This window comes from Pinus tabuliformis, chromosome 5_2, assembly GCF_031772625.1.
Source record: "Pinus tabuliformis cultivar Carrire ecotype Pingquan chromosome 5_2, CPIR1, whole genome shotgun sequence".
Lineage (NCBI taxonomy): Eukaryota > Viridiplantae > Streptophyta > Pinopsida > Pinales > Pinaceae > Pinus > Pinus tabuliformis.
The window spans coordinates 891761959-891906137 of record NC_142306.1 but is presented as its reverse complement, the minus strand read 5'-3'; the positions used below and the strand labels follow the sequence as shown (position 1 = coordinate 891906137).

General features: G+C 37.7%; 1 long non-coding RNA gene across 1 annotated transcript; it reads right to left on the bottom strand.

Annotated features, from left to right (window-relative positions):
• Nucleotides 1-116670: 116670 nt before the first annotated feature.
• Nucleotides 116671-117274, bottom strand: LOC149162169 (uncharacterized). The gene is made up of 2 exons (XR_016261536.1): nucleotides 117027-117274; nucleotides 116671-116771 (listed from the first exon to the last, which is right to left on the bottom strand). It is a non-coding gene; the product is annotated as an uncharacterized LOC149162169 (long non-coding RNA).
• Between the last annotated feature and the right edge of the window lie 26905 nt (nucleotides 117275-144179).

The window sequence follows — 144179 nt, the reverse complement described above, 5'->3', positions numbered from 1 at the left end:
AAATTGAATATAAGGGTAAAAGATATTCCAGAGTAGCATAGGATTGATGTGTTCATAGGGACTTTAAAGGATAACATCCAACAGGAGGTTCGCCTTTGGGAACTTGATTCATTGGAGAAGGCATTCAGGTTGGCAAGGAAAATGGAAAGAAAAATTATGGCAACAAAGAAGCCTACCACTCACAATTATAAAGATGGAAGTGTTGTTTCCCCTAGCCTTCCACAACCTACAAGGTTGACACCATAAAAATTGGAAGAAAAAGAGCAAAAGGGCTTTGTTACAATTGTGATAGAAAATACACTAAAGGTCATAAGCGTGATGAGAAGAAATTATTTTACATAGATTGTGAAGAGGAAGAAGAAAAGGAACAAGAAACGTCAAAAGAAGAGGATATACACCAGGAACAAACTCTAGAGAAAGAAGAAATGAATCCGACCATATCTTGTAATGCATTGGTTGGAATTACCACTCCTCAAACTATCAAGATAGAAGGGCATATCAAGAAGAAAAAGGTAATAGTGTTGATTGATTCGGGCAGTACCAATAATTTTATTCATTGTAATATAGCAAAGGAATTGAATTGCTTCCTATATCCAGCACCAGAGTGTCAAGTGATGGTTGCAAGTGGAGGAACCATACATTGCTTTGGAAAGTACCATAATATAAAGCTATCGACGGGAGAATATGTATTGAATAGCCCAATTCTTTCCATTCCTGTGGGTGGTGCTGATGTTGTACTAGGAGTCCAATGGCTACAATCCTTGGGTACTATAGCTTTTAATTTTCAAGAACTTTTCATGAAATTTTCTTTAGAAGGAAAAGAAGTTGAATTAAGGGGTATTGCAGGGAAACCGGGAAAGATAATTAGCTCTAACAGAATGAAAAAGCTTCTAAAGAAAGAAAAACGAGGCATAATTGCACAATTATGTTCACTAGAGGTTCCCACATCGAAATCATCTATTTCTCTAGATCTCCAAAAAGTCTTGGACAATCATTCCAAGGTATTTGAGACTCCCAAAGGCCTCCCACCTATTCATGTACATGATCATCATATTCATTTGATTCCAGGAAATGTTCCTCCAAAAATCATTCCTTACATATATCCCTATGCCCAAAAGAGTTAAATTGAACGTATGGTTGCAGAAATGCTAGAGGCTGGTATAATTCAACCTCGTCAAAGTTCTTTCTTTGCTCTAGTAGTATTGGTTCACAACAAGGATAGATCATGGTGCATGTGCTCAGATTATAGGGATATCAACAAGTTCACTATAAAAGATAAATTTCCCATTCCTGTCATTTATGAATTATTGGATGAATTGCATGGATTAATTTAATTCACATAGTTGGATCTATTTCTCCAGATCGCCAAAATGTTTTGGACAATCATTCCAAGGTATTTGAGGCTCCAAAATGACTCCCACCTATTCGTGATCATGATCATGCTATTCATTTAATTCCGAGAAGTGTTCCCCCAAACATCAGGCCTTACAGATATCCATATTCCCAAAAGAGTGAAATTGAGCATATGATTGGATAAATGCTAGAGGTTAGTATAATTCAACCTAGTCAAAGTTCTTTCTCTACTCCAATGGTATTGGTACACAAGAAGGATGGATCATGGTGCATGTGTCTGGATTATAGGGAGCTCAATAAGTTTATTATTAAAGATAAATTTCTCATTCCTAACATTGATGAATTATTGGATGAATTACATGGAGAAATTTACTTCACCAGGTTGGATCTTCGTTCAGGATATCATCAAATCAGAATGAAGATTGAGGACATTTCAAAATCAACATTTAGAACTCATGAGGGTCATTATGAATTTTTGGTCATGCCTTTTGGCCTTACCAATGCACCTTATACATTTCAAGGTTTGATTAATTCCATTTTAAAACCCTTAGAAAAATTGTGTTAGTATTTTTTGATGATATATTAATCCATAGAAAGTCTTGGAAGGATCATGTTCAACATGTTGACAGGGTGCTTAAACTATTGGAGGAGAAACAATTATATGCCAAAAGCTCCAAATGTTTCTTTGGAGTACAAGAGGTGGAATATCTAGGTCATATTGTATCTCATGAAGGTGTTAAGGTAGACCCTAGCAAAATTAAAACAATTAAGGAATGGAAAATACCCACATCCGTAAAGCATTTGCGAGGATTTATCAAGTTGACAGGGTATTATTGCAAGTTTTTTAAGAATTATTGGAGAATAAAAACACCTCTAGCAACATTATTAAAGAAATATGCATTTTCATGGACTCCAGAATAAAGGAAGGCCTTTGAACATATTAAAGAGGTAATGTGCCAAGCATTGGTCTTAGCTACACCGAACTTCACAAAAAACTTTATTGTGGAATGTGATGCCTCAAGAAATGTTATTGGTGTTGTTTTAACGCAAGAAGAAAGACCCATTTCTTTTGAAAGTCGTCCAATCAAAGGAAAGTATTTACACAAAGCTATTTCTGAGAAGGAAATGTTTTCAATACTACATGCACTTAAGAAATGGCAACCCTATGTAATGGGAAGACACTTCAAGGTAAAAACGGATCATGATAGTCTTAAATACTTTTTAGAACAAGGATTATCTTTAGAAGAGAATCAAAAATGGGTCACAAAGATGTTGGGTTATGACTTTAAAATCATCTACAAAAAAAGGGAAGCAAAATTTTGTGGCAGATGCACTCTCAAGAAAGGATGAGGATGTGGAAGCATTTCTTTGCGCCGTTTCTATTATCCAACCAGATTGGATAAACGAAGCAAGGGATGAATGGAAGAATGACGAAGAAGTGTGGGCACTCATTCAAAGGCTACAATAAGATCCCAATACATCTGATACATTTAGCTAGAAAAATGATTCGTTATGGTACAAAGATCGGATACACCTATGTAAGAATTCCCAACTCAAACAAAATATTCTTATGGAATTTCACACCTCTCCCTTAGGAGGGCACTCAAGATTTCTAAAAACTTACCACAGGGGTAAGAAGGAATTTTATTGCGATGCCTTAAATCGGATATTCAAAATTTTGTGGCGGAATGTTTGGTTTGCCAACAAAATAAATTTGAAACAATTAAGACCCCAAGTCTATTACAACCTTTATCCATTCCTGACCAACGTTGGGAGGAGTTTTCAATTGATTTTATCACAGATTTACCCAAGTCTAAAGGAAAGATTTTTATCATGGTGGTAGTTGCAAACTTACCAAGTATGCACACTTTTGTGCATTATCTCATCCATTTAAAGTGAGTACAGTTTCTACTACATTTATGGAAACAATTCAAAATCTATATGGATACCCAAAGATTATTGTAAGCGACAGAGATCCCATTTTCATTGGAAATTTTTGGACATAATTATTTTCCTATCTTGGTACTCAATTAGCTCATATCTCATCTTATCATCCTCAATATGATGGGAAAATGGAGATAGTAAACACATGCTTGTAAGGATATATTCGTTGCTTTGTATCTGATAAAAAGATACAATGGATCAAATGTTTTCCTCTGGCTGAATGGTGATATAACACTTCCTTCCATACTGCAGCAAAAATGACCCCATTTATGGCACTTTATGGATATCATCCACTATCCATCACATGATATGTAAGAGAAAATTCTAAGGTTCAAGCTGTGGAAGATCACATCGAGCATCAACAACAAGTTCTCCAACTCTTAAAGGATAACCTCACTTTGGCGGAGAATAGAATGAAACAACAGGCAGATCAACATCACAACGAAATAATTTTTGATGTAGGTGATTGGGTATTCCTACGGCTACAACCATATAAACAAATGTCCCTCAAGAAAAACAAGAAGTATAATAAATTATCACCAAAGTATTATGGTCTGTACAAGGTGTTGCAAAATATAGGTACTATGGCATACAAATTAGAGATTCTTGCAGCTTCCCGAGTGCACCCAATTTTTAATGTTTCATGCTTAAAGAAGGTTATAGGTGACAAGCTCCCAGTTCAAACTATATTCCCAGAACTTGATGAGGAAGGAAAAATCATATTGTAACCTGAAGCAGTCACAAAAACAAGAACTTGACAGCTAAAAAATCGATCAATTTTAGAGTATCTGATTAAGTAGAAGAACTTACCTGCTAAAGATTCCACATGGGAGGATGAGAATTTTATACAAAAGCATCTAGAACTACTCAAGCATTGAGGATAAAAAAAAATTGAAGGAGAGGGGAATGTTAGGTCGCTATAATACTAGTGATTCCCCCATTACTATTGTCATTGTAGCCCTTATTATTGTTGGTGTGCCCCTATTGTCCCCATATTATTATTATTGTGCCCCATGGAAGCCCACTATTGTTATTTTTGTGCCCTTATATTATTATTGTTATGTCAGCTTTGGTTATATTGTGACCCCTTAGACTCCTATATATAGAAAAGAGGTTTTGTCATTTGTATCATCCAATAATTGTTCATTTGTGTAATGTAAAGGAGGTTGCCCCCTCAAAGAGGCTGATTTCTAAGTCATTGATCTATATTTCCTATCTTTCTATGAGTTGGTTTCATAACACATGTCCTCCATACTTCCACGCCATTTCCGTGAATTCCTTAGTTAAAATAGAATCAACCACTCCCCAATGATCTAATATTGTATCACAAATCAGCGATATTGCAAGGTTTTTAAAGTGGTATCCCCTTTAATCTGTGGTTTCCAATATTGCAGGATTGTGGGATTCACTGTGCACAGGGCCCCTGGCCACCAATAAACTATACCGCCACATGGAGGAGAGAGAAAGGGCTAACTTGTACCTATTTTTGCATGCATTTCCTTTGTTAAGCCTCTTCGACGATCCCTGGCGATTCAACATTATAATGAAAATCGAAGATAACGCAAGGCTTTGGAGTGTGTGGAACTATGATGTTGCAAGATGCGAGATCTGGGAACTCCAATATAGTGATATTACAGGATGTGGTATGTGGGACCTATGGGATCGTGGGACTGCGATATAGCGATATTGCATGATGCGATATGCGAGACCGCCCTTGACCTCTGATATGCGATAAACAGCTCTACCTACACTCGCCGATAGTTGCTTTGCGATTTTGATTGACTCATGGTCCCGCAATATGTGATTTTCCATTATATTTGGTCCTTTTCTCCTTGTCTTCTAGCTTTCCATGGGTAAATTCAACATGCGATATTTTATGATCTGGAGGTCCATTTTCGGACTTCCATATACTGTTAGAAATCTCTTTCTAAGCACTATGCAATGGAGAGGGTCTGATTAATCTCTGATAGCTCCTATGGCTTGGAAAATGGATTCAAAATTCACTAATTTTCTTCACTCTAGGAAACTAATGACCTTATAAAGCAGTGATGACAACAACCTCCATCCTTGTCACCGTTGTGGCCAGAAAAATCATTGATCTGAATGATGTTGCAACAGAAATCAACCACCTATGATGAAGATCAATTATGTATGGATTAATCCTTGGAAGTGGTCATCTACAGTCAAAAAATTGTCTATGTGTTATCATAGAATTCAATCTCACATGAAGACAACTATTTCAACCAATAGTGAACAAATGTACTCTCATGCACCTAAAAGCGGGAGTACAACAATGAAACTCTCCTACACCGGAAGGGGGGGGATTTAGAATTCAGAAATCAAATGTAGATGAATTATCCAGGTGGATTTTGGTGGCCACCCACCTATCCCACCTCAATCCCCACAACTATCTCTTTCAGTTTTTCAGTTTCCTTAATTGTAGCACAATTTATTATTTTTGGCAGTTTTTCAAGTCCTGAACTTCTCAAGCCGTTTTGAGGTCCTAAATGACATTTTTTTGGAAAACAGGGGCAAATATGGGTTGTCAACTAATGTTGTTCATTCAAAAGTTGTATTCCTTGGATAGATATCTCTAACAAGGTATTGTGTGCGTCAAACGAAGATTGTATGCCAAAGTTACAGCCCCGGGAAGTTGATGTACCAATTTACCCAAATGGGGCCCATAGTTTGGCATGTCATCTCCTAGGGTTAGGTTTTTGGATGTTATGGTTTTCCATTGTTCCTCAATAATAAATAGGCCTTCAAGCCTCATTGTAACATAGTTCAGAGGCATGTAGTCACCACATCTCTTCTCATATATAAGGGACCATCGCACGAGCCGGTTTATTTCCAATTCTGTGTGTAAGCATATTTTAGCATTTTACATTAATGAAATGAAGTATTATTTTTGTTACATCTCTGTATTTATGGTTATCTCTGTAATTTTTTGCATTCATGTTTAAATTTGGATCAATGATTGTCTCTCCTTTCAGCTAACAAAGGGGGAAAATGATAATGGAATTAAGGGTGGTTGTCAGACTAAAAGTCTTGACAACATCAACAAAAGCAGCCAGTGGGCATCATTAGTTCATCCAATGGGCATCATCAAAAATTCAGTCAGTGGGCATCATCAAATTAGCCAGTGGGAATTCTCAACATTTTGTCAATGGACAAGCAAATTCGCCAGTGAGCGTCTTCAAAATTTTGTCAGTGTACAATGGATGTTGATTGAAAGACAGATGGATCCTTTTGCATCTTGGCACTTGATGGATTTGTTAAGAAATTTTCAGAGATGTATGAGACTTGCAACTAATTCATGTTCTCTTCAGATTGGAGTTTTTTTAGCATCCAAGTTTGGTGGTTTTTCAGGCAATGTTTTTTGAGGATCAACAATTTCAGCACGAGAAATTAGAAGATGGTTCCTGGTTCTTATTTTGGACTTATGATTGGGGGGGGGAATGTTAGCCTCACTCTCATGTGATGAAAACAATTCCAAGTCCAAAATAATTAAATTCATTAAAATAATGAAAGTTAGGATTTATTCCTACCTTTCTGGATTGGGTTTGTTCCTCATAATTAGGAGTCATTTTAGGCCTAGTTGGTTAAGAGATTCTATCCAACTAGTTAGGCTCCTAGATTAGTGTGTTGTTTAGATATTTTCTCAACCAAAGATTCCAAGATAGATGCTCTATCTTGAGATAATTTCCTCATGTATTTATATGTGTATCATAAACATTATTTTAATAAGATGGAGAAAGAAATACAGTGAGGCTCTCAGGGATTTTCTACCACTTCTGATTTGTTAATGTCTCCGATATAATTTAGTGTGTTTATTTTCTTTAAATCCTTTAAAGAAATGAGTGGAGATGATGAAAATGAGGAAGATACTCTTACATTTCCCATTCAATATATTAATAGCAGTGTTCATATGAAAAACATCCCTCCATCTTTCCTTCCCAACTTCCATGGTATGGGGTCAAAGGATACATAAACCTTTCTCTTTGAATTTGAAATCCTTTGTAGATCTTATGGTTAGTTACTAAACACTCAAAAATTTAGATTGTCTCCAGCAACATTGAAGGATAGAGCTCTTAAATGGTTCATGAGTTTAGTGACTAATTCAATAAGGTCATGGAATGATATGCAAAATATATTTCTAGAAAAATCTAAAGATCATGATATTAAAGAGGAAATACTTAGAATGACTCAAAAGGAAGTTGAGAGGCTTGAGAATCTAATATAGAGGTTCATGTATAATGTTAAGAGGGAAAATTTACATCATTTAGGATCTGAAAAACTTAAAACCCTCTTACTTAGAACAATTAAATATGAGTGGATTGATCCTCCTTGATCTCATGGGTAGAGGTGATGTATATCAATTATCATTTGAATAAATTTGTGAAACATGTAAACGCATATCAAGAGGAAAGGCAAGAGTAAGTAAATCAACATCAAGATCAGTAAGTCAAGTTGAGCTTGGAAATTTGCTTGATAACTTTAAAATAAAAATTCTTAGCAATCTAAGCAAACAAGTAGAAATGTTAAGAATGCAAGATGAGCAAGAAGAAGATGTTGATATTTTTGTTTTCCATGCAGAATCACATGCTATTAAATATTTCCCATCATTACCGAGGTTGAAGGAAGTTTACCATGAGGACAATGGAGCAATTCAATCACCAAAGAAGCTATGTTATGTAACTCCATGAAGACCATGGTAGCCTATTCAACCTGGTATGTTGTAAGAACCTAATTCACAATTTCAAGATTTGCATATCCATCTCACAATAATTGAACACACTCTTTCCCTAGCAAAATTGGCCATCTCAACCCCAAAACTATTCTTGGCAACAAGGTTGGCAAGGACCTTATGGGAGAAATCCACAATATCCTGAATATTTTCCTTAATATATTTCATACCCAACTCCATGCTATACCTACCATCCATGTCCACCACAACCACAATCCCAATCACATCTATCTCAAAAGTCCACTCCCACCCAACTACCTGTCCAACCATTTATGAACCTAAACAATCTAGTAAGTCAACCCACTTACAATGTTGAGGTAAAACACTTCCAAACAACTCCTCTTGATCTAAATGGTATTCATCTGAGCTCAGGAAGAGTATTTCAAAAATATATTCTCTTGATGTCATTGAAGGACAACATTAAAAAACATAAGATTTAAATGAGGAGACTAAAGAATCATTGGTTGCACTTGATGAAGAGAAGACATCATAATCATAAATTGAGAAATTTCCCTCAGGCCTCATGTTTACCATCATATCCTCCGTATGTTCAAGAGAATATTTGAATGTCATGGTAGAATAGGACACAGAAAGAGGTCCAAATGAGCAAGTGGACCAGGGGCATCACAACTATATTGAAATATGGTTCTAGATAATCATTAAGTTGCAACAACACACTCTTCTTCAGCAATTCTTGATCTCATCTGAGTCAAAGCAATTATTTTATCATATTTAGGTACATGTCAAACAATATCTTTCAAGCCTACACATGATTTTATTTGTCATCATGATGTGCACAGGGATCCATTGGAAGTGTTCCTATACTTGAAAGAGATTTTCTTCTTTTCAAGTAGGGTAGGATAGAGGAATAAAAGAAAAAATGAAAAAAAACGAAAGTAAAATAAAATCTTATATGAAAACCTCCTTTGATGCACCTAATATTGGATCATTGAGGGAAAACTTCCATGAGGTGGTTATTGGGATGAAAATAAGAGAAAAAAAGGGAAAAAAAAAGGAAAATATGATAGGTGAAAACCTCCTTTGAGACACTTAAGCAGACCTACTAGTTGAAAACCTCATTGAGGCATCTAGCAGGCCTAAGGAAAGAGAAAATAAATGAAAATAAAATTCTTTGCTCCATTTATCTCTTTCTGATGAATGCAAGTGCTCTCCAACCTTTGCAAGAAAAAAAACAAGCTAGCACCAATAGAAAAAGTTGGTTGAAAATCTAGTCAAAAGAAGTCAAACTTGGGCTTTCTCCTCCTTTTCCCAGATGCTCCAATAGGACCAAGGCCATGTAACTCCATCACCCTCATCCATTTCCAACATCCACCCATCATTCAAAATCCTTTACCATTCATTTTCCTTGTTGTCCTAAAGTGCTACAAGGCGGTTTTGTTTTTCTTCAGGACTGTCATAATACATAGGACACAAATTGTTTTTACCATATCTCAAAAACCATTAGTACATTGGCTGATTTGTTTCATAGGGATATGAATATGGATGATGGTAACATGCTTAAGGAATTTCAGCAAATTCTAGTGCACACGTTTCGATAAATCAACCTTCATCACCTACAACCATTTTAAATTTTTCTCAAGATATGTGCATTCGTTGGACAAGATATTTTATGGGGAGATGCATAATGATGATGGAAACATTCTCACACAATTTTAGGTCAATCCAATATATCATTTGAGATATATGGATAAAGCAATTCTACTATAAGAGTGTTCCAAAATTTCTACAACAGTGACCATGATTGCTACAGGATTGTGATCAACATAGAGAGAGGGGTCAGATCCTATGTTTTCATTGTGGAAATGAATTAATAAGTCTACAACACCTCCATCATCCATCCTCCACACCATTTAGTCACCTTTCCATCCAAAAACTTCATCTTCGTTCATGAAAAATCCCCATTTTCACCTTGTCTTTCATTGCTTTCACCACAACCAAGGTTTTTCATCCCTGTTGTTATAGACATTTTTGTGCCTTACAGCATTGAGCATGAAATGTCCATAATCTAAGGGATCCAAAGCCCTAAACATGTTGTTCCTACCCCTAGAGGAACAAGGCTAACAAACCACAACAATTCACAGAAGTTCTCCACCAGAAACTGCTCAAAAACAAGTCAATTCAAGATCAATTCAGTGGCTCCACTAGTTGTCTGCGTTGAATGTCAAGGCTAACACTGGCTACCTGCGCTGAATGTCAAAGCCAACACTGGCTACATGCACTGAGCGAGAGTTGACATGTGGCAAGTTCATTCCATGAGGTGTCAAAACCCAGGAAGCTTCCAAAATCTTCTTCAATGACACTTGCCTCAAGGAATTCGACTATGATGAGTAAGAGGTTCCAAATCTCCAAGTGGAAGCAAGAACCTCCAAGTGGAATCAAGAACTAACAGAGGGAGAGGACACTAGTCAGATCTCAAGCTGACTCATCCTCTCTCCAAACATCTATATATGGATCTCTCCTCCATGAGATCTAGAGGCTGGAATTTTGTTATTGCAAAGAATTGTTGTTGGTTTGAGATTGGAATCATTAGGTGCTTAATGCTTTGAAGGGGGTGAAGATAGGAATTCCATTTGCTGGGAAGGAGATGCTGGATTGGAGCCCTCTGGGTTGTATCTCTTCCTGAACCTTGTTATTCATCAGTAAAGCTATCTTGGTTTCTCCTATATACTGATGTATCTCTGATGTATGATTGCATTAGTATGTTTAGTTTATTTCTAATCCTGAACTAGTTATGAATATGAATCCATGCCTTGTGTAGTGTTCTCTTCTTGTGATCTTGCAGAAACCTCTTGAAGCTGGGCGAGCGAGAAGGCAAGTAGCTGGGAACCCTCAAAGAGAAGAGAGACCGGATCGAGGGACAAACGGAAGACACCGGTTAGTCCATCTATCTCTCTTCATTCTTAATTCATAAAGGAAGAATACTAGAATAGTTGTCTCTGTTTGTTGCTAAGGCACTGTCACACCTTAGGTGGATAGGATCGTCCTGCATAGGCATTTTTCCCCACAACAAATTGGCGACTCCGCTAGGGAGATCTGTTTAGTCATTTTATTTGTGTTTCTATCACTGTTTGTTTCATAGACTCGACAGCAACAATCGAACTACATCTGCTATTCCCAGATGCAAAGTAGACAGTTGCTGCTTTGATCCAATCACTGGACTTGTCTATGATCTGAACAATGGACTCACAAATGATTTGATGATCCTTTGTGATAGATCTTAGTACCCCCTCAAAATATCCCTTTGATTTCACCTTGCTTGTTGCTTTGATTTGGCCTGAAACTATAGATTAATCAGCAATCTGTGACCCAGAACCCAGTGAGAAACTCTTGTTTCTCCTTCAGCGCGACCCCTGTGAAGAGGTTCTGCATTTCAACGCAGGTGTCGTGAAGGCTACCTGCGCTGAATGTCAAAACCCCTGTGTTGAGGTTGCGCTGATCCAGTTAGGCCTTGTGCAGCTGGGGTTCTCTGCTCTGTTTTGCCTTGTTTTGATCTCTGATTTTTGCAGCCTGTAACCAGCATAGGTACCAGTCTGATAAATCCTTTTCTCTGCTTAAATTCCACCTCCTTTTGTACAAAAAGACTGTGAGTGTTTTTATGTGTTTGTGGCGTCATTTACAGTTTTTATTTGCAAGAGTGAAATAGTCATCCTGTAGCCCTTGATTCAGATCGGTTGATTGTGATCTTAGGAGAGAGTTCATTGGCTATTTACAGTTGATTATACATTTACTTTTGCTTTTGGTTTGAGTTTGTCTCTTTTAAGTGTCGAAACAAGTATTCATTTCAGAAATCGTTAAGTGTTGTAATCTCTTCTACCCTCTCTGATTTCGAAAAAGCGAACTTGTTTGTATTTTTCATTTAAAAGCAAATTCAAAGTTGTACAAAAAGATTTCTTTGTAGGCATCAATACTAAGAAAGCGGAAAACAAACACCTGCATTGTGCATTTGCATCTTGATAGTTTGCATGTCTGATTTAGGAAAAGTGCATTAGAGTGTGCTGATTGCTCTTTGAGAAAAGATGGTGTCTATCTTTTCCCTTAGTAGCTAGGATTTTCAAAGTTGAAAAAGATATAAAGCTTGCTTATCATCTTTAGACTGCATTTAGGAATTGTATCATACATCTCGTGGTGAACCTCAAAAGGCAAACTTCTAAAAAGATCAACCTAAAATAAATTGAATGAACTTAACAACGCTTTGCAACATAACGCACAACATAGAGGTCTAGGCTAGAGACGTGTTCCGGCGTCGTAAAGCCTGGTGACTGTCGATCTCGTTGATGGTGGGTGATTCCTCCTGAGGGACGATAGCGCCAGTACGGATTGTGCTCCCACGTACCGTCGCGTATATATCGGGAGACCCCTATAGGCATAAAACCTTTATTCTTAGGAAGCCGTGTCGGCCGCCCTACTGATCACAATGCACTGAACATAGCATTCAGGAAGATTGACCGCCCGTACCCTAAAACGTATTCTGCGGTTTTGCGAAAAGTTTGGCACACCCTCTGCCTAGAACTCCAGAGCAGTTCCTTTTGGTCTTTTTCAGACTCTATAACAGAAAAAGTCCATCCGAGCATTTGTCACTTCGGGCTCGTTAAAACATCGAAGGAGACTAGAGTCATCTTTAGCTTTTTCTCGACTCTTTAAAATTGAAAAAGCAAGTTGTGTCTAAAGCATCGTTAAAATTTATTTTAAACGGAACAATCACCCTTTATTCTTGCGTTGATCTTTAGGTTGAAAAAATGGAGCACACCAACCAAGGAATTCCCCTTGGTGGAAATCCTAGTCCCTTCTCCTCTTGGGGAGATGTTGGTGCGCCCCATATGGCCACATTGTCGCTTCCAGGACTAACAATTGGCCTGCCGGTCTGGCTCTTTTCAACCAATGGCGTTCAGAACACCACTATTCCTGAACAATCGAATCAACAGTTACACCAAACCAGAGTTGCCCACCAGCCTTCTACTTCATCTAACTCTTCCTCTCCTCCTTCCTCTTCGCTTGACGGAACTAGTAAAACAAAAAATCAAGTTCCTAGGGAGAAGAAGGAAAAGAAGAAGAAAGAGAAGAAGAAGAAGGAGCCAAAAGCGACTGGGGGCAAACAAGTGTCGTCTGACAAAAATCCACACACAGCACTGACTAGGCCTAAATCGCCATGTGTCATATGCAAGGGAGACCACTTCCACAGAGATTGTCCCTGCATCCCTAGGATACTAAGGGACTGGTCTCCCCGTTTGCACAATTCGGTAGCGTCAACCTCTGATAGCCATGTTGACTGCTCACCGTCAACTAGTGAAAGTGAAGTCACAGGACAGAGAGGGAAAGCTAGATTTCCCTGCAAACTGTGTGAAGGCGACCATGCCATCCACCGTTGTCCCTTCTTAGATGAGGCTAAAAGAGTTCTGGAAGATCGCCTGATTTTACGAGCGCAACTTCCTCCTGGATATCAAAAACTCCTGCCAAGTCCTTCACTAGTTGAGAACCCGGCTGGCCCGCCCAGGTGGTCAGCCGAAGCACCTATCATTGGAGATGAACCGTCTGAATCCATACCTGACGAAAGTCAAAAGGTTGAGGCGGCAGTTGACCCAGTTTTGCCTTCAGAGGCTCTATCTTCGAATGATACCATCACAGAGGAGAATAAAGACGACACCGTCCAAATTCTCTTCATCAACACTGACTCCGACGAACACGGGGGCAATGCACCCATTCCTTTATTGCAGGAAGGAAGTTCGTCAGAGCGATATCTGGCCGTCTATTCGGTCCCACCACCAATCAACCTGGTTGTGTCCTTCAACTGGAACCAACTAGGCAGACTCCGGTTGCCAGCCAGTATACCATTCAGAATTATCGTTCAAATATATAGAATGGTAATGGCTGTCATTATCATTGATGAGGGGGCATCTGTGAGTATCCTTTCCTCTATTTCTTGGAAAGTGTTTGGTTCGCCAGCGCTTTTGCCTGAAATGAGAAATCTATCAGGCTTTGATAAAGGAACCAGTCGACCTTTAGGGATCCTCCCTAATGTGCCTATCACATTGAAAGGGAAGACCATTCAAATGAACGTGATGGTCGTTCAAGGACCCTTGGATTATAACCTACTCCTTAGACGAGACTATATATATTGCATGGGGGCTATTGTCTCCTCACTCTTTAGAGTAATGTGTTTTCCGCACAAAGGAAGAGTGGTCAAGCTCGTGGACCAACTTTCATTTCCCGGATCACGCATCGCAAATAGTCATGTACCATCCCTAAATGGTCTATTCACGCAAGAAGTGTCTCAACCCACGGTCCGTCCTCCTGATGAGCGCGAGTAATCCGGGAGGATATGACTGGAACCCAGGGGGCATGCGTCCTGGTCTGCTTCGGCAGGGGAACTTTGGGTATAGGGTAGGTTTCCGCGGGAGAATATGACTAGTCCGTACCCCGTCCGTCTAGGAAGAGGGGTTGTTCTAGAATAAGATTCTTTTGTCAAAGTTATGTGAGTTGGCGGGCTACGTCGCTCACCTTTGTCTATTTCGGTAGACATTGCTAAGGAAGTGTTTTGTTTGAAAAATTAACGAGACAATCTTTGGGTAACCTGAAAGAGGTAGGCCTCTCTCGGTGAAACGAATGTTTTGACGGAAATGAAGTAGAAGTAACCTTGAAATCGTACTTTATACCTGGGGGCATGCAAACCTTTTGGAGTGCAAGCAAAGAGCGGTTATTTATATGTTTTTTAGGTTAGTCGTTTACTAACTTGCATAAAGAAAGGATGCGGGGCAAAGCTTCGTGAGATGAAGCTCCATAAAAAATAGAATCTCAATGAGACACTCTTATCATATGACTGGGTTATTCGAGCAGTTTTAGCACACAGTTCATGCTCGTTAAAAAATAAACGCAAGATCCGAGCAGTTTTAACACGAACTTCATGCTCGTTAAAAAATAAACATAAGCAATGAGCAAGTGTTTCCACTAGCGTTTAAGCTCATTTTAAAATAAAAAATGAACCAAATTCCCGGTAAATAACCACTATGAATGTAATATCATCAGCCATTAAAGCCTTGGTCGTGTTTGCACCGTCACCTCCACTTTTCCATTGGCCGATCGTTCACCTCCATATGTTTGTTTACCCATTTTGAGGAACAACTGCGAAGAGTGATTTCACTAGCCATCCTTGTGACACTGCCGTGATTGGAAAATTCCAACCTATACCTGGAATCAGCTGCTAACCTGTTTCATCACTCGTTCCTCAAAATACGAGTCTTCTTTAAGCTCTTTTCATCTGACTCGTAAAATATGAAAAGATTGCCGAGTTTTGGCCTTCCAGCTCGTTGAAGTGACTGGAAGAGCTATCCCTCCTCTAGATTTTAATCTTTTTGGACCTGAGGGATTATTGCACAAAAATATCGAGCGCTTGTTTTGTTCGGCTCGTTAAAACTATCGAAAACTCATCCCTTCTGTATTGTTTTATAATTTTTCGGACTTAAGGGATTAGATGACGAAAAAGGACTTTTGGAGTTAACTTTATGTACCTTTTTAGACTCTCTAAAAATGAAAAGGACCGAGTTATCTTTGTCGTTAGACTGGTTAAAATCATTAAATAGCGACAAACTTGTCTTTAGACGAGAACGAGTTTCACTATCACTAGGCTCGTTAAAACATAGCGATGGGCTTTCCCGAAGGGCAGGTTATAGAACAAGCATATGTTATCCTCCTCAAGCTTGACAAAAATAAAGAGGTACTGGTCAGCAATGACTAGGGAAAAATTGGGAGAAACTCAAGAAAACTTTGATGGTAGCAAGTCGCTCTTGAACATGACACTTTTCCTCCGTACCACAATCGGGTTGGGTTGTTTCATTCACCGGTCACATCCATGGTCTCGCCATACCATCCATATTTGGGGTAATGCTACCGATCCATCGCATCAGTGTCGCCATATGTTCAACAGAAGTCGTTCAGAAAAGTCAACTGTGTCCCATCCACTGCCGTACATTATCCTTCATCCTTTCATGACCGCCACCCTAAATCATATGTCACAGATCGTTTTCACCTCCGTCAAAATCATTAGCTCCGTTTCGTGTCACTGATGTGGGATTCATTAAGGCCCTCCTGTGATGGATCGCTTCTTGTCGACATCAGCTCATTATCCAAGAAGTTGATCTAGGAAAAACCCCTTAAGTACTTTGAAGCTTGCATGCCTCAATGGCAAGTTTCTCACTTCCGGCGGCAGGTATACATCAATGACCTTCGACCGAAAGATTTTGCGTGGTGTTCGATGCCAAGTCCTTTATTCACACCACGTGAATTGTACTGCAGTACCTTGAGGGTCATTATCATTATCAGTGATTCCTCTCACGCTTGTTAACGGTTTACCTCATTGACCGGTAATCAAGCGATGTCTTTCCATGTTTGACTTCAGAACATTTCTCACATGGATCGAATTGTACTTAGAGTGAAGATCGAACGAGTTTGAAGACCCCGGATCTAGTTTCATCCATCCGGGATGCGATATATATTCAGGAAAGATAAAGACATTGACATGTACATCATTGCAGCAGATAATCATCCTACCCAAAGGATGATAATTTCATCAAAATTATCAGTCTACCACCAGACGATTGTCTGTTCTATGTACAAAAAAATGAATTTATAAAGCTGAGCATGGGAATGCCCGCCTCAGCTAGATCATGAAAGCAGTATGAAAAATAATGTATTGTATTGTATCTTATTACAGGTCTCCTCCCAGCACTGGATGAACTTCGGATCCCCCTGATAAAGCATTTCACCCGATAAACAGCATCATACTTTAGGGGGCAACTGTTATAGACATTTTTGTGCCTTACAACATTGAGCATGAAATGTCCATAATCTAAGGGATCCAAAGCCCTAAACATGTTGTTCCTACCCCTAGAGGAACAAGGCTAACAAACCACAGCAATTCACAGAAGTTCTCCACCAGAAACTGCTCAAAAACAAGTCAATTCAGGATCAATTCAGTGGCTCCACTAGCTGTCTGCGCTGAATGTCAAGGCCAACATTGGCTACCTGCGCTGAATGTCAAATCCAACACTGGCTACCTGCGCTGAGCGAGAGTTGACATGTGGCAAGTTCATTCCACGAGGTGTCAAAACCCAGGAAGCTTCCAAAATCTTCCTCAATGACACTTGCCTCAGGGAATTCGACTATGATGAGTAAGAGGTTCCAAATCTCCAAGTGGAAGCAAGAACCTCCAAGTGGAATCAAGAACTGACAGAGGGAGAGGACACTAGTCAGATCTCAAGCTGACTCATCCTCTCTCCAAACATCTATATATGGATCTCTCCTCCATGAGATATAGAGGCTGGAATTTTGTTATTGCAAAGAATTGTTGTTGGTTTGAGATTGGAATCATTAGGTGCTTAATGCTTTGAAGGGGGTGAAGATAGGAATTCCATTTGCTGGGAAGGAGATGCTGGATTGGAGCCCTCTGGGTTGTATCTCTTCCTGAACCTTGTTATTCATCAATAAAGCTATCTTGGTTTCTCCTATATACTGATGTATCTCTGATGTATGATTGCATTAGTATGTTTAGTTTATTTCTAATCCTGAACTAGTTATGAATATGAATCCATGTCTTATGTAGTGTTCTCTTCTTGTGATCTTGCAGAAACCACTTGAAGCTGGGCGAGCGAGAAGGCAAGTAGCTGGGAACCCTCAAAGAGAAGAGAGACCGGATCGAGGGACAAACGGAAGACACCGGTTAGTCCATCTATCTCTCTTCATTCTTAATTCATAAAGGAAGAATACTAGAATAGCTGTCTCTGTTTGTTGCTAAGGCACTGTCACACCTTAGGTGGATAGGATCGTCCTGCATAGGCATTTTTCCCCACAACACTTGTCCATAGATTGATCATGAATTATCGGTGTTATTGGAGTATTTATATAAGGAGTAATGTGATATTAGAAGGGTATGTGTGACTTCCATAGGTAGACACTCAGTTCTGTAGAAGTCTTCACAGACCCCACGGGAGATAGTTGGAAGCACCAAATTAAAGAACCAACCATCATGAAGGCAATGGAGAGTCATCTCCTTGATTTTGAGTAGCTAAAGGACCCTTTGTTAGTTGTTACAAGATCCTTGATCACTCAGAAAATAGAAACATATGATCCAAAGAACATCTTCATGAAGGACATACCTGCACCATCAAGCATCAGTCAGTAAGAGAACATAAAAAAAATACATATATTTCTCAAGAAATTTTAGAAGACATGCACAACAACCTTACCTCTATTTAGAAAGGACATATGATCAAATACAACCTCACATCAAGAGCATCTCAGGAGCATAGCAACAACATCAGCAAGATAACCTAGAGGGCCTCCAGTATATTATAACATACAACTTCATAATAATCAAAGGCAACCTCCACAACTACAACAACATCCTGCACAAAAAAACACTCATGGTAAGGAACATGTATGCAACTCTCTAACGTCACCCTCTAAACCTATTCTAGCTTGAGAAAACATTAAAAGTGTGAGAAAGAAAGGTCTTTTATATCCAAACTTAATAGCAAGAAGCCTTGGTCTTATCTAGTAAGTCACTTAACATTTCTCCAAAGGATAGCCACACATGTGGGAGATAAATGAGACAAAAGTGAAAAAGGACTTAAGAAAGTGGGATTTTGTCATGGAGTTCAAAAATTAGTTGGAGGTCAACTCAATTAACTCAAAGAAATCTGAGTTTAGTTTGCATGCAATGAAAAAAGAGAGAAAAAAATAAAAATAAAAAAAGTAATAATAAAGAAACAATAAAAGTAAAAGATGGACCCACCACTTCTTGGCATGCAAAGATTAGTTGCTACAAAATTTGGGTTGTGTGCTGCAAGATCAGAAAATATGCTACACGACCAAAATAGAGCTGCTACAGGAAGAACAAAATTTCTATAGGAAGAACAAAGTTGCTACAGGAAGGAAAAATTTGCTACAAGAAGTTATCAAAGTGCTACAGGAAGACAAATTTTGTGTAGAATAGCCACTAGAGCCTTGGGGAGCAAGTAAATGTTAAAATTATGCAACTACAGGAAAATTCCACTTTGGAAAAATCACATGATGGAGATAATGATTTCATTTAATTCATCTTTTCGAGAGGACCAAAATCGACCTAAATATCACCTTATTTGGATAAGAAGCAGTTGGTTTTTGGATTTATTTATTTACTCATGTATATTGGAGTAGATTAGCCCTATGCACATATACAATTGGACAGGTCGACCTCAACATCAAGTGGACCATCATGAAAGACTATAAATAGAAGATACCTTAAGATCATTTGGAGACAATTATCAAGCACTCTCTTCTCTCTTCTATTGTTTGGTTTGCACAGGTCTGGTAGAAGAAAGATCGCATAAAGGGTTTGAAGCTACAAGGTCGAAGCTCGCTTGTGTCTAGGGATTTTTTTTCTCATATACACACTCGTAACTAAGGTTTCTCATACCTAGAATCTCACACAGTATGGTCAAGGGAGCATTCGGGAAGTCTCAGATGCTCGCACACAGTGTCTCAGAGAGTGTTCGGGAGGCTAGGATTTCCAAAGTCGAATTTGGCCTAGGACGCTCGCATGTAGTTCACCTAGGAGCATTCAAGTCAGTCTTAGATGCTCACATAGATTGTCCCAAGAAGCATCTGGGACCAAAAGATGAATTATCAGTACTCTAAAGTTTCCGCTCAGTGACAACAACATTTATTAGTTGAATACAGTTAGTGAGAGGGCATTACAGTCCATAGGATCATGGTTTTCAAGTATAATCATGTTTAGGATCATGTCATGGATGTTCTAGTTGTTTTTTTGCATTGATGAAAATATGGATCACTATACTCTCTTTTACTGAATCATTTTATGACAATATATAAGAAAAATAATTTGCAAGGTTTTTCCCCATATTGGGTTTTACCATGGTCTTTGACCAATCCTGGTATCTCTATGTGGCATGTTTTTCTTCTATTCTTCCTTTATGTTTTTTTGCATTGATGATGATGATATTGTTCTTTCTACATAGTTGCATATGTTGATGAACAATGATGTAAATTCGAATAATGTTACAATGTTATGGGTTTAACTTAATGTGCTAATGAAGAAATGCAATTATCAAAGCAAAAAACAATGTAGCCCTATGAAAAATTAACATATTATCAGAGCTAATCTAAAGAAAATCCATGGAGATCACCTCTATGATGACACCATTGATGGAAGAAAGAAGAGGATGGTTGAGACCTAAAATAATTCTAGGGTTTGAAGAAAACCTTAGGCAACTTGATTATTAGGGTTTGATGGATTCTATGAGGTTAGGGTTGGAAAGAAAACCCTGGTTTATGGAAAAGACATGAGATATAATATGGTCAATGCACTTGTGAAATATTTGATGAAGCCCTAAATGGGATAATTCCCAGTAGGCCTAGTTGGATAATTGAAGGCAACGTTGGTATGTGGATAATGCAAATTGAGGGCTCTTGAAGATTGGTTCAAGAGGAAGAGGATCCCCTCTCATTGAAGATAAGTATTTCTTAACTTATGATGATTATTTATGTCCTTATGTTTATTTAGACTTATTATATACTTATTAAATATGTGTTTGAGTATATGGATGTTTCTAACCTCCTTGATGAAATGTGATGAGTGGATCATTCTTGAGGATGATTTGAAATGTAAGAAGGATGGCTTGAGCTGGAAAAGGGTAAAGAGGAACTATATGAAAAAAATGACAAAGTGCTACAAGCTACCTATGTCTAATGAGAAGGTGCACAGGTACTTGAATATTTAAAGGTATGCATAATACATTGTTTCACTATTATGTTTCATCTATTAATCCTTATTGATAATATCTCCTTTCACTATTATGTTTCATCTATTAAGCCCTATTTATAATATCTCCTTCTCAAATGGTCCATACATACATATGAAGGTAATTTTATTTATGATGAAATAGTGCACCTGGTATTGAACATTTTTTATCTTCTTGAATTCTATGTTGATCTTTGATATACTTGATGTTGGATATTTTGATCCCATAAAGAAAGCTAGCACCTTGACTCTAGATACTCTTGATACTTGACATGCATAAGACATGATGGATTTCACATAGAAGGTTAGCTCCTTGATTCTTATACATGATACTATTATGCTCATGGAAGGGTTGACACTCTTGTTGTTTTGATAATTTTTTATTGAATGACATAACTCGATCTTATTGAAAATTATAAGCATGGTGATAGAAGTAAAACCATGTTCATGTCTTGGTATGATGAATAATTGTAGCATTTGGTAAAATTTTATGATGGAAAGTGTTATTTTTCATGACCCTTTAGATACGATGTCACATATTTCTACTGCCCTAATCATTCAAGTCTAACCCATGATTAAATGACATTGATTACCATGATATATATATGTTTATGATCTAACATATCTATTGTTGCATGACACTAGAAGAGACAGGTTGATGACATGAATGAAGATGAATGAAGTAGATTCCCATTCAGAGGGAGAATCTCTTCTCAAGATTCTTACAATATTACTTTTTTCATTTTGTATTGTTGAAGTATGATTTATGTTCATCTGACATTATTGAACTACAACTAAGTCTCAAATCTGAAGCTCGTAAAAAATTAGGGTTTATGTTCTAGTCGCAGGCACATAACTGTGAAATTTCATCCCTGGGCGCATGCATGCTAAAGCCTAGGTAGCATCCAGGAAGCTAAAGATGCTCTCATACTAACCTGAAGGGAGCATCCAGGGGTTTGACTATAGTTGACCATCATCTGAAGTTTTCTGAATTTGTCTGAAGGCTAAACTGATTCATGAAGTTGTTGGGTTGAATTGTTGATTACAGGAAAAGTGAATTATTAAGTTAGGTGTCCACCTGAAGCATGTCAGTCCGACAGCTATGAAGACAAAAAAATGTGAGAAAGAAAATTTTATATATTTTCTATAATATGAACTTGTGTTTGCAAGTGACCGATATAAGCATATAGATATGCCATTATGGTTTAACCATTGAAATTTGTGATACAAGAGATTTCACTGACTGATATAGATAAGCAATGTTTGAAGTTTGGTGTGATACATGACAATGATTTAGAACTCTGACTTGATATTGAGATATGTTTTTGGACTATATATCTCTTTGTGATAGAAAATATGAATTTGACCTAATGTCTAACTATTTTATATGACGACTGAAGATTTTCCTTAATGAGAATGATATATGAGCATAGTCACTTCCAATGACTTATATTTTGACAAAATGACATGTATTATGATCATGAGAATGATTTGATTGAAACTCAAGTTGAAGGAAGGCAATCCTAGGGTAACCACAAACCACGCTTAGCCAAGTAGCTAGCCCTAATGGGCCAGGAGAGGGCTCTCTTCGTAAGGATCTCAGCCAAATTGACTGGATCTAGAAACTGATATTAGGCTAGGTATAGTAGCACAAGGTTTAATTTGATTTTGAAGGGGTTTTGCTGGATCAGGAGGAGGCAAATAGTTAGGGCAAGGAAATTAGGTCAAAACTGCAGGGTGTTCGATGGGGAAAGGTAGGCACAATGATCAAAACTTTAGGGTTTGATGGATGAGGTGGAAAGACAGGTGAGGAGCTAGAAAGAGCATGTAAACCACATGGATTCTTCCTAAACTAAAGAAAACACAAACTGTGAAATGTCTACCCAAAACAGAGCATAAAAGATATGGATTCTACCTCTCAAACTTGTATACATTCACATAAAGGAAATGAAATGATGAAATGGAGTCAAAAATACATTCTAACACATGAATACGAAGGAAAAACTAAACTAAGAATCATACCACATGGATCCCAAAGAAATAGCTGCAATTTTTCATTAATCTCCTGTTGTAACTAGTACAAAATGATGTCTATCAAAGCCTAAGAAATCCCACTAAATCCAACCATTACGATGACTGAGGAAAAGCATCATATAGACCCAAAAAACTCATTCTAAACTCAGGGGTTCGAATCCGTGAGAGAAGAGTTGTTTCCAACAAAATATGAACTGCTAACAAGAAAATAGGGTGGTCAAAGTGACTCATCCCTAAGAAAAAACAAACTGGTACATTACATTTCATAAATTTGTTTTACCTGATGAATCTACCCTAGTAAGCCCTAGAAGCATCATAATTAAATTCAACTAATCAATTACAAGAATAAAATCATGATTTTCCAAGGTGAAAGTGAAAACTGGGACGAAACAGTGAAAATCTGGACAAACTGTCAAACACGCAGCACCAGTGCTAGGCACACAACACCAATGCCAGGCACACCCTTTAACTTCATCTAGAATTTTGGAGGCCTTCCCGATGTCCACATTGAGCCCACAATAGCTTGTTGGAACTATCTCCCTGTCTACTTTCCAAAACATCTTGAATTTGTGCATTTGTATTTCATTTTCCCTGTCAAAAGCCAATTCTCCCAACATTGCTCAGTGCGCATCGCGAGTGCTAGATGCGCAACATCAATGCCAGACACGCCCTTCATCTTCAGGTGGAATTTTGAGTGCCTTCCTAATGTAAAAATTGAGCCCATGATAGCTCTTTGGAAATTATCTCTCTTGGCTACACAATGGACCTATCAAGCACTGAAAATGATCAATTATAGCCCCTGAAAGGTCAATTCTCCCAAGACTGGTCAAAAAGCGCAGAATGAGGGTGCAAAGATGAAGTGTTCTCTTGCAAGAAACTTTTGGAGGTCTTCCTCAATTCCAAAGTGATATTAAAATAGCTCATTCGAAATATATTTCTATCTAGTAATTAGTTGACTCATAAAGCAAGTCATTTGGACAATCCAGTTAGAAGAAAATTTGATTTTCCCAAAGTCACTGTAGAAGTGAAGTAAATCTCTTGTAGAAACTGTATTTTTGACATTTCTCTAAAACCATGACACCTGTGTAAAAAATGAAGGTTTTTTTTCTTCCTTGTTCTATAATGGACAAAAACATCTCTCACTTTTGTCAAATTCATCTTTTCTTGGTCAAAAACACAGTTTGAAGAAAAATCAGCCCTTATGTGTGGTGAATGACTTGTCCCTTGGAATGACTTCTTGAGAAAAGATGGATACATGACGTGGATGATATGAAATGGCCTCATACTTGCTGAAATGACCTCCCTTATGCCTCATATACTTGGATGTCTCTGATTCCATAACCAACCCTAGCTCAATGGGTGAGGAAATTAGGGTTTAGTGTTTGTGGAAAATGATGATTTGGACACCCTTGGGAAAAGACAACTCCCTTTGGCATGCACTTAACCCTTTGAAACTTTACCCTTTCAATTGAATATTTCCTTTGACAAATTGATCTTTTGATGGTCTGGCATCTTTGGAACACTGAGTTAACAACTTGGGATGGTGAAATTATTACATTTGAAAGACATAAAATTACATAATGAAATAAGCATTTCTCTTTACAAATCATCTTCACATGGTGAAGGGATGTTATTTGATCAACCTTTACTTGCTGGTCTTATGCAGTGGAATGGGACCTTGGCAACCCTAATGAACTAATGAAACCTTGAAAAACCCTAAAAGACCTAATGAGACCTTGAAGGATTGAATTTCAAGATGACATAATGACCTCATGACTGATGTAAATGGCATGATAAAAAACAACTTTATGGATGATGTATAGTCAACAAGATATGAAACTATGCCATCATGCAATCACATTTAGGGAAGAGTGATGTTTTTGGACTAGGACTACCAATAGTGACTAATTTTTTTTGCATGACCTAGTGGAATGATAAAAAATTTCTGAGTGGGACACCTAAAATGAATATGAAAAGAACAATTTTGATCACTGATGGCAGTATGCAAACACTAACTCTAACATTGTCTCCATTGGGGATGGTAGCTCCTTGGAGGTGCCAAGAACACTGTACACCAAGTAGCCTTATCCATTAGGAATGGAGTAAAAAACACTCAATCTGAAATACATGACTGAATACTCATGACTCAAAGACACAAAATGACTTCTACTCAAATCAAACTAACTCAATAGTAAAACACAACTCACAATCTGAAAAGATGCTCAAAATGGAGCTTATTCAATAAAACCTACTCTAACTGTTCCATTCATCACCTAATCAAGTGAAATGAAACAACCAATGCAACCAAGTAAGCATTTTGGTTGTTGTTTGAATTCTCCGTAAGTGCTTGTTTATGAGAAAGAAGAGAGAACTACTGAAAGGCAACTCCCAAGAAAATTTGTCAATAGATTGAATCTTCATGAAATGGAAAAGCACGAGCCCACCTGCTAACCTCAAGAATGCTGCAAAAGTATATTCATAGGAATACATATTGATTTCGAGCCCATCTAATACGTTTTTGCTTGCTCCAAGTAGTCTTCATCCTTTCGTTTTAAAATTTTCCTAACATCTATATTTTCTTTCTTTGATGACTACAGAAAATTGAAAAAAGGATCCTGAAACTCCCGAATGACTAATTTTTCTTGATTATCAACAACAAAACACAAATCTTCTTCATTACTCTCCTGATATGACTGAAAATCTTGGTATGAGCTTTGTAATGAAACTCCTGTTGAGCAAGACAATGAAGTCGACTGTCGGATCAAGTTTATATCAACATTCTTTTGGAGCCCATAGTTAGCTAATGGAGAAGGATTTTTACTACAGATATCATCCAACACATCAGCTATTGGGTCATGAAAAACTTGCAAAGATTGCTACAACCTATTTTCCATCAGTTTTAATGAGACTGCATGACACTCTATAGGCTGCTCATCCTTTGCTTTAGAGATATTATGAAATTTTTTCGTTAAAAATTGAAATGTTTCAAAACATAGTGGTACAGAGTTATCTTGCATGATTTGATCATATGTTTCAGCTTCCAAGCCTTCATCTACAATTTGAAATTCAATGGAACTCAGTGGCTGCAAATCTAGAGCTAGGGAGGCTTCTATGTCGCAAATGATTTCCTCGACCAATTCATGAGAAGGTTTATCCTTTATAGTGTTGACCACTCGCTTATCTGCTTGCTTATAGTTTTCTCTTATTTTTGCAAATGAGGAGAAACACAAGAGTAAGGAGCTCTAATAAAAAAATTGATTATCCTCTTGATTGTCAAGATCAAAACTCAATGAGTGTTGATTTATGATCACATCAAAGTTATCTCTAATGAACTGAAATGAAGTAAAACAAAGAGGCAAAGATCCTTCACTTACTTCCAAATTTTTTTCACTTTCCTCATCACTTTCATAGCTGATATGCTTCGGCTGATTACTGTATTCGAGCTACTAAAACTGAACTTCCTCCTCCCACAAACCAGCTGTTGATTTCTCTGCAAGATTAGCTTCTGTTTGGAGAACATAATAATTGTCGTACTGATCAAAATTTGGCAAATCATCAATATAAGTAATGTCACCAATCATACACATTATATTATCAGATTGTTTCTCCTCGGATTGATCTACAAATCCATTTTCAAATCTATGGTAGCTAGGATTAGCAAGAAGATTTTTAGGGCTAGAAATCTTTTCTTTTTCTAGGACAGGTGGGTCATGGTGGTCTTGAATAGAAAATTCATCTCTCGAGGTGATTCTTTGCATCATTTCTTCCATTTTACTTACCAAAATGTCAAGCTCTACCTCTGAAGATGTTAGGTTCTCTACAATGTTCTCCCTCTCTTCTTCCTTCAGCTTTTCCCTTCTGATCAACTAATTAGCCTCTACATCTACTACACTATTCTGCATTTCTTCAAGTGTTGCAAGGTTCCTTTCCCTCAGTTTAAACTCCATTTCCAGATCAAAGGCATCCGGGTAGTGCAAGAGAGCGGATCCAGGAGGAGGCCTTATATCAGCAGGGATCAAAAAATAGACTTGGTGAAACTTGGCATAAAATTGTTGTATTGTCTCCCCTGGCAGCCTTTTCAGCTGATTATACTCTTCTAGAATCAAGAAATGGTTTTGTTTGAGCTCCCACTTGTCGAGGAAAACTTTGATGAACTTCTGGAAATCTGAGATGCTCACATCAGGCATGTTTTTGAACCAACTCTTGAATTTTCCTTGCAAAGAAAGAGTGAATAGCCTGATACTGGCATCCTCTTTGTCAACGTCAAAAAGGTCAAGGAAAGTCTCAAAATTCTGCATATGTCTCTCAATAGTGATATTTTCATATTCACCATCAAACCTTGGCAAGCATAGGTAATGATTTTCATGGAAAGTATGGAGTATAGGAGGTAAGATGAGTGGTTTGTAACGATATGGAATTTTACAAGGTGTAGGAGTATGTACAGAAGTTGTAGAATCGGTCTTGGTCTCTTTAGGCTCATCAATTTGAAGATGGTCATCATAAGATTTAGAATAAGGGTCTTGATCAAGATCAAAGGCGTACAAAGAATTTGTTTTCACAATCTTTAAATGGAAGGAATCACATGTAGTTCTAGGATATTTTCTCAAATACAATATACTTTGTAAAACCTTTTTGACATTCTCGAGAAAAGAGAAAAATTAATTGATGACAAAGAACATAATGTCTTGGATGAAATTCCAACTTGAATACCTGATCTTTCCATATTGTCCTTTCATGTTTCTATTGGTTGGGTTCATCCTCTAGTGGAGTCTTTAGATATGATCTCGAAACTGATTTGGAGTCACCGGGTGAATTATTTCAGCCTTCTTGTGTCTGATTGTTGTCCACCATCAACAATCAGATCTAAATCTGAACTTTGATGATATTTCCTAGGGAATACGAAACCTTTCGCTCATCCCCAGTATGGTCACCACTATGTTAGCACCTAGATTGAACCTCAGGCTGAAGGAAGGCAATGCCAGGGTAACCACAAAAAACGCTTAGCCAAGTAGCTAGGCCTACTAGGCTAGGAGAGGGCTCTCTCTATAAGGGTCTTAGCCAAATTGACTAGATCTAGAAACTCATATTAGGCTAGGTATAGTAGCACAAGGTTTAATTTGATTTTAAGGGGTTTTTCTAGATCAGGAGGAGGCAAACAGTTAGGGCAAGGAAATTACGTCAAACCTGCAGGGTGTTCGATGGGGTAGGGTAGGCACAATTATCATAACTTTAGGGTTTGATGGATGAGGTGGAAATATAAGTGAGGAGCTATAAAGAGCATGTAAACCACATGGATTCTTCCTAAACTGAAGAAAACACAGACTCTGAAATGTCTACCCAAAACAGAGCATAAAAGATATGGATTCTACCTCTCAAACTTGTATACATTCACATAAAGGCAATTAAATGATGAAATGGAGTCAACAATACATTCTAACTCATGAATACAAAGGAAAAACTGAACTAAGCATCATACCACATGGATCCCAAAGAAATAGCTTCAATTTTTCATTAATCTCCTATTGTAACTAGTACAAAATGATGTCTATCAAAGCCTAAGAAATCCCACTGAATCCAACCACTACAATGACTGAGGAAAAGCATCATATAGACCCAAAAAAACTCATCCTAAGCTCAGGGGGTCGAATCCATGAGAGGAGGATTTGTTTCCAACACATATGAACTGCTAACAAGAAAATAGGGTGGTTAAAGTGATTCATCCCTAATTCAAACAAATTGATACATTACACTTCAAAAATTTGTTTTACCAGATGAATCTACCCTAGTAAGCCCTAGAAGCATCATAATTACATTCAGATAATCAATTAAAAGGATAAAATCATGATTTTCCAAGGCTAAAGTGAAAACTGGGACGAAACAATGAAAATCTGGACAAATTGTCAAATGCACAACACCAGTGCTAGGCACGTAGCGCCAACGCCAGGCACACCCTTCAACTTCATATGCACTTTTGGAGACCTTACCGATGTCCAAATTGGGCCCACAAAAGCTTGTTGGAAAGCCCTTCCTATCTACTTTCCTGAGTATCTTGAATTTTTTTATTTGGATTTCATTTGCTCTATCAAGAGTCAATTATCCCAACACTACTCAGCACGCAGCGCCAGTCCAAGGTGCACAGTGCCAATGCCAAGCGCACCCTTCATCATTATGTGGAATTTTGAGTGCCTTCCCAGTGTCCAAATTGATCCCATGATAGCTCATTGGAAAGGTCTCTCGTGTGGCTACACAATTTACCTATCAAGCATGAAAGATGATCAATTATAGCCCCTGAAAAGTCAATTCTCCCAAGACTGGTCAAAAAGTGTAGAATGAGGGTGCAAAAATGAAGTGTTCTCTTGCAGGGAACATTTGGAGGTCTTCTGAAACTCCAAATTGAGATCATGATAGCGCTTTGGAAATATATTTCTCTCTATTTATCAGTTGACTTGTCAAGTAAGTTATTTGGATAGTCCAGCTAGTAAAAAAAATGATTTTCCCAAATTCACTGTAGAAGTACAACAACTCTCTTGTAGCAACTGTATTTTTGACATTTCTCTAAAACCATAACACCTATGTAGAAAATGAAGCAGTTTGTTCTTCCTTTTTCTATAATGGACAAAAACATCTCTCACATTTGTCAAATTCATCTTTTCTTGGTCAAAAACATAGTTTGAAGAAAAATCGGCCATTATGTGTGGTGAATGACTTGTCCCTTGGAATGACTTCTTGACAAATTATGGATACATGATGTTGATGATATGAAATTGCCTCATACTTGCAGATATGACCTCCCTTATGCCTCATATAATCAGATGTCTCTAATTCCATAGCCAACCCTAGCTCAATGGGTGAGGAAATTAAGTTTTAGTGTTTGTGGAAAATGATGATTTGAACACCCTTGGGAAAAGACAACTCCCTTTGGCATGCACTTAACCCTTTGAAACTTTACCCTTTCAATTGACTATTTCCTTTGAAAAATTGATCTTTTGATGGTCTAGCATCTTTGGAACACTAAGTTAACAACTTGGGATGGTGAAATTATTACATTTGAAAGACATAAAATTACATAATGAAATAAGAATTTCTCTTTACAAATCATCTTCACATGGTGAAGGGATGTTATTTGATCAACCTTTACTTGCTATTCTTATGCAATGGAATTTAACCTTGGCAACCTTAATGAACTAATGAAACCTTGAAAAACCCTAAAATACCTCATGAGACCTTGAAGGACTGAATTTCCAGATGACATAATGACCTCATGACTGATACAAATGGCATGATAAAAAACAACTTTATGGATGATGTACAGTGAACAAGATATGAAACTATGAGATCATGTAATCACATTTAGGGAAGAGTAATGTTTTTGGACTAGGATTACCATCAGTGACTAATTTTTTTTGCATGATCTAGTGGAATGATAAAAAAATTCTGAGTGCGACACCTAAAATGAATATGAAAAGAGAAATTTTGATCACTGATGGCACTATGCAAATATTGACTTTAATAGATTACAGAAAAGTGAAGTATGTCAGTTCGATAGATATGAAGACAAAAAAATGTGAGAAAGAAAATTTTATATATTTTCTATAATATGAACTTGTGTTTGCATGTGACTGATATAAGCATATAGATATGCCATTATGGTTTAACCATTGAAATTTTTGATACAAGAGATTTGGCTAATTGATATAGATAAGCAATGTTTGAAGTTTGGCGTGATACTTGACAATGATTTAGAACTCTGACTTGATATTGAGATATGCTTTTGGACTATAGATCTCTCTGTGATAGAAAATATGAATTTGACCTAATGTCTAATGATTTGATTTGACGATTGATGATTTTCCTTAATGAGAATGATATATGAGAATAGTCACTTCCAATGACTTATATTGTGACATAATGACATGTATTATGATCATGAGAATGATTTGATTGATATTGCATGATATATGACAACTTCTTTGTATAATAATTAATGAAGTCAAGACTTGATATGAGCTCTACCTGCCACCTGGTCTACATAATTGATATTGTGATATTGATGACTTTGATAAGTTTATTTTTTTTATTGTACAATATTCATCTGTGAAAATATGAGCAAGTTGGTTTGGTGAAGTATTATGTTCGCAGAGAGCATTACATGAAGCAAGCTTCTCGATCTAGATGTGTCAGCATTGACTGTCATCTAGTGAATTCAAGATGATGTGTTCCAAGGTATGGCTTTGATTTTGGTTTTGGTTTTATACACTGGTGATCTACTCTTGATAGGTAATGATTCTCTAATGATATAAGTAAGAGGTAGATGGCTTCTGAAGCTTGCAATAAGAACTCATGGCATGATGAATCGATTTTTGAAATTGGGAAAAGGTAATATATATTGTGAATCTATTGAAGAATTATTGGAAAGAGGAAATTAAAATCCTTGCACACTCTGATTAAATTGGCAATCGAAAGTTGATTGAAGCATTTGAACATTCATCTATGGACATGATATGCATACAACCTGATTCGATTCATGATTGAGCTGCTTCATACACAGATTTATCACCAAGCATCCTTCGAGATATTTGCATGAGAGGATCTATTCCTGATATGAGATATTCTTCCTATGATATATGATTGTATGGATATGATGATGTTGATTAGGATCATTATTGATAAGATGAGCACATATAAATGCTACCTTAATATGATATCTTCCATGATGAGAGGACTATATCACGACTGAGGTGGAGTACGATGTTGCTAGCATGACTATCTATGAAGCAAGATGAAGAAGCGTTTGAAGAAGATGTTTGAGAAAGTTATGAATATCACATTGATACATTCCAATGACATAAAGAGGCATAGAATACACTATATATAGTTGGGACTGAGATACTTTAATATATTGAGATAGTGGAGCTGTATGAGAAACTTTGGCTTTTGTTTGAAACCTCGTTGTGAGGGAAGATGATTACGGTATCCTTTTGTGATTTAAATGATTATTTATGTTCTAACATGATATTTTATTTGATTTCCTATATGAACAGGAGACAACTGCTATTGATACATGATGATTACCTTATACAAGTATGATTATATGAGTATAATGAGATAAGCGCTAATAGAGGACAATGAGCCATACTCTTCCTCCCCTGTCTGAGTTCCTAGGGTGTGGAATTGACATAGAGGTCTTCTGGGGTTGAGGGAACTCTATAAAATAGGGCATCACCCCTATATGTTACCCATAGGGTTGGAATAGTAGCTCACCCTATCTTGGTCTTTGCAGAGTATACCCTAGTTGGCATCATACCCAAAAGCTGGGTTTGTTGTGAATATCCCTCTATGTCTAGAAAATGGGTGAGGAGGCTTCGAGGCATTAGATCCTTGCCTTTGGTAAGTTGGGTATCTTTCCCAAGCTAGGATTATGATGTAGGTGTTCTACCACATGACTATTGAGGGTCATTTCTAGGAAGATCAGTAGATGATAGGATGGGATGAGTAATAACTATCATATATTACTTATTGATCAATATGGGGTCATAGTAGTATCTCCCCCATGAGATATTGGGTTCATTAGTGTTACACCGAACAATCCCTCTTTTGGGCAAGGGCGATCTCCCTAGATCCTTGATGGAAACTAGAAATAAGCAACACAATTGAACTAACTCTTTCCCTAAGTTGAACTTGTTTGAATTATAAGAAGTATAGTTAATGAATGTGCCTCTTACCTCTTTCATGAAATGCTCGATGAATATCCATTGTTGTGATTCAATGAAACTCTTCAATGCTTGATAATACCTTCAAACATCAGCCATAAAAGGATCAAAAGCACATGTGATATAATAATCCAAACAATTATCCTAATGATCAAGGAAATTAGGAATTGAATTTTCCTTAATAAACATTACAAACAATTGTAAACCATTCATTATTGCAATAAGACAAATCAATGGGAGAAAGTGTTTATTTGTATTAATCAAAGATCAAGAGGAGCCTTATAACCTACGCCTTGATGCCATGAGGTCCCTCCCAAATGTCTTCAATCTCCTCCTTATATGAAAATCTTTCCAATCTCAAACCAATAGCATAAGTTTGTCTTCTCTGAGTTTTGAACTCCTTAATCCCTCTACCCTCTAGTCATTTTATAGGCCAAGAGGAGGAAGTTGCATATCCAAAAGAGGAGGATGCAACTCCTTTATTGAGGGATTAGGTTACCATGAGAAAAGGGATGAAGATGCATCATTTGAGGGTTATAGTTCAAATAGTCATCACCTGGAAGATTTTAGTTGGGAAATATTCAACTAACTATGTTTCTAGAATGTACTTTTTATTTTTACTTTCTAGAATTCACCTATGAAGGTTTATAGTGGTAGACAGAGTGCAGCTTTACATTGTTCTCAAATTTAATTTCAGTGCATGCATGGGAAACTCTAGAAAAATCAGTGGAGGTGGAACTTAACATGGTGTGACATTTATTTTTCCCAAATTCCTCATCTACTTCAACATATTTTGGGTTTTTTGACTTCTGAGGGAGCTGGTTCAAACATGTTCACGAATGGTAAAAAGACTCATAGACTGATCAAGTGTCATGGTGAGAAATTGACATGTACCAGATTTCCCCCTAAAGTTTGAATTCTATAAAAATAAGTTTAAAAGATTGAAGCGCTTTATCATTCCAAGGATCGGATCAGAGGCAACGGTCAGAAACCTACAAGGAAAATTCAAGGAATAGATTGCAAATATATATCAAAAATCATCTTTGAGGTAGGAATTCCCGTACTCAGAGTAAAGCGAACTCAATGAACAAGCATGGAAAAACTAAAATTATATAGATAGTGGACACACCATGGACGCAACCATCTGTCTACATAATCATGAATATAAAATCTCCTCACAACCTAGGTTTATGAAACTAGATCCAAGGTCTTGTTCTCCATCTCTCAATCCACAGTACGAATCTAACCATGTGAGTGAATGTTTCGAACTCGAACATGGCAGAAACCACTTGATTATTGGTTAATGATGTGAAGTGTTAATAAGTGTGAGAGAAACCACCAATAATGACAATGGTTCTCAAGGTACTTCTAGGAAAATCTATAAAGTGTGAATAGGTGATCTGAAGTCGAACACTCATAGAATCGTTTGATCGAAGGCCAATGATGAGAACCTGTCGTCAAAAGTAAGAAAAATACCATTAAGGCATGCAGGCTTCAAGGTACTGAAGGTTTCTAGATAAACTTCTTAGATAATGTGTTGAAGTCAATAGGAAGCAACAGGTTGTAGGAAAGCCTATGACACGAAACATAATGTCAAGTTTTGAAAATAGTTTGTAAGGACTTACTCAAGGATGGTTGATGTGATTAAAGGCATAGAATTTCCAAAGGGGTTTGAACTGAGGTTGAACTTCTCTTGAACACATAATGGCATGACAATGACCTAGAATCATTTGACTTAATGGTAATACCCAGAACCATGAAGACTTTCAATGAGGTTCGATTAACTATAGGGCAAATGGATTTCCCAACCTAGATATTAGTGTGATGGAGTGTCGTGTTCAAAAGAAACATGCTACCTTTTAAAAATGATAATGTAAAATGGACACCTTCTCCAATTTCCCCCCCCCCCACCATTATTGGCAAGTACCTCTTTACTTTTTACAAACTTGAGCAGGATAACATATGCTTGGACTGTAAGTGTGGTGAAGTAAAACTATAAGTGCAGACACAAACAAATTCCTCTAGCCCGATAATGGGTCTATCTACAACCGATACATTGTATGGAATATTTACTTAGGTTAGAACCAATTTAGAGGGCCTACCTCTTAGTATGCTTATCCTGTTTGATGATATCCTTTCTTATTCACTCCAGTTGTCTCTTGCTTCCTTCTTCAAGCACCTGAAACAAGTAAACAACGAAAAACAACAACCGTGATAATAGACAAATTGTAATTCAACCTACTTAACAAATCAATAAACATTAAGCCATGAATATGTAAGATAACAAATCATGTAGGAAATCAATCGATAGTTGCATTTATATTGAATTAAGAAGAGATTACAACCATTGTCTTGACGTTGTTGTTCTCCTCTGACAAGACCAGGTTCCCACAAACTTCTACTAGCATTCCATGATGACCTCAATCAACAATAGTTTTAAGGCTCTTCCCTTTAGGCTTCACTCCAAACCAAAATCACACTTCTCCCTCACACAACTAGATAGCTATAGCTATGAATAGCTTGTTGTTTACTCCAAACCAAAATAGCACTAACACACCAACATTAACACTACAACACTAACACTAGCTTGTGCTTGGGAAGAAGGGAGGTTTATATAAGATGAATGGATGGGAGATGGATCCTCTTCTCATGGGAGAAGGTATTATCCCTTGAGGTAGTTCCATCATTATAGGGGAAAGGAGCCCAAATTGACATCCTCAACCCCATCTGACCAAACCATTTACCAAACTTCCATTATGAAGCTTCTAGAGCTGGAAGCTTTAGCTATTAATTTAAAAAAAATTCCATAAAAGGACCGGCACGACTAGAACACAGCTCATTCACTCTGGTCGGCACTAGGGAAAATGCTAATCTCAGCACTATTGAGCGATAAAAGGTGTCTTTTTAACTCCTAATTATATTCACATTAATTGTCAACCTAGGGACGATTTTTTAATTTAAGAGTGTACTCAGTCTGAGATGGCTATTTACTCAAGAGTAATGTTTTGCAGTATAGTGCTTTAAATGCAAAATTAAAAGAATCCTGGAAACAAAATATAATCGGAACAGCAAGAAACTGAAAATTTTTGAATTAAACCATTCAATCAAACAACCATCAGTTGAGGACTCAGTAATGATAACTCTCTCCCCTGTAAACTGATGCAAATGAAAATCAATCATAGGAAAAATCTCCAATCTGAGAACTTAGACAACGGTAGTCAGTGTCCTTTACAGTTGTTGATCTTTCAATCCACACTAAAGCAAATAATTGGAAATGGCAATTCAATTGGAAATGATCACTAAAACACACTTGCTGCAATAACATTTAAAAGGCGAAATCAAATCCTTGCAGAAAAGGAACAACAACTAAATCTATTGGAAAACTGAACAGCAAAGCTAATTAAATAGAAATACACAGCAACTGCAAATGTAACTGAATCAGCAATCTTAATCTAGTAGCATGAACATTAATCGCAAGTATTGAAGCAACAACAATTGCAGTTATAATTGAATAGTAACTTAATTGAACAGCAATTGCAATTATAAATGAGCAGCAATTAAATGAACCACAGTCTTAATTAGACAGTGCAGTATTAGATCAGAATTAACAGCAAGACATTTCAAGTTATAATTAATAATTTTGTCACTAACGCAATCCAATTATGATTTCAATATAACAGAGCAATTCTGCGAAATGTTCATAAACAAAAGATTACTGAATAAAACAAATGAAAAGGAAATCAAACCATCACACGGCAGAAATCGTAAAAATATAATACAGAGCAGCAACTTAATCCACCAGAGGCTGGGCCCTTAGCTGCCAACAGATGTTGCTGGGCTACTTCAGGAGATGCAAGGGACTGCAACTGTTTTTATATATTAATCATTGCATAAACATTACAGTAGTTTCGTTCTCTGCTTCAACAATGAGAGTCAACAATAGCAGTTACAATTTCTCAATGGTAATTCTCCCATTCCTTCTATCCTACCCTTTCTATCTTTAATCTAACAATCCATCTAATTCTCTTTCTAATCATCCATCATGAATCGTGAATCCATAATTCTGCATTCTCTTCTCTAATCTCTGTTTTCATTTAAATAGAGAGAGAGAGCAGAGAGCAGTTACAACAGAGATGATTACGACATGATTTATATTACAAAATTGGATTGTTCTCAACAAATTGATAAGCAAGATCATATCTGGAATATCTCTCCATCAATCATTCAACAAGAACAGGTTTAATTTGGCATTGCAACTAGGATAATTTGGAAAACGGCCACACAACGAATCTGAGAAAAATGTCTTTAGAGAACTTTTTGTTTCTCTCAATACGAACCGAATTTGGGAAAACTGCACATCTCAAAACTCATTTGGTCTGTTCTGGACAAAACCCATGTTTCAGATTTTCCAAATTCTTCTCCATTTTTCCAAAACATGCAATACAAAATTGTCACTTCTTATTCCAGTGAATTTCTGAGTTGGCACATTTAATGATCAAATCTTCAATCTAGAAAATATCTTGGAGGCTAAAAATGGTGAGTAATGTTACAACCAATTTATTAATAAACCATCATTGATAAAATCATGCATAATCATCAATTTATTAAAAATAAAGGAGAAGAAATAATATTTGTCCATAAGAGCATAAATAATTATAAAATGTAATTATATGATAAATTATGATAAATGACGTGATAAAGAATGGTAGAAATTGGTGGAATAAGCGTTCAAAAGTGATAGTAATAATGACATATTAATGGCCCAACATGCACATCGGCGCAAGGAAGACAAGGGCCATTAGTGCTGGTCTTGTAAACTAGAAAAAACAGAAGTTTCAGGGGAAATGGTACAAAAGGGAATTCCTTTGCTCATGAAGAGGGACACAATGGGGGTTTCTTAATGAAGGGAAAGCATGTAGATATCACTGTAGAGGTCCTCCAGGATCAAGGAACAAGTGTTAAAGGGACAGTGACAAAATTATGCATAACAGATGCCCCCTAAAGCGTGAAGGCTGAACTAGAGTGAGGGATAAAATGCTTTATAAATTAGTGCAGGGAACCATCGCCTATCGTCGGAAAACCTACAATAAAGTAAAGATACATATACATAGCTAACAACTCTGTAAAATGATACATGAATTGGGCATGGATGCAGCTATCCAGAGAATGATCATGTAAATGGATCCAGGTATGGGCGTAGCCATCTGTTAAAGAGGATTGTCACTAGATATCGTTAGATTCTAGGAAGGAAACCGGCTGAAGACTTTCAATGTGGTTTGATCAACTGTTAGGCAAAATATTTTCAAACCCAAGTGAATAAAAGTGTCGTGTTCAAGAGTGGTTACAAAGTATGACAAACAGGCTCATTTTTCTCTCTTTTCCCCCACCATTTCTGGCAAGTACCTCCTTATTTTTGACAAGCTTGAGGAGGATAACATTTTCTCGATTATAAGCTCATCCTTCGAATGAGTCCAACTTAGTTTAAATTCGAACCCTAAGAAGGAGTGGTCCATTCCTGTTTGTAATTGAACAGGTCCTTTACTGTTAAATTTTAACGAGTCCAGTATAGGAGAAACTCGACGTTTTTCATTTTTAGAGAGTCTGAAAAAACTTAAGAAGACTCCAAGGTTGACCGTTTTCGTAAATTTGTGTCTCCCAAGCCCGACAAAGTATAAAATAATACTTGAGAGAACCACTTGATCATTACGAACAAGGATTAATTTTCGTAATTAGTGCCTCTGATCCGAAAAAGTAAAAAAGCGATCAATGACAGGTCGTTTTATAACCAATATCGAATTTGAAACAACAAAAATCCGGCAATCTTTTCATGTTTTTACGGTCAGAAAAAGAGCTGTAAGTGGACCGTCTTTTTAGTTCCATTTTAACGAGTTTAAAAAGAAAAACTCAGCGATCTTTTCATGTTTTAGGAGTCAGAAAAGAGCTTAAAGGTGACTCTAATGTTTTTTAATCGAAAATGACCGATTTCGCCTGAAAAATCCGTTATCCTAAACAAAAACTTCAAACATTACTCATACCTGTTTAAAATGGATAAAAATGTTGCAAAAATTACCTTTCTAAAGTGAAACATAAACAAATTTACAATTCATTTATTCAAAAAACTTATAAAAAGGGCTTTCGTCAATTCATTTTTACCGTTTGAGATTTGGGTGAGAAAATAGAGCATTTGGTCAGCAACTTCCCGTGAAGATTGCGGAAAATTCATCCGTCGGAATCAAGCGCCGTCTCCTCCAGGTAATCCACATCATCCTACTCTTCAATTTTATCCGTTTCAAATTGTTTTTTAGGGTTTCATTTCATTTTTTAGAAGATTTTTAGGCTAGAAACCCACGCGCGGGGCCCGCAGGCACAACACAGGTAACCTACGGACCCCGACTTTTTCTCAATGGGGAAAAAGTCAGGGTTCCACACCTACCGTGAAGGCAAGGTGCGGACCCACGCACCGTCTCTAAGAGAGAGGGTACGGTCCCCGTAGCAAGGGTTTTTAACCTTAAATTTCTCAAAATTCACCCAAACAATTCAATTTTTTGCATTCTAATTCGCCTTTTTGTTGGATGTAGAGTATACATCATGCTTGATTGGCGAGAACGGGAGCATGAGGACGTAGATCTTGCCGCGTTAAATCACCAACCTTCGATCGATGCATTGAAGGCATGCGGCTTGTACAAATTCTGAGCCATACCTAGCATGAGGGCCCAGGTGGACTTCTTGCAGTGGCTGGTAGACAGGTGGAGCATACAGGACCAGTGCTTCTTCATTGGTGGCCACCAGCTCGAAATTGAGCCGACAGACATATACTTTTTGACTGGTTTGCCTAAGAGAGGCGAAGACTTGACTCTATTCGGGACTAGGCCAGGTGGCCAGTCTGTCGATAGCCTCCGGCTAGAGTTCTGCAACAACCATACTAGAGACAAAGGGATAGACATCAAAACCATATCCCGTCCTGAACTCATGGTGATCACGTTTACTGTTACCAGGCTCTATGGGAGCGCCGCACTACATATAGCCACTGGATCCCAGATGCGGATGGCAGTTGACTGCTTTCGAGACACCATCTTCAACTGGTGTGATGGTGTGTTGGCTAATGTAAAAGGCCAACTGACCAGAGCCAAGAACGGACAACTGAAGACCTTTGGATATGGTGCTTTAGTTGTGAGCTTTGGTCTAGAGAGGGTCTCAATGTTAGTCTCACAGCACCTCACTGTTGGAGCTGGACTTCCTCTAGAGCCCAAAGTGATGCGATGAGTTGCAGTTATGGCCTGTCATCCTGATGAGGGGACAGAGGTCGTTCGATTCAAATTTGAGTATTTCCATTGGTTGGAAAACTAGGTTTTTGCTATTCATGACTTCCCTTACGCTGGGTAGATTTTCACGGTGACCCAGACATGGCTCTTCCACCAGGAGAGCAATGGGATGACTCAAGTAAAATCATTTTCAACATTTTCCTATTTTAATTTTTTTTTGTTTTTATCTCGTCCCAAAACTGATAGTAAAAGTTTCAAATGCAAACGTGGGTCCACAGTGACCAGCCGCTCTCCGGCCTTACGAGAGGAAACAACCAGCTGCAGCGGCACCAGCCCCATACGATGAATCAGCAGAGACCTTGGCCGAATAGGAGAGCCATATAGAGCGTTTGACAGGAGACATTCCAGAGACTGGCATAGATGACATTCCTCGTCGGCTATAGTGCTATGTGATTGGGGTCCCAAGACCTTTTAGGAGGTTCCTTTGTAAGGTGACCCATACAATGGTTTCTTATCGAGATCATCACCAGTGATAGGATGATCGCCCATTGTAGACACATATGACATTTTTTCTTTTTGTACTTATCATTTTTGCCAATCATAAGGTGTTTTACAACCTATGATTGAGGACGATGTATATTTTGACACACTCCTATATTATACTATATCACTATTACCGACTTATCTTGTAAAACATGTTATGAAATGCTTTTTAAATTTACATGTATGATTATTGCAAATGTCTACTTAACATTCGAGAAGAAATTGCATCTGCTAATGTATTTAAAGATCTTGGAATATGTTGATATTCAATATAATCAAATTCACGTTCCAAGAGACGCACTCTCACAAATAATCTCAATAACACTGGATTTCTAATGGCATATACTCTATTAAGCTGTAATACAACGAGTTCAAAATCTAACCTCACTATCAAACTCCGAATCCCAAATGAAATAGATTTAGATATAACTCAATCACTACACTATACTTGGCAATGTTGTTTGTTGTTTGACCGAGGCTTACCCCATGCATAGATACCAACTCATCAGAGGTCGAATAGATAACCCAAGCTGCGGAAGAAATGTTCCATGTATTACGACAAGAACCATCAACAAAACCAATGTATGTTTGGAGAGGCATCGACATCTGAAATATCAAGAGTAAAACCAAGATAAGCAGGAATAATGACAAAAAACACTCTCTAAGCTAAGCACACTTTTTAAACTAAAACACACCAGCTAGAAAGAAAACTATCCTAACTAAAAAATCTCCACACCCATTTTAAGCATAATACCTCTTCAGGTAAAGACCATTTCTGGGTTTGCCTAAAGAGTCCCCGTCAAAGTTTACCAATTCATAGGCCCCTTTTGCTAGCTTTCGCTTGACAACATAGGGACCATGCCACATAGGAACGAATTTCCCAGCGCCTAATTTATCATTTGCTTGATCATATAATAAGACTAGGTCTCCTTCCGAAAAATTTCGAGGGGTCACATTTCAATCATACTAAGCTTTAATACATTTTGCATGAGTTTCAATCGCCAATGCAGCATCACGTCGATTCTCATCTAGTTGAGCTAAGTATAACAAACGTTTTTCCTCTTCGGAAGTGGCTGGAAGTAACTCGATGGCCATTTGCAATGACGGTATTTCGCATTCAATGGGTAACAAAGCTTCTAGACCATAAACTAGTTGGAAAGGAGTGAACCCTGTTGACGTTTTTACTGAGGTTCGATACGCCCAAAGCGCTGAAAATAGCATGTTATGCCAATTCAACCGATGAATCCCGATGATCCGTCGGATCATGATGACTAGAACTTTGTTGATGGCTTCAACTAGACCATTAGCTTGTGGATAATAAGGAGTTGAACTATCGTGATGCAAGCCAAGCTGGCTTGTAAGTTCAGTCATCATAACGTTTCGAAAATGACGCCCATGATCAATGATAATTGCTTGTGGAACACCAAACCTAGCAATTATATGATTGAACACGAAAATCACAGTTGTTTTGCCGTTTGCCTCAAATGTAGGCATCGCCTTGGCCCACTTAGTAAAATAATCTACTGCAAGGATGATATATGCATGCCCCCCAGCCGAGTGAGGGTTACATGTAATAAAATCGATGCCCCATTTTGCAAACGGACCGACGGAAATTATAGGGTGGAGAGGAGCAGGTGGAGCGCGCATCTTTCGATCAAAAATTTGGTAGTTGTGGCATTTTCGGACCGCGTTAATACAATCTTTAAACAAGGACGACCAGAAGTAGCCAGCGTGCAATATCTTTTGGGCTGTGGCATACCCAGACATATGACCGCCACACGCTCCAGAGTGACAGTCATTTAGAACCCTTTCAGCTTCCTCGTGAGTTAAACAACGTTGAAAAACAGAGTCTGCCCCACGGCGATAAAGAGTATCTCCAATAATTCCGAATTGTTGGGACTGGAATCGTATTTTTCGACGTTCTGACCTTGAAATTTTTGGCCGAAAGGATTGGGTATGGAGATAAACGATGATATCCCCATACCATGGATCTAAAGTGCTGATTAGAAACAAGGATTCGTCCGCAATGGGCTCCTCCGCCACAGTTTTCGTGTCAGCACGCGAGAAGTCACACATTAACTCCGCAAAAACTAAAGATTTCTTCGACTTAGACTTTTCAAATTCCAAGTCGAACTCCTATAGGATGACAATCCATTTGGAGTACTTGCCCCCTAGCAATTGCTTGGTCAAAATATAGATCATAGGGTTGCAATCAGAAATTACTGTAGTTTTACATAGTAAAATGTAATGACGAAAATGTCAGACAGCTTGAACAGCTGCCAATGCAAATTTCTCCACATGTGAGTATTTTAGCTCAGTTGGATTTAAAGTTCGACTAAGGTAATATATCACATGTTCAGTACCGAATTCATCTTCCTGAACTAACACCATTCCAATGGTGGAATGGGAGGCGGCGAGATACAAGAAGTAGTCCTGGTTGTAGTTGGGAGGATGCAATAACGGTGCATGGGTCAACGCGTGTTTTAGTGCATCAAAATATTTCTGAGCTATCTCATCCTAATAGAATGGAGTATTTTGTTTCAACAACCGGGTAAAACCATTTGTAATCTTGGCGTATTTATGAATGAATCGTCGTAAAAAGTTTGCTTTCCCTTGCAAACTTTGGAGTTGGCGTAGACTCGAAGGAGGAGGCAATTTGACAATAGCTTCAACCTTCGAGGGATCGACGCGAATGCCGGCTTTCGAAACAACAAACCCCAGTAACTGACCCATTTCTATACAGAAAACACACTTGTGTGGATTCAACCTAATCCGATAATGCCTACACCTCATAAAGATTGCTCGTAAATGGATGAGATGATTAGCTCGATGTAATGAATGAGCAGGAAAATCATCGAGATAGGGTTGCACAATGTGCTTGATGTCATGAAACGCATAAGACATGGCCCTTTGAAAAGTTTCCCCGGCATTCTTGAGCCCAAAAGGTAATTTGCAATAAGCAAATGTCCCCCATGGACAAATGAAAGCCGTTTTTGGTTGATCGGCAGGTAGAATATTGATTTGATTGTATCCGGAAAAACCATCCATGAAGGAGAATATTTCGTTGCCGGCACAATCATCAATGATTTGATCGATATAGGGAGTTGGGTAATTGTCCTTTGGACAGGCTCGATTAATGTCCCTATAATCAATACATATTCTTATTGTCCCTTGCTTTTTGTTAACCGGAACAATATTCGATACCCAATCCGTTAACGGAATCGGATAAATGAAACCTGCTTTGAGTAATTTTTCAACTTTTGCTTTAATAGCAACAACTTTTCTCGGGTGAATCTGACGCAAACGTTGCCGGACAGGTTCAGCGTCCGGGTAAGTTTTGATCTCATGAACAACAATTGCGGGGTCAATTCCTGGAATTTCCTCATATGACCAGGCAAACACGTCGCGGAATTCTTGAAATAGGGCCTTATATATTTGAATTTCATCTTCTGTACACAAGCCACCTATATGAATGTTTTCAACAATTCCAGGCTTAACCGAAATGTCAATAGGAATAGTTCGAGAAATGTTTCCCAAATTTAACTCTGAATCAGGATTTTTCATTGGATTCTGACGTTCCTTGACATATTCAGTCATAAAAATTGACGAAAAATCATTTTCAAAACTATCACTCCCGGGTAAAAGCGAATATCTATGATGGAGATCTTCCCATGGTAAATCATCGACACATAGGATTTCACGAATTTTCTTATCAGTATGAACAAGTTCAGAAAACATTGTTGAATCCGAGTTTGATGTGAAAAGTGATTCCTCATGGACCACATTCATTAAGTCAATTTTGGTTGAAGATGAGTTGGAAAACGACTGCGCGGCTTGATACGCAATTTCATATGGACTCAAAGGCATAACATCACCAAATGAGTCTATCTCAGATTCAGAAGGTACGATCCAAGGATCATCATAAACAATGGTATCTGATGAAATCATATGAATGGCTGCAGTAGAAGACGATGCGTTGATAGGAGGAAAAGGAAAAGTTCCCAGTAAACCGGCATCTTTAACTAGTCCTACTCCAACATCCTTATACGGGATAGTCGTTTTACCGACATGCTGAATACTTTCAGAAGAGGCTGGGTCGGATGAAAAGTAAGTCAGCTGGTCTATAATTACGATCTTTCCATTATGAGGGAACTTTATAAGTCGGAAGACCGATGAAACGACAACTGTCATAGCATAATACCAACTACGACCCAAGAGAAGGTTGTAATCTAGAGGGGCATCAACCACCTCCACATCTAGATTAACAGTTTTGCCTTCAACCCCTATATGTAGATCCTGTAGAATTCCAAAAGGATGAAACCCACGGCCATCAAAGGCCTTTAGAATTGTCGGGGATTGATTTAGCGAAGGAGAACCAAGCGATCTCCAACACTGTATTGACATAATACACGTTGAGGCTCCCTCATCAATCACAGTCCTGTAAATAGGTATGTTTTTTACTAACACTAGGATCTGGAAAGCCATTTGATGAGGTAAGCACGGTGTACTATTTTCTAGATTGAAAATTATAAGGTTCGAGTCCTGAATGTCAACAGCTCCTATAGCCGACAATAGTAATTTACGTTGTGCTGTATATGATTGCAGCACTTCCAAAGCCGACATTGCTGAAGGTGAAACAGCTAAATCTTCAACAATGTTATAGTTCTGAGCCACTCTCGCATGTGGATTGAAAGCTGACTTTCGAAGTATAGCCTTGGTGGGCGATTTGATTACTAAGTCTGGATTAGGTTTCTCGATCTGTAGTGGATCGGAACCGGGAGCTGAGGTTGATGGGTTAGAATGAGAAGATTCTGCTTCTTTACAATCAACAAGACTTTTACTACCATAATCATGCGATCGAGTCGCAATCCTAACATGGGACATCATCAGTATGGGTCCTTCATTGGCATTTGAGGAAGAACCTATCATCTTACTGTCTTGACTTGGAAAATGATCCTTCAAAACAGCAGGCGTTTGGGAACCTTTGACAATTTTCGCAACCTCTGCACAATGAGGGCAGTCTCTTGTAAAATTCTCTTCGTAACAAATGAGACAAGGATAACGAGGTTTGCGTTTCTCATCATTTGATTCCGCTTTTTCTGGTTTCCCTTTCGAATTTTTATATGTTTTATTTTTCTTCTTCCCTTTCTTCTTACCACCGGATTTTGATTTGGTTGTAGATGATTCTACAACATGAATATCAGCGGAAATTTCTGCGGAAGGATCTCCTGTCAGGGAATCTGGCAAGGTTATGATAGGAGAAGAATTCTTGGAAGACTTCTACTTACTTTTGGTGTTAACCGTACCAATCATAACGTCAGCGGAATGAGACCCTGAAGGAGCTGTAGCGATTTGATTTTGCTTAGGAAGATCGGGGATTTTCTCATGTAATGTACCTGACTGAGTATAAACTAAGTCAAGGTACTATTCTTGAGCAATTACTTGCTCCTCAGTAACGACTCCGGCCTTAGCTACATCCTCAGCGATCTTTGGCAATAAAGATTTTACAAACCATTCAATTAAGATCTGATCCGGAATAAAAACCTTCACTAAACGTCGTTGACGTCTCCATTCATGAATGTGATCTGAAATGTAAGTCAACATTGACTGCTTTAATCACGTTAGTAATTCTGTGCCATTTTCATATCTGACTGGCAACTGAAAATGAGTTAAAAGCGAAGTAGCTAACTGACTAAAATTATAAAAAGTGGCTCGTGGTAATTCAATGTACCACTTGGCCTCAAGACCAATTAGAGTGTGTTGGAAAATCCTTAAATGGATTGAATCATCTGAAATGGAGTTAGATGCACACCAGAGGTGATAAGTCATCAGATGGTTTGACGGGTCCTCTCCTGATTTGCCTTCAAACTTAGGAATATCACTAGGCAACTTATTCGGCATTGGTAGCCAAAACGAAAGATAGTTAATGGGATAGTTTGTTAGGTGCGACAAGTCAAGCAAGTCCAAAGTTGCGATAAACGGTAACTGACGATTAGGGTCCCTAAAACTCTGGGTCATGAGACCAGCCCCAGGAGGAGGATATCGAGGATAACTAGGAATTGGGATTGCATTTGGGATATTGTATCCTCTCGGAAAACCAGGATTAACCAGACTGTACTGGGGTTGTTGAGGTTGTTGATATGTATACCCAGGGTACGGTTGATACTGATAGACTGGTTGTTGCACAGCAGGACAAAATTGGTAATGTCCCTGGTACGGTTGATAAGTAAATTGAGGTTGACTTGTGACAACCATACTTGAACCAGGTTGTCCTACAGGCATCTGAACCGAAGTTTGAATTGTGGATCCAGACTGAGGTAAAGATGTCTGAGGAGTTGATACAGGAACAGTAAAAACCGGAGCTGTCAATACTCCAGAAGTAGGTGGGGTAGATTAAACAGATGTCGCAGCAATTGCAGCAACCGTTTGAGGCGGAGTACGAGGTGTACTAGGCCCGGGCTGAGAAACTACCGAAGGTATAGAAGTTTGAATAGTAGACTGGACAGGTTGCTGGTGTGAACCAGAAACTAAGGGTTGTCCAGTTTGAGATGACAACTGTACATTCGGTTGCAAGACCTGTTGAGTTTGCGATGGATCCCACACTAAGTTCATTCCGGGGTACGAACCCATAACAGGTTGAGAATATTGAGGACCATAACCGGGTTGAGGGTAGGGTTGATAATTCAGAGGTACATTTCTAGTTCCTTGAACATATGATTGACCGGAAGGTGGTTGGAAACCTTGGTTCAAGTACTGACCTTGGGGTTGATAACCCTGAGGCACGTACTGATACTGGGGTTGACCTTGAGGTACATATTGATACTGGGGTTGACCTTGAGGTACATATTGAGTCTGGGGTTGACCTTGAGGAACATACTGTCCCGTAGGTATGTACTGTCCTTGAGGTTGCCCCCCATGCGCAAATTGGGTACCTTGAGGTTGCCCCCCAGGCGATAATTGAGGATTTTGAGGCTGCCTCCCAGGTGGTAACTGGCCACCTTGAGGTTGAGGATTAGGATTAGGAATAGTACCTGACATCATGAGAATATCTTCTACACTCAACGGCTTAGTACCATTATTTCCAGTTAATAACCCTTGTTCAATGGGTTGAGGAGATGCTCCCAAAAAAGTACCAGTAAGTGACTGATACCCAGAGGGAACAGAAGGACTGCCGTACAAAAGGATTATGGAGATTGAGAAAACATGGACGACTGTCTTGACATATTTAACGGAGGATAGTAACCTCTAGGTGTTGGGTGATAAGGAATACAAGGTGGTGAAAAACTTAGTCCCTGGTTTTCCAAAAAGTTAGTCAATGAAAGATACCAAGCACTGCTCCTAGGTGGACTGTAAAAGATTGATTCACGCTCCCTAAGTTCTATAACAGGTTGATTTTCAGGGATAGGGATGCCTACTTCTTCTTCCGGAGTAGCAAGTTCTTCATTAGCTATAAGTCCAGAAGGAAGATTTTGGGTAATTATTATTTCTACCCTGGGTGAACCAGGACCACTAGATGTTGGAGAGGTAAATACCGATGTCGGAGTAGCAGAAAATTCACTTTCAGGTTCAGATATTTCAGGTTCCTCACCTATATCACTAGTAGATGAAAAGTTACCAGTAATTTCGGAAACAGACACAGATTGTGGATTATAATCTGCTACTAAAGCTTGAAAATCAGGATGTACCACTAAAGAAGACTCTCCTTATTCAGGTGACCCAACTCTACTGTCTCTAGGAGTTACGAGGGCTCTCAACCCTTAAGGCTGGCTCGGTGAAAACTCAGGAGGTTGGCCCCGAAGTCTACGGGACTTCCTCGGTAATTTAGCCACGATTAAAAAAATTTAACTACTTCACACGCAAACAAAGTAAAATCTCAATGAAAACCACCTAAAGCCTCTAAAGAACCAAACAAATTTGAATCACACGCCTAAAGAATCTAGGAGACCAAACCACACACAAACAGTAACTTTCCGTACTGGAAACACTAGTTGGTGATGAAGTCCAACATCACAGAGTTCAATACAAAAATGGCAGTTGGAACAGTTACCCCGACAACCTGCTTAATGAATAGACTGGCACAAGTTCCTCCACTAAACTGTCTCGAGTGAAGAGAACCCCCCAGAAAATCCAAGTGAGTCTAGCCGACGTCTGCTCCAGGTACAGTGGGATCTTCCCACCACTGTCACCTTAGGAAGAATCCTATAGAATATGGTCACTATGGTTACCAACGGAAACAAATATACCTAGGCGAATAGTCTACGATCCGATATGCACGCAAGGGAAAAGTAACAAGCTCAATCCCCTTGAAGGCTCCTTGACATAATCCAAGGTTTACCAACAAGTGACCCCAGGCTCCTCGACAATGGTTAATCCGAGGTTTACCATTTTTAATACGTGAATATCTGGTGTCGTTCCCAATGAGGAAGGATTGATTCCCACACTGGTTCGGACACGATCTCGTGCTTCTCCTTTAAGAGGAGCTTTCCCAGAGCATAGATGCAACAATTGGATTGTTCTCCTAGCAAGATACAGCTACTTGTTTGTTTTACTGTCTTGGAGAGTTAATTACTCCCTAATCCAAGACACTAGCCTAAGCTATGTTGGTATATTAGAGCCCTAGAAACAAAAATATTACTAGATAGATTTTACTTTAAGCGTTTACTTTTATTGGTTTTTGTTTAAGTCAAGAGGTGCGAAGATGAAACACGTGGTGTGAAGACTCGACTCAAAATCACTAAAAAAATGCACTTAAGATGATTAAGCAATCTTTTCCCTTCAATGAACTTCTAGCTAGGAAAGAGTTTGAGAATGCAAATGCTTGTAAACACAAATCTTTCTTAACCAACAAATTAAAAGAAGAGCTTTTTGTCTTTTCCAATGCACTCAAAACGAGACAACTAGTTATTTTCACAAAAATTTCCTTTTTCTTTCAAACACTCAAATACTACAAAAACAAACTTTTTCCAAAAGAGATTTTTTATTTTTTACAAAACACTCAAAACCATGGAAATAACTAATCTTGAGATCTATAAACTATAAAAAACTATTTGAAGTCAAAGCTTACAAGATGTCTTTTTCAAGGATGTTTTACTTAGCTATAAACAAACTAAGGACTAATTTGTCCAGAATCACAAATCAGTCAAAAAAAAACCAATTTTTGTTTTCTTTTCTAAAAATGAAATCCAAACTTTTAACACAAGCCTTTTCGAAGTTTCGCAAAGAGAAAACACAAGGAGGGTTCCTCAACAAAGGTAGATTTTGCAAATGGTCAGACTCATAAGAAGGCCAGTAAAAACCAAGGTGATCTGAGGCTTCTACAGCTTCTAAGCTCAGAGCTACTACAAGACCAAAATGAAAACCAAGCCCGGCAACCAAAACTTCTAGGAATTTCACCTAAAACCCTAACACCAATGGAATTAACCTAAGAAAAGCTTCTGACAAGTTACATGCAGGTCTAGGCAGGGGATAATAACATCTAAACAAAAACTAAACTGACTGAAAGAGAAAATCTTAAGTTTTTCAAAATTTTAGCAGGGTCCGCAGGCCCACCGTTCACACAGGTGCGGTACCGCTCTGTGCTAAAAGCAAAAGTGCGGATAGGTTCGCACTGTGTTCTAAGCTGAGGGTGCGGTCCTCTCCCAAAGTTATGAAAAACAAAAAATAATCCTAGATCTACTAAATCTACCCAATTCCACACACAACAAGCCAAAAACAGAAACAAAAACACAGTTTCTCAAGTCAAAGTAAAAACAAGGAAAAAATCAAGTCGCCATTTTGTCAAACGGAATGAGTCGATCTTGCAGACAAGATAGACCTTCCTAGAATCTAACGATATCTAGTGACAAGCAAGCCAATCAAAAACTATCTTTCTCTAAGTATGCAATTATAAACAAAGGCAAACAAGTGGTTTAGGCCTACCTTGGGTCCAATGCAAGTTCGTGGAAGCCTCGCTCCTTTGATCCAAATGAGCTCCCTTGTAGCGAATCTACAAACACAAACAAGCAAACAAATTAAATAGCACCTGAAAAGCCAATATCATAAAGCATACTTATCATGATGATCAAGGAATTCATGAAACAAATGACATAAGACAATTTGTTGAGAAAAATGAATCTGATTGTATTAATTCAAATCAAAGAAGAACTTTACAACCTGTGCCTTGATGCTATACAAGCTCCTCCTAGGGTCCAACAAGAAGTCTCCTCTACTTTGACAAGTTTCACTCTCTTCCCAATGAAGCCAAAAAGGTATGTGATCTCTCATCTCAAGCTTAACTAGGAAGTCTCAATTCCACCAGCATTTACCCTCAAAAATGTTCAGCTTCTAAGCTCCCTAGAACCAGCCCAATGCCTTAATTTATAGTGCAATGGAGGGAAGTTACTAGGTCCTCCTTCAAAGGGATAAATCCCTCCTTCAAAGGGATAGCTCCTCTCATCAATGGATTATCTCCTTCTCTTTTGGGATGCATGAACCACCTAAGAGCGAACAATCCATGTCAAAATTCCTTCTAGAATCATCTAGAATTAACCCAAAGTGAGTTTTTTAGAATAAACTTGCGCCTTTTTGACTTTCACAGGGGTCCGCACCCACTCCTTTAGGGACAGAGCAGGCCAGTCCACAGGTAATGTGAACAGGGGGTGCGGGACCGCAGGCAATAGTGAGAGAAAGTGCGGAACCAGAGCTTTGTTGATTTTCAATGTCTTTCTCTCATTTTCAAAGCTTGACTTGAAGAGCTGAGGTCTGAGACTTGCTTAGGAGGACAGTACAAGTGATGATAGACCCATACTGACTGCAAATAATCATGGTGACGATATTTTTGTGTAACAAGGATCATAACGAAACCAAGGTATGGTCGCAACCATCCATTTAAAAGAGACATGTATATCAACATAACCATGTCACATCACTTCACAACCTAGACTTGTGTTAGCTAAGTCCAGGGTCTTGTGCTCCAACACGAACCTATCAAAGTAGAAATTCTAACATGCGAATAGATGTGTTAATGTCAAACATGTTATAAAGTCGCTTGATTACTAGTAAATGATGTAAATTGTTAACAAGCACGAGAGAAACCACCAATAATGACAATGGTCCTCAAGGTACTATAAACACAATCCATAGAATGTGAATAGAGGAACTGAATTCGAACACCCGTAAAATCACTCGATCGAAAGCAGATGATGTGAACTTTTCGTCCAGTGCGAAGAACTTGCCATTAGGGCATGCAAACTCTAAGGTACTAGAAGGGAGCCTCTTGGTCAACTTCCCAGATAATGAGTTGAAGTCGATGGGAAATGAGCGTGTCGAAGGAGGGCCATAATGTTTCTCACATCATCGACACAAGATGAAAGGATGCAAAATGATTTTGGTTGATACAGAGAATCAGAGGTAAATGTAACCGCAGAATGACAACTCTTGAACATATCAGCGACACAACTGGAAGTTTGGTAGCTTTTGGATCCATAGGCTCGGTGGTCGTGATGACATGGCAGAGATCAAATGGAAGGAAAAAATGAATGGCCCAACGTAGGAAAGGTCAACGATTCAAAGGATGATATCCCAACCCGGCACAAAGCAGAAATTGTCATGTTCAAGAGTGAGTTGCCGAAACAACTAATTAGGTTTCCAAATTTTCCCCACCATTTTTGGCAGGTACCCCAATTATTTTTAATCACAAGCTTGAAGGGCATAGCATATGCTCGCACTGTAAGTTCATCCTTCGGATGAATCCGACCTAGTAAGTTTAATGAGCCCTAGGAAGGAGAAGCTCATGTTCCTCATGGTGATGAATCTGATGTCGTTTAATATTTTAACGAGTCTGACAAAGGTGTAACATGGTATCTTTTTCATGTTTAGAGAGTTTGAAAAAGACACGTAAAATAAAACTCCACTTGGTCTCTTTTCGTATGTTTGTGTCTCTCAAGCCCAAAAAGGTAGAAAATGATACTTGAAAGAACCACTTGACCATTTCAGTCAAGGAGTACCTTTTTCATAAATAGTGCATCCCAGCCCTAAAAAGGGGTAAACATATACTGGGTGCTTCACAACCTTTAAGGAGTTCAAAATGACAAGAGCTCAGTAATCTCTTCGTGTTTAAAGAGTCGGAAAACAGCTGAAAGCATACCTCCTATTTTTATTTTATTTTAACGAGTCAAAAAGGGAAAAATACTCAGCAATCTTTTCATTTTTTACGAGTCAGAAAAGAGCTTAAAGGTGACTCATCCTGGAGGAACGAGTGGTACAAGGGAAGCAACTGGTTCCGGTAATGGTGGAACTACTCAAAACATGTAATGGTCAAGAGGTTGGCTAATAAAACCACTCATCGCTGCAGTCCCTCAGGAAAGGAAAAACAACCAAGTCAAAGCATATGATTAGCCAAAGAGATGGTGGCGATGGAATGAAACAACTAAGGCTCATCTAGCAGAAATTAGTTGATAAAAACGACAATCACAAGATGTAAATTGGGCATGGGTTCATTTTTACACAACCTTGAACCATGGAGAACACTGCCTGGATTCGGTTTCATGTTTACACAAGATTGAAATGAAAAACTATGCTTGCTATAAGTTTGCATGCCCCCAACATAATGGCTCAAACGAGGTACATGCCCCCCAAGCTTCATTTCAGTCAACTAGGTGGATAGAATGAAGGTTCACTCTCGAGATCTTGGAAAGACTCGACTGGGATTTCACGAGCTCTTAATCAAAGACTCAATTTGGAAAAAGGGAGTTGCTTCATTTTTTAAGGAGGTTGAAATAGTAAAAGAACTATCCTCAAACACCTTGATTCATTTTTTAACGATATTGACACAAGACAAGGAACTATTCTTAGACCCTTTGTTTCATTTTTAAATTAGGTTGATATAGGAAGAAACTATCCTCGGACTCCTTGATTCATTTTTTAACGAGCTTGACACAAGACAAGGAATTATGCTCGCCTCTTGTTTCATTTTTAAATGATGTTGACACAAGACCAGGAACCATCCTCATCACATCTGTTCATGAACCATATGAGAACATGGCTCCCAAGAGGTCTTCACTAGATGGAAGAACCACACTCTAGGAGGAATATATGTCATTTGGTACCAAAGATAGGTCGGGTTCTAATGCCCCTAGTACATAAGGTACAATTCCATCTGTGTGATCATCAGCAAATGCAGAGACAAAACGGGTAGCCACATAATTGAACTGTGGAGGGGAAGGTACTGCTTGAAAACAAGAGCCGATAGGGGATGATGGTTGTAAAGGAGGTGCCTTATGACCAATGAATGACAATTGAGCAATGGTCATTATTCTCCCTTCATGCTATAAACATAGCTGTGTATAAGGAGAAGATTGAAATCTAAAGTACCTTGGACTACCATCACATCTATATAGACGGTATTTCCTCCCAAAGTAATAGGAAACTTCAAAAGGATCCCTAAGGGTTGACTAGCTCCTCCATTAAAAGCCAACAGATTTTGCGTGACAAGCACAAGTTGTGGGGAACCCAAAACTTGCCAAGTAGTATAAGACATGACACTGATGGATGCACCTCCATCTAATATAGTACCAGGTACTACCATATTATAGACTTGTACTGCGATATGGAAAGGTACATAAGATGGGAGGCAGAAAGCAGTCAAAGAAACAATAGAACTACTTTGTGGGGGTATCACATGATTGGCCCCATGCCTCTATAGGAATAGGAGAAGGACTCTCCTGAACAACTAGGATGGGAGGGTCACTCATTGATTCATGGGAATATGAGGAGACGAGAAGAACATGAGCAGTATGATCACTACTCTCTTCAGGAACAGAGTGAACAACTGAATGTAGAGCCAAGTTGCCACTCTTTTCGACCAATGGTTTGTCAGGAATAGACACAAAAGAATCTTTCTCAGGAAGAGCAGGATGGGCAAGAGATGAACCCAAGTCAATCTCCTGACCAACCGGGAGAGGGCTAGAAGAAAGCCTCCAATAACCAACATGAAGTTGGGGCTGAGGAGCTGCAAGGCTTTTTTTTTTATTTTGGAATATTTATCCAAAAGAGGAAAAAGTTGAAGAAGATGCTCTCCTTCACATAACCTACAGGGGAATCTAATATTCCCTTCTTCTTACCATTATTAGCTGAAGGCGTAACATCGACATGATCTCCAAAGGTCGACGGGGATGGTCAGTTAAAGTTTTGAGACCATACCTCTAAGACACTGGGACTGCCAGGACAGTCTCAAAGGAGATGGTCACAATTACACAACCTGCAAGGGAATTTTACCCTCCACAAAGGATCATAAGGTTTGCCGACGGGGGGTGCATTTGGAGTAATAGCTACACGATTGGCCTCTTGCTTATTTGACTTCTTCTTCTTCATCTTCATCTTCTTCTTCTTAGCCTCCTGGTTACTGGATTCCAAACTTTCACCAAGAGAAGTAGAAGAGGAGGGCGAAGAAATGGGGGAATAAGGCAAGGGGTCAACCTTAGAATCATCGTGACATGAGTCGAATGGAGGACATGTGGAGCAGGATTTGGGACACTCGGGACCACCGAGGTCAAGAATAGCCAGATAGGTAAACCAATGGTTAACCCAGGGATGGACAACGTTGCCATATAAGGAGCAGCAACATTTCCAAAAGAATGAAAAGGACCAAGATTCCCATCCCAGGGAAACCCTTAACTAGTAGACTCTGGAAATGTTGCCATTGGAATTGACCCTAAAGAATCACTAAGGAAGATAAATCTTACCAGGAATATTTCGTGGGAAGTTAACCTTATAACACTAAAACAAAAATTTACCTTTTCATGTTTTAAGAGTCGAGAAAAGGATGAAAGATGACTCTAGTCGCTTTCGGAGTTAACGAGCTTGAAAGGACAATTGCTCGATGATATTTTAAATTTAACGAGTCAAAAATACCAAAATGACTACTCAGGATAATCTAGGCAAAAGGAATACCAGGTAACCGTGAACTGCAGAATACCTCCCAGTGAACCGAGAAGTATGGGCAGTTAATCTTCCCGAATGCTGTGTTGAGTGTATCACATTTACAAATCAGCAGACTCGACTTCCTATGGATAAAGGATTATAGCCTAGTGGGGTCTCCCTTTATATACTCGACTGTATGGGGAGCACAAGTTGGTACTAGCGATGTCTAGTGCCGAGGCGAATGATAGCTGCTAGGTTTACAGACGTAGGAATACATCTCTAGCCTAGACCACTAAATCTGATTGTTAAGTTTCAATGTTTCCTTAGGTTAATTCAATAAATTTTAACGGTTGATCTTGAATTAGGTCTCAATTTCAATGCCCTACCGTTGTCATCTGACAAAACTCCTACATGCAGCTATATGAGAAAAGATATCTTTGTCTTCGATGAAATTTAACACTAATTGTGAGATAGGGAACACAAAACCAATGCAACAATCAAAGAATGAAATCTTTCTCTTATAAATATCCTAAATGCACTGAATCTTCCTATAACAACAAAAGAATTTTCATTTCATATCCAATGCTTGTGATGATGCAATTCTAGCTTTTCAATGACGCTACGAATACAATATTTTCGCTTAATTAAACTAGAATGATGTTCTCCTTTTCATAAAATGCAAAATGAATCTTTCACGTAAAGCACTTTAAATGAAAATTTTCACAATTCCTAACAAACAAGAATCAATAATATCCAAAGCATGATAAATGAAACTAAAAACAACTTCTTCCCTGAATTGGAAAAACCAAACGCATAAATGCTCCAATTGAGAAACCAAGCAATGTAATCTATGCTTGGAAAGAGAAAAGAGACACTTGAAATAAGAGAACAAACGAGACTCTTTCACTCATTCAATTGAAAACAAAGAATCCTAGTTACTCCTAGGTGGAAGAAGAGAGTCTGAGGGTCAAGATACACTAGCACTAGAATGGGAGAAATTCTAATTTTTCTTAACTCAGAGACTGGAGCGAATTTTTGACCAAAAGTAGCGCTGATTGGTATGACCGACATGACTTTCAAAGCTAAAACTAGTGCTAATAGGCCTGATCGACACGACTATTTGGCCAAAAATAGCATTGATCGAGGGATTCAAATAAAAAAACCAAAAATAACTTCACAAAGGGTCAAACTTAACACATCAGAGGGTGGGTTAAACTAAGAAAGCATACAAACCAAGCTAAATGAAGCTCTCTAGTCAGGGAGAAGATGGTCTAAACAACTTACAAGGTAGAAATCATGAGGGAAAAACACACTGGCCAATATCAAGGGTGAACCCTAATCTTCACTTAGAGGCATCGGCATGACTGCCTAACTAACAACAAGCACCAGAGGCTAGTCGGCGCGACTGTTTCTCAACAAATCGCGTTGATCAACGCGACTGTCAGCGGATTAAGTGCGTTGATCGAGGGAGCCAAGAAAAAAAATAAAAAAAATTGAAACAAAGACTAGATCTGCTACTATGAATTTCAAACTCAGGCCAGTAAGTAGGAGAAAAGAAACAAAACCAAAGGGAAAAAGTGGAACTAGAAAAGTTCACATGAAATCATGAAATCTAAGACAAACAAAAGGATTGGTTCCCCAGTATGGTTGCCAATTTGTGGTGAAGTAAAATTATAATTGCGGACACAAATAAATTCCTCTAGCCCGATAATGGGTCTAGCCACAACTGATACATTCTATGGAATCTTTCCTTAGGTTACAACCAATTAATAGGGGCTACCTCTTAGTACACTTATCCCATTTGATGATGTCCTTGCTTGCTTGCTCTAGCTATCTCTTGCTTCCTTCTTCAAGCACCTGAAACAAGTAAACAATAGCAAACAACAACCGTGATAATAGACAAATTATAATTCAACCTACTTAACAAGTCAAGAAACATTAAGCCATGAATATGTATGAAATCAATCGATAGTTGCATATATATTGAATCAAGAAGAGATTACAACCATTGTCTTAACATTATTGTTCTCCTATGACAAGACCAAGTTCCCACACACCTCTGCTAGCATTCCATGATGGTCTCAATCAAAAATAGTTTTAAGTCTCTTCCCTTTAGGCTTCACTCCAAACCAAAATCACACTTATCCCTCACACAACTAGATAGCTACAACTATGAATAACTTGTTGTTTACTCCAAACCAAAATAGCACTAGCACACCAACATTAACACTACCACACTAGCACTAGTTTGAGCTTGGGAAGAAGGGAGGTTTATATAGGATGAATGAATGGGATATGGATCCTCTTCTAATGGGAGAAGGTCTTATCCCTTGAGGTAGTTCCATCATTATAGGGGAGAGGAGCCCAAACTGACATCCTCGACCCCATCTGACCAAACCATTTAACAAACTTCCATTACAAACCTTCTAGAGCTGCAAGCTTCGGCTCTTAATTTAAAAGACTTTCCATAACAGGATCAGCGTGACTGGAACACAACTCAGTTGCTCCAGTCGGTGCTAGGGACAGTGCTAATCTCTGCACGTCGGCGCGTGGAAGACAAGGGCCATTAGAACCGGTATTGTAAACTAGGCAAACTAGAAGTTTTATGGGAAATGGTGCAAAATGGAATTCCTCTGCTCATGAAGAGGGACACAATGGGGGTTTCTTCATGAAGTGAAAGCATGTAGAGTTCACTATAGAGGTACTCTAAGATCAAGGAATGGGGAGTACAAGGATAGTGCAAAAAAAATTTGTAACAGTAAGCTCATAGTTCGGATGTGTCCATCGAAGTATTTTTAACAAACCATAAGAAGGAGTGGTTCGGTCTCATCATGCTTAACGAGTCTTGTACAGTTTGATTTTTACGAGTCTAGTAAAGGAGTAACTCAATGTCATTTTCTTTTAAGAGTTTCAAAAAGACACAAAAATAAAACTCTTTAAGTTCTTTAACTGTAAAATTTTAACTAGCTTAGAGAAAGTAAAGCTTGGTGTTTTTCAATTATAGAGAGTCAGAAGAAAAACATAAGTACACTCCATCAGGTTCATTTTCGTCAGTTTTTGTCTATTGGGTACAAAAAAGAATAAAATAATACAAGAGATAACTCTATTGACCATGTTCGGTCAATGTATACCTTTTTCGTAAGTAGTCCTAACTCAGTCCGTAAAAGGGGTAAATTTATATTGAGTGGATGGTTGTTCATTTACTTTTACGAGTTCAAAAAAGCAAGAACTCGGCAATCTTTTTGTTTTGAAAGATTCTGAAAAGGGCTTAAAAGGACTCCATGATTTTCACTTTTCGTAATTTTTTAAGAGCATGAAAAGTGATCAAAGTCTATTAAAATGTCAAAATGATTCATCTTCTCTCCGTAACCGATCCTACACATTTAAACTCAATAACTCGTCATAACGGCTAAAAAAATGTCATTTTCCCTCCCAAAGGGTTTTACACATAAGAAAATAATATTTTTTAGCTCCGAAAAACTTACAAAAGTGGGAAAAGGTAAATTATTTTCACCATTTTCATTTTTATCATTTGAGAGTAGAGAGAGGAGTTTTTACCACTAGACTTCCACAACTAATTATGAGCCAACTAGTGGACGAAATCGTGCACCGTTTCTTCCAGGTAGAAGATCTCTCCTTAACTTACCTTTTTATCCATTTAGAATTTTATTTTGATTTTTTTTTTTTTTTGGAGCAAAACTTTGTTAAAATATGTTTCCTTGGCCTTGCGTGGGTTTTTTCCAGTTAGTCCCACACAGTTCGATAAAATTTTCCACAGGGAAAATCACGGCCTGCATGGAATTCTGCTAGAAAAAACCACGCAGCTACGCCCTGTCCATAAAAGGGTGGTTGCACAAGCACCAGGGTTTATTTTTAAACAAGTTTTGGCCCAAAAATAAGATGAGATGAGTTTCTAAAATGATTTTAATCCCTTTAAAATGGTCATTTTAGGTCATTTGATTGCTCAGAATGGAGTGGAGGGAAAGAGAGCATGAATCCAATGATTTGGCATTTTTTCCAGATCCAGCCATGATGCAGGCACTCAGGACTTGTGGCCTCCTTAAATACTAGCTTGTCCCTGGGATGAAAGCTCAGGTAGATTTGATGATGTGGCTAGTAAGGACCTGAAATGTCCAGGAACAATGTTCTTTCATTTTCAATGATCACGTTACCATTGACGTCAATGACATCTACTTCTTGACCGGGTTGTCTCATCGGGGAACTGATATTTCACTATTTGGACAAAGGACAGGAGGAGATACTACCGATGGGTATCTATGGTGCTTTTGTAGGGGTGACCCACTCAAGGATACGAGAATTTATGTTTATACCATTGAGATTTTACCCTTGAGGACCTTTGCTTTCACCATTTGCAAACTATGTAGTAGTGATGCCCTTCATCTAGCCACACGGGCACAGATGCAGATGCCCATGGAATGCTGGGAATCCATGGTGTACAACTGGTGCGAGGCAGTGGTGATGAACATGAAGGGCCAGTTGACTAGGTGCAAGAATGGAAAATTGAAGAATTTCAGTTATGGTTCCATTCTTGCTGCTTTTTCCCTAGAGAGGATTCCTATCCTCTCATCATAGCAGATTTTGGCAGACGAGGGTGGTTCCAGGGATCCACACATGATAAGGTGGGTTGCACTGATGGCATGCCATGGAGGTGATGGACCAGTAGTGAGGTATACAATAGAGTTCTTTGACTGGTTAGGCCAACATATTCTGAGGACTTTCTGTATGTCAGGATGGATTACAGAGGTGATCCTAATATCCCACTTCCAGCGAGAACTCAATGGGTGTGATCTAGGTGAGAATTTCTCATTTTAACATATTTCCAAATTTTTAAATTTTTATCTATTTTTCATCTTCTAAGGCTAATTATCCAAAATGCATGTGCAGATGTGGGTCCAACCCAACTAGTTGGGATGAGACGATTTGATAGATGAGGCGAGCACCCTATAGAAGTTGTGGCATCGAACCTAGAGGCAGAGGATATCCTGACAGAGTTGGAGCACATCCTTGAGAGGTTGACTTTGAACATCCTAGAGACAGGGACTGATGACATTCCATCCGCCTATCAGAGACATGTAGTTGGGGTTCCAGAACCCCTTAGATGTTTACTGTGTTGAGTTTCTCATGCTATCGTTTGTTCTCATGAGAATCATCATGCTTAGCTATTCTACTTTCTAGGACCACATTTTTACTTTGGTGTCACCATATTCAGAAAATAAAATGCCATGGTGCCTTATGTCCTTAGATGACATATTTTTAGACACACTTTTATATAAACTCTATTTTAATGAAAAAACACTACTTTTACCTATTTTTTATCTCAATCAATGTATGAATAAATACTTATTTTAATTTACAAATGTTGCAAATGTCTATTTAATACATGATTCACCAATGCATCTATTAACATGTTTAAATACTCGGAATGTGTTGATATTCGATATAATCAAAATGAATTTCCAAAATACAAACTTGTAAAAATACTCTTAACATGGTTTGACTTCTTATTGTATAGACACCATTTAAATGTAATACTACGAGCCATGAATCTAACCTAATGATCAAAGGACGGATACTAAATGTGATGGCATTGGCTAATAGCTCAATGACTGCGCTATATTTTGCTATGTTGTTGGTTGTTTGAGCGAGACATATTCCATGAATAGAGACTAGCTCATCACTAGGTGAATAGATAACCCAGGTTGTGGAAGATAAATTTCGAGTACTATGACTAGTGCCATCAGAAAAGCCAATGTAAGTCGGAGAGAACGTCAACATCTACAAATCAAGTGTAAAAATGAGATAAGCATGAGAAGTAGGAGAAAATGTAAAAAACATTAATTGTCACACATACCTAAAAAATGATAAATAATGTACAGACCTTCACCAGAATTTTATGAAAAATATTTCTTTAGGTAAAGACCATTTCTGGGCTTTCCCAAAGAAATACCATTGTAATCAACTAGATCATAGGAATCTTTAGCTAATACGCATTTTATGATGTAAGGGCCATGCCATATGGGTTCAAACTTTCCTGCACCTAACTTTTCATGAGCCTGATCATAAACCAAGGCTAGGTCACCTTCTGAATATGAACGAGGATTAACGTTTTGATCAAACTAATATTTGACACTTTTTTTGTGAGCTCGCTAGCTAGTATGACATCATGATGATTTTCATCTAAATAGGCTAAATTTACAAAGCATTCTTCATCCGCAGAGGTAGCAGGTAATAATTCGATAACTAGTTTTAGGTATGGGTTTTCACATTCAATGGGTAATACTGCTTCCAAACCATAAACAAGTTGGAAAGGAGTAAAACCGGTCAATGTTTTTATAGTAGTACGGTAAGCCCATAGTGTTGAAAAGAGCATAGAATGCCAGTTTCCTTTATGCATACCAACTATTCGTTTAATCATATTGGTTAAAACTTTATTGATAGCTTTGACCTAACCATTAGCTTGTGGATAATACAGAGTAGAGCTATCATGGCTAAGGTCGAGTTGTGTGGATAGCTCGACCATCATAAATTTACGAAAATGACTACCATGGTCTGCAGAAATAGCTTGTGGGACAACAAACTGAGCAATCACATGATTGAAAATCAAAATTGTTGCAGTTTCATCATTGCCTCTATATGTAGGCATCGCCTCGACCCATTTTGTAAAGTAATCGACTGCAAGGATAATATATCCATGGGCCCCGGTCGAGTGAGGGTTACAACTGACGAAGTCGTTGCCCCATTTGGCAAATGTACTGATGGCTATGATAGGGTGAAGAGGAGCTAGAGGTGCTCATATTTTTCAATCATATATTTCGTTATTATGGCATTTGCGGACTGTAGTAATGAAATGTTTAAACATTTATGGCCAAAAATAGCCAGCGCGTAATATCTTTTAGGAAGTAGCATACCCATACATGTGACTGCCACATGCTCTAGAGTGGCAGTCATTTTTTTCGGCCTCTTGAAAAGTCAAACAATGTCGGAATACAGAATCGAAAGCATGACGATAAAGAGTGTTGCCAATAATATTGTATTGTTGGGATGGGTATCGGATTCGATGATGATCAGTTTTGGATAACTCATGCCTAAACGCTTGTGTTTGGAGATATATAATGATATCTCCATACCATGGATCTAACGTACTAATAATAAAGAGAGATTCATCAACAAAATAATCCCCTGCTACAATTTCTATATCAGTATGAGGAAAGTCACACAATAGTTCGGAGAAAATCAAAGATTTATTCGATTTGGATTTTTCAAATTCCAAATCAAACTCTTGTAAGATAACTATCCACTTGGAGTAATTTTCCCCTAGTAATTGTTTAGTGAGAATGTACAGCATAGGGTTGCAATCTGAAATGACAGTTGATTTTTGGAGAAGTATATAGTGACGGAATTGTGGAACAGCTTGCATAGCTGCCAAGGCTAGCTTCTCCACATGTGCGTATTTAATCTTAGTTTTAGTGAGACTCCTACTCAAATAATAAACCACATTTTCACTGCTAGAATCATCCTCTTGGACTAAAACCATGCCAATGGTGGCATCAGATGCAGCTAAGTACATGAATTAATCTCGATGATAATTGGGTGGATGTAGTAATGGCACATTTGTTAGTGCATGTTTAAATGCATCAAAAGCTTTATCAGCAAGTTCATCGCAGAAAAATGGAATGCCCTTTTTCAACACTAGAGTAAAACTTTAGGTTAGTTCAACATAATTGTGGATGAATTTATGCAAAAAGTTTGCTTTCCCTTGCAAACTTTGGAGTTGAGTATGGCTAGAAGGAGAAGGAAAATTCAGAATTTCCTCTACCTTGAGGCGGTCAACATGAATGCCTTCTTTCGAAATAATGAAACTTAGAAGCCAACCTGATTGCACACAAAAAACACATTTATGCATATTCAAGTGAATATTGTAGTGCCTACACCTAATGAAAATTTCTTTTAAGTGTAAGGGGTGATCCCGTTGTTTCATTGAATGAGCCGGTAGGTCATCTAAATAAGCTTGAACAGTATGCTTGATATCGTGGAATGCATAAGACATTGCTCTTTGAAAAGTCACACCAGCATTTTTTAGGCCAAATGAGAGTTTGCGATAAGAAAAATTTCCCCATGGGCATCTAAATGCAGTTCTATATTGATTGACAGGGAGTATGCTTATTTGGTTTTAGCCCGAAATTACATCCATCAAGGAAAAAATTTCATTCCTGACACAGTCATCGACAATTTGGTCGATATAAGGAGTTGGATAATTGTCCATAGGACAAGCTTTATTAATATCTCGGTAATCAACAAATACTCGAATAGTTCCTCGTTTTTTATTAACGGGCATTATATTTGATACCCAATCGGTTAAAGGAACGGGGTAGATGAATCTTGCTTTCAGCAATTTTTCAACCTCAGTCTTGATAGCGGCAACTTTTCGTGGATGTATAGGATGTAATCGTTGTCTAACTGGCTTAGCATCTGGATAAGTTTTTATTTCATGTACAAATATGCTAGGGTCAATTACTGACATTTCTTTGTATGACCAGGCAAAGATGTCGCGAAATTCCTGAAATAGGGCTTTGTAAGTTTGAATCTCTTCTAAATAACAAGAAGCTCCTATATGAATATTTTCAGTTATCTCGGGTTTCACTGAGATATCTATAGGTATCGTTGCTGATATGTTCCCTAAATTCTGTTCAGAATTGGAAGAAAGGGTAGATATTGGACATTGAGGATCACTAAGGGTCTCATATGAAAACATAGATGAGAAATTATTCTCAATTTTGTCAAAGGATGGCAAGAAAGTTGAATGATGATGAGTATCATTCCATGGCATTTTGTCCAAGGTCATAACTTCCATAATCCCTTCATTAGTGAAAAAATATTTGTTAAAAGGATCAGGCATAGAGATTGGTTCCAAGCATGACAAATGAGAATATTCATCAATAATCGTATTAATTTGATCATCTTCAGACGTTGATGAGGTGGAAAATGATTGAATTGCCTCATAGGCTAACTCAAAAGGGCTACGAGGCATTTCATCACCATATAAGATCATTTTTAATTCTGAAGGTTCGTTCCATGAATCTCCTTTTCCAAAAGTACTTGATGTAATCATGTTAATTTTGGCATCATTATGAAGGAAATTGGGTTGAGGGAACACAAAATTTCCCACCAAAGATGAGTCTTTGAGAAGAACAACACCAAGTTCTTCATATGGAGTGGCTAATTTTCCAACAAATGGGATACTACCCGTGGAATTAAGGTCTGAGGTGTAGTAGGATAATTGGTTTACTTTCACAATTCTTCCTTTGTGAAGAAACATAATCATCCTAAAATATGACAAGACTACTATCACCATGGCATAATTCAAGCTTCGAACAAGAAAAGGGTTATAGTCAAGTTAATTATCAACAACCCCAACATCTATGGCAACCTTTTTTCCCTCTAATTCGATTGGAAAATCATTTAAAATTCCATACGAACAAAAAACTCTTCCATCAAGGGCTTTCAAAGTCATGGGAGATTGATTGATTGTTGAAGAACCCAAAGCTTTCCAACATGAAATGGACATAATACATATCGATTCTCCTTCGTTAATCATTGTTCGAAAAACTCTTTGATTTTTGACATGAACTGGTATCTAAAAAGCCAGTTGGTGTGGGTGACGCGGGACATGATTTTTGAGATCGAAGACAATCAAATTAGAGTCATGAGGATATATTTCTCCCATGGCTGATAATAATAATTTCCTTTGTGTTGGACAAGTTTGTAACACTTCAAGGGTATACATTGTTGAAGGTGACATAGCCAAAGATTCGACAATGTTATAGTTTTGGGTAGCCCTCGCATAAGGATTAAAGGATGAATTTCGAAACATACCCTTAGGAGGCGAACGGATTATCATATCATGGTTTTATTTTTCAATTTGAAATGGTTCAAGAGAAGGAGGAGTAGATGTGGAAGTTGGACCAGTTAAACTGCAGTCATCTCCATCTTCAACAATATTCTTTGACGTGTAACCTTTGGATCTCGTTTCTACCATAAATTTGGAGGACATCATCATGATATCTGTTGATGTGGATGAGGAGGATTGGTCATGAGAAACCATTTTACTGTCTTGGGGAGGAAAATAATCCTTCAAAACAGTAGGTGTGGGTGAACTTTTGATGAATTTGGAAACTTCGGCACAATGTGGGCACTCCTTGGTGTAATGATCTTCTATATGTTTTAACCCTGTACAGAAATTACCTACATACGAATTCTGAAACACATAAAATAAACAATGCGAAAGCATAACTCATAAAACACATATACAGAGATTTTCCCTTGGATCCCAAAACCAGGACTACAAGCTTGATTTTTCATTATGTTCCTTTCAATGTTATAATACATATTTATAGATGCCGAAGCATCCAATACCATGGACTGAAAACCATCACATCCAAAACCATGGACTGAAAACCATCGCATCCAAAAACATGTGTGAAAATCATGCACCAAAACCATAGGTGGGTCTGCCCAACCTAACATAGGTTCCAAGACCAAAATTTTCCAGGGCGCTACCTCGAACCCCATAGAGTGGGGTTACCTGCACCCCTCAAACCCCATGTGACCCCCACTATGCAATTAGTATAACAAAAGGGGCGGGGAGCTTTGCTCCCCCTCTAACCCCCCAGTTAACTACATGGGCTAGTCGTGGAAAAAATATAACACAACCCAACATTCTCCCACTTGTTGTTTTCTTTCCATAAGGGGCCACAAGAGAGTTTAGTCATTTATCCAGCCCTGCAATGCCCATTGTTTCTCTACACCAAGAGAACTTCTCAAAGCTCACAGATTTTGTCAATGCATTTGCAATATTCTTCAAAGTGTCCACCTTTACCAACAACACCTTTTTGTCTTCTATCATATCGCTCACAAAGTGCTCCTGAACATCAATGTTCTTTGTCTTTGAATGATATGCAGGGTTCTTTGTCAAGAAAATTGCACTTTGGCTATCACAGTCTATCCTTATAGCTTCTTGTACTAACCTCGTACTTGAACACAATCTCTGCAACCAAACTGCTTCCTTTCTTGCATGAGTGGTTGCCATGTATTCTACCTCTGTAGTTGATAATGCCACTACAGATTGTTTCTTACTCATCCAACTGACTGAATCACCAAATAGGTTAAACACATACCCACTTGTAGATCTTCTTTGATCCAGATCTCCATCCTAGTCTGCATCAACAAAGCCATGAATATCCAACACTCTGTCCAATCCTATTCTTCCTTGGTAGCACAAATCATAATCATTAGTGCCATGCAAATACCTGAAAACCCGCTTCACTATTGTCCAATGCTCCTTTCTTGGTTTTGACATAAACCTGCTCAATTCTCCCACTATATGTGCAATGTCTGGTATAGTACAGACCATTACATACATCAGGCTACCGACTACACTTGCATACGGAACACGTGACATGTCCTCTTCCTCTTCTTTTGTCTTGGGACACTGTTCAACAAATGACTTTACACCTATAGGAATAGGAACCTTCACCGGTTTACTATCCTGCATATTAAATCTCTGCAATATTGTCTCGGCATACTTCCTATGGTTTAACCAGAGCTTCCTCTTTACCCGATCTCTTTTAATTTCGATGCCCAAAATATAGTTTGCAGCACTAATATCTTTCATGTCAAATTTGGAGGAAAATTGGGTCTTCAAATCCTCGATAATTTCTTTGTCATTTCCAACCAGCAATATATCATCCACATACAAGACTAGATAAATAACACAGTCACCAATTAATTTAAGATACACACAGTGATCTGCTTTGCTTCTAGTGAAGCCAAGACCCTATATACATGTATCAAATTTCTGATTCCACATCCTTAGTGACTGTTTTAACCCATACAGAGACTTCTTTAACTTGCGTACCAATTCTTTCTTACCCTTCACCGCAAAGCCTTCAGGTTGCTTCATATAGATTTCCCCTTCCATATCCCCATGAAGAAATGTTGTCTTCACATCTATCTGTTGTACCTCAAAATCAAAAGTAGCAGCAACAGATAAAAGTAATCTAATAGAAGTTACCATGGCAACAGGAGAAAAAATATCACCAAAATCAATTCCTGGCACCTAGGAATAACCGTTTTCTACCAACCGAGCTTTGTGTTTCTCCACCTTTCCTTCTACATTTGTCTTCTTCTTGAACACCCATTTTCTACCAATGGGTTTCCTTCCAGCGAGCAACTCCACTAGATCCCAACCCTCATTTTTGTGCAAAGATGCCATTTCATCAACCATGGCCTCTTTCTAGAGTTTTCCATCCTCTGATTCTACTGCTTCCTTCACAGTTCTGGGATCATCATCAGTAATAGACAAAGAAAAATTTGAACATAAAGTAGGTGGACTATACCTTTCTGGTTGCCTTCTTTCTTGAACTGACCTTCTCACACCTGGAGTTTGTGGCTCTTCATCTTCTGATTTCTCCTCTGTTGTAGAGTCTGATTCTTCCTTCTTAAGCTCAAACTCTATCTTCTCAGGGTCCTTTGGTTGGACTTCATGTTTAATAACATCTTTCACCTCTCTGAACACCACATCTTGGTTGTACACAACCTTCCTTGTTACTGGGTTCCAAAGCTAATAACCCTTTAAACCATCCTTATACCCAATAAAGATGCACTTTTCAGATTTACTATCCAACTTGGTTCTTTTCTCCTTTGGAACATGTACATATGCATCACATTCAAATACCCTCAGATATGAAAGAGAGGGTTTCTTACCAGTCCATACGTCTTGTGGAGTCTTTTCCTCCAATGCTGAAGAAGGTGATCTGTTGACCAAGTAACATGTTGTCTCCACCGCCTCTTCCTAGAATTCATGTCCTAACTCGGCACCACTAAGCATTCTTCCGCCCCTTTCTATCAACATCTTGTTCATTCTTTCTGCAACTCCATTTTGCTCAGGTGTGTATGGAGTAGTCTTCTGTCGTGCTATACCACACCTCTTACAAAATTCTTCAAATTCCTTGCTGCAAAACTCTCCACCATTATTTGTCCTCAACACCTTTATCTTCTTCTCTGTCTGGTTTTCCACTAGAGCCTTGAATTCTTTAAACCTGTCAAAGACTTCAGATTTATTCTTAAGGAAATATATCCATGTATTCCTTGAGAATTCATCTTTAAATTATACATAGTACAAAAACTTACCCAGTGATGGAACCTTCATAGGTCCAAACACATCACTATGCACAAGCTCTAATATATGTTTCACCCTCTTACCACCAAAGGGGAAACTCACCCAATTCTGCTTCCCATATACACAATTTTCACAGAAATCAAAATCCATAGAGCTATTACTCATACCTTCTACCATACCTTTACCATGAAGTATTTGAAGGCCATTCTCTCCAGTATGTCCAAGCCTTTGATGCCACAACATGGTCTTCTCTCCATAGACCACTAGATTTTCTGCTCCAATTTCAGGAACCACAGAACTGTTGCACCCATCAATAATAGTGCTACCTTGCAGCTTGTATAGAGTTCCAATCCAAACTCCCCGCATCAATACCAGTGCTCCCTGAACCATTTTGCAGGTATCCTTCTCGAACACTGTTTTTACACCTGCATCATCCAGCTTGCTTACAAAAATCAGATTTCTGGCTAATGCAGGAATATGCAAAACACCCAGAAGTGTTCTAACCCTTGCACCTTGCAACTTCAACTTTACTTTTTCACGACCAATGACTCTAGCCTTCCTATCATCTCCTAAGAATACATCACCACCATCGTATTTCTCATACTCGCAGAACCACTCTCTATGGGGAGTGAAGTGAAAGGATGCACCTGAGTCAATCATCCATGCCTCATGATCTACATGTGTACTTGAAGAAGCCAAGTACACATCCCCACCTTCATCTGAGGTGGTTTTCACCTCTGCAGAAGGAGCATCATCAGATCCCTTTCCTTTATTAGGAGCTTTAGATTTATAGTCCCTTTTGTAGTGCCCTTCCTTTCCGCATTTCCAGCACACCACTTTTACAGGTTTTCTTGGAGATTTATATCTGCCTCTAGATTTAGTTCTCCCACTCGATGACTTATTTTTGTCTATGTTCTAGGACTATCCTCGTACAGACAAGGCATCACCATTTTGGCTCTCCATATTTTTCCATCTCATCTCCTCCGTCAGCAAGGATGAGACTATTTCATCAAACTGCAAGGCAGTTGCATTGCTACCTATTGCAATAACCAAACTATCCCACGAATCTGGTAGAGAACACAACAAACTAATGCACTTATCTTCATCTGAAATTTTAATATCAAGAGACACTAACTGACTTACCACAGTATTAAATGCGTTCAAATGCTCTGTCACTGAGTCTCCATCTTTCGTCCTTAGGTTATACAACTTTTTCCACAGGAACAATTTATTCACCAAAGACTTAGATTGGTACAAAGTCCCTAAATTGTCCCACAAAGCCTTCGTCGTAGCTTCCCTTGATACATTTAGCAATACTGAATCTGAGACGCACAATCGTATTGTGCTCTTTGCCTTCCAATCCAACTTCTTCCATTCTTCATCGGACACTCTCATTGGCTTAGTACCCAGATCTACCGCAATCCACTGATCTTTATCCACCAATAGATCCTCCATCTTGAGTTTCCACAACTCAAAACTCTGACCATTAAATTTCTTGATCTCTATCTTTCCACTGCTCACCATCTTCTTTCACCACCAGAATCGATCTCAGAGATCTCCCACTAAATAGGATCTACCACATGCCCGAGCGAAACCCCTCAACAAAAAAGGCATCCTCTTGAAGCTAAAACTACTCTGATACCAAATGTAGGTTTTAACCCCGTACAGAAATTACCTGCATACAAATTCTAAAACACATAAAATAAAAAATGCAAGAGCATAACACATAAAACACATATATAGAGATTTTCCCCTAGATCCCAAAACTGGGACTACCAGCTTGATTTTTCATTATGTTCCTTTCAATGTTATAATACATATTTATACATGCCAAAGCATCCAATACCATGGACCGAAAACCATCGCGTCGAAAAACATGTGCGAAAATCATGCACAAAACCATAGGTGGGTCCGCCCAACCTAACATAGGTTCCAAAACCAAAATTTTTTGGGGCACTGCCCTAGACCCCATAGAGTGGGGTTACCTACACCCTTCAAACCCCTTGTGACCCCCCCACTACGCAATCAGCGCAATGAAGGGGCGGGGAGGGGGACTCTAAGCCCCCGATTAACTACGTGGGCTCGTCGTGGAAAGAATATAACACAACCCAACATCTTCCTCACAAATTTGGCGAAGGATACCGAGGTTTCTTCTTTTCATCAAGTGGTTCATTCTTGTTTGATTTCTCCTTAGAACGAGTATCTTGTTTAGATTTTCCTTTTCCCTTTTTCTTATTTCTGGATTTCTTACTTGTACCGGTAGATGACTCTTTGACGTTAATTTCTGAAGTAATTTCGGGAGAAGGATCTTCTTCAAGTGAATCAGATAGAGCTAAAATCTGAACTTTCTTAGAATTTTTCTTTTTTTTCTTAGATTTCTAGCTCACAGAAAAAATCATTACGTCTGCGACATGTGATCTTATAAGAGCTGGATTATTTTGACTAGGTCGGAGTAAATCTGGGATCATTTCATACAAAGTACCATACTGAGTATAAACAAGATCAAGGTATTGAGCACAAGAAATTACCTGCTCTTTAGTTACAACACCTCCTTTGCCCACATCTTCAGTTATTACTCATAAAATATATTTTATGAGCCATTCGTCCAAAATATCGTCTTGAATTTAAACTTTAACTAGGCAACATATTTGTCTCCATTCATGAATATGATCTAAGATATGGGTTTACGTTGACTGCTTCAAAGAAGTTAAAAGTTTAGTTCCATTATCATATCGAACGGGCAACTGAAAATGGGTCAAAAAAGTTGTAGCAAGGGCGTTAAATGTGTCAAAGGAAGCGTGCATAAATTCTACATACTATTTGGCTGCCGAACCAGTTAAGGTTTGTTGAAAAAGTCGTAATCTAATAGAATTGTTGATTAATGAGTTGGACGCACACCAAAGATGATTGTTCATAACATGGTTGGATGGATCTTTGACAGGCTTAGCTTCAAACTTAGGAATATCACTGGGCAACTTAGCAATAATGGCTGGCCAAAATGGTAATAGAAAAGTGGATCATTAGTTAACCGAGAGGGGTCAGGCAAATCCAAATTTGCAATGAAGGGAAACTGGTGGTTGGGACCCTGAGATGGATACTGATAACCCTGAGAGACAATTCCTGTATTGGGAGGAGGATACCCAAGATATCCTAAGATAGCCTAAGAATTTGGAATCTACATACCTTATCGATATCTAGGATGAGCCATACCATATTGCGGTTGTATAGGTTGTTGAAATGTATGACCTGGGTATGGCTGATTATGAAAGGGGGGACTCTGACCCATTTGACCTCGAATGAACTTTCCTTGAAAGGGTTGACTTTGTAAAGGTTGACCTTAGCGAAATTGAGTTTGAAAAGGTGGACCTTGAACAAACTAACTTTGGGGTAGACCTTGGAAAGGTGGCCCATGAAATGGTACTTGCATATATGGGACGTTAGGTTGTACATGTATTTGGGGTATTGATGAAATTGTAGGAATGGATTGAACACCAGATACCTGAGGTAAAGACTGAACAAGGGGTTGCATCGTAACTTGTGATATAAGCGAGACAATTACTTGTGATACTCCTCAAATGGGAGTTTAAGGCGAACTTGAACCTAGGTTCTGAATAATCGTTGGTATGGCAGACTGTACCAAGGTTTGAGGAGTACTTTGGATAGGATGTTGAACTGGTTGTTGGGTAGGTTTTGATGGATTAACCTAGACGATTGGTTGGACTTGAAAAGGAATACCTTGAAAAGGTATTTGTTGTATAGGTTATCCAAGATGTTAACCAGGTTGATACAAAGGCACTTGAGGAGAAATTGGAACTGACTGTTGATTTAACGAAGGGTTCTAGATTGTATTCAATCTAGGGTAAGGTATTCCAACGATAGGTTAAGGCATAACAGGCTGACCAAAACTGGTTTGAGGCATTTGAGCATAATTAAGGTAATTCTTGGTAGGGGGTTCCCCCTAGTTGTAGGGTAAGGTCCACCAAAAGGTTGTCCTCATGGCGGAGGATATGATGGTTGCCCATCAGGGGGGTAATAACCACCTGTTGGGTTAGTTTGTGGATTACCAACATTACCGTAAATCATATTAATAAATTGTTCAGATGTCAAACCTTCATGGGCAGGGCTAATTGCACCAGTTGACATGTTTGAATATGAGTTTGACAAAGAAGCTCCTGAATAAGCTCCTACAAGAGAGTGATATCTAGGTGGTAGAAAATCACCATACAATGTTGACTCCAAAGAAGTAGAAAATATGGATGTATCTGATAAGGTACTTCTAGAAGCCATCATAGACCAGTCAAAACCTGTTACAGTAGAATAAGGAGTCGTGTATTGCAGAATCCCTTGTCCTAAAAATTTCAAGAGTGTGAAATACCAAGGGTCAAGGGTGAAGATATCGAAACAAAAGCTCTGAGATATATGTAGGTTCATTGGTAGAAACTATAAGTTCTTCCTCTTAGTCTGAAATAAGTTCTTCCATGGAAATGAGGTTAGGAGGGAGAATATCAATAATAATAAGTTTCACATGCGGTGAAAGTGGAGGATCTGGAATATACATTGTAGCAAATGTATGAATCTCAGGCTCGGAAATATCAGACTCAAGTTTGTCAATATCTAGTTCAGAAATGGGATTTGTATATAAAAAGTCTCTAGTATCTGATTTAGTTTGAATGAGTTTAGTACTTTGTAAATCAGTTCCTGCTGAGTGTGATTTTAATCTCTGAGTTTTATCAAATTTAGTTTTTGTTACTTTAATGCCTAAAATAGTAGATTTTGTCGGTTGATTAACTTCAATTCCTCTTATATCAGAGTCTATAATAGTAGAAGTTTCAATTTTTGTTGCAGTTCTGGATCCTGATGATTTATGTTTTTTTGAATTTACTCTTTTCTAACTGACTCGGTGTATACTCAGGGGGATCCTCAAATATCCTATGTGATTGTCTTGGGAAATCTACCACAATGAAAATTTTTCAATTGATCAATTAAACAATATCTAAATTACACCTAAAGTCTCTAAAAAGTAAAAGACAACACATAAAGTAACATGTGCTAAAAATCTATGAGTTCAAACCATACAAACTAACTCTTCACGGAGAACAATAATTACTAGTTGGTGATGAAATCCAACATCGCAGTGATCAAGGTGAAAAGCTTTATAGAAATGAGTGTTTGGAACGAGTTATCCTACCAAACTACTTAATGAAATAGTCTGGTGCAAGTAACTCTGTTATAAACCATCTCGAGCAAATATTACCCTCCAAAAAGTCCAAGTGAGTCTAGTCAAAATCCGTTCCAAGTACAACAGGAGATTCCCTCTGTTGTCACCTTATGCAGAGCCCTAGGATTATAGTCACTAATTTTACCAATACAACAATTTTACCTGGGGGGAGAGTCGTAGATCCAATGTACACACAAGAGTAGAGTAACAAACTTAATCCCCTTGAAGGCTCCTCCACGTGATCTATTGGAGGTTTACTTTCAAGTAACCCCAATTGTGTTTCTTTACCATTGTAATACGTGAAAATCACTATATCTAGGCCGATGAAGTGGGTACAACCACTTCACCAAATTCGACATGATCTCGTGCTTAACTAATGTACAAGAAGAGATTCGCAAAGAAAAATGGAAATAATTGGATTTCTCTCCCTAACTCAAGATTCTATTGTTCGCTTGTAGCTTTGGAAAGTTTACTGCTTTCCCTATTCCAAAGACCTACACTTATGCTATTGTAGGTAACAAGAGCCCTAAAAAATGTAAAACTCTAGATGAATTTTAATTAACGTCGTATTATTAAGTTGTTCTTTACTCAATGGGTGATGAAGGTGAAACTTATGATGTTATGACACGACTCGAAATCTTAATGCACTCTAAAATTCAATAGCAAATGTAAAATCTGATGAAATCCTATTTAGAGAAAAGAAAGAGTTTCTTTGATCTTTTGAGAAATGAAATACAAAAAATAACAACTTTTCCAATTTTCTAAAGCAACCAATTTCACTATAATGTAATGAAAATGCAGTCAACAAACCAATTTTTAGATTTCCCTAAACATCAAATAAGCCAAAATAGTCTTTATCTCTAATCACTCAAAACTTTCAGGCACACAGAAATCAATCAAGAGAGTAGGAGAAAAAAAAATTTCCCCTATGAATTCTTTGATTTAATGATAATAACAGTGTAATTGTGAGAAATTCCAAGATGAAAGCAACAATTTCCTTTATCAAGCAAAAATGACTACAATTCCTTCACAAAAGCGCTAGGTCTTAAGAAGCCTGAATTTGCAATTCAACATGAATTTGACTACAAATAAGCAACAACTAAGGCTTAGCCAGTGTATTTGACAGAACAAAATAAGAATATCATAAGCGAAAGGACAATCTATCTTCTTTTGATCAATCAACAAATCAACTAGGCAAAAACCCTAAGTAATTATTTCGAAAATACCTAATTCTCGAAAATCATTAACAAAGCAATCAATTGAGTTCAGAAGAGACACAACACAGTCCAAACAAAGATAATGACACTTCCACAAAAACAAACTCAAGTCTAGGTTGAAGCAAAATTTATATTTTCAAAAATTCTCAAGGCCTCCGCTCTGTTGCTACAACAAAAAGGGCACAGAACTATGCTCTGTTAGAAAACAGAAATGACTCAGGGGAAAAAAACTTAAGAAAAAATAAAATTTCGAAAAATCAACCACTTAGACCTAAAAGGCCATTAATTTATAAAGATCCATGTCTGGATAAATCAAAAGAATCAGACAAAAAAAAAAAAAAACCAAGGAAAAAGATGAGAACGCAAACGTTCCCAAGTAGAGTAGCCAATTTGTTACACCAAACAATCCCTCTTGCGGGCAAGAGCGATCTCCCTAGATCCTTTATGGAAACTAGAAACAAGCAAGACAATTGAACTAAGTCTTTCCCTAAGTTGAACTTGTTCGAATTATAAGAAGTATAGCTAATGGATGAGCCTCTTACCTCTTTCACGAAATGCTCGATGAATATCCCTTGTTGTGATTCGATGCAGCTCTTCAATGCTTGATAATACTTGCAAACATCGACCATAAAAGGATCAAAATCACATGCAGTATAATAATCCAAACAAGTTAACCTAATGATCAAGGAAAGTAGGAATTGAATTTTCCTTAATAAACATTATAAATAATTGTAAATCATTCATTATTGCAATAAGACAAATCAATGGGAGAAAGTGTTCATTTGTATTAATCAAAGATCAAGAGGAGCCTTACAACCTTCGCCTTAATGTCGTGAGGTCCCTCCCAAATGTCTTCAATCTCCTCCTTAGATGATAAGTTTTCTAATCTCAAACCAAAAACATACGTTTGTCTTCTCTAAGTTATGACCTCCTTAATCCCTGTACCCTCTAGTCATTTTTATAGGCCAAGAGGAGGAAGTTTCAGATTCAAAAGAGGAGGATGAGAGTCCTTCATTGAGGAATTAGGTTACCATGAGAAAAGGGATGAAGATGCATCATCTGAGAGTTATAGTTCGAATAATCATCACTTGGAAGCTTTCAGTTGGGAAATATTCAACCAACTATGTTTCTAGAATGTACTTTTTATTATCTGTCTAGAATTCACGTGCGCAGGTTTATAGTGGCAAACAGAGCATAGCTTTGCGCTATTCTCATAGTTAATTTTAGCACATGCACAATAAAATCTAGAAAAATCAATGCAGGTGGAACTTAACAAGGTGTGACAGCTATTTTTCCCAAACTACTCATCTACTTCAACATATTTTGGGTTGTTTGACTTCTGAGGGAGCTAGTTCAAACATGTTCATGGATGGTAAAAATACCCATAAACTAATTAAGTTTCATGGTGGCAAATTGACATGTAACAAGTAGTAGGCCCCCGATGTGATTCGAGATTGAGTTGTTCCCCTTGATGATATTCTCTCCAATGATAATACATGATGACATATTTTCAAGTAGTAGCCTGAGGACATATTTCTTGGTAGTAGCCCGTCAAGATATTTCCAGGTAGTAGCCTAATGACATATTTTCGAGTTGTAGCCTGCTAACTAAAATTCTAGGTAGTAGCCCACTGGTAGAGATATCAGGTAGTAGCCCGATGAATAGAGGGTGATAGCTTAAGACCCCCTTCGATTCTTCTTCTTCAAGATTCAAGAATATTCAACATATAAGCAGGGACGATTAAGAGATAAGAAAGGGATGGATTGAGATGTACATTGATGATTTGTGATGATGATCATGGCATGACGACTACATGACAAAGATGGTCAATGATGATACATGATGACACTTAAGATTCCAAGATGACATATTGTTCGATGGACAGATATTGGCTGGTGGAATTCTCCCTAGTTGAGAGGGAGTGTTAAAATTATTCAACTGTGGTAAAATTCCACTTTGGAAAACTCACATGATGGAGATAATGATTCCATTGAATTCCTCTTTTTGAGAGGACCAAAATCGACCTAAATATCACCTTATTTGGACAAGAAGAAGTTGGTTTTTGAAGTTATTTATTTACTCATATATATTGGATTAGGTCGGCCCTATGCACATATACAATTGGACAGGCCGACCTGAGCATCAAGTGGAACCTCATGAAAGATTATAAATAGAAGAGACCTCAATCATATTTGGAGACAATTATCAAGCACTCTCCTCTCTCTTCTATTGTTTGCTTCGCAAAGGTCTGACGGAGGAAAGCTCACGCAAAGGGTCCAAAGATGCAAGGTTGCATCTCGCACGTGTCTAGGGTTTCTGTTTCTCGAACACGCACTCGTAACTAAGGTTTTTTTGTCCCTAGAAGCTTGCACAGTATGGTCAAGGAAGCATCTAGGAAGTCTTAGATGCTCATACACAGTGTCTTAGAGAGCATCTGAGAGGCTAGGGTTTCCGCAATCCAATTTGGCCCCGAACACTCGCATGTAGTTCACCTGGGAGCATTGAGGTTAGTCTCAGATGCCTACATAGAGTGTCTTAGGTAGAGTCTAGTACCAAAAGATGAATTATCAATACTCCAATGTTTCCACTCAGTGACAGAAGTATTCAAGGGTTCACTACAGTCAGTCACATGCCACTACTGTCATCAAGATCATGGTTTTTAAGTATAAGTATGTTTAGGATCATGTCATGGATGTTATAGTTGTTTTGTTTAATTGACGAAGATATGGATCACTGTGTTGTCTTTTGCTGAATCATTTGATGGAAATTTATAAGAAGAATAATTTGCAAGGGTTTTCCCCACAGTGGGTTTTTCCCTAATCTCCAACCTATAATGGTGTCTCTATATGTGCAAGCTTTTCTTCTATTGTGCCTTTATGTTTCATTGCATTGGTGATGATGATATTGTTCTTTCTACATATTTTCATATGCTCATGAATAATGATGTAAATCTGAATAATTTTATAATTTTAGGGGGTGAACTTAATGTGTTAATGAAGAAATTCAATTATCAAAGCAAATAACAATGTAGCCCTATGAAAAATTAATTGTAAATATTCAAAGGAAATGGAAAGGTGCAAAAAAATATGCTATATTTGAAAAAAGAATTTCTATGTGATGAAGAAAAAAATACTACAGGAAGGGACACCAACAACTCAAGAGGATGGAAGAGGACCACGGTGACTCGAAGATCCCACTCCACAGCCTGGTATTGGATCATATTACAAATTTATTACAAAAAGAGGCAGAACTCACCAATGGATGCAAATTGAAAAATCCAAGAAAGTAGAATATGTGTGCCACATGGAGGAAAATGTGAAAGAAATGAGCAATGAATTGAATGATTTAAGGCTAAGGAAGTTTGTCATGAAAGAGAAAATACAATCACAAAACAAAAGTCTAAGTGAGCAACTACAAGAAAAGGAGGTACAACTTCCCACCATGGCAAGTTTGTCCATGGAAGCCATCCAATGTAGGAAACCATCCAAATCATATTCCATTTAGCTAAGGAAGGGAATTGCATGGAAAGTCACTTGAGGCACAAAAGAAGAACAACGTGGCAAGAAGATGGATAGGTTTCTCAGAGGATGATTAAAAGTTTCAGAAGAGGGGTATGATGGGCCTCAAAATCAGACAAAAATTAAGGCCCATATAGCCTTTCCTAGGCACATAAAGGCTATATTAAATCTCTCTATATACACTTAATAAGTTTTTTCTAACTTTACCTGATTGGGGTATGGGCCGACGCTTGGGACAACCTAGGTATATTAATGATGCGTTCCTCTGAGACATGTATTGCCGCCCTGCACACGCTCAAGGAGATGAGTGTGGCGACCCTTGGCATGAGTGCATGCAAGGGTGGTGGGAAAGGTAGCAGGAATGGAGGTGAGGTAGGATGTAAAGGATAATATGGCAGACAAGAGGGTGAAGTTGGAATTCTAGCTTGCGAAGGAAGAAGGCACTACAGAGGAATGTGAAGGCAGCAACTTCTTCAGGTCCAAGCTTGGAGATGACCTGCATCTATATACGAGTATGTTTTTTGGCCTTTCTCCTCCATTGCAATGACGTCCTATTTTGGGTTTTGTTGGTGGGAGATGGTGGATATTAGGAAGATCAATTGGGGGGTTGAGAATTATTGGTGGCAATGGGTTAGGAAATTGATAGCAATTGCATGGTTCTATGTTTATATCTTGCATCTATCGGGTATTGCCTATGGTCTCTGTTGTGTTAACCCTGTGCTATCTGGTCTAGAGAACCCAGGTCCTGTTAGCCAAGGTTGGTGCGGGGCTGGCCGTAGAAGGCACGTGAGCAATGGAAATGAGATGGATGCTAGGGGAAGGGGGCAGCAATCAACTTGGAAGATGAGAGGTAGGAAATTCTGCTGTAGCCAAAGAACTCATTGGTATAATGGAAATTCCAATTGGGAATATGGATATTCCATGGACTTAGAGTGGAAAGATGAGCAAGATAAAGAGAGTGGTAACGCTAAAATTTCTAGGGTAGAGGCGGAAGGGTTACCAATTACCGCTTGGAAATCTGATGGAGTGAGGGCGGGCTTACAAGTTTGGCTGTGGAAAGGAGCAGCCTACTTGACAATGACTAGAAGGTATTGGGTATGGAGGAGGGGAGCAAAAAAGGGCTCTAGGAGGCAAACCCCCTCTGGGGATTATTCTCTCGGCCATTATGGCTTTGACCCCGATAGGGAAAGGATTGAGGAAGATCATGGCATGGCTTACCTTACTGGCAATGAAATTTAGGAAAGGAACCAAATTATATTAAACTGTTTTAGATTAGCAAACTATCGTCGTGAACATGTCTCACGAATTTATGATATGGCTCGACCTGTGAGAGCTCGTGGTCACGGAAGGAGGGGACCAGCCCCTCAGAAGGATAAGGAGCTGAGTATGTCAGAGCCCCATAGGGGAAAAAGGTTGGTAAAACACCTTATCACTAAAGCCACAGAGGTCTACCATGAGGGTACTGATGACGGAATTCATAAGCTATTAGAAGAGTGGGAAGAGGAAATAAAGTAGGGCAGTGAGACGGAAGAGGATATGGAAAATTGTAGGAACTTAGTCCTGGACCCAGGAAAACTAGAGGAAGAATCACATAGTTCAAGTAGACCTTATATCTCTATTGGTTGACGAAGATCCTGTTAGGCAAAGCCATGGAACAAATCTGGGTAGGCATGGCAGTTTCACTCCAAGGTATGTCGAGCTACAAGCAAGACCTGCAAAAAATTCAATTCCAGCTACATAAGTAGGACATGATGTTGCACAGAATTGAAAGACACATTCCATGCATCCTAGAACTGTCTAAGATTCTTGGATCAACAATTAAGGACCCGACACCAGTGGAATTGGCCTCAGAGGAGCAGAAGGGCTAGTCAGTTCCCTATGTTTACTTTTTCTTTATACTTTTGTTGTATATGTGGATAGCTTTCAATTTCCATCATGTAAGTCTATGTATAGCTAGAAATATAGAATATGGACATGAAACATAGACATATATAGCTTGGTTAGAGAGATTAAAACTCTATTGTTTTTGTATGGCATACAATGCGGATAGGTGGCAAATAGACTTGGTTTCCCTCTAGGGTAGGTTGGGGCCACCTAGCCAATCTATGTGGTGTAAATTTTCCTATGTTTGAATGGAAAATGAGAAGGTCCTACCAAGCTTAACAAAAAAAAATTACTTTAATATGTTCTTATGAAGGTTTAGCGATAATTTCATATTATGTGCCTAATATTATTTATTTATGTAGAATACTGTGAGAATATTAGGTAGATTATGAAGGTTTTGAGGCTTAGATAATTTAGGGAATTTCTCCCTGCTACAGGATGGAAGAATATTGGAAAATAAATGAACAAGATATTATGAAATTATTGCACAAATTCCAGAGCTTCAGTGATTCAGAAAATCTATGAATGTGCTCCCTGTCATTTAATACAAATTCTTAGTGTTGGGAACTAGATCCACTTTTTGAGGGATTTTGGAGGGGAAAGATACCTCCTTTCAAGGAAAATGATTACTCATCACTTTTTATAAGTACCAATTCGAATTTTCCCCTAGAGGCATGTATTTCTTAGTCTTCTTGTGGAGAAAATGCGTTATTTAGCAGCTCCACTTTCATTTCTAGCAAGGATGTACTTGGATTGATTCTAATAATGAAGTTTGGTGCCATTTTTAGATTATAAAGCTTAGTTTCCTTCATAGGACTTTGAGTTTCCTTGGGATTTTCCATCCCAATAGCCTTAGAGCCTTTTTTTTACAATTTCTTTATTTCCTTTGAAAGTCTTTTTCACTTACATCTCTTATTTCTGCATTTACTGTTAATGCTTCTTTTGTTGGAGGTCATATTGGTTAAATTATTGAATTGCATTTTTTTGCATATTATTTACAAAGTTACAAGCATGATGCATCCTTAGAACAACTTTTAAAGTCACATTCATCACTAAGCTACTTGGATTGGCTTACTAGTTCACAAATCTAGAATTTCTCGAAGTCCCTTGTAGCAAACTAGTAGTAATTTTCTATTATTTTTTAGAATTTGTTAATGAGATTAATTTGATTTTATTCTAGTTGTATTGGGTCATAAAAAATTTAAGTTAATAACATAATCTACCCTCATATAATTTTCACTTGATTAGGTTAGGGATATGGTAAGTTAACTAGCTCACTAGTTCTTGAATTTCTGGTTTTTAGAGTAGTAATTTTCTGTTATTTTTTAGAACATGTTAACAGAGGTGTTTTGGAGCGAATCCACTTGGAACAGGGTCCTAGGAAATCCTACTTACTTAAAAACAAATTCCCATCTCATTTTCATTTGATTTACTTGGGAATTTGGCAATTTATCTCACTCCTGTAGAAAAACAGGGCCTCCTGCAGCACCTCATGTAGCACTCCTATAGCACATGTAAACTTGATTAGATCTGCTCCAAAAGATTGGTTTTTGTCTATTAGGCTTGAATAATGACCCCTAGGCTATAAATACATGATTGGGGAAGAATAAACACCACTTATTACTTGCCATTTTACAAAGTAGATTAAGCCTATTTTTTTGAATTCATGCTCTTAGGATTTCAATTACAAATTGTTGTTCGTGCATAGGATTAGTTTATTTTCAAGGTAAATTTTCGCATTTTGCAATTAGACTAATGATTAGCATTGTTGCAAGTAGCATAAGGTTTACATTCTGCAAATAGACAAGTAATTTTCATTCTTGCAAATAGCATAACCTTTACTTCTTGCAATTAGGATTACTGTTTACATTTGAGCAAGTAGCATTTCTGTTTCTTGCAAATAGAGTACCATTTCCATTTTTGCAATTAGTTTAGGATTTGATTTCATGAAATTATCTTCATTACATCATATCAATGAAATAAGGACACATTTTATGATGCACATATAGTGTCGATACCTCTTAAGTTTGTACGAACACCAGTTGATAATTAAGTTGATAGCCTCAGGAGTTGCAACATTCTTGTTGCAATATTGGGGCTCGTCACCTACTTAGGCTTAGAATTATGCTTAGAATTCTCATAAAAATTCTTCAAATTCCTAATGAACTCATCCAGTGACCAAGGCTCATCATGCTCAATCTGATATTTAAATGCTAAAGGAAATCCACTGATGAACCTTTGTATATTCGTCTTCTCATACTTGAGGTAGGGAAAATACCTCAACAACTCCAGAAAATTAGTCATGTACTGTTCATCTGTCATTGACCCCATCTTCAACTCATAGAATTCCTTGGTATTTCTATCATAATATATCTTAGACAATTACTTCTTCCTAAAGAGTCTTTTAAACTCATGCCAACTCAGCTCCTCTATCCTAATGCCTCTGACACGCTTCACATCTTCCCACCAAATATTTGTTTTTCCCTTGAGATTTAAGATCACTAACACGGATTTCATATTATCTGAATAATCATGAAATTTGAATAAATATGTCATCCGAAGTAGCCAAGCTTCTACATATTATGGTTTCCTCACATCCCCATAAAACTTAGGAGGCTTAGCTTTCTTGAACTCATTTGGAAAATACTGGTTCTCACTCCTCCTATAAGGACGTTGGAAATAATGATGATGATGTCTCTCAAAATTAGAACTAGAGTAAAATCCATGAACACTATCTCTCTTGTTAGGTGTATCTAACCATATGCCACCTCTAACTGTATCATTCATGTCCAACATGTATCTTGATTGAGACCTGCTACCATATGCCCCATTAGTCCTTTCTTCCTACCCATGACTGATCCTTAGTTGTCCCTACTTTTGCAAATTTGAAAAACTATGAAGGATCACTAAATTAACCTCTAACTAGTTTTCCTAAGCTATGGAAAGCCTTTCATGTGACTCAATTAGCCTATTATTGTCTACCTTGCAAATTATTATCTCTGCTTTTTGTTGGGTTGTGTTATATTATTTCCACGACTAGCTCCCCTAGTTTAACCGGGGGGTTAGAGGGGGGGTGGACCCCCCCGTTCATTGCGTCGATGCATAGTGGAGGGGTCATAAGGGGTTTGAGGGGGGCAGTTAGCCCCTCTACGGGGTTCGGGGCAGTGCCCTAAGGAAAAAATAATTTGGACCATATATTAGGTGGGCGAACATAGTTATGGTTTTGTGCATGGTTTGCGCACATGGTTTTGGGAGCGATGCTTTTCGGTCCATGGTATTGGATGCTTCGGCATGTATATATATGTATTGTAACACTGAAAGGAATATAATGAAAAATCAATCTGGTAGTCTTAGTTTTGGGATCCAGGGTAAAATATCTGTGTATATTTGTTTTATGTGTTATGTTCTCGCTATTGTTTATTTTCTGTAGTTTATAATTCATATGCAGGTAATTTTTGTACGGGGTTAAAAACTACATTTGGTGCCAGAGCAGTTTTGGATTCAAGGGGACACCTTTATTGCTGAGGGGTTTTTCTTGGGCCTTTGGTAGACCCTGTTCAGTGGGAGATCTACAAGATCAATTATAGTGGTGAAAGAAGATGGCGACAAGTGGAAAGATAAAGTTTGAGAAATTTAATAGTCATAGTTTTGAGTTATGGAAACTCAAGATGGAGGATCTGTTGGTATATAAAGATCAGTGGATCATGGTAGATATAGTTACTAAACCAATGGGAGTGTCCGATGAAGAATGGAAGCAGTTGGATTGGAAGGCAAAGAGCACAATACGATATGTGTCTCAGATTCAGTATTATTGAATGTAGCAAGGGAAGCTATGACTAAAGATTTGTGGGACAAGTTAGGGACTTTGTACCAATCTAAGTCTCTGGTGAATAAACTGTTCCTACGGAAAAAATTATAAAAACTGAGGATGAAAGATGTAGACTCAGTGACAAAGGATCTGAATGCATTTAATAATGTGGTAAGTCAATTATTATCTGTTGATATTAAAATTTCAGATGAAGATAAGTGCATAAGTTTGTTGTGTTCTCTACCAGATTCGTGGGATAGTCTGGTTATTGCACTACGTAGCAATGCAACTTCCTTGTTGTTTGATGAAATAGTCTCATCCTTACTGATGGAGGAGATGAGACAGAAAAATATGGAGAGCAAGAATGGTGATGCCTTTTCTGTACAAGGAAGGTCCTAGAACACAAAAAAATAAGTCATCGAGTGGGAGATCAAAATCTAGAGGGAGGTCTAAATCTCCAGAAAAACCTATAAAGGTGTACTGGAAATGTGGAAAGGAAGGGAACTACAAAAGGTACTATAAATCTAAAGCTCCTGACAAAGGAAAGGGATCTAATGATGCTCCTTTTGGAGAGGCGAAAACCACCTCAGATGAAAGTGTGCATGTGTACTTGGCTTCTTCATGTACACATGTAAATCATGAGGCATGGTTGATTGACTCAGGTGCTTCCTTTCACTTCACTCCCCATAGAGAGTGGTTCTGTGAGTATGAGAAATATGATTGTGGTGATGTATTCTTGGGGGATGACAGGAAGGCTAGACTCATTGGTCGCAGAAAAGTCAAGCTGAAGTTGCAAGGTGAAAGGATTAGAACACTTCCGGGTGTTCTGCATATTCCTCCATTAGCTAGAAATCTGATTTTTGTAAATAAGCTAGATGATGCAGGTGTAAAAATAATGTTCGAGAAATATACCTGAAAGATGGTTCGAGGAGCACTCGTATTGATGTGGGAAGTTTGGATTCGAACTCTATACAAGCTGCAAGGTAGCACTGTTGTTGATGGGTGCAACATTTCTATGGTTCCTGAAAGTGTATAAGAAAATGTAGTGGTCTCTGGAGAAAAGACCATGCTATGGCATCAAAGGCTTGGACATAATGGAGAGAAGGGCCTTCGAATACTTCATGGTAAAGGTATGGTAGAAGGTATGACTAATAGCTCTCTGGATTTAGATTTTTGTTAAAATTGTGTATATGGGAAGTAGAATCGGGTGAGTTTCCCCTCTGCTAGTAACAAGGTGAAACATATATTATAGCTTGTGCACAATGATGTGTTTGGACCTGTGAAAGTTCCATAAATGGGTAAGTCTATGTAATATGTATCATTTATAGATGAATTCTCAAGGAATACATGGATATATTTGCCTAAGAAGAAATCTGAAGTCTTTGACGGGTTTAAATAATTTAAGGCTCTAGTGGAAAACCAGACAGAGAAAAAGATAAAGGTGTTGAGGACAGATAATGGTGGAGAGTTTTTCAAGAAGGAATTTGAATAATTCTGCAAGAAGTGTGGTATAGCATGGTAGAAGACTACTCCATACACACCTAAGAAAAATGGAATTGCAGAAAGAATGAATAAGATGTTGATGGAAAGGGCAAGAAGCATGCTCAGTGGTGCCGGGTTAGGACATGAATTCTAGCTAGAGGTGGTGGAGACTGCATGTTACCTGGTCAATAGATCACCTTCATCAGCGTTGGAGGATAAGACTCCACAAGAGGTATGGACTAGTAAGAGACCCTCTCTTTCACATCTGAGAGCATTTGGATGTGATGCATATGTACATGTTCCAAAGGAGAAAAGAACAAAGTTGGATAGTAAATCTGAAATGTGCATCTTTATTGGGTATAAGGATGGTTTAAAGGGTTGTAAACTTTGGAACCTAGTAACAAGGAAGGTTGTTTAGAGTTGAGATGTGGTGTTAAGAGAGGTGTCCAACAAAAGGAACCTAAGAAGATAAAGTTTGAGCAAAAGGAGGAAGAATCAGACTCTACAACAAAAGAGGAATCAGAAGATGAACATCCACAAAATCTAGTTGTGAGAAGATCAGTTCAAGAAAGAAGGCAGCTAGAAAGGTATAGTCCATCTGCTTTCTATTCAAATTTTGCTTTATCTATTACTGATGATGATCCCATAAATATGAAGGAATCAGTAGATTCAGAGGATGGAAAACTCTGTAAAGAGGCCATGGTTGATGAAATAGCATCTTTGCACAAAAATGAGGCTTGGGATCTGCTGGAGTTTCCAGCTGGAAGGAAACCCATTGGCAGCAAATGGGTGTTCAAAGAGAAGACAAATGCAAAAGGAAAGGTGGATAAATACAAAGCTCGGTTGGTAGCAAAAGGTTATTCCTAGGTGCCGGGAATTGATTTTGGTGATATTTTTTCTCCTGTTGCAAAGGTAGCTTCTATTAGATTATTTTTATCTGTTGTTGTTGCTTTTAATTTTGAGGTAGAACAAATGGATGTGAAGACATCATTTCTTCATGGGGATCTGGAAGAGGAGATCTACATGAAGCAACCTAAAGGCTCTGCGGTGAAGGGTAAGAAAGAACTGATATGCAAGTTAAAAAAGTTTTTGTATGGGTTAAAACAGTCACCAAGGATGTGGTATCAGAAATTTGATACATTTATACGGTGACTTTGCTTCACCAAAACAAAGCAAATCACTGTGTGTATTTTAAATTAATTGGTGACCATGTTATTTATCTGTTCTTGTATGTGGATGATATGTTGTTGGTCGAAAATGACAAAGAAATTATCCAGGATTTGAAGACCCAATTGTCCTCCAAATTTGACATGAAAGATCTTGGTGTTGCAAACTATATTTTGGGGATGGAAATTAAAATACATCAGGAAAAGAGGAAGCTCTAGTTAAACCAGAGGAATTATGTTGAGACAATACTGTAGAGGTTTAATATGCAAGATAGTAAACCGGTGAAGGTTCCTATTCCTATAGGTGTGAAGTTATCTATTGAACAGTGTCCCAAGACACAATAAGAGGAAGAGGACATGTCTCGTATTCCATATGCAAGTGTAGTCAGTAGCCTGATGTATGCGATGGTATGTACTAGATTAGACATTGCACATGTAGTGGGAGTATTGAGCAGGTTTATGTCAAAACCAGGGAAGGAGCACTGGACAACAGTGAAGCGGGTTTTTAGGTATTTGCATGGCACTAGTTATTATGGTTTGTGCTACCAAGGAAGACTAGGATTGGACATAGTGTTTGGTATTCATGACTTTGTTGATGCATACTAGGCTAGAGATCTAGATCAAAGAATATCTACAAGTGGGTATGTGTTTATCCTATTTGGAAGTGAAGTTAGTTGGATGAGTAAGAAACAATATGTAGTGGCACTATCAACTACAAAAGCATAATACATGGCAGCCAGTCATGCAAGCAAGGAAGACTTTTGGTTGCTGAGATTGTGTCCAAGTATGGGGTTAGTACAAGGAGCTATAAGAATAGACTATGATAGCAAAAGTGCAATTTTCTTGGCAAAGAACCCTACTTACCATTCAAAGACAAAGCACATTGATTTTCAGTATCACTTTGTGAGGGATATGATAGAAGACAAAAATGTGTTGCTGGTAAAGGTGGACATTTTGAAGAATATTGTAAATGCATTGACAAAATCTGTGAGCTCTGAGAAGTTCTCTTGGTGTAGAGAAACAATGGGCATTGCAATGCTGGATAAATGACTAAGCTCTCTTGTGGCCCCTTGTGGAAAGAGAACAATAAGTGGGATAATGTTGGGTTGTGTTATATTCTTTCCATTACTATCTCCTCCAGTTTAGCTGGGGGATTAGAGGTGGGGTGGAGCCCCCCCTTCGTTGCGCCGATGTGCAATGGGGGGGTCACAGAGGGTTTGAGGGGGGCGGTTAGCTCCCCTCTATGGGGTTTGGGGCAATGCCCCAGAGAAAAAAAATTTTGGACCCTATATTAGGTGGGAAAACCTACTTATGGTTTTGTGCATAGTTTTCGCACATGGTTTTGGGCGCGATGGTTTTCGGTCCATGGTATTGGATGCTTTGGCATGTATATATATGTATTGTAACATTGAAAGGAATATAATGAAAAATCAATCTGGTAGTCCCAGTTTTGGCATCTAGGGGAAAATATCTGTGTATATTTGTTTTATTTGTTATGCTCTCGCTATTGTTTATTTTCTGCGTTTTAGAATTTGTATGCAGGTAATTTCTGTACAAGGTTAAAACTTACGCCTTCAAACTTCTCACTGTATCTTCTATATCGGGAGAATACTAGTCTCCTTTCTTCTCAGTTGATTTGTAAGGAGAGTCACGTGAACTGTAATCCACCATTCAATTCGTCATCTCTGATCTTCTATCTCCTACAAAAATTCCATGTTAGATAAACTAAATATATACATAATGAAAATCATACCTTAGCGAAGTTCAGGGGAGGTTATCTCATCTGCAAAAACAATCAATATTAGCACAATATATAGAATTAATAACATCAACATGTCAACGTCTCAACCTCATAACACACCAAATTCATCATGATGACACAAACTACAATAGTGACCATTGTGATGCATGTCTGACCTACTATGCATGATAACCATAACAATCAAAATGCATGCACAACAAACACATCGAAAACTAACATGCATAACAATCACATCTAGCCCATCCATTCCAAGTTTTTGAACGTGGAAGCTATGAGACCACCCTATAACCACCCCTCCCACATTTACCCATTTCTACAAGCTCATCAGGGTAAACATGAAATGAGTGTCATTATGATATGACTCGACCTCCATGATTCAGTTATGAAAGTGGGGTCATCGCACCGACAACTTGCAGACATCTCTCAGTGACTATAAAGCACTCAGGAGGCTGTAAACCACTTCAGATGGTAAAATCCCTAAGTTGTACATCTTTTTCACTAACTTAAATCAATAACCACAACCTTGACACACTGTGCAGGTGGTTATGAGGCTATACCCTCACTCATAAAGTTATTTCCATACAGTTATGACCTAAAATCCCTAGTGTTGTGCCAATGGTTTCGAGATGTGAGCCACTTTTCCAGGCTAGCCTCTAGAGCACTGCCCAGAACTTCCAGAAACATAAACAAGGTGATGACAAGGATAACCAATGGAAAATTAATCAAGAACTTGACCTAAACATGTGTAATCCATGATAGACATTTCATCAAACATTTAGTAAGCATGTGATCTATAGGTCATGAATGCATATATGATCATAGGAGTCTGCACTTCATACCAGAATCATTAGAAGGTCTAATTCCCTCTCAAGATAGTTGCAATAACACTTGTTAGACCATGCATTCCTCAACCATTCCATAACTTAACAAAACATATCGAAAGCCATAAATAGAATACATCATATAACCAACATAGAAACCATAGAAAATCAATCATAATATCAATAAAAATACTCTTAGATAACAATAGGAAATATCTCATATTAAGTTATGAAAATGAAAACCAAGTTAGGGACTTCCATGTACCTCCTGACCATAGATTGGGTTGAACAAAATATATCTTTAATCCAATCACGCGCATGCCATATTCCAAGCATGAATGTGGGACCATAAGGCTTAAACCAAAAGAAAATCAACTAGGGATTCCAAAGGCCAAACAACTTCAACCCTCAACCATAGTGATCTCACCTATATGGTCCAGCAATCACTAACATTAACCATTTCGGTCTTTACCCAAGTTGTCTAGTTCTCTAGGAACTAGTAACTCAACCCACAACAAACCTTGGGTTCCATAGTGTTTGATCCAACCCATAGCCATAGGGAACTTGAGAACTAATTAGAAAATCAAGTGGGAAACCCATAAGACCATAGTTATCCAAGAAGTGGTAAGGAAAGGCTGAAACCCTTGTCAATCCAGGAAAATCTCCATGCTAATGACAAAACATAACCAAAGAATCACATGGATGTATCATGCATCCAAAACCAACAAGGAGATCATACATGCAACCTATTACCTGCAAAGTAAGCCTATTGTAACTATCGATCCAATAATATCCTTACACTTCCTTGCTTTCCTTTGCTTTCTTTCTCCAATCCAAGTAAATGCTAGAATGGCCCAATAATGCTCTAAGTGTGCAAGAGTGTATGAGAGATAAAAATGAAAAGAGAGCCCAACTCCAAACTGTCAAAATGCTAAAACTGATCAAAATTTATGAACTGATTCTCTAAATCCTTTTTATCATTGATGTCTCTAATTTATTCAGTTTCCTCTAATTTCCCTTGCAAGCAAATTTGTGTCTCTTCACCTCCCTTTTCTCCTAATTTTTCTTTTCATAATTAAATGCTAATTGTTATCTCTTTTCCTTTTCCAACACCTTTGCCAATGTCCATAGCCATTAATTAATCCACAAGTGATGCCAACTAAAGAATTTTCCCAACATTAAAATTGAAATACATGTGCCACAAGCTTGGTCTTATATTATTTAAATGGAAAATCAACAAGGGGTTGTTACAATTTCTATAGTTTGCAACACATGCTATGAACTAGCCCAAAATTTGACAATGTGATATAAAAAGACAAAATTCACTCATCAAAGTGTGATGACCCCTGAATGTTGAGGGGTCCCCTATTCAAATGTTTAACATTTAATCTTCATAGGATCTCCATTGCAACCTTCGTTAGATATCCCATCTGCAACAAAATTATGTTCTCTTGAAGGCATTGACCAACAGCTTGATATGTCGCATCCAATATGTGAGTGAGGATGACTCAAAGGATATCCTCTCTACCCAATCTATAATCACTTTGGAGTCCCTGTACGCATCAATTTCTTATATCTCAAGGCACTTGGCACAGTATAAAACCCCCAATAGAGCCAATAGTTCCAGTGTATTGTTAGTAACTACACCACTGTGCCAACTAAAATGTAAGTAAAAACAAAGCCTTAATACAATATATGTTATGTGATTCTAACTGGAATATTATAGGCTTAAATTATTTTGTTGAGACATTGAAGAGTAAAGTTAACCCAAAGCTTATACAAATTTCTTTACCAATATTTACACCTGGATCACATGTGGTTGGCATAAAATAAATGCAATATGAATTTACTAAGAAGCAAGGAGTAAAAATAGCACTCAGGGTCAAATTTCTATTGCAATGCTTTGTCTAAAATGAAAATCGTAACAAATTTGGCATCATAATGTTCATAACACACCTTGTTGGCTTGTATATTTATTCTTGGATACCCTTCTTGATTTAATCGTGATCTAGTATGAGAGAAATTTTCTTCAATTACTAGATTAAGAGAAACTTTTCAACAAGATCGTTGTCAGGGAATGTGCAAGAGATCAGTGGACACAGGTGCACATTTATGTGAACCTAGGTGATGTATTGTTTTATAGGAGGCTTTATATGGGCCAATAAGAGATATGGATTCATATTTTTGTATTTTTTATGATGTTAAGTTATTGTTTTAGACCCTAATACCTAGGGGGACTCTGTGGTTGAACACATTGTTGGTGTAGATGAGGATATTGGCCTTTCTTATTTCATTGGAACACTAAACGATCCACTAGAGGCTTTATATAGTACAACATTATATACAAACTTCTTTATGAAAATATATATAGAATAATTATTGGGTTCCCATTGTTTGCAAAGCGTCTAGTGAAACAGGTTCTGCAAATTTTTGTTCCTCCTTGCAAACCTTAAGAAATTATCACTGAAATACAGAGTGGATACCTGAAACTTATACCATAATCTTTCTTAGCTAATTATCATTAGCTCCTCTACATAGAGCATGCCCCCAATGGTTCGTTCGGAAGATTTCTCTTTAATATCCTCTATTACTTCCATTACTTCTCTCACTAAAAGTTTTTGTTATTTGTTTACATATTTATTCCAAAGAGGGTTTCCTTACTATAATGCCAACAACTAATTAGCAGGGGCTACCTAAAAATTAAGCATCAGGGTTTCGACTCTGTCACAAGGCAACTGTACCAAGGTGAGGGTTTTTGTTCTCACTAATACAAGAGCTATTATGGTAATGCTTTCCGAGGTATAAAAGCTCCCTCGGACCCCAATTTTCTCTTAGTACTTCTTTCACTTAGTGTTTCTTGTTTGATTTTCCTTTTTGTCAAGATTTTGACTATAAATTTTCTTCTTTTGTACTTCCTATGTTTTCTCTTCATTATTGTTATGCAATAGGAACGATGAAAACTTCTCTTTGGCCTGCCAGGTACATTTTGGAACCCTTGTTTTTATAGCGGTTTTCTTTCAAATCTTATGGTACATAATTTCTATTTAACTTTCTTATACTATTGTAGGGACATTGGGAAATGGACCATCCTCTTGAACTTTGAATATAAAAAAAAAATAGTTAAATTCCATGTACACGTGGTTTCTACAACAATGGAAACAAGTTCTTACTCATCGTTTAACTACTTGTACACTTTTAGGCATTACAACAACCCAACACTCCTCTTAGGGTCATGTTGTCTATTGAAGCCCTTATTGTTTTGTATAAAGACAAACCTATAATTTTCATAGGGTCAAGGGAATCTCTTTTATATGTCTATGGATATTTTTCTTTTTAATTCTTATAATTTTGATATTAAATTAACCTTTCAATTCAATCAAATAAGGAATGAGGGTTTTGAAGAATATTTATTTGGTCTATCAATATGCAATTCCATTCGCATACTATGTTATAAAGATACTCTTCAATCTTCCCTGGTTGTGTTGATTTCATGTATATAGATTTTGGGCTCAACCCTGTTAGTTAACAAAGACCAGAATTTGTCTTTTTTGTTAGTAATTATCTGAGACATAGAGCTCGCGTTCTTAGATACCCACTCTTGTTTAGTTCTTGATTTCTTTCAACTAGATGTACATATACTTTGTAAATGTTAGGTTAGCACAAAATATTTCTTCCTTAACTTTTGGTTCAAGTAAAACACCAAATCTTGGAAACAATTACTAATTTCTTTATTTGAAATTTCACTCTACTTTCTTGTGTGCATGCTCATGGTCCTAGAGACCTAGTGGATCCCTATAATGGGAAACTATTGTAGGTTCTCAGAGTCCTAATCGTCTATGTCAGGACTGAGTACTTAGACTTGAGAATAAGAGCATTGTTCTAACAATATATCCTCTAATCAAAACATTTTCTCTCAGTCTCCCCCCATTTAATTAATATTATTATATATGTATCTATATATTATATAGATATACTTTCAGTAATTTATACTCATAAATATTTTTTTCAGAAACCAAACAATTAAGTTTCTAGGTAGTTAGCCCTTGTGAGCCTTGCCTTCAATTTTTAAAAGGCCTCCACATTCCACCCAACCTTGAACCAAGTTTAGCAGTTAGTTCCTCGAAGTTGTCCACTAACTTTTAGGAAAACAATATAGAAATTTATTCTGAAATGCAACTCTTGAACTCTTAGTAGTATCCCACTAAATTCTATGGGTTCTGCCAGTATTTATCTCCCACTAGTAATATTTTCACGAATTGTAGTTATCTCATAGCGTCCTTTTAATAAAGTCCACACTATGGAATTTCTCTCTAGCCATATAATAAGTTTGGTGGTCTGTAATCTATTTATTTTCTTCGCTTCCCCTATACATCTTGCAAAGTTTATTTTTTCATAATAAGATAGATAATAGGTTTATTTTTCTTTAGTTTTTTCCTCTCTAGGCATAAATACTTCAGCCATTTTTCCTTGGAAATTAGAGGCTAATATCTCATGTTGGCTTCAACATGTTCCTAAGAGGATTAGCAGATATTAAAATAATTTTCTAAATGTATTGTTGCAAAGTAATATTTACATCAACATATCTCTCACATGTCGTTTAATTTTCTCCATCCAGTATTTAAATAAAACAAGTCATATAGTAATTTTCCATGGGTATTTGTCTAGTCAATTTAGTTTCCTAAATTGCTCTACATAAATTATCAATCTGGGTATCGTAAACTGATGAAGTGTGGTGCACCATATTTGCTTAGTCAACCTTTTTTCTTACTTCTTTGTTTTATAGTTTATGTTGTTTTTGGGGGTTTTGTTTCTTATGTTAGAATCTAGTTTCTAAAGAAAAGAGAAAATGAAACAAATCAAAACTTGAACAGTTAAATTAATCTAAGCCAGCAAAATATCTAGGAAAAGAAAGCAAGACAAATAAAACTGCTGCAATTTAAACTAAAGGCAAAAGTAAAACTAAAAACAAATCAAGTCCCATTCATAACTTCACATATCGCCAATTTTGTTCTTAAGGAACTAAAAAGACTCAATGAGACATGAACTTATGTAAAGAGTATCCTACTAAGCAAAAAAGAAAATCCAATTACTTCATCTATAATCACAATATTTTTCCATTTAACTTTTAAAATGGGGTTAAGCTAAAGGCTCCGAAAATATCATCATATAGCATGAAAGAACTGACATCTAAACTATCTTGAACAATAAACAAATCCCATTCATAACTTCACATATCGCCAATTTCGTTCTTAAGGAACTAAAAAGACTCAATGAGACATGAACTTATGTAATGAGTATCCTACTAAGCAAAAATCAAAGCCAATTACTTCATCTATAATCACAATATTTCGCCAACTAACTTCTAAAACGGGGTTAAGCTAAACTGGCTTTGGAAATATCATCATATAGCATGAAAGAACTGACATCTAAACTATCTAACTGCACACTAATGAAAAGCAAAGCCAATCATCTCACCTATAATCACTATATTTCGCTAATTAACTTCTAAAACGTTGTTAAGCTAAAGGCTCCGGAAATATCATCATATAGCATGAGAGACTAATCTAATAAGAAAATACAAGAAAAATGTAAAGAAAACTAATCTATAATCAACTAGTTGAACACACTTGCATGAATGGAAACTCTAATCTATCAAACTTGAAAGCAAGAAAATGACATTCTTGAATGAAATCAAAGCAAAACTTCAAAAAAAAATCTACTCTACCGTACATTCTAATGTGCTCCATGACATCTACTTCACATCTCCTTCCATGTTGAGAACATAAAATCTTTATTCAAATTCTTCAAAATTACAAAGTACAACAAAGCTCTCAAAAGCTTTCCAAAGCCATCAAAGAAGAACTACAAGCTCCAAGCTAAAGAGCTACCAAAAAGCTACAAGCTTAAGAACTAAAAAGCTAAGCTAACAAATGAAGAAGAGAGATCTCCTATTTATACAAAAATATGAGAAGCCATATCATTAATGAGAGTCCATGAATCTCTCCCTCTACCTCTAGAGCCTAATCAAAATAGGAACTAATAAGACACATGTCTTCTTAGAGTTTCAATACAATTAGGAGATGTGACACATATCTTCATGATCCAATGATTCTCTCCACTCAAATTCTAATTTGGCCTTAGGGTGCCACATAAAGGTCTTCTAGAAGCCTCCTTTTAACCTACACATGTCAACAATCTCAACCCACTTGTTAGGTATAAGCATATGCACATTATTTTCTAATTTTTAACCACAAATTCACTTAAAAAGGCCTAGAATTAATCAAGTTTGGAAAAACATAAATGTGGCCCAATGATAATGAAAGTGGGATGAATATGGTGACATAGTAGCGAAGTGGAGGTGAAATGGAGGTGATATAATGGACATAATAGTGAAACTGTAATGGAAATTAATGACATTTTCAAGACCCAACAGTATTATGGTAGGGCAGTTAAGCATTCCCATGTGAAATACTTCAGAATGGTAGCATACATGCCTTCTTCCTAGCAATTCAAGAATGCTCCCATATAATACAAGTTATCCTTTGTCTCCATTTCAAAAGGATGTTGTAAGTTTGGTAATGCTGAAATTGGTTATTAATTAATCATCTTCTTTAGCTCCTCAAAGGCCCTTGTTGACCCTTTCACCACTGAAAACTCTTTCCACTTGTTGTTATTGTGTGGAGTGGTGGTGCTACAGAAGAAAATGAGGCTATGAATTTCCTCAAATTTTATGTTACCCCAATGGCACTCTTAACCTCAAAAATATTAGTAGGATCAACTATTTCATAATGGCCTCCATCTTGCAAGGATCTATTTTCAACTATCCTCGACCTATCACATACCCCATACATACCAAATATTGTTGTGCAAACTCACACTTCTTGATATTTGCTAGTAGTTGGTGATTATTTAATTTCTCCATCACATATGTCAAATGTGTGATGTGATCCTCTTGGTAGCATTGTATACCAGTGTATAATCTAAATAGACAATAAGAAATGAATCTATAAAAGGGCACATATATCATTCATTATCCTCACAAACGTAGTTGGTACATTGCATAGGTGAAATCCATGACTAACCAGGGATACAAACCTTTCTTGGTTTTGAATGTGGTCTTCCAAGTTTCTTCTCACTCAAACCCAATGATATCTAGACCTCACAATTGGCCCACCATCATTACAAGGTATCTCTATCCTCGGCTATTCGCTCATTATGGTTATGGGTCAACCACACAAAACCCTTTTCAGCTGAAGTCCATTTACTTGGCCACACACTTTCCACCTCACGGTTGGCCCGCCAGCATTACAGGGTATCTCTATCCTCAGCTCTTCGTTCATCATGGTTATGGGTCAGCCATGCAAAACCCTTGCCAGCGAAATTGATCCCAAACAGATCTTTAATTGAAATGCAATTTATTTACTTGTTAAAATAATGTTGATTTGTGATTATTAAAAACACCATTAAGAACTTAAGCATGAAGAACTGATAGAGAACTTGCAGAAAAATATAACAACAAAATAAAAGTGACACAAGAGATTGTTAACAGAGTTTGTCTATCTTCAAGCCTACATCTCCGGGCCCTGGTCTTCAACAGGGAGGCATTTATATTAGAAACTTAAAAATAATAAATACATAAAAGAATATTTCTTCAGATACAATCCTACACCATCCAGATGGAATCTGCTCTATCTCAGGATTCTGTAGCAAATTTCGGTTCTGAAAAAGGCTTCCTGGACCTCCCAAAAAGTGTCTTCAAAGGTTTCAAGCTTTTCTCACTACACCTATTCAAATACTCCTCTTCTGCACAAAAAATCAAGTTTTCTCTCTTCTGAGCATTAGTAAAGTTTTATAAAAAAAATTGAGAGGTTAGGGGATCAAATCCTGACCCCTCCTCCTCCGTCATTTTATGGATTTGCATATATTTAAATATATTCTAAATATTAATGATGGGCAGATAGGATAAGGTTTAGTGTTGGCGGATAGGTATGGTAAGTTTTGTGGACATTTGGAGCAAGTAAGCGATGAAATGGCGGAAGGGATGGGGTAAGGTGTGTAGTGTGGTGGATATATGGCAGTGCCTCCATCAATGGCAGTCTTCGCCATATTTTCTTTAATACAAACAAATAATACTTTTAAATAAATGTGTCGAGAATAATATTTCATGTCACATAGTGGCAGAGTTGGTTAAGGCGCTGGATTTGTAGCCGAGAGGTCATGGGATCAAATATTTTTAGCTACACCAAGATTCCTTAACAAAATTTTAGCAAATCCAACGAGGCCAGATGTCACACTTTGATTAGGCCATGTGTCGACTTGGGATGGGTCCCAATGCACCCAACCATAACTTGGCACCTCATCGCACAGTCAACATTGCCACGTCAGCACCTATTCATCAACTAGTCAGCTACCACATCAACGTTGACTTTGAATCATCGAGTCAGTTTCCACGCCAACGTTCATTTTTATTGCTCATTGATCGTTGACTTCCTGTTGACTTTGACTTTGACTTTTTGGAGTTTGCCCCTAAAAACTTTGAATTTGAATAATTTTCACATACGGACTTGGTTTTCACCCATTCAAGTTGCGTTGGAATCTTTTTTCTGAGATCTAAGCGATGGTACTAGTTTCATTTGAATGTAACAAATTTGAATTTTGGCATTTTCTGGATCTTTTACCATCCATTGATTAATTTCAGATCAGAAATCCATTTGCTTGGCCTCACACTATTAATATCACAGTTGGCTGACAGGAATTATAGGGTATCTCTATCCTTGTATCTTCATGCATCATTATTACAGGTCATACACAAACCCTAAGTTATGGGTCAACCACACAAAACCCTTGTCTTTGACAGCACTTGGTTCATTCATAACTCATCTTCGACAAAAGCTTCTTCGGAGGGAACTTCATGCAATGGGGACCATTTATTCCTCGGGAGGGAGGAATGATCTGAATGGAAATCTGCCCATGGTATTTAACCATGGTAATGTAACTAAAAAATGTTATAAGTAATGAGCCTCGTTTTGTAAGAGGACAAATTCTCCAGCACAATGTAGTTGCAACTATCATTTTTGATATAATAAAATTTAGTTCATGATTGATTTTCTGGTTTGGTCTACCTTTGTTCTTTTCTTAGTGCGGAAATTACTCAAATCTTGGGGCCCTCCCCAAGATCCGGATCAAGGGGATGCATATTCTTGAGCATGATTTTTTAGCACCTTATAATCAATACACATTCACCAAGTCACATCCTTCTTTGGCACAGTGATGATTGGTGACCCACATGGTGATGTAATAAGTCGAACGACACCCTGTTCTAGTAGATGTTTCATTTCCTCACCTCACCTACGTCTATAAAAGACTTCATGTACAACCCAATTTTTGCTAATGGGGAGTCTCAAAATTGTTTGATTTCATGTTTCCATTCCCTCTCAGATGGTATCCCATTAGGCTCTTAGAACACATCCATGTATGCTTGTAAAAACTCTTCGAGTTGTTGTTTTTGTTTCTTAGTACACCCCTCCATAGATTACTTTTCTCTTATTAAATCTTCTATCAAATGATTTTCTCTTGAAAATAGTAAAACAAACTTCTTTCTAGAACTAATCACTTTCTTGACTTAGTTGGCATAGACCAATAAATGTTTTTCCTTTCCTTTGTGTGTATTAATGGTAAATGACTTTCCACCCTTTACAAGCTGGAACTGGTTGGCTCTCTGCATCAAGATTTCATCCAAAATGTACATGTAGGGAACTCTAAACACCACTCCACATACATCACGGGAATTACATCTAGTTCTGCTTCATAAAAAATCAACACTGATAGAAAATATTATTTTTCACTTTTTTATTACCTTTACCTTTTCATCATGGTTTACCCATCCCAATGGATATTTGCTTGGATGATCACGAACTTCCAATCTAAATTTGCTGATCAACATTGCTACAATAATATTTTCCTGCAATCCTAAGACAGAAATAACATTAATCTTGGTCTTTTAAACCTGTATCTTTAAACAAAAGGGCCTAGTCATTTCATTCTCTTCTTGTTGTAGAAGGCTACTCAAATTCACCTCCTTTTGAAATGATGTATAAACGATCTACTCATCCATGTATGAGCTACTTTCAAAATGGTTTCTTGAATTAGTGGCCACATGATTCTTCTTCTTATTATCTTTCTTTTTATTTTTCAAGTTAATCTCTAGATGCATATTTTGAGACTTCTCGTCTATATTCCCATCAATGTTACAGCAGTTGCATTGGTTATTGGTCTCTTTGCACTAGTGTGTTGTGGTTGTAGTATTCTTATATTTCCCCCTTTCTACTTCTTCTTTGCCACCTTAGAAGTGCATTGTTGCTCCTTCTGCTTTGATACACTTGATTTCCTTTAATTCAAACCTATTTCTCCATGTATTGTGCTTGTACACAAGCCTCTTCTATTGATTTGGGCTTGGACATCATCACTTGATTCTACAAATGGATATGTCGACCGCCTTAAATCCTTGAGGACTAAAGTTGGGCTCTTTGGAGAGATTCACAACATTATCATTTATCAACATCTTTGATAACTCTACAGTGTACTCCTATACACTTTTCCCTACTTCTGCCTAAACTGGTTTCATGAGAACTGTTGATACTTTACATACACAATAGGGTCAAATTGTGATTTTATGAGGATTTTAACTTTCTCCTACCTCAAGGTCTACATGTGGCTTTCCCACCAGGTCAGGGAATGGCCCTCCAATTTCAGTCATACAAATGAAATCTTTTGTTCTTCCTCTATATGATGAACAATGAAATAAACTTACAATTTTTGAAACTAATGATTTAGCTTCAAAGCATCTATCTCGCTATGGTATGACCTGATATTGACATTCGCTTCCATTTTAAATAGGAATTGTGAATGGTTCATGACATGAAAACTTTGGTTTACCTTTTCAATTCCTTTCTTTGACTTGTTTTTCATTTCATCGTGATCTCCCAATCTCCCCTCTAATCATACCTTTGTGTTAGAACTTTCATATTCTTTGAATAATCTAATATTATGGATTATAGTTTCCATGAAGAGATTCACATTACAATTTATATATGCAAGTTGTGCTTCCAACCAAAAAAACCTCTCCTTTGTGGGATCATGAGGGTTATTCATAGATTTGTTAGCCATCACTAGGGTTTAGTGAATTATGGGTTAGTCAATCTAGATACTTTGAAAGTGTCATAATATAACTAAAGAAACCTTCTTTATACCAATGTAATCTATAAATTGTCATGGATATTAAATTGGACAATACTTCGTATCAAAACTAATAAAATTATACTTAAAAATCCAAAATCTACACTATGAGGACTTGATTCCCTTTATATTTATGCATTTGTAAGTTATTGTTTATGGTGTATGCGTGCAAATTGTAATTATGTAGAAAATTGAAAAAAAAATCACAAACTACCATTGACACAAGATATATCCTGGGAAACCCTTTCAAGAGAAAACCCAACTAGAAGATGAGGCTACTCTACTTTCTTTCTCTGAATAGAAAATGGCTACAATTACAAAGAACTAAAGCATGTGGGCTTTAGGCTACTACAACACACAAATATTCTTTGTGTACTCTCTCGTTATCACTCTCGGCTACTCTTTTCATGTATGGAACAAGAATGCATTCAAAGAGAATGGAACCTCTTTTCCTCTCAGTGGCTCAATTATAACACAACCTTCTAGACTATTATGGTTAAAGTTTGACTCCTTGCTTAACTAGAGTTACAATATTGACTCCTCTAAAGTCTTCTTCATCATGGTCATGTGGTTAGAACCTTTTCCATGAATAATGGGGGCTGATGTGGTATCCTCTTGAATTATGGTGGCCAAAATAGGAAAGTCAACTTCTGAGTGGCATAACTTTGCATGTGGACTCCAATTGAGGCAATTCTTGTGTTTTTCGAAAGGGTTTTCTATGTAGAATAAGAAGAAAAGGTGGAGCACTAAAGAAAAAATGTTTTACCCCCAAAAGGCATCGTTTGATGCCTCAAAGTGCTCCTAAAAGGTTTTAGACCCAGTTTTCCAATCCGGGTCCCACCAGTAAAAATGGTCCTATGAGATGATTCCTCCACTTTTTCACTTCTAAAAGCATCAAGATGGATGAAAAACAATATAATGATCCAATCCATATCATAAATACTTGGGGTGTTACAATTACCTCATTATACTTGTGTTCACCCCTTGTGCAACTTACCACCTATGTCCTATGACCAAATGTCACTCCCTCTCATCATTTGTTCCATGTATATATAGGGACTTCACAGCTCAATTGGAATGATGTGTTACCCTAGTCAATGTGTCCATTTTCTTGTTAGCCAAAATTTGATTCTCTTTCGTGTGCCTAGTTGACATTTTTTTCATGTTCTTTCACTTACCCATGCACTATCCAACCTCTTGCTGAAATATGGCAACAAGAATATTCCAATTTAATTTGTCCTTGAATTAAATTGTGAATTAAAATTGAATTTAATCTTAACAACTACTTGGAAATAATTAATTTATTTATTTTAAATTAATTAGTTGGAGAAATTCAAGTTAGAAGTCTTTTTGAAGTCATGCAAGAGTTATCCCTTAAATTAAGGAGATAACATTGAGTTATATTTGAGTTGTAATTAGTTAACTTAGTTTAATGAGTTAAGTCCAGTTAAATTAGTTCCAAACTGTTTGAGGAACTAATAGTGAGTTAACACTCCGTTGATGCATTAATGCACTCAACTAATGCTACTCCAGCTAACTGAAGATTCCCTCATCAAAAACTCATGCATGTCTATTCTAAGAAAGATCCAGTTGAGATTAATGTTCAAGGACAGTGTACAATCAGTTCCATGTGTTTTCTCATGGAGAAACTCATGCATGTTGTCAAGGATTCATCCTTGAGGATTGCGCAGTTTTGAAGGCTTGTTTTTCCACTTGGTAATAGGTTAATCATCCATAAGGAACATCACAAGGAAATAGGAGCTTGGAGGGCAGAGAGGAAGGCTAGAGAGAAGCCAAGATTGCCTGTGAACATCTGTGAGGATTGTACTGAGAGCTGGCTAGCTGTGAGAGCTAAGGCTTTGTATAATTCCTATGTATTTCCATCATGTATGATAATACAATAGTGTGGGGTTTTTATCTGAGACTTTCCCCAAAGCATTTTCATGTGTATTGTGCCATTGGTTCTTCTTCTTCTGGTTATATTGTTCAACTCGATCTTTAAGCTTTTACAAATTGATAGTAGAAGTAGGTTATAGTATTCTTCTTTGATTTATATTGGATTATCGGGTTAACCTATCAAAAATTTTCCACATGGTATTAGAGTTGTGAATAGTATACTGAGAAGAGAATTTGATGTTTGAAGTTCAGGGTTGCAAGTGCAAATCGAATTCATATCATACTTCAAGGTTGGCCAATGGTGTTCTATGGCTTGAGACTCGAGTATGCCTTGGAAGGTAGCTCAAATTACATAGCATGGAAAGATAGAATGGAGGTTGTATTAGAAAACAATGGCTTGAAGGAATTCATTGATCAAGAAATCCCAAAGCCAGCTTTAGCCAATGCACAAGAGTTGCTTGAGTGGAAGAAGTGTGTGGCAAAGGCAAGATAGATCATCCTTGAGGGAGTTTGAGACCATATTGTCTCAAGTCTCCATGGGAAGGATACTCCATTTTCAATGTGGAAAACAATGAAATACCTCTACCAGAACAATAGCGACCAAAGGAAATTGGCACTCAAGGATAAGCTTCGAAGAATTAAGATGGAGAAGGATGATACAATTTCCACATATCTGAACAAGCTCACCACTTGTAGAGATGAGCTTGGCAGTGTGGGAATAACTATTGTCGATGATGATATGGTGAGCCTCGCTCTCCTTAGCCTTACAAAGAGTTGGAATAGCTACCAGGACTCTATGAATGGAAGGGAGAAACTGCCGGATTAGGAATGACTATGGTCGGATCTTATGTAGGAGGAGATCAGGAGGAGCACATCAGATGGTTCTTCATCCAAGAATGATGATGAAGAAAATCTGGCCTTAGAAAGTAAGGCAAGGAAAGGGAAGGGGAGGGCTTCCCATTTCAAATTGAATTCTTCTCATGGAGGGAATAAGGGTGACATGTCTAAAGTAAGATGCTTTCATTGTCACAATATGGGACATTATACGACTAATTTCCCATTGAAGTAGTCCAAGAAGGGATCCACAGAAGGATCAGAAGGTGAGGCATTAGCCTCTTAGTTCGAAATGGATTTTACCCTCATCGCATGCATGGTGTCATCAATGATGGGTTGTGTCTGGTATCTTGGCAGTGGAGCCTCATTCCACATGACCGGTGATAAAAATTTATTCAGTGCCTTGGAGGAGAAAGGCCTTAAGATGCGCATGGAGATGGGTGACGACGGAAGGTATAGTGTTTCAGGAGTGGGCACAGTTGCTTTTCAGAGGGAGCATGGAGCTCCTCTCACCTTGATAGATGTGATGTATGTGCCTGGACTAAAGAAGAACTTGGTATCAGTCGCGATGTTCGAGGACAAAGGCTACGATGTTGTGTTTAGTAAAGGAAAGGTGTTCCTAAGACACATAGCCACGAGTCAAACCAAGAGGATAAGGATTCGGGTGAAAAATCTCTATAAACTAGAGGTAGATGATTATGCAGCATTGAGTACGAAAGTAGAATTGGTGCAAAGATAAGACATTGGAGAGTTGTGGCACAGGTGGTTGGGTCATTTTGCATCATGGAGCTTTGAAGATAATGCAGCAGATATCTACAGGACTTCCCAAAGGTAAACTTGAGCAAGTTGACACATGCAAAGGTTGTACCTTGGGAAAGTACACCAAGTCTTCCTTTCATGTTCGAGACAATCGAACAGAAGCTATCTTAGAGCGAGTTCAAACTGATTTTTGTGGACCATTCTTGACGGAATCCACAGCGAAGCAAAGATATTATGTGATTTTTATTGATGACTATTCTCGTAAATGCTGGATTTATTTCATGCAGAAGAAGGACCAAACTTTCACAAAGTTTTGTGAGTTCAACGCTTTGGTCGAGAAAAAGTCAAGGAAAAATATCAAGTCCTTGAGAAGCGACAATGGTAGAGAATATGTTTCTCAAGAGTTTAAGGAATTCTGTGTAGAGGAAGGAATTAAACGAGAGTTGATGGCACCTCATAACCCATAGTAGAATGGGGCAGCCGAGAGGAAGAACAGAACTATTGTAGGGGCAGCAAGGGAAATGCTGCATGACCAAGGCCCACCACTTCACTTGTGGGCTGAGGCATGTATCACAATGATCTATTTGTAGAATAGAAGCCCGCATTGCATACTTGGGATGAAGACATCAGAGGAAGCTTTCTCCCCTAAGAGACCAGATGTGGGTCACTTCAAGATATTTGGCTCATTGGTATATTGCCATGTGACAAAGGATGCACAGAAGAAGCTTGAGCTGACAGCAGAGTTGGGGATATTTGTGGGGTACACTAATACACCTCACAACTATGGGGTGTACTTTCCTACCAGTTAGAGGATAGTGGTTCGCAGAGATCTCAAGTCTGATGAGCAGAAGGTCATGCGAGTTTCCCTTGAGAGGGAACTCCAACTACAGGCTCTGGAGGAACTGTTGGATCCTAAGGAGGAGGAGCCTCAGACTGACACAGAGTAGCCGCATGTAGAGGTTCTAGGAGTGCAGACATACACTCAAGCAGAGTCTTCTAGAGATGGAAGGAAGCACACAAGAGAAGCTGACAGATTGTTGGGGGATGCGAGGGAGAATGTGGGAACACCATATTCTTACAGCAGACATAGGAGGCCACCTGAGAAGTGCACTAGATACATGGCCCTTATTGGGGAATGTGTTGAGACCGAGCCATCTTCCTTTGAGGAAACAGTGCAGCAGCCGATTTGGGTTGATGCTACGGTGGAGAAGTATGACTCCATAGTTCATAACAGTGTTTGGGACATGGTTCCGAGACCGAAGAACAAGTCAGTTGTGAGTTCCCGTTGGCTTTACAAGGTAAAGCAAGCTGTTGATGGTAGTGTGGAGAAGAATAAGGCAAGATTTGTTTCCCATGGCTTTTCACAGGTCGAGGGGATTGACTCTGATGAGAATTTTGCTCCTGTCACAAGGTACTCATCTATCAGATCTATGTTGGCACTATCAACACAGATGGGTTGGAAGATCCATCAGATGGATGTGAAGACTTCATTCCTCAATGGCCAGATTGAGGAAGAAGTGTACATAGAGCAGTCGGAAGGTTTTGAGACCTTCGATCGTGAGTCGCATGTGTGCCGACTCAAGCGAGAATTGTAAGCACTGAAGCAAGAACCTTGTTCTTGGTACACCAAGATAGACAACTACTTCACCGGGTTGGGCTTCACAAAGAGTGAAGCAGCTGCGAACTTGTACCACATCGTGGTGAAAGGTAAGTTGTTGATCATTGTACTTTATGTTGATGATCTCATATTGAATGGTGATGATTAGTTGATCGTGTCTTGCAAGGAGGACCTTGCAAGAGAATTTGAGATGAAAGACATGGGTCTTACGCATTACTTCTTTGGCATGGAAGTGTGGCAGAAGGATGTGGAGTTGTTTGTGTCTCAGGACAAGTATGCCAATGAGATACTCAAAAGATTCCACATGGAGAAGTGCAAGCCCATGTAGACTCCTCTAGCAGGTAACTGGAGGAAGGAGGTTGCTACTTTAAGAGAATTGGTAGAGATTATTGTGTATATGCAGCTTGTGGGTTCACTAATGTACTTAATGAACACACAACCAGATTTGTGCTATGCGGTGAACTAGCTGAGTCAAGCGATGGTTCAGCCTACCAAGATGTTTTGTAAGGTGGCAAAGCATGTATTGAGATACCTGAGAGGCACATCTCAATATGGATTATGGTATAGATGGAGAGATGGAGTGAAGCTACAGGGCTTCACTGATGTAGATTGGGCAGGGAGTCCATCAGATCGGAAGAGCACATCAGGAGGGATTTTTAACCTTGGATTAGCAGCAGTTTCTCGGTACATCAGGAAATAGAGGTTAGCTGCACTCAGCTCGGCAAAGGTAGAATATATGGCTGCAAGTCATGCAACATGTGAGGCCATCTAAATGCAGAAAATCCTAGCTGGTTTGTTTGATCAGAGGATGGATCCAACTGTGATCTGTTGTGATAATCAGAGTTGTATCAAACTCTCTGAGAATCCAATATTTCATGATAGGTCCTGTTAGCGTTGTGGGAAAACGATCCAAAAAACGATCCAAGTATGCCCCAAAAGTCTTCAAAATCCTCTCAAGGATCATTCAAAGTCGAAACAGTCGTGGGAGGAAAGCCCTTGGAAGGGCGGAAATACACTATCAGGAGGCTCAAAACACTCTAAAAACATGGGAAAACCATTACCGCAGGTTTAAACTAGGCATCGCATAGCAGCCGTTAGATCTGGCTAATCAATGACCCAAATCTAAGCGACAAATCGCATATCGGTAGGATAGAGGAGATAGTCGAAAGGCAAGCGCATGACACCACCAATCAGTGATCACCGATGATTGGATCGGCGGGTCGCATTGGTGGGAAGCACATGTTCTGTGGTATGAAGGACTGGGGAACGAGCAACTCGCGATTGCGATTTATCGCATCGCAATATCACTGTCGGCGTCAACAGGGGGATGAGGCCTAGTCACGGGCATATGTGCGACCCGATGGGTGAACCCGATGTAATTATATGTGATAAATGGATATATTTTCAAATCCGCGAAAGGCCATTCTAATGTATTTTCCATGTATTTCACTATGTAACGAAATACACAGGAAACTTGGTAGTGCCAATAGCGAGGAAGTCCAGACCCGATGGGTAGATAAATCATTTTTGAGGACTTTTAAAGTCTGAAAGGAACAAACATTGACAGGAGTTTACATCATTACAATGGTTTCTGTGTTAAACAAAAAACACTCATTATTAAACAGTTTGAAGAGAAACTGAGGCCGAGAGGCATCTACAACTAACACACCCCGCTCCCATCTCGGTCGATAGCCTCCGCTGAGCCATTTTTGCCATCCATTTCCCTGATCCGATGGTCATCTCTCTCTCATCCCAACTGTCAGCATACCCATGCATCCCACGTCCTATGACCATTCTGTTGCCCAAAGAAGGAGATGACCAACTCTGCTAGGATCGGTTACAGTAATATCCCCAACAACCACATTAAACAGAAAGCATGGCCAAAAGGAGAAAGGGACATAGCACAGCTCTGTAGCAGAATTTATCAGTCATGGGCTTCACTGCTCCAAGCATTCCAATCGCCTAAATGACAGCACAACAATTGTACAGATCAGATTTGCACAATCAAGCAAGTAATCTCGTTCAAGGACTCCATCAGGTGGTTAAATGCAGTTGGTGGTCAATTATGACCTCTCCATACCTAAACGGCCAAGTGCCATTGTAGTAATGTAAACTTATAAATATCCAGAAGCAAGATGTAATCAGGGTTGGCATTTGATGTAAGGTTCAACTTCTGGAAACTATAGACACTTTGTCACTTGCAACGTCTCATCTTCAATGTCATCAAATACAAGCTTCTTTTGTTTTTAACTACTTACTGTCCATTTTCCTCTGTTCTAAGCTTGTACCTGATATGTTTTGTTCTTGATCTCTTGATGTTTAGCACTAGATAACTGTCATCTTATCTCTGTGTTAGAATCTTGAATGTATCACTGAATAGGTTAGGTTTCTCTCTATCTAATGCAGGAGAGTTGTCATCTTGTCTTTGCGTTAATAGATTAGATTTGTAGGTTTCTCTACTAGTTGCAGCCGGCCATCACATGGTCTTGTGTATCTACTGGTCTGGTTAGTATTCTCCATATTCACTTAATATCTAAAACTGTGAGCATTGGTGGTCTAAAGCCTTGTAATTTGAGGGTGTTCATGCATGTTTGGAGTGAAACAGAGTAGAAGTGGTTATCTGGCTTGAACCAAACCATCATTCCTTCCATTAAACCTTGCAACAATAGTTGAATTTATATGTTACCAGGCATCTCCGAGCTACAACCTAGGAGAGTTTCTTGCAATCCTAACAGGTCCAAGCACATTGACATTCAGTATCATCATCTCAGAGACTGTGTAGCGAGGAGGATCATGTTGTTGTCAAAGTGTAAATTCGAGTTCCATAGAGACAGGATCGGGGTGGCAGATAACCCCTTTTCTTGTTGAGAGGGAGTGTTGAAATATGGCAAAAAGAATATTCCAATTTATTTTGTACTTGAATTAAATTGTGAATTAAAATCGAATTTAGTCTTAACAACTACTTCGAAATAATTAATTAGTTTATTTTAAATTAATTAGTTGGAGAAATTCAAGTTAGAAGTCTTTTTGAAGTCATGCAAGAGTTATCCCTTAAATTAAGGAGATAAGATTGAGTTATATTTGAGTTGTAATTAGTTAACTCAGTTTACTGAGTTAAGTCCAGTTAAATTAGTTCTAAACTATTTGAGGAACTAATAGTGAGTTAACAGTCAGTTGATGCATTAATGCACTCAACTAGTGCTACTCCAGCTAGCTGAAGATTCCTCATCAGAAACTCATGCATGCCTATTATGAGAAAGAGCCAGATGAGATTAATGTTCAAGGACAATGTACTATGAGTTGCATGTGTTGTCTCATGGAGAAAACTCATGCATGCAGTCAAGGATTCTTCCTTGAGGATTATGCAGTTTTGAAGGCTTCTTTTTCCACTTGGTAATAAGCTAATCATCCACAAGGAACAATGCAAAGAAATAGGAGCTTGGAGGGTAGAAAGGAAGGCTGGAGGGAAGCCAAGATTGCTTGTGAGCATCTGTGAGGATTGTACTGAGAGTTGGATAGCTGTGAGAGCTAAGGTTTTGTATAATTCCTATGTATTTCCACCATGTATGATAATACAATAGTGTGGGGTTTTTATCTGAGACTTTCCCCAAAGTATTTTCATGTGTATTATGCGATCGATTCTTCTTCTTATGATTATATTGTTCAGCTCGATCTTTAAGCTTCCACAAATTGATAGTAGAAGTAGGTTATAATATTCTGCTTTGATTTATATTGCATTATCGGGTTAACCTATCACAGATTTTCTACACCTCTCACCCAATTCTATATGCCCATAGTTGACATACTTGTGTTTACACATTCAGTTGTGTTGATTCCCTGTGTGACTTCTCTCATGTGCTCCCATTGTGTTAATACACCAAACAAATCCTCTCCATGTCAAGCCTGTGCACCCAACATGTCTGCACACCATACTTATGCATGATTCCTGGATTTTACTCAATGTCCATGTTAGTTCTCCTCCTTGTGTGGTGTGTTTACATGCTTGACTTGGCCTTGAAATACTATGGTGCCACGCCCCACGCACCATGTAGACCAACTGCAAACTCCTATAGTCCATTCATGTTATCTTCCTGATGAGTCAAGTGGTAACATCTCTCCCATGCATCTGATTATGCAATATGCCTAGTCTATGTTACACATGGTACCTTAGTCCATTTCGTGATCTGTCCATGCATTTAGTCCACCCATTCCATCTTCCCTATGTGAATCCTCTTGGTTTATGGTCAAGGGGCACCTATTTACACAAACTACCAAATAAATATGGATCAATCATGATGCAATTGTGGGATCACGCACCCATATAGGTCATGTTCATGTTCAACTTTGAGGTCTTACACTATGGCTCCCAAGGGAATTACACTCTCCATTAAAGCTTTTGTTTTCATTATGAGAGAAAACTTTTGTTGATATGTAATATTAAATGCTTTTCGTGAACATTTAGTATTTTTTTCCTCATTTTGAGATTTCTTTTTCTAATATGATAATTTTTTTACTAATATGGTATGCAATATTATACATTTTAGATTATAATTAAAATCCAAAGAAAGTCATGCTAACCTAACATACTAGTTTATAATGTGTAGAGAGAAATTTATGAGATTTATAAAGAGATAACTTAGATTTATAAGTCATCTTAAAACAATTTTTAAAATAGATTATTTTATAATTATTTATATCTATTTTTTTTAAATTAAAATTGTAAATTTTGATTATATATATATATATTACATTTTTCAAATATATATTAAAATCTAAATTCAATAGGTAACATTTTTCATTTTATATATATAACATATAGTGTTAAATATATTCTGTTAAAAAAATCAACTACAAAATAAAAAGTAATATGAATAAAATTAATTTCAATAAATAATAAAAGCAACTTGCAATATAATTGGATCACATTAAATAAAACGGGTTATTATGAAACATAATTATAAGTTAAATTCTTTTATAATGAGACAAAGAATATAAGCCTAAGACCGGATATATTTTAATGTTGTAATTTAAAAATAATGGTTTTTTGCTCAGGAAGTTAAGGAAATTCAGGTCATATTTTGAAAAAATCTGGTAGAGATTTTTGTAAATCTAATTAAAACCTATCAAAATTCATAATTTTAGCTGCCCTAGACATTTTGATAATGCTGAATCTATTTCCATTATCAAAAACGTAATTCAAACACTCCATTTACAAGATTTTTTGAAATTATTTTACCCTGATTCCAGCTATTTTTAATCACAATTCCTCCGCTTCCCTAAACAACTCCTATTCCCTACCCTACAAAGAACATAATTTATTAGACCTGTCAAAATACAGAGTATATCATTTACCTACAAAGAATATAGTGGAATATTTTTAGTTATTATATCCGCCAAATATGGAGTATGTTGGAATCTTTGTATTCAATTTAAAATTGATTATATGTTCATGTTCGTAACATGATCCACACTAAATATTTTCGAATTAAAGTTTCATGTGTAGGCACGAGTTTCAGTTTTGAGATGTGCGGTGAACAAGTCGCCACTTTTGTAATACTAAATGCAGGTTGATTAAAGTGTTTCCTTTCAACATGCACAATAACATTGGATTTACAATGGCTGTGAAACCACTTGGTTTAGAAATGATTGCATAAGACTTCTGAGTGAGATGAATGGAGTCGAGGAATACATATTTTGAAGCATCACTACATCAACGGTGTCGCCTCGTTGCATAGATACCCGAATTCGATGGTACCAGTGCCACAGCAAGCTCTTGCCGTCACGTCAAACCCTGCAAAGTTTAAATATCATCATACGGAAAATTCTCATGCATCACCGACAGCATTACAGATTGAATCTTCCAACAGTAAAATAAAAATCTGTCAGACATTTCGCTGAAGTCATAGGATGGCAATTCCTATTTCCACCTCCATAGCAAAGTTAATGCTATGGAGGGTACCTCTGTCAGAGTCTCACAGAGCACGGCGCCGGCATGGACCATACCTCATCCGATTATACATCATCCCTCTCTGGCATCCCTCTCCGGCTGCCCAGCAAAAAGCCCCCGGCGACCCTGCCGGCAGCCAACCTTGCAGTTCCCCTCACATCGTACGGTCAAGTTCCCCTCACATCGTACGGTCAAGTTTTTAAATTATGCGCGGGGTAATGAAATTCAAATTTGAATTCATTCTGGAAAATCAACCCCTCCCGGTATTCCTGTGTACATGACCAAAATACCCCGTGCTTCGTATACCTTGAATGCAGACCTTTAATTTCTTTTTTCTGTAGGAAACGTAATCTTTAACTGCTGGTTTCTTGTTATCTTTTACTATTGGGGAATTCTGTCTGATTCAGAAGCCACCGGAGGAAACCGAAGATGCAGCCTCAGAGAAAAAGAAAACGAGTTCTGTAATACAAAGCGACGATAATGCTGGCCCTGGGAACGCTGCTTGCAAGAGAACTCGAACCTCAGACGTTTCATTAAAGGTGAGCTTCAAAGTTCTTTTAAGATTTAGCACTTTTATCAATTTCAACCGCAGTTCTTGAAAAAAGATCTCCGTTTGAAAAAAAATTGCTGGTTCATGCAGGTGAATGTAAAGAAAGAAAAGCTCGGGGAACGAATCACAGCGCTGCAGCAGCTTGTCTCGCCTTTCGGAAAGGTTAATGCTCGTTTAGTTCTAAATGCTGTTTTTATAAAGTAGTAAGGCTGTTCCCTCTAAATGCTGTTTTTATAAAGTCGTAAGGCTGTTCCCTCTGTTTTTATGAAGTAATAAGGCTGTTCCCTCTGGAAATTTTAAATTTAATGACAGACGGACACGGCGTCAGTACTTCTTGAAGCCATAGGATACATTAGGTTTCTTCAAGATCAGGTCCAGGTAAATTTTAATATTTCCTCTAAATCTTCAAGTTTCCACAGTTTATAATTTGTTCCAGAACAGGACATTTCCTCAATTAGAAGTTCTTGTTTTCAAGGTTACGCGGCAACTGTTCATTTCTCAGTAGATTCATTGTTGCAGGTACTGAGCATGCCATATCTGAAAGGCATCCCTGCAGGCCGAAATTCAGTACGTTTCATAACCTAATGCCGCATCTAATTTCCGCCATTCTTGAAATTTTAATGTAAACTTGGTCGTATGATGGATCTTTCTGGAACAAGAAGGACGAGGGGACGATTCAGCCAAATGCGACCTTCGCAGCCGAGGGTTATGCTTGATGCCCCTATCCTCTACGTGAAAACTATTAGAGGCGCACAGCACACCAACACACTCAGACACATTGAACACAAGAACCTCTGAATGCTTGCTTCATTCACAGATTAAACAGATATATATACATGCTACAGAAGTTTCTGGAGATCATTAGAGTCGGTGGCTTGCTGGAGAAGTTTCCCCATTGTCAATGTATCCGCCGACTTCATTAAATATAGCAGCGGCTTTCTAGATTCAACATTTACTGTTTCTATTGAATTTTCGTGGCAGGTAGTTGGAATTATTCATGGTTTCTAACACTCCCCCTTAATTTCAACTACATACAATAAACAAGACACTATACTCTTAATTGTCATGCCTGCTGGTCTAAGTCTCAGCTAGGCTTACAAAATTTGGATTTTCTACAATGTACAACATATTTCTACACATTTCAAATTTAGCCTTTCCAAGAGGCTTGGTGAATATGTCAGCCACATTTTCATTTGTATTACAATATGATAAGTCAATTTCTTTTGATTGCAATTTTTCTCTTACAAAATGATGTTGTGTCTCAATGTGTTTTGTCCTTGCATGATATATAGGATTGTTTGCCAATTTGATAGTGCTTTGATTGTCACATCTGGTTACTGTAGGTGCTTGTTGTGTTTCTCCAACATCTTCAAGGATCCTCCTAAGCCATATTGCTTCACAGGTTGCACTGCATAATGCTTTATATTCAGCTTCAGTAGATGACAATGAAACAGTTGGTTGTTTCTTACTGCTCCATGATATTGGTCCTGAACCAATATTGAACACGTATCCAGTAGTAGATTTCCTATCATCTGGATTTCCAGCCCAGTCAGAATCAGAATAACCTGCCAATTCAACATCAAATTCATCAGTATACATAATACCAAAATTAAGTGTTCCTTTCAGATATCGAAGGACTTTCTTTGCTGCTTTCCAATGGCTTTCACAAGGCTTAGCCATGAACTGACTAAGTATGCTGACAGAATATGCTATATCTGGTCTGGTAGTGGTGAGATAGTTCAGACTTCCCACCAGTTGACGATACATAGTTCCATTCACCTCTTTGGTTCCATCATCACTGCACAATTTGACATTCTGTTCTAAAGGAGTAGATGTTGCCTTGCATTCAATCATATTGAATCTTTTAAGTATTTCCCTTGTATATTTGCTTTGTGTGATCAATGTCTTACCAGGCTCCCTCCAAACTTCAAGACCTAAACAATAATGCAATTCGCCAAGATCCTTCATCTCAAAAACATGTGACAATTGATTTTTAATTTCTTCAATCAACTTGCATGCATTTCCTGTTATGATTAGATCATCAACATATACAGATATCAAAGCAACATTCTTGTCTTCATCTTCCTTGATGTATAAATTAGGATCATTCTTGCTTCTTATAAAACCTTTCTCATAAAAGAAAGAATCAATTTTCACATACCATGATCTTGGTGCTTGTTTCAAGCCATATAAAGCTTTCTTTAACCTGCAAACCAGATGCTCCTGTCCCTGTTTTACAAACCCTTCAGGTTGAACTAAATAAACTTCTTCTTTTAACTCACCATTCAAAAATGCAGATTTGACATCTAACTGATGCATTTTCCAATTATATTTTGTAGCTAATGCAATCATAATTCTAATTGTGTTCATCTTAGCTACAGGTGCAAAAGTATCTTCATAATCAATTCCCTCCTTTTGAGAATATCCTTTGGCAACCAATCTAGCTTTATATTTATCAATACTTCCATCAGCATTAAATTTAGATTTATAAAGCCATTTACATCCTATGGGAACTTTATTTTTAGGCAATTATGTTAATTCCCATGTGTCATTTTTTATTATAGAGTTATATTCTTCATTCATTGCATTTCTCCATTCTTCATATTCTTTAGCTTCATCATAGCTTGAAGGTTCTACAACATTCATAACATGAGACATTAATGCATAATCTTTATACCTTACAGGTACCTGACTTTAATGTGATGACCTTCTTGGAGTTTTACTGCTTTCATCTTTCTTTTGGATTTGCAGAGTCTCCTTTCCTCTCTTTGGAGTGTCATGACTGCTTGATGCTACTTGTTCTTGATCTTGTACCTGTTCCTGTGCTTGTTCCTGTTCTTGTTCAACACTTGTGTCTAATTTGACATAATCATCAATATTATGCCATACACTATTATTTATTTTATCACCTTCATTTACATTCTCATGAAACACCACATCCCTACTTGCAAGCAGTCTATGAGTACTGGGATCAAACAACTTATATGCTTTCTGATTATCACAATAGCCAATAAATATGCACTTAATTGCCTTTGCATCAAGTTTTCTTCTTTCATCTTTTGGAATGTGAGCAAATGCCTTGCAACCAAAAACTCTTAAATGGCTTACTTTTGGTTTGTACCCAAAAAATGCTTCAAAAGGTGTTTTAAGCTCTAAACTTTTAGTTGGACTCCTATTTTTCAAATAAACAGCAGTATTAACGGCTTCAGCCCAAAAAACATTAGAGATATTTTTACCTTGAAGCATACTACGTGCACATTCAACTAGTGTTCTGTTTTTCCTCTCAGCAACTCCATTTTGCTGAGGTGTATGTGGCACTGTAAATTGTTGTTGAATCCCATTGCTTTTACAATATTGATTAAATTCTCTTGATTTGAATTCTCCCCCTTGATCAGATCTCAAGATTTTGATATAATTACCAGTTTGTTTTTCTATCATATTCTTAAATTCTTTAAAATACTCAAAAACATCACTCTTCTTTCTTATGAAATAAACCCATGTATATCTAGATCTATCATCCACAAAAATAAGAAAATACCATGCTCCACCAATAGATCTAGTTTGCATAGGTCCACATACATCAGTATGAATTAATTCAAGTATTTCCCTTTGCCTTTTTTCTTTATGTATAGGAAATTCCTCCCTATGTTGCTTGCCAAGTACACATGCCTCACATTCAACATGATTATTTTTCAAGACAGGAAGGCCTTCAACCATAGTGTTCTTTTGCAGTAGCATTAAATCTTTGTGATTTAGATGTCCATACCTTTGATGCCATAAATCTTCTGTTGATATTGCTGTAGATGCTAATGCTTGATGACTTTTCCTGGTCACATCCAACTTATACAAACCTCCAACTCTGGTTCCTGTGGCAATAACCTTGTATTTATCTTGAATGTCTTTCACTACACACTGTGATTTAACAAATTCCACCTTCAAATCTTGGTCAGTAATAGTAGAAACAGAAATTAAATTCTTTTTAATATCTGGGACATACATCACATTATGAATCTGTTTCTCTTGCCCATTAGACAAATTCACACCTATTACTCCATAACCTTGAACTTTAAGTGCTTTGTTATCTCCTAGGCAAACATATGTTCCATCAATATTTTCATGATATTCATCAAACCACTCCTTATTACAAGACATATGGAGTGATGCACCCGAATCAATGAACCAAGCATTCTTATCATCATTATCCATAGACAATGCAGCATCAGAAACAAACAATTTAAGATTTTTAAATCCATCATTGATATCTTTGTCCACAAAATTTCCATTATGCCTTATGTTTCTCTGCCTAGACTCATTATATTTCCTTTTATAGCAATCTTTAGAATGATGCCCAGGTTTGCCACAATAATAACACTCATCATTTTTCTTTGGAAATTTAGACTGTATCATACCTTTTTGCTTTGCTTGAAACTTGCCTCCTTTGTTCTTGTCCCATGGTTTGCCTCTGTATGGATATTTGCCCTTGGCCACTAATGCCAAATCTGAACTGCTAGAGCCCAAAAAATTCTTCATCCTCTCCTCCTCTTGTAGAAGAATTCCTGTCAATTCATAAGGGGGTTTTTCTCTAGCTGCAAGACTTGAAACAAAAATTTGACAATTTTGCACTAAGCCATTTAATACGATGGTGACTAAGTCAGTATTAGACACCTTTTCACCAATATCTCCTAACTTATCACTTAAATCTTTGACACGAGATATAAAATTGCTTATATTTTCATTTTCTTCCATTTTTAAGGATAAAAGCTTAGTCTTCAAAAACAAGATCCGATTTGTATTTGTTGTTTCATACAAACCCTTCAATGTATCCCATGTTTCTTTTGATGTCTTGCAGTCTCTGATATGAGGAATGATGTTGTCCTTTACGGACATACGCAGCAGCACCTTTGCTTTTGTCTCCCTTCTCTCCCAATCTGGGATAGAACCTGCAACAGTGGGTTTGGGCTCATCCCCACTTACAATGGACCACAAATTATTACCTTCTAAAATAGTCATTAGCTTGAATTTCCAGTTTACATAATTTTCACCATCAAGCTTGGTGGATTCATTCATATAATTATCAAGCAACAAATTTGCCATGTTAAGAAGCTTTCTCCAATCGCCAATATTCAAATATTAGAAAGGTCAAACTCACAAAAAAACCACAACTTACAACTTCAATATTTCCTTAATAATAACAACCCTCCTTCACACTTTTCCTCTCCCTTTTTTTCTGTCACTAAATCATTAAAAGAACACACATTCATTCAATCATAAAGCCGCTACCAAAGAATTCATTCAATAATTCTTCACTTTCGACATAAGCCCATTATCGAGCTCTACTTGAACTTCTAGAGCTTGTAGGACCTATTGATAATGCAAATGATTTGAATAAACTTGAAGGACTCACTGCACTTGTCAAAGAACTTAACAGAGAAGAGAAAGAACTGCGCACAATTGCTGCATGGGTTCTTGGACAAGCAAGTAATAACAATCCTGTTGTCCAAAAGCAGATAATTGAACTAAATGTCTTACCAGAACCTACACAACACACAGTCCTCTATCTTCCTGATCGACCTTCGTTTCAGCAGTCAAGGTGCATCCTCTGCCGCCACCGCCAGTACAGCCAGGACCTCCCAAGCGCACAACGCACAGCTCACCACACTTCTGCTGTGCACACCAGGCTGAAAAAAGAAGAACAGATCACCAAAACGTTGCTGTTGCTCTCCTTGTACACTCCACCTTACGGCTCACACCCTCAGCTCCTATTATGGCTCACACCCTCAGCTCTGATACCATGAAAACTATTAGAGGCGCACAGCACACCAACACACTCAGACACATTGAACACAAGAACCTCTGAACGCTTGCTTCATTCACAGATTAAACAGATATATATACATGCTACAGAAGTTTCTGGAGATCATTAGAGTCGGTGGCTTGCTGGAGAAGTTTCCCCATTGTCAATGTATCCGCCGACTTCATTAAATATAGCAGCGGCTTTCTAGATTCAACATTTACTGTTTCTGTTGAATTTTCGTGGCAGGTAGTTGGAATTATTCATGGTTTCTAACACTACGCAGCACGTCACCAACAATAACGGTGCTGATTTTTAGGCGTCCAGAATTGGGGGCGGCACGAGACTATGAATACAACGCATCTGGAAATTTGTTCGTGTTTTTGGATGGGAACAATTTTGCAACCAGAAAAACAGATAAAGGCCAAACCCCATTTGTATAAAATAGAAACTGAATTGAAGACCACCAGAAACTGAATACAGGGATCGATCTTCAGTTCAAACTAAAGCTGCTGTGAATTTATTTTGATTGATATACGCACTCATGAGAAAACTTTGCGGGATTTAACCCATGAATTTTCTTACACGATGCAATGAATGTGACTGTAAACTGGTTGGTTTCGATATAGTGATAAATGAGAGGCGCCTTGAACCAGAGATGCGATGATATTTTACAGACTCGGAAGCCTTCATATCCTTTTCCAAGTTTGTTAAACACACGTTATATATATATATATATATGAACATTAAAAAATTGTTCGTTCGCCATTAATATGATATGAGACAAAATATTCACAAAATAACTTCGACCATTCATTCTGAAATATGTGTCTTTAATTTTTCTTTCAATATATATGGGAAAATTACATTTTCATGTAAAATTGACAGTAGATGCCTGGAGCACCGGACAATTTCAATGACTGGATAAAGTTGAATTTATTTATAATTTAATTTAAACAAATATAACCACATATTCCTTTGAAATTTTATTCTTCACAAACTTATGACTTTAGATGATTATTTTGGCTTGGGATGTGACTTAATATGTTTCTAATTATATATATATATATATATATATATAAAGTATTGGAAATTATTAATTATATATATATATATATATATATATATATATATATAAAAAGCATTGGAAGTTATTAATTGAAGTTTTAGGTTTTAAATATTATAATTTAAGTTTTAGATTTTAGATCTTTTGAACGGAGGTGTGTGGTTTGTGTATATAATATGATTAACGGGTATAATTTATTGTAATTATGATTTTAATTATAAAGTATGGGAAATTATTTTTAATTATGATTTAGGTTTTTATTTTTTAAATAGGTTTTAATCTTTTAAATAGACGTGTGTGGTTTGTGTATGTAATATAAATTAGTATAGATTGATTTTAAGTATGGATTTAATTTGATCTGAGAGGGATCAAATTTCTTCAAGTGTAAATTTTTTTGAAGTGTAAAATACAATGTTATTTTTTATTGTTTAAATTGTACTTATGGAGTATATAGAGGACCAAATAAAAATTTTAACAATAATTTTTTTTCTATATATAGATATATATGAAGTTGATATCCACATAAATTAGTTAACATAGATCTTCAAATAGTTTATTTAAATCTCTTGTTGAAATATTTTTGAAAAATATAAGATTTAAACATATGATTCACACTTTTTTTCCTAATCATTTTTTAATTATACCCGACATTATATTTGTATCTAAAACATAATTTTTAGTTTTATTTTTTATTTTATAGGGGCTACTAGATTGTAGAATAAGACTCTTGGCTTAATTAAAGAGTTACAATTTTTAGAAAATTCATAGTTTGGAACTTGAAAGATATTGAAAATATTATTTTCTTGTTATCTATATATATATATATAAACTATTTATAATTATGATTTAAGTAATCTTTTGGATGCGTGTGGTTTATGTATTATAGTTTGATTGAAGAGTTATAATTTTTGGAAAGTTTGTAGTTTGGAAGTTGGAGTACAATGAGAGTTTATGTATTATAGTTTGATTGAAGAGTTATAATTTTTGGAAAGTTTGTAGTTTGGAAGTTGGAGTACAATGAGGGTTGTTATAATGAAAAAAATATCATAATAAAGTTATACCTTAGAGACATCTTTATAGTTCCATGATTTGTATTGTTTTATTTAATTATTTATAACTTAATTGTTATTATTGGTTTTATCCTTTTGCATTTTAAATTAAGAACATAAATATTTCAATGTTTGTGCTGAAAACAAAATCATAGATACCATATTGTATATGGTTTCTAAATTTTTTTGGTTTGTGTTTAGGATCAACCTATGTAATAGTTAATGTGTTACACTAAAATTGGTTGTTGATTTTATAATTTTTGTTATGTTTGTAGCAAATTTGTTATTTTTTTAGTAAAAATATAATAATGCAAGGTTGTAGGTAGGTTCAATTGGAAGATTATACATGAGCACTATAAATTGGAATATATTATTGTAAAGTCTAGTTGGTCTCAACTACAAATAATAGAACGTGTTAATATGATATCTTGTCTTTCTAGCATTTGGGTATTTTGGACTCTATTTCTTCTATGTTTGATCAATTTTTTTTTGGTATTGATTTTATGATTTGGTAGAGTGTTGAATATCTTGGTTTTTTGTATTAAGAGAAAATTATGGTTTGATTTGGGTTGTGTGAGAGAAAAATGCAAGTCCCTTCTAATCTTATGATCTCAAAATATTTAGTTTTGTCACACCTATAAGGAAAATAATAAAGATGTCACTTTATTATTTCAATTTGATTTATACTTGACTTCCTTCAACTTGTGATGTTGTTGCACACCCTTATGAAGGATAAGATTGCATGCAATTTGAGAACGAGTAAGCAATTGTTATTAAAATTGCCTAAAAAGATGTTACATATCAAAATGGTTCTTTTGGTATTCCCCTTAACAAATAGATTTTAAATAATGTATTATATTCATTGTAAGTTCAATTATTTTCTTTCCTTTGTTCCCACCTCTCCTTTTATCTCTCTTATATATTTATTGAATACTATCACACTTGAGTTTGAGCAAATAAATGAAATGAACATGTTATTGTTGGACCTTGAACAAACACTTTGAGGACAATTCTTGGGTAGTTACTTAACCAACTAAAATAGTAAATTAGGGACAATATTCAAAGAAATGTATATAGTTAAAAATTGAGGGAGATAGTGATATGGAATTCACATAATGTAAGCATTGCATTGATAATCCAAAACTATAGAGAAATATTCACATGCCTCTTTGAGGTGGCAACGAATTAAGCAAGCCCTAATACAATAATCACATAACCTTCGTGCTTTAAAAATAGTTTTATACTAGAAAAACCCTAACTACTTGTTAACCTATCATTAATGAGTATGAACCAATCATTGGAATGAACTTAGTTAAAAATACCCACAAACTACCTAATGGGTCTTATCCAAAGAAGATATATATTTTTTTTATGTTAACTAACTAACTGTAATGTCTCGTTTATCATTTTTCCTAATTTTCTCAGGAAATTGCTTAAAAAATTCTACCATAAACTTCTCCAAACAATTGCAAAACAAGAACTATGAAATTGTGGCAAAATTAAAATAACATTTCCAAATAAACCCAAAAATGCCACAGTTGCAAATAACACAAGAAATGGAGGATTGAGCAATTTATTTATTTACTAGAGAAATTACATATAAAGCTCTCGATAGAAATAATTGTAGTGATGGCCACAAAGTATTTTCTCCAACAATAAATCGGGCCTCCATAATAGAACTAGAAATCAATAAGTTACACTTGTGAATTACTGCCCAGAAATTCTACCGTTGCTACTACTAGAGGTAAACTGTGTTTTATGTCCTCAAATCTACTCTAAAAATTATACAAAATTAACTAGAGGCTTCTTGCATCCAAATCTACTAAACCCAGAAAAACTGACTCAGAAAGCTCCAAAAAGTGTGAATTACCTAGAAAATACTATTGATGCTCCTGGAGTAGAACTAGAGTTTCTGCCATAAAAAATACTCCAAAAATTCTGAAATTTTAACCATGAACTCCTCTCACAAAACCTATAAAAACCCGGAAAAATCTTGGGCAAATTCCAGCTAACCCGGAAAAGCTCCAAATAGTCTGAAACTCCTAGCTACACAGTTTTGCGCCCAACCAAAGATAAACCTATGAGAAATGATAAAAATCTCCTACAAATGGCTAAGAAATTATGCACAAATATACTCTGGAAAATAACTATCACTCCCAACTAAAACTTTTCAGCAAATACTAGCACCAAACACCAACAAAAACTCTGATCTCCAACCCTTGCATAGGCTCTATAAGAGAAAATTTGGCCTAGCTAAAAGATACAGGAACAACTCTAAAAAATGGTGCCAAACTCCTCTAACAAATATAAAATCTCCTGCAATTACCCGGAACCTGCGATAGAAAGATGATGCTCCAAATAACCTCTGGGGTTTGTCTTCTGCGCCTAGAAGTAACAATTTTTTGTGTGAATCTTCTACAATAAACTCCAATGAAAGTCCTGAAATAGACTCCCCCAAAGCCTCACTAGGGAGACACACGAAGTTCTCTGAAATGAGGGTGGAATTTCCTCTTGGAATTTCCTTGTGCTAAACAACACTAGTTGACTTGGCTAAGCAGCTCAAGCAAACTCTCCAATTTTGAAATCAAATGCCAAAAATAGAATGATCAAAATGAGGCTCTAGCCTTTCTTTTATGGTTGCTTTCCCTTCCTCATGCAATGGTTTGATTTCTTGCACACTATGATTTGATACCAAGGTTTGATTTTCATTCTTGGTAATCTCCACAAATTATCTTCACTTTATTTTATTTTTTCTTTTCCTAAGTCCCAACCTTTGCCTTTTTCTCCAAAAATTCACTTAACATCTCCACAAGTTATTTCTCCTAAGTTTTATTTACCTAATACTATGTTAATCACCAAAATTACAAAATTGAGAATTTCCTTGATGAAATTTCTAATTAGGGACATGACAATCCCCCCTCGCCAAAAATTGCTTGTCCTCAAGCAATGTTTGAACAAGTGCCCTCTCTGATTGTTGATCACCACTACAACTACTAGTAATACCAGTGCCAAATGTACCAATGAGTCATCCCCAATCTCAACACTATCCCGACATGAAGGAATCCCTCAATACTAGGATCCCAAGCCATCCTAATAAATGTGAAGCATACCTTGCTCCACTCGTTATCCAACCAAATATAGGTACCAGAAGTCATCTGCATACTATCAATAAGTAGAGCATCATAATAATGTAGAACTCTATCCAACTCCCCATGAAGCTGCCCTATTGAGTAGTCCACCTCATGTACCCCAAGAGTAAACTCTATAAGACACAACATAATCCCTGTGGGGATGAAGTCTCTCCCACATGAACTTCCCCTAGTATCCTCCTATTGACTAACCTTCCATGCTAGTGAAGTCCCCCACGCCAATAGAAAAGCACTAAAACCCAATGGAAGATCTAAATGATCTCTCCCTATAGGAAGTAGATCACCCCTAAGGGTAGTTGAACCGTGAATTCTATGATTCCAGGATCCCATGCCAGTCCCAAAAGGGTACCACCATGTTGACACTGCACCACTTTGACTATGACATACTGGCCATCATGCTCAAACTGTATCCTCCTCTCCTGGGACCTAATGGAAAAAAATATGTGAAGACTAAGCTCATCCTGCACTTGCATCTCCATGATATCAATGTCTAGCCATCTACTACCAATCTCGGTGTGGAGAAGTATCAAGGAAAAATGGCCTTTCCATGTGATGAAGGCCTTAGTTCTCCCCCATATGTCAAACCAAGAGTGAGCTGAGTCACTCTCTACCCTAATCCCGCTCGTCACAAAATAGAGTGGCCAATCATCCAACTGAATCCCTAGATCCCATAACCATATCGAATGCGGCAAATTCCCGACAATTATTGGCACCAACTCATACCACATCTCGTCCCTGTATGCAATCAATATATGTACTCCATACATCCTGAATCAGTGTAGTGTGTGCAATATTGCTTTGTGTCTACCATACCACACTATGAGATCTGTTATCCTGACTCCTGTAGGTGCTGCCCAAAACTGGTTGGAATCTAAACATCCACCTACAAGATGGATCCATCAGCAACTGTATGTGCTCCTGACACATCACATAATGTCTCACCCAACATGTGTCATGCATCCCCCTAAATGTGGGCTCAAGGGTGGAGCACATGCTACCCCTGCAGCAAATCGAACCATCCCCAAGCATGCACATACCAACTCGCACCCTGACCATATTCCATGGCTGGAAAGCCTCTCTACTAATGCGTTGTTTCCTATCCAACTATCTCATATGAACCTCGTGGGCCTTTGTTGCTAGTGATGAGAGCATCAAGAGACAATATACAAGTCCCATGTGTCAGTGTGCAATGATGGAGACTGATGAATGGAAGCTCACAGTCAGCCATGTGATCAACTCACTCTCTAAATCTCAATGTGCCAAACCTAATGGTGTTCTTGATGTCCCCTTCAAGAGATCTCTCTGGTGGAAACAATCCAACAAATTGTTGTGCATCATCATGCTATGTTGTACATAAATACCCACCCCTGCACTCCTTTGCATAACACTAAACTCTGAGGCACAACTTCGTGCACCAATGAATATCAGCCCTCACTGTCATACCACCTTGTACCATATGGAATCCCATATGTGCCAATGCATCTGCCACTCCACTAGTAAACTTGATGTTGTGTAAGTCTCTCCTCCCACTCCATGGTGCAAATCCACGCACAACAACACACCACCATGCATTTACATGCTCACTTGCAAACCACTGCTCGACGTTGAATGCTCCTACACGCCACTGGATGCCATGATCTAAAGTTGAGATAGTACGCATCAGCCCGCACCCTACCGGTATCGCCACCTCCACTATCACATCACCATACCCTCTAATGTATGGGCCTCACCTCTAAAATACCCTTGAGAGACATGAGAGGTGAATCCCCCTATGTACTAGTGGTGATGCCACCACTATGCTGCTCCTCCGTGACCATTTTTCCCCACATAACTAGGGAGAACAATCGACCCAATACAAGTCACTATCTGGCACCTTGCAAATGCCACCTCCTCTGAAAAACTCTTGTCGGAGTATGCTAATAATCCCGTGACTCCATGCACAGCCAACATGCGCAAACAACTCGTGGATTCTACCTTCTCCCCTACTAATCCAACTTGTCACTAATGTTGATGGAAATCCAAAAGTATGTGGATGCTCAATCACTGGATCCATCACACCGCTACTGCCCTCATGATCAGGAGCTCAAAATTTGCCAAAAATTCAAATTTGTAGGATGGCATGGAACCTGAGCAAACACATAGATTTCATCATCCTGAATCTGGTGCAACTCGTTTTGCGTGAAACGAACATCGTATGCTCCCATAAATGCGATCTGTTCACTTTGTCAAACAAGTAAAAAATTTGCAAATGGATGATAGGGATCTTGACTGCGCATCTATACTGCCTAGGTGGAAAGGGGAATATTCTTGGAATATTATCAGAATATTCTATTAAGTTGGCTTCATCTTATTGGTCCACGTGTTTTTGCATGGGCCAATGAGGAGGTGACATGTGGCTAAACCTAAGGCTACCACTGTCCTCCTAAGGGCACTGTAAAATTTGTGTGGCAGACAGGGCGGAGGCTAGGCTCGACCCTGCAACCTCCCATTCACAAACACAATAACTTACCAACACGCCCGCAGATTTTTACTTAACAGTCTATGGAGGCAGGTTTTATTTAAATATTAATGTCGCCAAGGTTGGAGGGTCGGGCAGACTTAACCGCCCCCTATGTGAACACCAGAATCGCCAGAGTTAACTGTTTGTTGTGACCGCCAAGGTCACTGCCATCACCTGACTGCCAGAAAAACCACCCACATGTGATCACTCCCACGCAAACCACTAACGAATACTGTGATCGTCGAAGGGAGGGGGGTCAGCACCGAGGGCTAGCCCCTAGACGCATGGACCCCACATGACCAATCTTTTGGTTTTAAAGCCTCAACGGAAAAATTAACAGTCCTACAGATCCACCCGATTTTCAGTGAAAATGTTGCTCAGTTAGAGCGTTTAGCAGGCGAAATTATAGGATGATGCCCGATTTTGTGCAATTTGTAGAGCAAATAGTGGAGAAACTAGGAGAGATCATAACTTCTCCAGTTTTCGACCAAATTGGATCCCTTTCTCCCCTATTTTACTTTCATAAAGAAGAAATCTTAGATAGCTTTGCTTCGGTTGTTGCTGAGGTACTATCACCCTTAGAGTGGGATAGAGTCATTCCGTATTGGATACTTTTCCCAACAACACTTAGACAGGTACTAGATCTTGGAAAATTTAGATAAAGGCAAATCCATTTTATTCACTCAATCACTCACCATCGCCAAATGGAGACATTTCTTAGCATGGCTATCCATTATAATCAAGTCGATAAGTACAAACTCTTCGCAGGCCAGGAAGAAATTAAGCGCATCATGCGAGACATTAAATAACTTGGATAACTTTTATATCCATGTGTCAACTTGATTACATCATGTGTCAACTTGATTACATCATGGCCCCACAAGCTACCACGTGTAGGTTTATCAGTTGCTACTACTAGGAACTTCAATCTCTACTTATTTATTAGCTACCACTGAAAGGGAATGTTGCCCCTGCTTGTTTACCAATACTCACTAGAAGGGACTCTTGCCCAGTTTCCGTATATGCGCACATCTTCCGTATATGCCCAGTTTCCGTATATGCGCACATCTTCCGTATATGCCCAGTTTCCGTATATGCGCACATCTTCCGTATATGCCCAGTTTCCGTATATGCGCACATTTCCGTATATGCCCAGTTTCCGTATATGCCCACATCTTCCGTATATGCCCAGTTTCCGTATATGCGCACATCTTCCGTATATGCCCAGTTTCCGTATATGCCCAGTTTCCGTATATGCACACATCTTCCGTATATGTCCAGTTTCCATATATGCGCACATCTTCCGTATATGCCTAGTTTCCGTATATGCACACATCTTCCGTATATGCGCACATACGGAAACTGGGCATATACGGAAGATGTGCGCATATACGGAAACTGGGCATATACGGAAGATGTGTGCATATAAGGAAACTAGGCATATACGGAAGATGTCCGCATATACGGAAAATGGGCATATACGGAAGATGTCCGCATATACAGAAACTGGGCATATACGGAAGATGTGCGCATATACGGAAACTGGGCATATACGGAAGATCTGCGCATATACAGAAACTGGGCATATACGGAAGATGTGCGCATATGCGGAAGATGTGCGCATATACGGAAACTGGGCATATACGGAAGATGTGCGCATATACGGAAACTGGGCATATACGGAAGATGTGCGCATATACGGAAGATGTGCACATATACGGAAACTGGGCATATACGGAAGATGTGCGCATATACGGAAACTGGGCATATACGGAAGATGTCTGCATATACGGAAACTGGGCATGATGTGCGCATATACGGAAACTGGGCATGATGTGCGCATATACGGAAACTGGGCATATACGAAAGATGTGTGCATATACAGAAACTGGGCATATACGGAAGATGTGCGCATATACGGAAACTGGGCATATACGGAAGATGTGCGCATATACGGAAACTGGGCATATACGGAAGATGTGCGCATATACGGAAACTGGGCATATACGGAAGATGTGTGCATATACGGAAGATGTGCGCATATACGGAAACTGGGCATATACGGAAACTGGGCATATACGGAAGATGTGTGCATATACGGAAGGTGTGTGCATATACGGAAACTGGGCATATACGAAAGATGTGCGCATATACGGAAACTGGGCATATACGGAAGATGTGCGCATATACGGAAACTGGGCATATACGGAAGATGTGCGCATATACGGAAACTGGGCATATACGGAAGATGTCCGCATATACGGAAACTGGGCATATACGGAAGATGTCCGCATATACGGAAACTGGGCATATACGGAAGATGTGCGCATATACGGAAACTGGGCATATACGGAAGATGTGTGCATATACGAAAACTGGGCATATACGGAAGATGTGCGCATATACGGAAACTGGGCATATACGGAAGATATGCGCATATACGGAAACTGGGCATATACGAAAGATGTGTGCATATATGGAAGATGTGCGCATATACGGAAACTGGGCATATACGGAAACTTGACATATACGGAAGATGTGTGCATATACGGAAGGTGTGTGCATATACATAAACTGGGCATATACGAAAACTGGACATATACGGAAGATGTGCGCATATACGGAAACTGGGCATATACGGAAGATGTGCGCATATACGGAAACTGGGCATATACGGAAGATGTGTGCATATACGGAAGATGTGCGCATATACGGAAACTGGGCATATACGGAAACTTGGCATATACGGAAGATGTGTGCATATACGGAAGGTGTGTGCATATACGGAAACTGGGCATATACGGAAGATGTGCGCATATACGGAAACTGGGCATATACGGAAGATGTGTGCATATACGGAAACTGGGCATATACGGAAGATGTGTGCATATACGGAAACTGGGCATATACGGAAGATGTGCGCATATACGGAAACTGGGCATATACGGAAGGTGTGTGCATATATGGAAACTGGGCATATACGGAAGGTGTGTGCATATACGGAAACTGGGCATATACGGAAGATGTGTGCATATACGGAAACTGGGCATATACGGAAGGTGTGTGCATATACGGAAACTGGGCATATACGGAAGATGTGCGCATATATGGAAACTGGGCATATACGGAAGATGTGCGCATATACGGAAGATGTGCATATACGGAAGATGTGCGCATATACGGAAACTGGGCATATACGGAAGATGTGTGCATATACGGAAACTGGGCATATACGGAAGATGTGCGCATATACGGAAACTGGGCATATACGGAAGATGTGTGCATATACGAAAACTGGGCATATACGGATGGTTTGTGCATATACGGAAACTGGGCATATACGGAAGATGTGCGTATATACGAAAACTGGGCATATACGGAAGATGTGTGCATATACGGAAGATGTGTGCATATACGGAAACTGGGCATATACGGAAGATGTGCGCATATACGGAAACTGGGCATATACGGAAGATGTGCGCATATACGGAAACTAAACTGGGCATATACAGAAGATGTGCGCATATACGGAAACTAAACTGGGCATATACGGAAGATGTGCGCATATACGGAAACTGGGCATATACGGAAGATGTGCGCATATACGGAAACTGGGCATATACGGAAGATGTGTGCATATACGGAAACTGGGCATATACGGAAGATGTGCACATATACAGAAACTGGGCATATACAGAAGATGTGATGCATCTAAATCAAGATGTTGCAAGAAGATTCTCATCCTGACCTTCCAATTTGTATAATTTGAGCCATTCAAAAATGGAACTCCAACTGAGGTAATCAGGTCCTAGTTCTCCATGATCCTTGATCTTCCTTCTAACTATTAAACTGATCCTGAAGGAGGCTAGCTTCAATACAAATTTTTAGAAACAATGGAAACTAGGACACTACTAAGAGGGGGGGTGAATTAGTAGTGTGGCCAAATTATACAATTCTTCACAAATTTCACTTTTTAATCACTTTAACAATTTTTCATGGATCAACAACACAACTCAATCATGTAGAACATAACATCATAAACCTCAAGCACATGAACTACATATACACAAGACGCTAATCTTCTTTTTATTACAATCTTCAACTTGATTACATCATGGCCCCACAAGCTACCACGTGTAGGTTTATCAGTTGCTACTACTAGGAACTTCAATCTCGTCCATTAGCCTCATGAAGGTTGCAGGAGCATTCATCAATCCGAAAGGCATAACCAACCATTCGAAAAGGCCCTCCTTGGCTTTGAAGGCAGTCTTCCACACATCGGAGGGTTCAATTGGTACCTGGTGATATCCTGACTTCAAATCGATCTTGCTGAAATATTTTTCCCCCTTTAGTTGGTCCAGTAGGTCATCAATCCATGGGATTGGGTACCTATTACGGACAATGATCTTGTTCAGCGCCCGATAGTCAATACAGAGTCTCCAAGTCCCATCCTTCTTTTGTACCAGCATGATCGGGCTCCCACAGGGTGATGAACTCGGACGGATGTGACCTTTTTGCAACAACTCCTGAATCTGCCTCTTGATTTCATCGTTCTCCAGAACAGAGCGCCGATAGATTGGTCCATTGGGCAGCGGTGAACCTGGGGTCAGATCAATGGAGTGCTTGACCTGACAGTGCAGAGGAACCCCTGCGGGGGAGGTGAAGATGTCCTCATACTCCTCCACGACCTTGTCCATCTGTAGTTGTCGTGCGGAGGGGCCCTGTCTGGAGGTCATGGCCACCGTCTTCTTCTTTTCTTGAGGGCGTATCATCAGGAAAACAAACTTCCCGGTTTTGGAAATGAGCTTACTGCATTGTTTTGCAGTAACCAAAGAGATGGCGGTAGGCGGTGCTACCTCTGGTATCCTGTACAACTTATTTCCCAAAGTAACAATAACAACACGGGGCCTTGACTCATACACAGCATGTCGCTTCCACAAGTATGGTTGTCCTAATAACACATCACAAACTTCAAGGGGAGCAATGTCACACAATACCTCATCCGTGAAGGGCTTGATGTTGTATGGAAGGCGACACTGTTGGCTCACACGAAGATCTCGTCCTTGGTGTAGCCACCCAATGGTGTATGGTTGTGGATGTGCTGTGGTCGGTAAGCCCAGCCGTTTCACGACCTCTGCCGAAATGAGGTTCTTTTGGCTCCCGCTATCGACAATGAACTGTAGCGGGGAGCCCTTTACCCACATCTGGGAGTGGAAGAGACGCTCCTCCTCCTCTGGATCTTCAAGTTCCTCCTTCTGGATCTTCGTGGTGGAAACGGTGGCATTGGGCTCCGCATCGATAATCTGCTTCCCTTTGTCATTCCCCTTATCGGGTTCTGACTCAGAGTCAGAACATGCATCTGATTCTGAAACCTTTAGCTCGGCCACCAGTGACTGCTTGGTCCGACACTCACTTGTGTTGTGAGTGGAGCTCTTATGGAACTCACACCACTTTCCGGTGTCCTTTTTCGGCTTCGCGGCGCTGTTCTTTGCTTGCAGCTTTGGCGGGTTGTCTTGGGCCGCCCCGCCTTGGCTTTGCCCTTTGTTCTGCGATTTGGGGGCACCTTTCCCTTGTTTCGGATTCGCAGACCCAAAGTCTCGCTTCTTCTGTTTAAACTTTTGCTCGACCTTGATGACATATCGGTATGCCATGCCAAGCGAGGAGATTTTCAGGAATTCTATTTCTTCTTGGATGTACTTGTGCAGGCAGCCACGGTATTTGAGTACCAAATGCTGCTCTGTATCCTTGATACCCAACTTTGTGCGAAGGGTATGGAAAATATCGGTAAACTCTGGTACGTCTTGGTCCCTTCCCTGCCGTAGCGTGGTCCACTTTATGTATTGATCCTCATAGCTTCCGACAGGGTAGTACTGCTCCTTGATGGCATCTCGGAATGAATCCCAAGTCGGTGCGACTGAAAATAGTGAGCTTGTACTTTCATCCTTCTGCTCGCAGTAGGTTTCCCACCAATCCTTGACGTGGGGGGGTGCTTTGAGAAGAGCGAAAATAATCTTTTCCCGACTGGAAAAATCATGAACAGAAAAATAACCCTCTAGCACATTTAACCATTTATCGATGGCATCTGTGTCTATCTGACCCTCGAATATGGGGATTTCAAAATTAACTTGTACCTTAAATGGTGTGGCGTTTCCAGAGTTGTTGTTGGAAGCCGATGCGTCGCCCCTGGGTAGTCGCTGAAGGATTTGGGCAAAGTTGTCCATCATCGCTTTCCTTTGTCGCTCGAGGGCTTCATCGAGCAAGATTTTGATAGGATCTCCTGCCCCCTCATCTTTCTTTTCATCTGCCATGGGAGGCCTTCGGGATTTTCGAGGCTGGTCTTGCAAAGGTTCGACCAGTTCAAGCCCTAACTCCTTATATCCCGACCTCGTTGGGGACATGCAAAGAAAAACAGAGAAGAAAAGCAGACTGCTCTGATACCACTGATCCGGATTTAAACAGGAACGCAATAAAATACAGAGATAACCATAAAGACAGATATGCAGCGGAAATAATACCTCAATTGATTACTGTAAAATACTGAAATATGCTTACAATTGTCATGCAGTCAACCATCTTAGTCAAGTTATGATTTGGCCAACCAAACTATTTTAGAGGGTAGCTAAACATGTTCTATGGTACCTCAGAGGCACTACCCAGTTTAGACTTCGGTATAAATGGATAGAGGGAGTAAATTTGTGTGGCTTCACTAATGTAGATTGGGCGGGAAATCCATCAAAACCGAAAGAATACATCAGGTGGAATTTTGAGTCCACAACAGTTTACTGGTACAATAGGAAGCAGATATCAATGGCACTCAGCTCAACAGAAGCAGAATACATGGTTGCAAGTCAAGCAAGATGTGAGGCAATCTGGATGAGAAAGATACTTGTTGGCTTGTTTGGTCAGATGATGGATCCTACTATGATCTACTGTGATAATCATAGTTGTATCATACTCTTTGAAAATCCTTTTTTTCAAGATCGATCCAATCATATTGATATCTGGTATAACCATCTACGGGGTTATGTGTAGAGGTGGATTATGTTGTTGCAGTACATTCCAACAGAGGAACACGTTGCAGATATTTTGACAAAGGCCTTTTCAAGAGAGAAGTTTGAGTTCCACAGGTGCAGGATGGGGGTGGTTGATAATCCTTTTCTTGCTCAAAGGGAGTGTTGAAAATGCATCAAGAAAATCTAGTTTTGAGTTGGCCTTTGTCAAACTAGATTAAATTTTGAATTTCTATTTCAGTAGAATACTTGGAGGCATTTAACTAATGTTGCATGGCTCTTTTCACTCAATTCACTCATTAAATTCGAGTTGGAGAAGCTTGACTTGAGTTCTACATGTTTGATTGCTAATTTGTAGCAATCTATTTTAGTTAATTTAAGTTATTTTCAGTTTAATTAGTTCTAACAGTCATAAGAACTAGTGGAGGTCAAGTTGTGGAAGTGGAACTTCAACCACACTCAGTGATCAACCTGTTAACTAATCAATCAGCCCAAAATAATTGTTGCATGCAGAGAATTCGAGTTACCTAGTTGAGATGGTAATTCCAAGGCAGTGTACTATAAATTGTAGCATATTCTAATGTGTACATGTGGTGCATACAATCAGAGAATGACTAAAGGCTATTATGCAATTCGTGGGTAAAAATTTCCTAAAAAATAGCTGCAATTTCCCAAGGGAACAACACAAGGAAATAAGAGGTTGGGAAGGCTTGAAATTGGCTAAGTGTTAGCCAAGTTTGTTCAGTCAAGCAGAGGGATATACTATACACTTGCATTGTGTTCTCAAGCTTGATCAAACATTGCATTTCTTCTCTATTCTCTGATTAATGCAATATTGATAGTAGGGAGTTTTGAGAAATTTCTTTCCAGTATATAAATCTTTGCGCATGTGTGATGTTTCATTTTGCATGTCTATGATTCTTGTTTTAGATGGTGAATTAATTTCTGAAGATTAGTAGAGTAGCTTCAAGTCTTGTGATTTAATAAATTTCATGAGCAATATTGAATTTACACATTGATTTCTACATGAAAAAGAAATTTATTGATAGTAGATTCAAAGGACGTAAGATAAAGAATCATGTCACAATTATATCCGTATGGCTCAATAATGGGTCCAACATCAATTATTATTTCAAGGCATCAAAATACCATTATACTTGGTCATCCCAATTGAAAAGCATATTCTTTTTTCAAAACACATAAAATCTTTTGCGAGCTTAGTGTAGTGAGAAATGAATTGATGTAAGAAGTTTGAATTCCCTTGAAAAAATTATAGTTGGATAATAGTGTGTAATAGAAGCATATTGATGATAGCCTTGAACATTATTGGATCAACCATGATCTGATTCTTCAACACGATGAAGCCTAGTAATCACCCAGAGATTAGACATAAGATGTACTTGTGGGGATTCAAATGAGCATTGTAGTAGTTGCAACAAACAAAGATGGTTCATAAATACATCGTAATTATCCCTTTTTTGTGAATGGGAATGAGGCCATCCAGATAACCTTTGACAATTTAGCTAATATTATGAAAACCATGTAACATGGTCATTGGAAAGTCACCATTAGAATTTTTAATGACAACTTTTTATATGCAAAAGTGTCATAAGGAAAAATTAAAATTACCTTATGCGACTATTTGAGATTCATCTAAATTTATTATATCCAAAGAATTTCTCATATCATTACTAAATGTATCATAACTACACTTGAAAAAAACTTGATTTTCATGTCTCGTACATTCTGTCAAACACTTTACATGTAGACCTTTCTTTAAATACTTTGTATATAACCAACCAACAAATATTTTTATTGTAGACATTTTGTCAAACATTTATCATGAAATCAAATAAGAAACATTGGTCTAATCCCATTTGAAACATACTAACTCAAACATGCCAGTAAATCATGCAACTTTTTGATTTATGTCTTTGAGGTATTTTATCAAATAGTTTGTTGCAACTTGTAATAACACACCTTTAACACATTTATTTAAATTCTTTGCATGCAAATAGGTATAGATGAACTATGAGAGTACTATTGTACAATGATGCTAACATATATCAACACTATCCCTATCCAAAAAGCAACAATTTCATTGGGGCATTTCATCAAATAGTTTGTATGCAATGAGTTATTAAATCATTTATGAATTTATTCAAACACTTTGCATGCAAACTAATTTTTCCATATCTCCAAAATTATAGCGGTACAAGTTATAAAAATTGAACAAGATGACCAGTGGCAGCTCCCCTCACTATGGTCCAAGTTTCAGCATCTAGAATATCTCAGATGAAAATTTATAGCAAAAATTCCAACATGATTGGATTGATGTATGATTTTAGGATCATAGAGGAATTTCAAATTCCACTAATCATATATCGTAAAATATATTGACCCATGATCTTAAATTTAGACCAGGATCCATGATCTAAAATTTAGACCAATGATTAGCAGGATTTCCACTCACTATGGTCTAAGTTTGAGATTTTGAAACCTCCCAAGAAATATGTTATAGTAGAAATGAAAAAGAAGACATATTTGATGAATTTAGGAAGCCCAACTCCCTCTAATCGTATTTTCTAAAAAATCATGAAGCAAGATCTAAAAATTGGACAAGAGGATTAGTGTGGTTTTCCCTCACAATGGTCCAAATTTCAGCTCCTTGAACCTCCCAAAAGAAAATTTATAGTAGAAATGGAAACATGACATGTTTAAAGAAGAATTTAGGAAGCCTATCTTCCTCAAATAGTGACTTTAGAAAATCTAATACATATAAAAAGCTACAACCAAATAATATAAAATCTACAACCATGATAAATTTTTTGGAAAGTAAATGTATGTACATATAAACTTGTTCAAAAGAGCAATTAAATAATCTTTCATAAGAGATACTTATTTAGACTCAAGTATTTTACAATTTGGAACTGAAGAAGGGTGAGCCACCAAATATAGGCTTAGCTATGCTACAACCTTTCTCATAGTTGATCACCCTCAAGCTAGATCTTGAAGCCCTGAGATAAAAAAATAAAATCAAGGATTTTTAGGGCTACTCTTCTCCACACACAAGAGAGAATCTAAGTGTTTTTCCTTTCTATTCGTTGACCAAGCCCATAGAAATTCACAAATGAAAATGAAAGTCTGCACAACACAAGGGAGTCCTCCTATGACCTATGTAGTCCCTCGGCCTTCCCTTCTTTAGTGCTGTTTGTGCCCCATAGTCCTTAGAGCCATCTAGTCCAAAGGAAAAACACTACAACACATTCAACTTCTATTATAAAACATGTCACCAATTTTCATTCCAATTCAAATTTTTGATTCATAGGGAGAAAATGAGTGTATGAGAATAATAATAGATTAATTCTCAAAATAAAAAGGAAAAAAAATTCTTCTCCTTTGCTTTTCTCCATTTTATAAACACATATTGACCCTTCATCTTCTCAATCATCACATTAATGGAATTATTAATTCAAGGTATATATTTTACTCTCAAAGCATCATAATCTATTGGTTGTCTCTCTTGTTTAATTCTAATATATTTTATTAATAAAACAAAATATTACATCTCATAATAAACTTTCAACTCATAACATCAATGCTAACACCCTAACATTATTTGTCATTAATTACAAAAAATCAACAAAATAAAAAAAAATGTCACAATACCCTACCCCTTAAAGAAAAGAAACATTGTCCTTAGTATTGTACCTCTTGCAAAACCAATATAGGAATAAAACAAATAACGCTTCCCAAGTGGCATCTTGTGCTTCATAATGCTTCCACTGTACTCTAAAATGCACAATGGTTTCGTTTTAAATTAATATCTCTTCTTTCGTAGAACACATTGTGGTTCTCGATTGAAAAGATCCACTTAGACCACATTTAATCAATTACATGATTAAAATTATAAACATTAATATGATTAAAATCATAAACATATTTTTTAAGAAAATATATATAGAAGACATTATAAAATTTATTGTTATCACATACCTAAACTAACCAATGAGCAATTCTCATACAATTCCAAAAACATTCATTAAAACTAAACCTAGAGAAAAAGTCCATGTTTGATGACACAGTACATCACTTAAAACAGTACATCACTTAAAACCAAAACCGTAAAATTTATGCATCCCCTAAAAATATTGACAGGCATTGAGTGAAAGATTTTGAGCAAGAAACCCTCCATATAATGTGCGAGGGGCCTGTTCCTTCGAATTTTCCATGCAAGATCCCTCATTTATCACTATATCGAAACCAACCAGTTTACAGTCACATTCATTGCATCGTGTAAGAAAATTCATGGGTTAAATCCCGCAAAGTTTTCTCATGAGTGCGTATATCAATCAAAATAAATTCACAGCAGCTTTAGTTTGAACTGAAGATCGATCCCTGTATTCAGTTTCTGGTGGTCTTCAATTCAGTTTCTGTTTTATACAAATGGGGTTTGGCCTTTATCTGTTTTTCTGGTTGCAAAATTGTTCCCATCCAAAAACACGAACAAATTTCCAGATGCGTTGTATTCATAGTCTCGTGCCGCCCCCAATTCCGGACGCCCAAAAATCAGCACCGTTATTGTTGGTGACGTGCTGCGTAGAGGATAGGGGCATCAAGCATAACCCTCGGCTGCGAAGGTCGCATTTGGCTGAATCGTCCCCTCGTCCTTCCTGTTCCAGAAAGATCCATCATACGACCAAGTTTACATTAAAATTTCAAGAATGGCGGAAATTAGATGCGGCATTAGGTTATGAAACGTACTGAATTTCGGCCTGCAGGGATGCCTTTCAGATATGGCGTGCTCAGTACCTGCAACAATGAATCTACTGAGAAATGAACAGTTGCCGCGTAACCTTGAAAACAAGAACTTCTAATTGAGGAAATGTCATGTTTTGGAACAAATTATAAACTCTGGAAACTTGAAGATTTAGAGGAAATATTAAAATTTACCTGGACCTGATCTTGAAGAAACCTAATGTATCCTATGGCTTCAAGAAGTACTGACGCCGTGTCCGTCTGTCATTAAATTTAAAATTTCCAGAGGGAACAGCCTTATTACTTCATAAAACCAGAGGGAACAGCCTTACGACTTTATAAAAACAGCATTTAGAGGGAACAACCTTACTACTTTATAAAAACAGCATTTAGAACTAAACGAGCATTAACCTTTCCGAAAGGCGAGACAAGCTGCTGCAGCGCTGTGATTCGTTCCCCGAGCTTTTCTTTCTTTACATTCACCTGCATGAACCAGCAATTTTTTTTCAAACGGAGATCTTTTTTCAAGAACTGCGGTTGAAATTGATAAAAGTGCTAAATTTTAAAAGAACTTTGAAGCTCACCTTTAATGAAACGTCTGAGGTTCGAGTTCTCTTGCAAGCAGCATTCCCAGGGCCAGCATTATCGTCGCTTTGTATTACAGAACTCGTTCTCTTTTTCTCTGAGGCCGCATCTTCGGTTTCCTCCGGTGGCTTCTGAATCAGACAGAATTCCCCAATAGTAAAAGATAACAAGAAACCAGCAGTTAAAGATTACGTTTCCTACAGAAAAAAGAAATTAAAGGTCTGCATTCAAGGTATACGAAGCACGGGGTATTTTGGTCATGTACACAGGAATACCCGGCGGGGTTGATTTTCCAGAATGAATTCAAATTTGAATTTCATTACCCCGCGCATAATTTAAAAACTTGACCGTACGATGTGAGGGGAACTGCAAGGTTGGCTGCGGGCAGGGTCGCCGGGGGCTTTTTGCTGGGCAGCCGGAGAGGGATGCCGGAGAGGGATGATGTATAATCGGATGAGGTATGGTCCATGCCGTCGCCGTGCTCTGTGAGACTCTGACAGAGGTACCCTCCATAGCATTAACTTTGCTATGGAGGTGGAAATAGGAATTGCCGTCATAGGATATGCCTGTCAAAGGTCAACATTGCTTCTAGAAGTTTAGGACTGCTTACGTTACCAGGTTGTTCACCATAATTTATTGGCCAGTCGTCTCCTAGACATCTGTCAGACATTTCATTGCAGGTAGATTGTCAATATTGCTTCTAGAAGTTCAGGGTTGCTTACATTGGCACGTTGTTATGGACAAACCAGGGTTGCTTTCATTGCAGGTAGATTGTCAATATTGCTTCTAGAAGTTCAGGGTTGCTTACATTGGCACGTTGTCCTGCCAACAAAATTTGGGCATTTTGCAATCTCCATAAGAGTCAGACAAGTAGCTTATGCATTTGCGATCTCCATAAGAGTCAGACAATTAGTTTATGAGGTTATTTGTTCAAAATCAGAGGAGACGATTAATTTATAAGGTCATTGGTTCAAAATCACAGGGTATAGTATAGGTGTCTTTTCAAATTTCTGCGTGAAGGTAGGTCTTTTGTTCCAGTGAAATTAGTACTGGGTCTCTTGTCCCATGAACAAAGGGTCTCATACACTAATTCGGTGTGTGGCTTGACCTTGACCGATAAATAAATAAATATCTATAATTTCACGATTTCTTAAGTCATCACATCATTAATACAATTTATTTATACGTCAATCAATATAGTTTCTTGAATGCTTGGTTCATCATTTTATTAAATGCAATTTATTGATAAGTGGTTCTTTAATGGTCTAGATAATTTAATTGTAAAGTTTATAATAGAGATATTTATTATTGGGTTTTTCGTTTTTTGTTTTGTTTTCTTTTTTACGCTGTGGTTCCAATGCTGCTACGTCGTCTGATCAACCCTGAAGGGAATCAAGCCATCAAGCCACAGAACCCCGCAATGCCACTACGTCGATTGATTGACCCCGAAGGAAATCAAGCCTCGCAAACCTGCAATGTCACTACGTCGGCTGATCGACCCCGAAGGGAATCAAGCCTCGCAACCCCGCAATGTCGCGCAACCCCACAATGCTGCTACGTCGGCTGATCGACCCTGAAGGGAATCAAGCCTCGCAACCCCGCAATGTCGCTACATCGGCTGATCGACCCCGAAGGGAATCAGGCCTCGCAACCCCGCAATGCTACTACATTCGTTGATCTACCCCAAAAGGAATCAAGCTCCGCGGCCAATAACTAGGCCTATCCCCAAGGGCTTCGGGGAGAATGGGCCCTGTGACCTCTCTATCAGCAAGACACAAATTTGATCAATTCAGCTAACCCTTAGGGCTATTTATTATTGGGTGTTATTAGTTAATATAAATTGATTTATTATTTTTATTTAAAAAAAACATATCATTTAGAATTAAACATTATTAATTACCAAATATTTATAGAGTCTTGAACAATTAGTAACCTTAATCACCATCATTATCAACAAAAAAATTAAACTCTTAACTGAATAATTATTTTATTAAATAACAATACACTTTTCAATAATTACTCTATAATTAATATTAATTGTTATATAACCAATAATAACTTATTAAAAAACATAAAACAACATAACATTTTATTAAACAACATAAAACAACATTAAATATTATTTAAAATAATATAAATGGTTCATAATTACTTTTTTAACACAGCAAAGTATTATATGAGAATGTCTACACATTGTCACAACTTCAAATACGACAATACATTATGCGAGATCCCACTTAACATTTAATTAACGGAAGGCTCCCCTATTTCAACTTGGGGTGGAAGAGCCCATGTTGACTCTCTTTTTTTTTAACGAAGGCTCGCATTTTTCAACTTGGGGTGGAAGAGCTGATGTTGACTTTTTTTCTTAATGAACAATTTAGAGCATTTTTTAAAAGAATATGCCAGCAGAATTGCAGAATTGCATATCATATATAGGACTCTGTTGGGAAGCGTAAAACGGCATGGAAATTTTTTAAATATTAAATGTTATTTTTCGCCCAAGTTTTTATTGAAATTGGCTCTGCCGCTGGTAACGTGGCCGCTGAGGAAACCAAAATGATATTAATTCATGTGCATGTCTATTCGGGCTTCTCATCCTTGCCGCAAACGTTTCGCTTCTGTTACCTGTCACTGGTCTATTTCATTGCTCGGTCTTTACATCATTTGTCGAAATATTTACTGCGCCTGCTACCATTGTTGCGCCTTCGGTATGGAGTTAAGCGACATCATCATAAAATATCATTCATCGACCTTACAAATAACAGGTAAAATAGTTTTCCAACCACGGAGAGAAGCGTGCACAATTTATAATATATATTCATTTTAAAAGTATTTCCATAACATTTTAAATTATTTTAAAAGTATTACTAATATTTTAAAATTATTGCACAGTGAAATTAAATGAGAGTAGTAACAACTTAATGTTATTTTCAATGAAGGCATGAGTGAAAGAAAGAAAATATGGATGAAACAAAACTACAGATGGATATATAAATGGAATATCTACCTCAACGCCGATCCCACAAATAGCAAGGAGCTAAAGATTTTGTTATGGAGAAGTTTCCTAAAAATAAGGGGAAAAGAATTAGATAGAAAGAAAAAATATTGCATTGAGGAATTCTAACCCTACCTGTGATCTACAACAAAAAGAGTTCATTGGAGCTAGCATTTGGTGGACGGCAAAGGTTCTTATTGCTCAATTAAGGACTAACTCACATCAAGGAAAAAGCTTGGGAAGAACGGATGTGTACATTTTACAAGTGTAAGGCTGTGGAATCGGGAAAAACATTTCATTTTGGAATGTGATACATTCAAAAACATCAAAAAAAATTATGAGAACATGTTAACATCAATTTATTGGCATTGTCTTTTTAGTGGTTGAAAAATTAAATTAACTTATCAATTTAAATACGGAAAAAATTAAATTACAAAAAACCAAAAACATAAAACAAATCATCTCATAAACTACTTCTAATTTCATAAACCTTAAAATATCATTTGAATCCGCGCTTGATTTCCAGCACTGTGATAACGGAGAATACCCATCACAGCTTGACCTCAAGTACCATGATTACGGAGAATACTCATGATTTGTATGGTTATCCTCAACTGATTGAGTATGTTGCAGACATATTTATTGTCAAATGCATGCACCTATCGCCTTTTAATCTCTATTCAACAATATGAGCAGATTATTAAAACAAAAAAATTCGGGTGGCTCCCTTTAATGGTCAATTGGATGACAGCTTAAAATGGATCAGATATTGTAGTCAAAACAACACCTATTATGAATACTATATTTTATTTTGGATGACAGATTAAAATAGATCTGGTAGGGTGGTCGAAGCAACACGTATCTTATGAGCAAAATATTTTATTAACATTTTAGGCACAGGAAACAACACCTGGCTTACAAAAAAAATCAACAGATACTTATATAAAATCCGACGCATCTGTATAATAGTATCATTCAACTTTATGAATGATGAACAACTATAGTTTTTCAAAACGTAATGTATAAATATCAAGCAGCAAAAGATATGAACGCTAGATAGCAATTTAATTCAGGGTTTTAAATGACAGTGCAAATAAAAAAAATAACATTCAGCTGAGTGAGCTGTTGCAAAAGGAAAAAATGGTATCTTATTTGTAAAAGTGATATTCTAAGAGCTTCTGCATCAGTGCTTTGGATTTGGTCAGTACGCAAGTTATTTAATTAATATCCGTTGCTTTAGCCTGACATCTATATGGTTTCGCCTATCGTGTTTGTTCTATATATATAATTAATGGTTGGAGCTGAAATATATCGTCATATTTAGTGTTTAATAAACCATAAAATAAATATTAAAATATTTTTTATAATGTTAAAATAAATATTTAAATTTTTTTTTTATGGTATTTTTATTTATTTTATTATATAAATAACTGATAAGTTTATTTTATTTGTGTTTATTTACACAAACTACCAAATAAATATGGATCAACGATGATGCAATTGTGGGATCATGCACCCATATAGGTCGTGTTCAACTTTGAGGTCTTACGCTATGGCTCCCAAGGGAATTACACTCTCCATTAAAGCTTTTGTTTTCATTACGAGAGAAAACTTTTGTTGATATGTAATATTAAATATACATTTTAGATTAATATGGTATGCAATATTATACTTTTTAGATTATAATTAAAATCCAAAGAAAGGCTAGTTTAGAGAGAAATTTATGAGATTTATAAAGAGATAATTTAGATATATAAATCATCTTAAAACAATTTTTAAAATAGATTATTTTATAATTATTTATATCTATTTTTTTAAAAGTTAAAATTATAAATTTTGATTATATATAGAGTACATTTTTCAAATATATATTAAAATCTAAATCCAATAGGCAATAAATATATATATATATATATATATAACCTATAGTGTTAAATATATTCTATTAAAAAAAATCAACTGCAAAATAAAAAATAGTATTAATAAAATTAATTTCCATAAATAATAAAAGCAACTTGCAATATAATTGGATCATGTTAAATAAACGGGTTATTATGAAACATAATTATAAGTTAAATTTTTTTATATTGAGACAAAGAATATAACTTATTATTCGCGGAAAACATTTTCATAGAATGTTATGGAAATTTGGGTTATACTTTGAAAAAATCCCGTAGAAATTTTTGTAAATCCAATTACAAGCTATCAAAATTCATAATTTTAGGTGCCCTAGACATTTTGATGATGCTGAATCTATTTCCACTATCAAAAAAGTGATTCAAACACTCCATCTACAAAATTTTTTGAAATTATTTTATTCTGATTCCGACCACTTTTAATCGTCAAAGCAATTCCTCAACTTCCATAAACAACTCCTATTCCCTACCATATAAATAACATAATTTATTACTCCTGTCAAAATACGGAGTATATCATTTACCTGCAAAGAATATAGTGGAATATTTTTAGTTATTATATCTGCCAAATATTAAGTATATTGGAATCTTTGTATTCAAACTAAAATTGATTATAACATGATGTTCATGTTGGTAACAAGATCCACACTAAATATTTTCGAACTAAAGTTTCATGTGTAGTCACGAGTTTCAGTTTTGAGATGTGCGGTGAACAAGTCGCCACTTTTGTAATACTAAATGCATGTCGATTAAAGTGACCTTCGAACATGCAGAATAACATTGGATTTACAATGGCTGTGAAACCACTTGGTTTAGAAATGCTTGCATAAGACTTCTGAGTGAGATGAATGGAGTCGAAGAATACATATTTTGAAGCATCACTACATGTAAACGGTGTCGCCTCGTTCCACAGATACCCGAGTTCGATGGTACCAGTGCCACAGAAAGCTCTTTCCGTCACTTCAAACCCTGCAAAGTTTAAATATCATCATATGGAAAATTCTCATGCGTCACCGGCAGCATTACAGATTGAACCTTCCAATAGTAAAATACAAATCTGTCAGACATTTAGCTGAAGTCATAGGATAAGCCTGTCAAAGGTCCACATTGCTTCTAGAAGTTTAGGACTGGTTACGTTACCA